General features: G+C 41.4%; 4 protein-coding genes and 1 non-coding gene across 20 annotated transcripts in view; 2 read left to right on the top strand and 3 right to left on the bottom strand.

Annotated features, from left to right (window-relative positions):
• Positions 1–1,965: 1,965 nt before the first annotated feature.
• PCNT (pericentrin) lies at positions 1,966–89,106 on the bottom strand. 14 transcript variants are annotated; one of them, XM_068138225.1, is made up of 54 exons: positions 88,943–89,106; positions 83,192–83,563; positions 81,677–81,727; positions 80,188–80,367; positions 78,687–78,830; positions 76,954–77,118; positions 73,343–75,793; positions 73,153–73,245; positions 72,786–72,962; positions 71,330–71,585; positions 67,930–67,988; positions 67,585–67,759; positions 66,695–66,831; positions 65,281–65,392; positions 64,097–64,129; positions 63,171–63,420; positions 62,799–62,886; positions 61,570–61,786; positions 59,410–59,648; positions 56,997–57,472; positions 54,879–55,455; positions 53,548–53,781; positions 51,877–52,041; positions 49,235–49,381; positions 47,128–47,276; positions 45,724–45,938; positions 44,040–44,251; positions 42,466–42,628; positions 41,312–41,455; positions 33,461–33,690; positions 32,925–33,044; positions 32,391–32,411; positions 29,470–29,697; positions 27,606–27,779; positions 27,223–27,375; positions 26,491–26,661; positions 25,102–26,223; positions 24,012–24,473; positions 22,650–22,755; positions 21,827–21,981; positions 19,385–19,582; positions 18,962–19,135; positions 17,749–17,944; positions 16,867–17,080; positions 16,059–16,209; positions 13,787–14,503; positions 12,833–13,113; positions 12,024–12,126; positions 11,080–11,244; positions 9,491–9,729; positions 7,764–7,852; positions 6,779–6,932; positions 4,850–4,977; positions 1,966–2,370 (listed from the first exon to the last, which is right to left on the bottom strand). In XM_068138225.1, the coding sequence occupies exons 1-54, from the start codon at positions 88,994–88,996 to the stop codon at positions 2,327–2,329; spliced, it is 13,530 nt and encodes a 4,509-aa protein (XP_067994326.1). In that variant the 5' UTR covers positions 88,997–89,106; the 3' UTR covers positions 1,966–2,326. The 14 variants fall into 14 exon arrangements, with proteins under 14 accessions (XP_067994326.1, XP_067994327.1, XP_067994333.1 ...); XM_068138226.1 differs by having other exon boundaries at positions 22,650–22,752; XM_068138232.1 differs by having other exon boundaries at positions 24,012–24,440.
• Positions 85,442–85,523, bottom strand: TRNAS-GCU (transfer RNA serine (anticodon GCU)). Its single transcript has one exon. It is a non-coding gene; the product is annotated as a tRNA-Ser (tRNA).
• A 7,653-nt stretch (positions 89,107–96,759) lies between the features above and the next one.
• On the top strand, positions 96,760–108,169 carry CUNH21orf58 (chromosome unknown C21orf58 homolog). The gene is made up of 8 exons (XM_068138224.1): positions 96,760–97,204; positions 98,961–99,018; positions 100,621–100,688; positions 101,406–101,549; positions 102,007–102,121; positions 103,480–103,619; positions 105,423–105,595; positions 106,979–108,169. The coding sequence occupies exons 1-8, from the start codon at positions 97,145–97,147 to the stop codon at positions 106,992–106,994; spliced, it is 774 nt and encodes a 257-aa protein (XP_067994325.1). The 5' UTR covers positions 96,760–97,144; the 3' UTR covers positions 106,995–108,169.
• Positions 108,170–109,836: 1,667 nt separating this feature from the next.
• On the top strand, positions 109,837–120,605 carry KMO (kynurenine 3-monooxygenase). 2 transcript variants are annotated; one of them, XM_068138223.1, is made up of 16 exons: positions 109,837–110,003; positions 111,016–111,085; positions 112,489–112,586; positions 113,526–113,615; positions 113,839–113,887; positions 114,609–114,696; positions 115,351–115,516; positions 116,029–116,100; positions 116,660–116,781; positions 118,223–118,370; positions 118,834–118,891; positions 119,005–119,087; positions 119,351–119,452; positions 119,546–119,605; positions 119,818–119,987; positions 120,078–120,605. In XM_068138223.1, exons 1-15 carry the CDS (start codon positions 109,950–109,952, stop codon positions 119,983–119,985), a joined length of 1,428 nt encoding a protein of 475 aa, XP_067994324.1. In that variant the 5' UTR covers positions 109,837–109,949; the 3' UTR covers positions 119,986–119,987; positions 120,078–120,605. The 2 variants fall into 2 exon arrangements, with proteins under 2 accessions (XP_067994324.1, XP_067994323.1); XM_068138222.1 differs by lacking the exon at positions 120,078–120,605 and having other exon boundaries at positions 119,818–120,065.
• A 316-nt stretch (positions 120,606–120,921) lies between these two features.
• Positions 120,922–122,309, bottom strand: part of ITGB2 (integrin subunit beta 2) — a 13,151-nt gene continuing 11,763 nt past the window's right edge. For both annotated transcript variants that reach the window (XM_068138221.1, XM_068138220.1), the window contains one exon: positions 120,922–122,309. This exon is cut by the window's right edge and continues 227 nt beyond it. The gene's annotated coding sequence lies outside the window, so the exon portion shown is untranslated.

The following is a 122,309-nucleotide window of genomic DNA, read 5'->3' as shown; positions in this document are numbered from 1 at the left end:
CATCCAACTACTGTCCTTTGCCTTTCTACCTGCCCGCTGCTGCTTTTGTCACTTTCCGAAAATACCGATACCGTACTTTCTTTCCCTCCCCACTTCTTCCTCCCAGCAGAAAATGGGAAACCTGACAACATTTCTCAGTACAGGCCCTAAGGTGTAATAGCCCTCCCGCTTACAAAGTCAAAATGAGAAGTGCCATTCACATGCGAGTGAGCAACACGCCACTTTTTTTTTTTTTGCCAGACACCGAAGTTGTAGCTTACCTAACAGCTAAACAAGGGCTTGCCAAGGCCGATATTTGACAGAAGCAGTTAAATCGCAGTATCAATCTCAGAAAAACGTCAATATCCAATTGTCAAATATCCTGTAGAGAGAAACCTTATCTGCCTCCAGAAAAGGTTTTTGTTGATACTCCAAAATTAAACACCATGTATGCTTCAAAGGTAGAGATTTTACATTCCCAGTGCTTTATACATCCGGTTTTTTTTTTTCTCTAAAGAAAAAGAAGTTATTAAATCTTAGGTTATCCCAAGAAGCACTTGGTTTCTATAAAACATCATGACAACAAATACCACTCGTAAGTGTCCCAGGAAAAAAGTCTTATTCAGCATGATACTTGCAGTATTTTTGCAGTGATACATTATGACTGCAAACAGGTGTACCACCAGAATGACATCTCTTTTCTCTCCTCCCTGAAAGGTAGCTACAGCATGATACTGGGCAGAGGTAGGTTTTCTAATCAGGAGTTTCACTTACATAAGAAGTAATTAGAGTTCAGGGGGTTTTTACTTAAAATGCATGCAGTCAAACAAAAGTTAGGAACGTTTTGAATTAGGAAAATTAAAGTAAAAGGATCCTGTTTAAACAGGAGATATAATACCAGCAGACCAAAAGTTGTGCTAGAAACTTCTAATTCAATGCTTGTAAGCTTTACTTCTTTCTCTTCTGTCTTACCTATTTACATGTCAGACAAATTCCTACCTCCCTGCACTGACTCTGATTTATTTTTCCCATTTATAAACACTAGTCTAATCCAAATCTACTTTGGAACCCTTTTTTTTAAAAGTTCCTAAACATGTAAGCATTTCTGTATTGAATACTGCAGTTTGCCATGTGTCAGAAGCAGCTCCTTTTCACACTATGCTGAGTCTTTGGTAGGTTGAGGAACAGGCAAGGGTACAGCCAACTGAGTTCAGCGCTTTCCAAACTACTTCTAATGGAGCTTCCCTGCAAAGACCAGTTCCCTTCTATCTCACTAGTTCCAGCACGGGTTTACTCATACATGGCCTAGCATCTTTTATTTAAATCACCAGGAACTCCAACCCAGCACACTAGCAGCTGGTTTCAGCAGCAGTGAGAGCAGATACCTGCTCACCCTTGGAGCAGGGTGGAAGGGACATACCAAAACAGACATACCCACAGCACCATAAAGGCAGACATCCTGTACTGCAGGAAATGCCGTGTGCTGAACAGGGAACCAATTCCCCCCCAAAGCTCTGCTCAGTTGTGGTGATGGGAGGGGCAAGGACCAGGTTCCCCCATATGCACTAGTGCACCACAGGGAACACAAGAGGAAACTGGAAGGACGACTCTGTTACTGAGTCAGGTTCAAGGCTAGGAAGATCAGTCTGATAGATAAAGGCCACACTGGAGGAAAACCTAACATGAATTTGACTTCCCAAGCAAGCACAGATTAATTATACATGCATAACAGTCACAGAAGAGCTTGACACTGAATTGGAATATGATGAGAAAGCCTGATGGAGAGAGGACTTATTTATTGTAAAACCAGAAGAGAGCAAACTCTAAATTCATAAAAGGCTACATGTATCTTTGATATCTGGGAGAGTATTTTAACTGTTCTGTTAATCTAAATGATCCTGCATAGTATTAAAACCCAAACAATTTTTGAACCAGCAGAAAAAGTAAATAGGTGAGGTGGAAACAAATAACCATACAATGTAAGAATTCACTAATAAAATGCCATTTTAATAATGGGGGTTTTTTTACAAGGAATCCAGTTATACACTATAGAAAAATAAACACCAGAGACTCTTCACAACTTACAATACAGTAACACAGGCACACTTCTGCTATTGACTTAGTAATTTCACATGAGAACATAAAACATTGTCCTTAGTGAAAAGTAATTTCCTCTTAAAGTATTAAAATATAACAAAAAGAGCCATATAAAAATCTTATGCAAAAGCACTGCCCTTTTTTTTTCATTTGCACCAGACACTGCAGGTGCCTCCATTCAGTATGGACCAGCTCAGAAGGGCGCAGTAACTCTGGAGAGTTTGCAGTACAGACTTCAGAAGCATTCTCATCACTTTTTCATGCTTCTCTGGTGAGGTGGGCCTGGAACTTGTCCTAAGTGTAAATAAAACAAATGAATATTATAAAACTGTGTGTGTTACGAAGCAACAGGGTACAGTTAGCAGCATGTAATTTCCTCATTGTGCTTCATATGAGCTACCCTGAAACCAATTACCATTTGCATGAGGCTCTTAGGAACAATACAAAACAAGGGCTGAGAGCTCACACATCAGCCCAGGCAAACAGTCACACAAAGGCCAGTGCTCCATCACAGGCAACAGGGCTGCTCAGATCAATTCTGCCACTCCTGCAATGATTCAATGTGCATTCTGTTGCTGGACAAGGTCTTGTCACTGAGCAGATGTTCTGAAGTTGATTACAAACTGGGAAATCATTTTGTTCACAGCACTGTTAGTTCTCTAATTACTGACATCATCATTCCACTCACAAGAAAATAATAAATTTTAAAAAAAATTACATGCACATTCCACAAAATTGCTCTTAGTGGTGTCCCTATTGTAGAATACTTATTCCACACTTAGCATAAAGCAAAAGACCTCATTTCTATAAATGCTGTCAGGTTTCAATTTTGAACTGTGTTTATCTATATCTGCCATAAACAACTGCAGTATTTGGGAAACAAAACAAAACACAAACCCAACAAAGTTATGGTATCGGGAGTTCTAGATAAAATCCTGCTGAGAACAAATGTCAACGTTCCATATGGAAGTGTCACTGTAGCTGTGGACTTCAGTGATATTTGCAAATCCAGGATTGTAAGCAAAGTTAGCCCTTTTATGTTATTATTTTTAAACTTTAATTACATCAACTCAAAAAAGGCAATGTAATCATAAAAAAAAAAAAGTTCCTCAGAAGTTAAATTCAGAATCATTGTTTCTCAGCAGTAGATTCAGTAGTCACAAAATAATGCCTTTTATAAATGGTGGGGAGACTTTAAGAGACCCATAGATCAGAGGGCTGGAGCACCTCTACTATGAGGACAGACTGAAGGAGTTGGGGCTGTTCGGTCTGGAGAAGAGAAGGCTCCCAGGTGACCTAATTGTGGCCTTCCAGTATCTGAAGGGGGCCTACAGGAAGGCTGGGGAAGGACTTCTCAGGATCTCAGGTAGTGACAGGACTAGGGGGAATGGAATGAAGCTGGAGGTGGGGAGATTCAGGCAGCCAGAAGTAACATGGGGAAGGAATCAGCAATAGTAAATAAAAGTTGGATGAAAACATCCATGTCATTATCTAATCTGGTGGCTCATATTAACTCCAACTAGGGAACTAGCAACACAGCCTTGATGGGTGAAGCAAACTTTGGGGAAGATGCTTCAAAGACACTGGAGGAATAGCTGTCAGCTTGCTCCTTGGGAGTCTCTACACAGGAAGCAGCACTGGCATTTTGTACTTCCCTGTGGCCTGGGATGAACCTCTATGTTACACCCTGATGTGGACCACGGTCATCACAACTCCATCCTTATCAGTGATTTGAACTAATGCAGGTGCCCTGTCCTGGCCACCTGCTGGGATTGGTGTGCAGGAACATTACATCCCCTGGCATAGCCATGGCACAGACTGTGTGTGCAGGGTCTGTGTGCATGTTCCTGGATATTTTAAGTACCCTGTTGCTATTTATGTTGCTGCCCTGCAGTGGGGAAGGTAGGGAGCAGGGGGCTGCCCCTGCAACATGACAGTTACATGTGAAAACAATGAACAAGTTATCCTTGTATTTGGTCCAGCACAAACCACTGCAGCTGGAGGTCCAGCTTTGTTTTCACAATCCAGAGATACAAATACACAGGAAAAGGATTAGACATGAGTCTCAAAAATAACAAAACATAGGAAAACACATCTAATTACATGTAGGTAAGAGATAATTTGAGATGACGTGGTAACGGTTTGGAAGTTCTTCCTTGGGACAAAGAATTCCTATGATATGACTAAGATGGAACAAAAGTGACTAAAAAATTAAGTAAATTCAGTCTAGAAGCTAGGTGGGAGGTTTTTACATAGCAAAAGACAAGTGCCACTAGAATCCTTTGTGTGCTTTTCATTCAGTCTTAGAACTATATGGATGTTTTCATCATCCTTCAATTACAGATTATTTTAATCTGCTATGGAATATAAGGAAACAATAAAAGCTGGAAATGTAGTTTGTGCCACAGAGAAAGCCCTGTTCAGCTATTACAATGGTCCTCTTTGACTTTAAAGCAAATTAACTCTATACACAACCTCATTTAAACTGCAACACTTACTTATTTAGACTTGGTAACAGTGGGAGTGGGGGGGAAAGCACATGAAATTATTCAGCCTAAGAACTCATTTTGAGAAATGCCACACTTGGACTCGTTTTAGATATGACTCACAAAAAGGTTTCATTTCAGAGACTTTTTTCTTCCCCCCCCCAAATTTATTTATTAAAATGATGCTCTTTACATGCTTTAAGTGTTATAAGTAATATACAGGAAGAACCTTGCAAAGAGCAGTCCAGACAGGTGACAGCTGTGAGGGGTACTAAGGTTGTTCTTACCTAGTTGCAAACCCCCAAGTCTTTGCTGGATAACCTCTAAGCGATGAATGTATTCCGTTAGCGATCGTTCAGGATCCTGAGTAGACACAAGTGACTTTTCTGAAGCTGAACTTGTGGATGGATGCAATCTTAAAATGAAAACAAATAATTTTTTCTTTTTATGCTGTACTCTCAAATGAATATAATAAAGTAACATACATATAGGCAGTAATTCAGTGAAAAGCAAACTAGAACAACAGTAAAAACCACCTCAACAAAAAACTACACATAAGACAATACAGACCAGGCAGCTTTGTATACAGAGCCCACAGAAAGGATGCTTTGATAAAAGAGTATCTATGTATATGCCACTGATATGTCACATAAAGTCCCTCAGGTAAGAAAGCTACAGTCAGAGGCAAGTCCAAATGCCAAGTGAGAAAAGAAGCAGTTCTGAGGAGAAGGACCAAAGAGGAACCTGCTGCGTCCAGGCACGTACTCTGCTGTTCAGCAGGTGAAATGCTATCTTGAAGGACAAGGTTGAAAAGGTGACTTGCTAGATGGTGTGCTGTGTTTCCTTTCTGGACATTAACAGCAAATTTCAAATATAACCAGGAATACACTTGGAGGAGACACTGTGCAAACATACTGCTAGTTGGAGTTAGGACTGATTCTTTTCCTGTACACCTTCCCATCAGCAGAAGGTAGTTCCTATCCATCTCTGCCTCATGCATAGGTTTGGCAGGAAACAAAAGAAGCAGCAAGCATCTTTTAACCTATCTTGGATCCACATTAGATTTGAGCTGCCACTAACCTAGTTGCACTGAGTAACCAATCAGGGTCTATTTTTATGAATACTCTTGCTCCATACAACACAGACAGCTTTTCTGGATAGGTTAGCTACCAGGTTCTGTTTCTGTCTGACCCAGATACATACCACAACAGAAGAACAAGGTGGGGTAGAATTAAGTCTTTTGCTTGCAAGTCTTAACTCTCAAAAATGCTTTGCTACCCATCCTTTGAGACAAGCACTATGCTGTCCTTCAAATCTGTCAGTAATGTTAAAAAAAGCCTAAATTAATCTGGAGCATCTGCTGTCTTTGTGTACCTCCAGATCTCCACATCTACTTCTTGCTACTTTTTTTTTCTTTTCCTTCACGAAGAATATTCTTGCCTGCTAACTGAAGCTTCTAATTTAGCACAAAAAACATCCCATGCTGATGGGACAGAGAACAACCACCTTCCACATGAACTCCTGCAAATCCTGACATTAAGGAGGATGCCACTTACAGGGAGTAGCTTGGGAGAAGAGATGCTACACCCAGGAATGGACTACACCCATCAATGTCCGAGCTTACTCTGGGTCCCAGAAGAGCTTGGGAGTGGAAAGGTCAGTAATGACCGAAGACCACCTTCCTCCAAGCCATGTGCAGATCTTGCAGCTCAGGCACTTTCTTAGCAGATCTGCACAGAGCTGGATTTGTGCAGAACTGGCCACAATGCATTAAAAAAACCCAAACAACAAAACACCAAAAAAACCCCCCACAACAGTACACCCTCCCCCCAGGTTCTCCAGTTCCCACTGTTTGTGTGTGCATGGAGTCTGAAGGCAGCCAATACAAAGCAACACTGTCATAAATCTCCAACTTGGACAGCAAAGGCAACAAGAATTACCCCTCAAAGAAGTCCAACAGATATTGGAATTGTAAATCCTGTAGCCTGCCCAAATTAAACAGGGAATGCCACTAGGAATGTTTTCAGTCCAAGAACATCAGGCATGCTTAAAGCAAGTGAGAAATTTTCTTCTGTAACATCCTGAAAGAAATAAAACATTTCCTATATCTAAGAAAACAAATTCCTTTTCTTGTTTGGGTACCTCCTTCAGTAACTGGTTACATTTTTATGAAAGACTGTCCATCTGGGTAATAGAGACAAAGACTGCAGACTCACCTGTTGTGTAAGCAGGAAGAGGATCTGGGGGAGTGGTTCATAAATCTTGCAGAGCTGGTTCTGTGGCACAGCCCAGTGTCCCGGGTTGGGGGAGAGCTGATGTGAACAGCTAGGGGCTGCTGCTCTTTCAGAATTTCTGCTCTAGCACCAGAAGCTGCGTTAAATATGAAACAGTTTAAAGATATGCACTGGGAGCCATTTGTAACAGGCTATCATAAACATAACCAATAAACCCCACAAGAATTACAGCAGAATACAATTATATTTGGTTTCAAATGCAGCTAAGCCAGACTTTCTACAGATAACTGCATTTTTTATTTTGGTGGTTTTTTGTTTTAACCAGATCAGAGAAGTTTGACATTTTTCTGTCAAACAACTGCTTCCTACAAATGGAGAATATGCACTGACTTCTTTCTCCACCGGACTTGCTTTTTCAATAGCTGTTGCTATATACACACAGGGGATGTTCCGATATAAGCGACATTTTTTTCCCAAGGAATTTTAGTACTTGTTTGCACTAATTGAATTTTACTGTTGACTCACACACTCCAGCTTCAGAGGCAGCAGAGACAGGAAGAGATCCTTTTTTTTTCCCCCGTTCAGTTTGGTGAGGGCTTTATTAATAAGCTGAGCAGTGATTTCTATTACAAGTAGCTTCAAACTGTACCAAACATAATTCTCTAACAAGTTTTATGAACACAGGGCTCAGTTTCACCGCTTCAGCAGTTGCAATAAAAGAAGAGGAGAAGCTCACTATTGTTGTAAATTATGAATTCCGAACATTTGCAATTCCAGCTTCTTACAGTGTCCTTATAAACTGATTATCAATGTGTTCAGGAAAGGGACAAACACATTTGTATTAATAAACAGATTTTGCTACTTCTGTGGTTATTTTGGGATAGGTGTGTGTGTGTCTTTTTAAATGAAACCCATCACTAAGGAGAATACTTAGGATTAAAACAACACACTTGACCAAAACGCTTACCTGTATTACCTCCTATGCTGTGAGAAATGGTTTCACCCTGTATGTTCTTCCTGCTCACTTTGTTCCACTTTTTCACCAAAAACTTTAACCTTAGTAAGAAAATGAATTTGCAGAATCATTAATAAGCAAAAATACACTGGCTTTTACTATTAAACTTTTTGTTGACATGCAACCTATTAAACAACATGTAACAATCCTTGAAAGAAATGAAGAAAGAATTCTTCAATTTCAGTTTTCAGAATGAAGGCTTAACCCATTTGACCCTGCAACAATCCTTGAACTGTTGGAAAGGTTTGCTCATTTTGGCACTCCTCCTCCACCCTGTCCCTAATCTCCAGGGAATTCTGTGGCAGCTCTTCCTGCCTCAGAGGAGTAGTTTGAAGGTCAATCTTTGTATGTCCTTTGATATTGCTATCATTATAACATCCACGTCAAAGACAGCAGCCTAAAAACATCCTGTGCCATCTCCTCAAAGTCTTACACTTGCTAGAAATTATTTTTACTAGACAAGGAAATTGCTGAGAAGTAACCATCTATTACATTTAAAACTGGTTTGTTTTTTTCATTAAATGGATTCAAAAGCCATTATGAGATGACATATTGTCCCAAGCACAGCTAACAAAATCCGTGTGATAGCAAGCAACAGAGTATGCCAGAATCATACCCAATGAAACACAGGCTACTGGATTCAAGAGAGGAAAACAATCACTGATCACATTCTGAATCAAGACTATACAAGACAGACTCTCCAAATAGATAAGGGTCAGACCTGAAAGCACATCAGTTTGTAATAGTCATGCACCAACTCTCAAATACATTGCAGCTGGGTATCACAAGACAGAAGCAGCTTTTTAGTTTGCTATGCTGGCTCCAAAATAGGCATTTGGCCAAAGTAGAGCAAACATGTGGGAAAAACGGTCTAACCTTACTATGGAACAGGAATGCGGGTTAATTTAGTGTACTTCAGGGCAAAGGTTGAGATGCTCACAACCAAGAGAAGTTTATGTCATCCCTGGGAATGAAGAACTATGAAGTTGGCATACCAAACAGCTGAAGAAGGGAGTCTTGTGAGAATAAGTCCCAATTTAGACTAAAGCTAATGAAGGCTAAACCACAAAACATGCAGTTTCAAAACAGATTTTTAAGGCTATAGTGGCTGAGCAAAGACCTTTGCCTAATTAACTGCAACTTTAATAAAAAAGTTGACACTCCTTAGTATGATAATGAGCCAAATGGTGGACATACTAAACATATACTCAACTCTCCATCCAAATCGTGCTAAATGTCACCTAGAAGGCAGAGACAGCCAGGGCTAGGGTATATAAAAACCACAAGAAGGAACACCTCTCTGTGGGGAACGACTGGATTTAGCAGAGATGAGGCCAGTCAACACAATCATATCATAGAATCATAGGCTTGCGGTTTGTGCATTTATCACGGGCAATCTCAAATCTGTTCCATCTGTCACTTCAATAAAGTAAGCCTATTAATTACTTTGACTTTCTAAACCTGTGTCAGTGCAAGTCCTTATTGGGGCACTGGAAGAGGCAAATAGTTTTGTCAAACAGTTGCAGTAAAAGTCTTGGGGCTCTGAGGTGGGCAGATGTTGGGATCTTACCTGTAATGCAACAAGAAGCCACATTTGAACTAGTTCTGGAGACAGTTTTTTGCTTAATATTAATGTAAGACAGACCATGTATGGGAGACAGCAAGTGTTTTTGCTTTACCTTGACACTGCTATGATTGCCCTGACTGCACATCTGAATTTGGTAAAAGGACGGGAATGTGATCCAGAAGGGTGCAGGTCTGCAGGTGAGGGATAGATTCCCATACGTGATATTAGAGAAAGGGTTGCTTGCTCACAGTCCTGAAATCCACCAAGCAGCAGCAAGAGGTATTTCTTCTGATAAACTAGAGCCTTTCTAAAGCTCTCTGCTCTAAGGTACTTCCTGTACAATCTCTGCAACTGTAGAAAGAATAAAAGGGGAAAAAAAATCTAATTAGTTAAACTTTACCTACAGAAAGCTCAGAAAACATGATCACTTTTTCCAGCAGTATTGCCCACAACTGGGTTGTGCATGGGTATCTAAAACCTATTTTGCTTTACAAAACTGTAGAAGGCTATTTAACAATTATGAAGTATGAAGCAGTGTAAAAATGAACTTTTTAGCAAGGATTTGTATAACAGACACTGACTTGGCCAGTTGTGGTGCAAGACAGTGGTACTACACTCTGGCAGCTTGGACACCATACATGGAGGCTTGCACAAAGTCTACTGAATTTCTGTGTATCTATAAAGTTTCGTCTAGACTAGAAAAATTTGACATGTTGGTGTGCAAAACATTAGCCACAAACAAGTTGCCTTCATGTCAAGTATCCATACTACAGGCACAAGGGCAGCTGGAACAATTCTGTACATAGCTGAAAAGCATCCAAGCCTGGATCTGCCTTAAATCTCCTGAATGTCTCAAAGAAAAACCGTCATCCTCTACACTCGAAAACAGTTTAACTCTTCAATGAAGAAAATAACATCTGCTTTAAATAAATATTAACTAGAAAGCATGTTGGGATCAGTGCTCACCTGACTTGAGGATAGGATAGGATAGGATAGGATAGGATAGAATAGAATAGAAATTATCCAGGTTGGAAGAGTCCTTTAAGGTGTGAGAAAAAGGTATTTTAAATTTGGGGGGTGAAATAAAAATAATGGATGTTTGATATTTTCATGCCTAGAAAAGAAATCTGAATCTCCTTCTCATTTAAGAGTAAGTAACCAAAGAACTTGGTTACTTTTGGTGTAAGTTCTTATAACCAGTAAACCAATAAAGTTACCAATACAAATGAAGTTAAAAAGGAATGTTTCTGATGAGGTACCTATGGAGAGAGTGCCATTAATTTAATATGCAGCTTATAACCGACCTTTTAAAATAGCAAGTGAAAAAGATTATAGCAGTAAATGGAAGTTAAATGCCATCATCTGACAGATACTTATATTCCCACAAGTCTGAGCTGTATGCTTCACAGCACTTCTGCAACAGCAAGGTTATCATATTTTTTTTTTTTTAAAATGTAATTACTAAATGTAATTACCTGTTCTACAGCCCCTAGGCAATCCCAGAAACAATACTATCAAGGACAGAGAGGTTTATGATATTGAGCTGGTGGCAGTTCTCTCACAGCAAATCTGTACAACAGCTAAACAACAGCTAAAGCAACCCAATTGCCAAAAAGATTTAAACGATATACTACAGGCTATTTCATTGCTTGCTGAACAAGTTCCAGACAGACTATTTCCTGGCTATCACAACCATTTTACCTTGGGACTGGATGTTTCCAGCACTGGTTTGTTCTCAGTCTCAGCAGTAGTTTTAGCCAGTTGGAATTCAGCCTGTTTCAGTGCATTTTGCAAAATGTTTCTCTCTCGCTGCCAAGCTTCTCTTTCCAGTTCTTGAACAGAGTCAGTATCACCTGTAGATCTGACCTAAAAAAATGAAACCCCAAAGGAAGTGAGTTGTGATGGTTTTTGCACTTCTAAAGCCAAAGACCTCAAAATGAGTAATAAAATAACATAATTACGGACAAATTAAATCAAAAGCCCAGGCATTAAACATTAGGATGGGAAAACGAAACAAATCCAAAAAACTGTGGCGGCAATGTGGCTGAAGATCTCTTTCTCTGTTACAAGAGAATGACAAAAATGATAGTGCAAAGCTACCTGGTGAATAAGATGGAATTTAAGCTATGTTTGTAGGATTTATTTTGTATCAATAGACCTGAGCTCAGAATTTAATAATCACTAAGCTTGCATAAAACATTTGCAATACTGCAAACATCAGTCAAAACACCTCCTCTGAGATGCCAAAACTCTATTGCACTTCTTGAAAATTACTTGGCATTTTCCTGGAAAACAAGTGTTTCTGGATGCATACAGAAGGAGCAGCAACATATCCCAGGGTTTCATGTCCGTGGACATATTGCATATCCAGGTTAAAAATGCTGTCAGAAGCAGTCTCTGCCGTACAACAAAAAAGCAAGAGTCTGATGCTAAATTATGTTAATATAATGACAGTGTGAGTACAAGAGTACATCCTCTTTTTTTTTTTGCTCCAAGGCAAAACATTATTCTTCTCATGTTTTACAAAAAAAAAAAAAAAAAAATGAGGAGGGGAAAAAAGCAACAATCAAGTTAACTTGCATGTGCACTGCAACCTGAAGAATACTGAACTCACTGATAATCAACACATGTGCTCTATTCCTTACCCAAGATGCAGGAGGAGACAACAGATCTGATTTTAGTTCCTTCACTGTCTGCAGTAAAGACGCTACAGCTTCATCATTCGATGCAGACCAATCATTAACTGTTCTGTTAAACAGAAATACTTTTTCAGTATCAGGTTCATTTGTAGTAATATTAACATACTTCTCCCCACTGGATGATCCTGAAGTTCTGAAGCTGTACTTAGGCACTATTCATCACACAAAACACTATGAAATCAGCAAGTGTTGTTAAGAGTAGAATTTCTAAATAGTGCTGCATAGAATTTATTCAGAAGTCTGCATTTTATAGCATTCTGAAATTCTATCATACATAATCAGGCTTCACTAAAACATCACTTGTGTTTTACTCTGCTGCCAAAAAAAATTACTGCTACTGGCCACTCATTCCTGGCCCTTAACATTGCCCTGCCATGCTTAACAGAGTTAACTATTCTAAGCTATGAGTTGTGCGGATTAACCTTTTTTAACGTTTGCTCTCTGGTCACATTGCTGCAGCTGCCAAACTACCAAACAACTCTCCTATAGGGTTTTTCTTGAGTTATTCTCTTTAAGCAAGGCCACATCACAGACCTAGTTCAAATACAGGCACACAAGTTTAAGGGAATGGCTGCAGCGAGAGGACAATAAGCAGAGCCTCCTGCCAGTCAATCAAAACCATACATTCATACAAGGTTGAGTCTTGCAAGCAGATAAATCACTCACTCCCTTCAGCACAGGGCACTCAGCCATGACCTACACAAGTTCAGAAGCAGGATGGAAAGAAAACTACTATTTTGTGAACAACCACTCACTTATCTAGAATTTTATATATGAACTCATGCAGGCGCACAGCTACAAAAAGCAGCTGCTGCCTTATCTTCTCTAGCTGTTGCTGCTGCTGCTGCAAACATGATTTTTCAGTTTCTTTTGTTGTGGCCTCTTTGGCATTTTGATCTTTGTTGAAGGTACACAACAGTTCCTGCTGATGCTTTGGAGATGAGATATTTCTTTCTCTTTTTTCTAACGTTGCCAGCATTTCCTGCAACTCTTTAATTCTTTGCACATCCCTCTCATGTTGCCGTTCCAGGTTTTGCTGTTTGAACAGAATAAGTAGCAGTTAATTGCATCTTGCACACATATGCATGCATATGTACATACTCACATACAAATGGGAGTTTTATCTAAACACACATACAGACTGAAAATAAAAGCATCACACCTATCTAGCATATCCATCTCAGTGTCCCTTAACTCACAGACTGCTTACGGGGGATGTCTTACAGTAGTGCCTTCCAGGGCCACCAGAAAGCCATTCAATGACTGGGCATTTTCTCCATCCACTTCCTGACATGGTGACCACTAAGTCTCCAGATAGCTTGCAAACCCTCCCTCCTCCTCTAATGTAAGTGAAGGGCTGATAAACAAGAAGGGTGAAAGTGATTCAGAAGCCTAGCTCAAAATGAGGACAAGGAACTAGTTTAGTTCCACTCTGTGTTTAAGCCATATTCTTCATCATCTGTTAACAGCTGGCAGTTCCCAGTGTAGGTAAAGAGGTAAAAATCAACTTCTGTCAACAGTAAACCCAACCACAAAACCCTGAAAACAGCTGTGTTTGAGAAATGTGGGAAAAGAGCTCATCTAATGCATTTTCCGTAATGCTTTGTTTAAGGAAAATAAACATTTCCATTGAAGAACACCATCCACAGGGTTAAATCCCAGTCTGTGGCTATTTCAATATAAGGCAAGGCTTCCACAGGCATTCTCACCAGTCTCTCCTGATCTCTCTGCCAGTCCTTCTGTTTCTCTAGCTCTGTCTGTTGCTGCTGTCTTTGCAATCTCTCTCTCTCCTCTTTCTTGTTTTTATCTTGCTCTTTCATCATCTTGAAGAGGGACTGCAGTTGTTCCAAGTCAGCATTCAGCTTCTTCTCTCTTTCCTTTTGGGTTTCTAAGGAGCAGATTACCTCGTGCTTTTGACCCTGAAGAGATTCCAGTGTAGCACGCAATTTGTCACTGATCTCTCTCTCCTTCTGGGTTTCTTCACAGCACATCTGTACTTCGGCCTCTAGTTGCCTTTTGGAACAAATGGCCTTCTGATTCATTTTCTCAATAACTGCAGCTAGCTCCACAGTTCGAGACCTCTCTTCTTCCAGCTGGGCTTGCAGCTCTCGAACAAAAGCCTGTTCCAGCAGTGACTCCCTGTGCTGATAAGAAGCACCTTCTTTCACTCGCATGCTCAACTGTTCTGTCAAAACACGTTCATGATTCAAGGAATTCAGAAGCTCCAAAGAACGATTTTTCTCAGCATCCAAATCTTTCTGTAGCTCCAACAGTTTGGTCTGTTCTTGGGACAGCAACGCCTCACAGCGCGAGTGCTCAATCTGGAGTTCCTTGCAGAGATTGCCATTGACTGTTTGCTCATGCTCTAGGGACACGGCCAGCTGGCTGTTCTGCACCAACTGCAACTCCAAGGCAGCCTGGAGCTCCTGTTCAAAATGGGAAAGCACATATTAATATTCCAGCAGAAACACTCATTTGTGAGGCAGACAGGCACCCAGCAATTTTCAACTTCCTATTTTATCCAGGAAGAAATTCAAGACTGAACTAGAGTAGGTCAGGTATTAAAAAGCCTAACCTCAAGCGCCAGAAGCACACTTGTTAGCAATGTGACAGCAAGTTACAAAAACAAAAACTGTCATGTTAAAATATCTTACAGTGGATTATTATTTTTTTTTTCTCCAAATAGTAAGACTCTCATTAGGAAATCACTATTCACTATACCTCTCAGTCATCTTAATAAGTGACATCTGAATCAGAAATAACCCATCTTGATTTAAAAAGAACCTCTGGATTTTACAGCCTGTTTCAAGCACACAACAGAGGCTGATAAAAATAATCAATCTCTAGGTCCATTCTGGGAGCCAGCCTTTTTTCAGGAGGAAAGGAAGTGACTGAAGGAGCAGTCCTGGGGCACTGGCAGGCAGTCAGCACTAGCATTGCCATCCTCCTAGCAGGGGCTTTTGTCTTACCCTTCCAGTGCTACTTCTCCTATGATCTTATAGAAAGCCAGGGCAAATGCTAAATGGCATCAGCTTTCATAGTAGGGCTTCAAGAGACTATTTCAGAATGCAAGACCCAAGCAATGTAAGCTGTGAATGGTTCTGTCTGCTGCACCATTACAGCTGGGGCAATGTACTTTTCTCTGTGCCCTGGCTAAGATGGTCCCTGCCTTCCCTGCACGAGCCGTCTTTTTTAAAACAGACAGAGGACATGAGCACCATGCCCTGCTGTGCAAGTAAAAATCTCAAAACTTGGTAGGCTGAACTATTCCCAAACAAGGACAGCAGATGTCTGAAGATTGAAGAGAATGGCAAATTTCTATTTTAGTATGTACAGCTGGGTGTGACAGTGGCTAACCCATCATTTGCTTTGCTGTAATTTCTTCCTTTTTGTAATTTAGTATATAATACCTGGTGTATTTCTGAAAAGGCAGGCAAGCTTCCTGAATTATCCCCTGCATCCTTTTCTGTGCAAAACTGGAATAAAACAAGTCTCTCAACTCTGTGTGTGAATTCATTTTTACACACTGGGCAAAGAAGCCAAGTATATGCCTGTGGAATCTGTCTTCACTTGCACAGCATGGGGCAGTACAAAGCTGGTTAAAAGGTGCACTGGCTACCAAGTGTAATTTCTTTGTTTCAAAAGCTCCAAAAACACCAAGAGAATATGAAAAGGGAGAAAAAAAGAAGGGGGTGGGGGTGGGGAGGGAGAGAGAAGTTCAAGGAGGGCAACTGAAAGCTTTAATTCCGGGAAAACAACATAAACACCATGCACATTCAGTAGAAGTTTGTTGGGGTTTTTTTTTGTTGTTTGGTGTGGGGGTTTTTTGAGTTTGTTTGGTGTGGTTTTTTGTTTCTTTGTTTGGTTTTGTTTTGTTTTTTAATAGTTAAAACCACCAGATAGAGAAAAATACTGCAAAACCAGCCTGTTAGGTAACTTGATATACTAAGTGAAATGTAGCACTGAGATGTAGACCATTACCTCCAAGGCCATTGTCTTCTCATCTTCTGCTTTCTTATGCTGAAGCTGTTGTTCTTCAAATAAACCTCTTAGCTCTGTTTCCTTCAGTTGTTCCCTCTGCAAGTCTTGAAGTGCAGCTGTCAAGTCCTTTTCTTTTTTTTCCAATTCTGACCTGCGAAGTTCAAAACAACACTTACGTGTTCAGAACAGACATTTTGGGCTACTTTTTGTGAGTTGGTCTATTACTTTGTTTCTTCAACATAGCTCTCTGCTCTTAAAGAAGGCCAGTTTTCAAGATAGAGCTATATTTAGCAGCTGAAAACATTTACCTCCCTCTGCAAGCAAAGCTAGAATTGCTCTATTTACCAACAACTAAGATTTAGGGAGAAGCTGCCTATCGTGGCAGAGCAAAACTGCAGTCCTGTGAAAGGGAAGAATGAACATTGGCATACACTAGGAATAAGGGGGAGAGAGGGGAAAGGAAAAAACCATACACAAGGTGACAGGCAAACCAAAAGACAAAGCTGCAGAAGTGGGTACACCAGGGTTACAGAATCTGTGTATTCACTTCTAAAATAACCATACAACATGTTCCAGTGTTCTGAGCCAAGGCTACAGAAAAGGTAAATGTGCAAATCTGAACTGAAGAATAAATACATTTAAGCAGTTAGTAAAGAAAAATTAAAATACCCATGAAAAGTGAGCGGTTAGTTTTCCAACTCGTGTTTCCAAGTGTTAAGCCATTTGTGAATCCAATGGCTATAAAGCTCTTTTGGAAATGTTAAAAAAAAAAGAATTTAAAAGAATAATAATCAAATCTACTTCTCACCGTAACTGGCTTATTTCCTTCTGAAACTCCTCTAGGGATTTCTGCAGCCTTTCATTCTCTTGCTTACTCTCATAAAGCTCTGATTTCAGGGATGATTTTTCTTTATTCAGGAGATCACATGTTTCAGAGGCTCTCTTCTGCTTCTCAGACATAGTGCTGTGTAGGTCACTTATGATAGATTTTTCCTGCTGAAGCTTATATTCTAATAATTCAACTAGGACAAGGAAATGGTATGTTATTTGTATTACATAAAACGTGGCAATGCAATCAGTGGCTCAAATTGGGAGGAAAAAATAAAATACAAATCATCTGTATTGAAGTGTTCTTGTCTGGAATATTCACTTCTTTTCAAACATGGGATGAATCAGTGGACAGAAACACATGCAAGCTACAGCTCTACTGCTAGCAGACCAGGCAAAGCAAGAACTTGAAAGCTGGGTGAGACTGTAAGAGCTACTGCAAGTTACCTGTCACTAATGGATTCTAAACATCATAAAGAAAACCCATCAATGTACCAGCAAACATATATATACATACACACACAAAGAATTTCCTGAAAACCAACAAGAGTACTTTACTGTCCCTGATGGGTTTTCTACATGGGTACAATATTTGACAGCTGTCCTTGAGTTCTGTTGCTTTGGGTTGTATTAAAGCTCCTCTTTGCTTTTCACAGATTCTTCTCTGCTACTGGTATTAGAAAGAATTTCTTCCTCTGCTAAAATCATAGGAAACCTGAGTGCATTAGTACAACTCAAGAATTGTGTAGCATCTACTTCTTTGTAAAATAATCTTCCTTCGGCTTTTTATCTTCTATGAAAAAAAAAAAAAAAAAAAGGAAAGAAGTGACTTAGTAAGTAACAAGAACTTGGTGATTACTACCTTTTCTCCGAAGGTGGTGTTCTTGCTTGCTCCCATGATCTTCCACATTGGTAAGGGTTTCCTGTAACTGCTGTAGCTTCTCTTGGTTCTGCAGATGTGTCAAGCGTAACTGAGCTCGGAGGTCCTGTATTTCAGAGAGCAAGCTATTCCGGTCTGAGGAGAAAAGGTGCTCTACAACCATCTGCTTCTGTTCCTCCTGAAAACAAAGTCCTATTAAATCTGCAAGGCTATTCCTGTATTTTCTACAATGCTAAACCCTAGAGAAACCCTTGCAGTACAAGTTTTGTAAGAGGGCAACTTCAGATGACTAAGTTCAAGCTTCTATGAAGCCTAATGAAAAATATTAATATTCGTTAATTGATGGAAGCACAAAACAGTAGAAAATTACAGAGCTCAATGCTGCCAATAAAGACATGGTGACCAGAAGAGACATACTGAGTGGTGCTATATGTTGCCATGTTACCAGGGAGAATGGCGGTTCAAGGTCAAGGCCACCATTCCATTCTTTTGCTTATCACCTTCATCACCTTCATTACTCCTGACCAGAGTAGCTACACCAAGAATAAGAAATGTTTTGTGCAGATGATAAAGAAACAATAGTTGACCACCAGGAATGATGGCTTGGCCACAGCCTCTCTCACACACTCTGCACAACAGTAGATAATGAGGTATAACTATTACCCCAATTTTATATTTCATTTGGAGGGGATCCAGAATTCAATGCTGGTAAGTCCAGCCACCCCTAGCTCCTCTAACCTCTGAGGACCAGCTAGAACACAAGGGAATTAATCTCTTACCAAACTGATCCTTCAATAAATGCAACAGTATCAAAAAAATCCCTTGCTTCACTAGCTTCCATATAGTAATGATTGTTTACACGTAATAGTTACTACAAACTATCTGCTCTGAACCTAAATAGTAGATATCATCATCAAAGAAGTCCCAAACAGATTCAGCATTAGTTCGATACATTTTCAAGTGAAGTCTGTGAAGCTCTAGATGAATTCTTGCCCTAGTCCTCTTTTATCAAATATTTCCGCCTCACTATCACAATCTTTCTGGAAGCCAGCTGAAATGCTCAGTTTGCTTTGCAATGCAATACACAATGTCTGAGAAAAATGCTATCAAAACAGACTATAAAAACCCACTGATCGCACGCAGAGAGAATAAAATAAATAACTTATGAGCATAATATTTTGCAAGGTTTTCTTACTTGTTGTTTTATGACATGCTCCAGTTTTTCCATTAATGAACTTTCATCACCAGACCCATGACTGGAGAAGTGAGACTTCAAGTCAATTTGCAACACACTTCTCTCCTTCTCAAACACTCTCTGTACTGCTTGCAGAAGTTCTCCTCTCCAGTCAGCTGCAGTACCTGAAAATTCCTGTTAAAAATAATTCATGGGCTTTTAGATGGCATCTTTCTCAGTCTCTAAGCCACTGCTTTTCATACCATTGCTGTGTAAGAGTACACCTATGTGTTAATCTGAGTTGACCAAAGGTGAAGAGGCCTGTTCAAATCTCAGAAAGAGTCCCTTGCTCCTCATACATACATGTGCCGCCACACAATAGTTAAATTCGTTTCTACAGACATCAAGAAATGTGTATTTTCAAAGATATTTTTATTTTCTTACCTTGTCTCCTCTATCTGCCACCTTGCTAAGGTAGTCTTTCAATGACTGTATAGCATCCAGCAATGCTAAGCCCTCCTTCCGCCATCCCTCCATCACCATTCTGGTCTGATGGACATTTTTCAGCTCCCTAAAACCAAAGGGACGTTCTGATAAAGCCAGTATTTTGCGGCTTTCCTCATACACCATCGTCAGCACAGTCTGAGAAGGAAAAAAAACCAGTAATGCACAACATTAAGAAACAGGCATTGGCATGCTAATGGTGTAAGAGTGGGATGGGAGAGCACTAGACAACAAAACCAAGAAAGCTGTCTGAGGCTGTGATACAGCTAAAGGCACACAGGTCTGTCCAGCTATTTGGTATGCTTAATAAACTAAGAGTACACACACACAAGAGCCAAGAGTTACCAGGGAATTTTTATCTCCTAACACCTGAGGTAAGTATAGCGGCCACTACGTTCCTAAATGCTGCATTCGCAATGCTCAAGTACAAATATCAAAGTCTGTCAGTGCACCTCACTGCTGCGTGCATCAGCACACTAATACACAGTTAAGCCAAGGAAATGTACTTGGTGTTTGTTGTTTCTGAACTATTTAGCTAACTTTCCTGGGAATAAATTAAATTATATCAAGTCAGAAGCCATGTTACTAAACCCCAGTGATGCTAGAAAAGTGAATTATGTATTTAGACAGCCTTGGCTTAATTTAGCAGATTACGTATAAGTAACATACCCTAAAATATCATGCTTAACAATTTACACAGTAGAAATTGTTTCCTTTGACATTGTTAAGCAAAATAATCTCTTCTAAATAAATTCCCTGTTTATAAACTATTACATCATGCACAGATGTTTCCTGGTCTCTTTTCAAGGAAGTTCACTAGAGATTTAAGTCCTCTTCCACATACGGCTCATTGGAAATAGCCCAGCCTTGGTGTGGAATTGTTCCTCACTGCTACTCACTTTAACAACAACAACATAGAGCAATTTTCTTTAACTCTTGATTTTTTTTTTCCCCTTTGTACTTTTTGAATGAGTTGCTTAGAGTTGCTTTTCTTTCACCGGAATCAAAATAGTGATTATTTCAAGAGCCAACATTAAATAATGAAAACCTTTCATAAACTTTAACAAGAGAAAGATACTAAAGTGTTCAAACTCAACATTCAGTACTGGAATATCCATTCAGATCTCACAGCCAGTGAAGTCTAGACTGATGAGCCATAACAGAAACTAAATAAAAACCCTCTGTTGAAGATAAGATTAAGTCCTTCCACAAAATTTATGAAATCATGCTCTTTGAAAATTATTAACTTTTTAGATACATAATCACAGAATGGTTTGGGTTGGAAGGGTCCTTTAAAGATCATCTAGCCCAAGCTCCCTGGCCACACTTTTTGATGCAGATTAGGATGCAATTGGCTTTTCAGACTGTGAGTGCACATTGTCAGCTCATGTCCACCCAAAACTGCTCTCAGCCCCTTCATAGAATCATAGAATTGTTAGGGTTGGAAGGGACCTCAAGGATCATCTAGCTCCAACACCCCTGCCATGGGCAGGGACACCTCACATTAGATCAGGCTGCCCAGAGCCACATCCAGCCTGGCCTTAGAAACCTCCAGGGATGGGGCTTCTACCACCTCTTTGTGCAACCTGTCCCAGTGTCTCAACACCCTCATGGTGAAAAACTTCTTCCTAACATCCAATCTGAATCTACCTATTTCTATTTTTTTTCCATTCCCCCTAGTCCTATAATTACCTGACACCCAAGCAAAACAGTGTATGTATATATATATTTATATATATATACACATATACACACACACACCATCCCTCACTCTCACTAGCCTCACAGATAAGATGATTTGGAGCACAGAATTTCTCCCTTTCTCCAGATGTAATTCCTGAAGTGCCTGAGAGCTCATTCAGCCACAGAACTAAACCAAAGAGTTCCAGGCATGTATTTTCTTAAACTTGCCTTATTGACTAGTATAAGCAATCACTGCTCAGTCTTCTGCATATTCTTTATGCTCCTTGAACTTACTCTGAATGATCCCTCCACACCTCTCACTGGTGTTTCCACAGCTCTCCATCATATCTGAATTATGAGAATAGGCAGGGGAACATGATGTCAGCTAGCTATGCTTGTTATGAAAAGCTTTCTGCCCAGGCAGAATCCAAGGCAAACCCCTAAGTTCGATCAATTGGCCCTTGCACCACCACATTTTGGAACATAGCCAGTGCTGTCCTAGCAAAACTTGATTTCAGTTCTAGCAAGTACAAGCAAGACAAGTGTCAGTAAATTTGTCACATGAGGAAGGCAAAAGTTTAAATCTTTACAGAACAGATTACAGTGTAAAAGTAGAAGCTAACACCATTTTATACTGGCATTTCATTTTCACTGTTTCAGTTTTAATTTTCTGGTATACTTATATTAATCATATATTACCTTCAGCTGTGGTGAAAGTATTTCCTTTTCTCTCATTGATTCCACAATATCTGGAAACATTCCACAGTACTGCAGATAAGCCATGAAACTAGTGTCTAGGTGGTCTGATGTTTGTAGCTCTTTCTTTAGTTTAGCTGCCAAATTTGAGCTGGTATCTGAAGAAAAAGACAGCCCCCCAGCCCCACAAGTGTTACAAAGATGAAAATAACTTGAAACCAGCATTACTGCTTGCAAAACAACCACATTTCTTTCCTCTGCTAGTATGAATGCAAGGTCAGCTGAAGTTAGTTGGTTAAGATTGGACATTATGAAAATTTTTTACACAGAAAGAGTGGTCAGGCATTGGAATGGGCTGCCCAGGGAGGTGGCTGAGCCACCAACTCTGGATGTATTTAAAGGTCATTCGGATATGGCGCTTGGGAATATGGTTTAGGGGTGAACCTTGTAGAGTAGGGCTATCAGTTGGACTTGGTGATCCTGAGGGTCTTTTCCAACCTGAATGCTTCTGTGACTGTGATAATCTCAACTAACTTCAGTAAAAATATTGTAAGTTGCCTTTGCCACCAGGGAAATAAGGATAGTGTTGTAGCTGTCAGGACTCACTAAAACCCCATCCTCCCTTTCAGTATATAAAGCTGAAAAGGTAAAACCAGATTTCCACTAGCACAAATATACAAGTCTTTCTAAACAAAGAACATCTGAAAAAGGCATAGTTTTCAAGCAAAAAATCTCCAGTAGAAGAAAACAGGAGAAAGGAAACGTTTATGATATTTTTATACTGAGGTTAACAAGAGGTGAAAGGAATCTGCAAAGTTAAACTTACTGCTGCTATATCCATCACTCATCACATCCACAGCAGATGCTCTTGATCTTGCATCATCTTGTAAATCAGAAGGGGTTAAAGTGAGATTATCAGCTTCTCTCATCTGCTTGGAAATAATTTTTTGCATTAATTTAGTTTTCTGAATCCAGCTGTACAGCCTCCTGCATTTATAGCAACTTTGTTACTAGTGCAGATTTTAGTGAATGCCTACTTAAGCACAGTGCCAGAGATGGCAAGTACCACAATGAATGCAACACTGGCGCTCTTTAGAACCCATTCCACCTCATTTCCCACCACCCCTCTTTCTTAAAAAAACAGATACATATTTGTAATTAGTTGTCCTTCAAAAGCAACGCACAAATATTGCAGCCAAAGAATAATTTTCTGAAGTACAGGCTCCTATCTTCCTGTGAAATGACACTGATACAGATTTTGTAAAAAAACATTCCATTAGAAAAAACCCAACTACCCAATTTTGGACCAGTCTCTTCTAATACTCAATCAAAGATATTCTTAAGTGGAAAACTGTTACAGTAAATTGAGTACTGTGGCAGGAAAAAGATTTTGCAGATTTTGGCTCAATTACTTGCACGTGAAGTATTATCATATGTATGTTATTTCCATGTAGCATTACTGCTACAGTGCCAGGACTGGAAGCCCCCTAGGAGAGCACAAGAGCAAGGGGAGACCCCATTGCTCTCTGCAACTACCTGAAAGGAGGCTGGAGAGAGGAAGAGGGCAGCCTCTTCTCCTTGGTGCCAAGTGACAGGACTAAAGGTTTCAAGATGTGCTGGGGCAGGTTCAGGCTGGATATTAGGAAATATTTATTCACTGAAAGTGTTGTGAAACATTGGAATGGTCTGCCCAGGGCAGCGGTGGAGTCACCATCCCTGGAGATGTTCAAGTGGCATGTGGACCTGATGCTTAGGAACATAGTTATGTGTTGACCCTGCAGTGCCAGGTCAAAGGCTGGACTGGATGATCATTGAAGTCTCTTCTAACCAGATGTATTCTGTGATTCTGTAATAGTCATATTTTTACTGAAGCCACATCAGCAGCGTAGAGATGTGCAGGACACATAGCCTGATGTAAGCAGCTTATTGCTCCATTTTAGGCCTTAGAAGACTATTTTCAATTTCTAAAAGCAGTGGTAAACAGCATTTTAGTACAGGTCAGAATTTGCTGTACTGTCTGACAGTGAGAGAGGAACTAACAATTGTACATCTATAATGTTACTGGACCTACTGGTCATGGCATGCAAGTTTCTACTGTTTGCAGGGAATTGTCCAACAATGATCTCCAGGGACAGAGCTGAGCAGTCTTGTGTAATTAAAATGAAATCAAACATGAAATATAACTTACCAAAATCTTCTCCATATCTTGGTCATCATCAACAGAGTAGGTGCTTTCAGAGAAAGTTGGGGATTTTCTATCCACTACCACTGTTGCTTCCTCACTGCCATTTTCATACAAGTTAGAATATCCCAGGAATAGAGAATTATCTTCATGCCCAGATGACCTGGTGTGCATCACTTCAAGATCTGTGCTTTCAACTTCTGAAAAGGGTGTCAGGTGAAGCACTGGTCGTAGCTCCATGCTTATATCTTGCTTTCTCACAATCTCAGGTGAGCCCCACGAAGCCATATTTGCAATGAAATTCTGGAAGTCTTCTGAAGTGTCTTTCTCTGTGTTTAAATTGTCTTTTGAAGATTCAGAAATCTGAGGAATTTCCAACATTTGCTGGCAATGCTTTTTCAAGTCTTGCTCCTCCTTGCTGATCATGTCCAATTCCTGAGGTAAGATATTTTCTTGTGATTTCTTAACCTGAGTTTTTGAATTTATATTGTGAGTCAAGTCAAACAACACAAAATAACACATATTAAATACCATTGATTTTACAACTGAAATCCACACATTTTAAAAGGTCTTCTCAAATATAATAGTTGCATCTATTATTCTCCAGTTTTATGTAAAAATGATCAGACACTTTATTTCATATGCCAGATACTCACTTGGGCAAAACACACTTGGCTTGGTGAAAATAAATATATTTCCTTTAGAATAGAGTTGAATGGCAAGAAACAAAGGACAAACACTGAAAGAGATTCCCCCCTCTCCATCCTTTTCTCCCCAGGCTCAATTTTGCTCCTTCATTCCAAATTCCTCCATCTCCTTCCCTGCAGTAGATATCTGCTCTAGCATGGTCTCTTCCTCACACCTTCCTCCTCATCTCAGTCCTCACTGCCTGTGCAGCATTTTGCCCTTTCTTTAATGTGCTTTCACAGCAATGTCACGCACAGGACTAACTCACCACAGCCATTTTTATGCCACAATATTTATCCTCACCCTTTCTTACAGCACTAAAAAAGATAAATTATAAGGCTTTATAGAACACATATAAATGGGATTATTTTAAAAAGTAGATAATGCTGTTAAAATCTAAACCACATACCATTTTTTTAGTAGGGGAAGCTGGTACTCTAAATGACTGATCAACATTTGCTTCCATTTCTTCCAGTTCCTCCATTCCTTTCTGAAGGACTTCATGATTTCTTTCTCTCTGGTTTAAAGACTTGAGAGGATTGTTCTCTCCACAACCCAATTGCTCCTTTGGCTTGTACGACTCAAGTTGTGAGGTAAGTTCTCCTCTTTCCAATCGTAAGGCTTCAAGCTCTTTCACATATGCCTCAATGTGACCTTTCAGCTTTGCAGTGTTACCTTGCAGTTCATTGATTTCTCTCTGATATGCTACTTCTTTCTGTTTCAGTGCCTGAACCTGGGAACCAAGTTCAGAAACTTCTAATTGAAGATTACAAACATCTTGAGCCTGACTTGCATCTCTCTTTTCCAACTTGTTTTGCAGCTCTGCTGTCTTTTCTGTTAAATACTGCAACTTGGCTGCATCAGATTCTCTTTGATCTGCCATTGTCTTCATTTGCACATCTTTCTCCAGAATATGTGCATCTCTTTCTCTCACAGTATCTTCAAGTTCTTGAATTCGAGAAGAAGTCAGCCTTGCTTCAACCTCTCTCTGAGAAAAACGTGTTTGGAGAAGGCTGTACTCCTCCTGAAGTACATTGTACTGTATTCTCAAAGAGGCTAGTTCTGCAACTGACTGCTCTGATGACTCTCGTAATTTTTGGCATTTTTTCTCCAAAATTTCCACTTCCATGTTGAACTGTGATTCCTTCTCTTCCAGCTGCTGCTGCAGAGCTTCTCTAGCAGTAGAGACAAGGTCTACTTCCTCCAGAAGTTCTCTCACTTTGGAAAGCAGCAGTGCATTTCTTCTGTTTGGATCAGTGTCACCCTGACAACCTTCAAGTCCCCCCCTCAACTCATTCTGAAGGTTTTCCACTGGCTTTCCCAATGCAAATTGATAGAGATCTTCTTGGTTATCACTAACTTCATGACATACTGGTCCAAATTGTGCCAGCTCTTTTTGAAGCTTCTCAATTACCCCATGGAGTTGCTCTACCTCTTCATCTTTGTCCTTACGCAGCCTTTCCTGGTCACCACGAAGGTGCTCAACAAGTGATCTTAGTTCTTCAATCTCAGATTTTTGGTCTTCCACAACCTAGGCAAAAGGATATGGTCTGAGTATTACTGTATGCATGCAGAATTACTATTGCACATAGAGTTTAAATTACATTTTTCTTCCAAATCACGCAGGCATTAATTCACACATTTAACAACAGGAAGAACTGCACACTTCAGCTGGCAGCTATTCATAACACTGGCTATTTTCCTAAGGGAATTATCAAGTAGATTTCATTTACAGCATAATTCTGTACAGTTAGCATCCTTCAAAGTCAAACAACGAACATGCAGCAAAGACTCCTACTTTATTCTCGAGAGTAATCTCTAACTCATGCTGGAGCTTCTTCATCTGTTCATTCAAGTGATCAATTTCTTGATTCTTTTCTTCAAGTAGTGCTTGTGGGAGTGACAAAGCTGAGGAATCACTAACACCCAGGTCCTGATTTCGCTTCTCAGAAAGTTTTGTTAAATCCTCCTAATCAGAAAAAAAAGCCCAGTCTCATTAGAAAGGACTTCCCTCCCAACCTAATGGCAGAACAGAACCAAGAGCCTTATTTAAACATTCTCCTCCTTACTGTAATGTTAAAAACCTGAAGAACACAACTACAGCTACTTTGTTTAGATTTGTACCACTGGATTAGATTGCCACAACATTTCCCAAATTTCAAGGTAAGAGGTGAACAATTCAGCTGTCAGGCTGACAACCAACCAGTTTTCTGATTTGCTGTAAAATGGAACTTTATAGTGCTTACTAAATGACAACACTGTAGTTCATAATCTGCTGGGTCTAGAAAAAACCTTTTTATTTAAAGCGAGTGACTAGAAAATATCACCATAAGAATGAATCTAGAGTATGGAGAAGGGGAGTGGGGATGTGATCTACTACATTAACCAGCAATAACAACAATAATGCAATTTTCTCTTGACAAGAGAAACAAAGTATTTGTTTATACCATCACAAGATGAAGACCACAATACTCAAGGAAGGAGGTCTCTGAAGTGATAGCTGATACATACTAAAGCTAAGGAAACCTACCTTCAAGTGTGCATTCTCTAACTGAAGCTGGGTGATGCTGGAAGTGCTAAGATTTTTTTGCATCTCTAATTGCAAGTTCAGCTCTAATATCTCCTTGTCTTTACTGATCAAATCATCTTTGTATTGTTCTAGTTGGTCTAACAAGCTTGCAATCTAAAAAATAAAGAAAATGCACAGTTGTCACAATTAAGTCTTCTTATTTAAGCAGAAAAGATGAAACTTCATTCAATCACCTTGTCTACTAAGAGCATGTAACTTCAGAACTTGTTCTAATCTACATGAATAAAATACTTGCAACAAAAGAGTGAGAAACTCCTCACCTGTGAAACTAAAGTACTGCAAGAGTGGTTTTCTATTAAAAAGCCCCTATCAAAACTCTTTACCTGTCTTTCCTTAGTCTGAAGTGCTTCCTGCTCTGCCTGCAATTGCTCCTTCAGCACTGGGGCAGAAGAACCACTATCCTCTGGTACTTTGTGCCGTGCTTCATCCAATTTAGACTGCAGGGCAGAGATCTGAATTAAGTTATTGTATTGTTGTTGCTGCAATGCCTCTTTATCCTGAAAAATAAATATTTTTTATATGTTAGAATTAACTGTTGCCAATACACATACCCACCTAACCAAAATACTTCATCATCCCTGATAAACCCCAGCACAAAAAAACCCACACACAAACCCTATGGCTTATAAACACGAATTCAAAACAACTGCATGTCTTTAGCTTACGTAGGTTTTCACCCTTTACTTTTTCTAACCCAAGTTTAACAACTTCTGAAAACATAACATTCAGTGATATATCATACTTTCACAGTTACAGTGGCTTATGTGTTTAGAAACTTGAACATCTTGTTCCTGTAGCCATTTTAAAAATAGCAATTAAACTAAAAAGAAAAAAAAAAAACAGTTTAGACCACATCAGTCTCAAATCCTCAAACCTGACAGATCCACTACCACTACTTAACCAAGGAAAATTGCTAGAAGGAAACAGAAGCATTTAGTTTAAGAAGATGGAAAAGGTTACTCAGATACTTGGTAAAAGACAAATATTTTTGTTAACTGTGATGTGATTCTTAACACTAAACTGTGATTAAATCTGCAGTAGTAACAAAGCACTACAACTTTCAGATTACAGCAAATAGATCTGGCTCAAATGACACATAGAAGGAAGAGCTGCTGATTAAGATGATTTGAAGAGCCCCAACAATAAGCTGGGAGTGTTATTCTGCTTGAAGGTAAGAAGGCTCTACTGAGGGACCTGGACAGGCTAGATCAATGGGCCAAGGCCAACTGTATGAGATTCAATGAAGCCAAGTGCTGGGTCCTGCACTTTGGTCACAACAACCCCATGCAATGCTACAGGTTTGGGGCAGATTGCCTGTAAAGCAGTTTGGCAGAGAAAGACTTGGGGGTGTTGATTGACAGCTAACAGAAAATGTGCCAGCAGTGTGCCCAGGTGGCCAAGGCAGCCACCAGCATCCTGGCCTGTATCAGAAATAATGTGACAAGCTGAACCAGAGAAGTGGGCCACTCACTACAAGACGCTAAAATGCTGGAAGGTGTCCAGAGAAGGGCAACAAAGCTGGTGAAGGGTCTGGAGAATAGGTATTATGAAGACTGGCTGAGGGATCTGTGATTGTTTAGTCTGGAGAAGAGGAGGCTGAGAAGAGACCTCCTCACTCTCTAGAACTACCTGAAAGGAGGTTGTAGTGAAACGGGTGTTGGTCTCATCTCACTAGTGAAAAGTGATAGGATGAGAGGAAATGGCCTCAAATTGTGCATGGAGAGGTTTAGGTTGGATACTGGAAAAAACTTCACTGAAGGGGTTCTCAAACACTGGAATAGGCTCCCCAGGGAGGTGGCTGAATCACCATCCCTGGAGATATTTAAAAGTCACAGATGTGGTGCTGAGGGACATGGTTTAGACTTAGAATTAGATAAAGGTTGGACTCTGTGATCTTAAAGGTCTTTTCCAATTGAAATGATCCTATGATTCCACACTATCTTCTCAGGAAATTATAGAGAAGCAGAAAGGCAGCTCTGATCCATGCAAACATGACAACTGTCAAAAAGCAGTCTCTAAGTAGGGCTGTAATTTGTAAAAAGAGAGTTAGTTTAAAACTGTGGTTCTGATGCCTACCATTAATACAACAGTTTGACTCAAAGAACACTGTAACATATTCACTGACTTCCCCCATGAAGATATTGTCCACAAAATACCACTCCCCTTTAAATAAGTAGTTTTAATTACCTGTTTTAATTCCATTTTAATTTTCTTCATTTTTTCCAGTTGTTGTTCCAAGTGCTGCACAGTCTTTGAGACTTCAGTACTGCTGCGCTCCAGTTCTCTTATCTGTGCCATCAGTTTTTCTATCTCTTTATCACGAGCTGTAATTTCTTGGTGTTTTTGCTCCTTTTCTAGTAACACCTTATTGTACTCATCTGTCTTCTCTTTTACTTCTGCTTGCAAATATTCTACCTACACAGAAATCAGGTTATACAGATATTCAGGCCAAGCAACAACTTTCCAGTTGGAATCAGGAATAATTTCATGGCAAAGGAGGAAGAATTTTGCTGTGGACTAAACTACTGCTAAAATCCCAGAAGAAAGTAAAACTGGATGTGGACAGAAAGGGTGAAAAAGCAAGTTTCTGGAATCTTGTTTTCCAAATGCAGCAGATCTTAAGCACACATTTGATTACTCTCTCTTAATGTGTACTTCTTACAAAGTACTGGATGAAGACATACTTTCAAGGCTCAGAGGTTTGTTGGAGTTTTGTTTAAGACTTAAAAAACCCTCCATGAATTATTACTAATAGCATTAGATTCTGTAACCTCAGAACCCTTTTCTATTACTCAAGGAACTCCATTTTAAAAGGAATATACCAAGAATTGAAAGATGAATATACAACAGAACATACTCAAATGCCTGCAAATCAGAAGTTTCACAGTAGTCAACATTAAACTGGTCTTCTTTTTTCAAATGAACTCTCTTATATATGAATAAGTTCAGTATTTAAACTTGCAGAGATCCAATCATGCACAGAGCTGCAGGAAAATAGTCACTCGTTCATCTCAGGAATTAACATGAAGGCAAGGCTAGGGGCTCTGGTGGGTAACACAAGCAGGAGAGAACCAAGTGTGACAGACAAACTGCACTGGAAGTGATAAAGTTACTAAGCACAATGAAAGCAAGCTGAGGTAGAAAAGCAACAGGAAACCTTCTAGAGAAGAAATAATTGCATCAATCAAGGAAAATCAGATTTTGTAAGATAAATGTCTGAATTTATGCAAATTCCACTACAGTATTACACAGTAAAACCTCTTTGTACTAATATAGAGCTTTACATCTTCAAATACTGTAGAGATAATACTAAAGCAGAAAAACACCCTCTAGCAAAGTGCAGAAGAACAGACTTAAGGTAGTCAAATTATTAAGCATGGAGAGTATGACAGACTAGTTAAGAATACCAAAAGTGATTAACAATAACATTTCAGCTGCTTACAGGCACATGTACTTTACTTAATTAGGTAGATCTCTTATTGTCTTTTCATTTCATCAGAGAATTAATCAACTGCCACACATAACACAGGCTTTACATTAAAGCTTTTCAGTATAGAAAAGTCTTTAAGAAGTTTAATACTTTCTAATGCTATAAAATTTTGGCATCATAATTCCAGAAATTATGACATATTACACATGAAAATAGTTGGGTTTAACCCCACATTGCTAGAAAGCCAGTGCTGCAAATCTGTAGCTAACAAAACACTTTCACAACCTGCTCACAAATGTCACTTTCTTAGTTATCTTCCTTGTGTGTCTTTCTCAAATTAAGTTTGAACCCCTTCTGAAAGAGCTTGCAAAGTTACTGCAGCTAGTCTTAGTTTTCTCAGACATTCCTCTTTATTAAGCCACAAACACACTAGTAAATGTCACCACTGTCCTGGGTTTGGCTAGGATAGGGTTAATTTTCTCATGAGAAGTTGGGAGCCAGCTGAAACAGCTAATGGGCTATCCTATACCATACTAGCATCATGCCCACTATAAAAGGAGAGGGCTGACCTGGGCAGATGCAGCAGGTTTTTGCTGTCAGGTGAGTAGGTGATGTTTTAGATCACTCACTTTACATACAACTTCATTAGTATTATTCTTATTTCTGTTGATTCCCATTTCAGTGTATTATTCTGTTAAACTCTTCTTATCTCAATCCACAGAGCTTTGCATTTTGCTTATGATTTTCTTTCCCAGTCCACCAGGGCATGAGATGGGGGTCACCTTGTAAGCAGCTCTGTGGGGCTCAACTGCTGGCTGGGTCTAAACCATTATATCCACATCTTGGACAGAAAGCAAGCTGTGGCCCCAACAGTGTGACATATCTTGAATAACCTGACGTATCCTTTAGCCCAAATCTGTCACAGAGTAATACCTTCTGGGTACAAACAGATCTTCAACAAGACATGTGGTCCTGAAAATAAAAAACTTTGCCATTCTTTTTCTGACCCTTGCCACAGCATAAGCAACACCATGCAGGCTACGTGTGTGATGAACTCAGAAAATCTTAATGATACATAACGATGCAGAATGTAATCACTCTCCTTCTTAAGAAGGCTAACAAAGTCCTATCAGAGGTTGCAGAAGGCAAATGACCAAGTGCCCTCCAGCATGGACATTTCACTCTATCAAAGATTCAGCTATTCCTACAAGATTTGCTTCCATAACAAAGGTGCACAATTTCATAAACTGTACATAAATAAACAGAAGGAAACTAAATTGGGTAGTACACACATTAAAGTGTTGTTAAGAGCAGGGCCCGAAACAAAAGCTGAAAACAGAGTGTATCATTGTAATTCCACCATCTGTTTTGTACTCCAAACCTCAACTTCTCCTTTCACGCCAAAAAGCTCTTCTAAAGTAAGTTACTGTCTGTAATATATCTGAGCAATAAACCAAGTGAATGGAGCACTTAAGTACAAGAAATTAAACTAAAAGCAGTTCTTTACTCCCTACAAGAATTCTGCTACCCTAAGAACATCTATCCTTATCTTCAAGTTAAGCTGAAGCACCACTGACATGTCAAGAGCAGGAGAAAAATCTAAAGCAGATCCAAGCAATAGAAAGGTTTGAAAGGAAAAGGAAAGAAAAGTTAGAGATGTTCATGCTGTTTTCCATACCTGCAGAATCAATTCATAGTTCTGTATAATGTGAGAGAAAAAAAACAACAAACCAAAAAAAAACACAACAAAAGCAAAGGTTAATCTTTGAAACCAAGCATCAGACAAATTAAAATGTCCAAAAAAGGACTATTTATAAACTTCAATTGGACAAAGCATGCAAAGAACATTATTACAATTATTATAGCTGGAAAAACTAACCACATTTAGAACCCAGAAGTCAACCCTCAGATGTGCTCTGTAGAGCGGAGTGTCTGTATTGCTCTCCTCAATGAATTTAAACCAGACTCATAGGCTGTAAAACTTTACTGTAATACACATACTACATTTCTTTCCACCTCCGTAAGAAACAGTGTCAGTACACTCTCACTGCCTAAACACAGCCCAGGCAGCTGGGAAAAAAGCTGATTTCTGGGTGACAGTGGAGTTAAAAAGCCCAACTCTTTCAAGAGCCAGTCCCCCAAGACAATAAAGGCTTTGGTATTTAATTGCAGTAAACAAACTTCTCTTGCTACTAAGTGTGATTTTACTCACCGTATACTCTCTGGGCTCTCCTGAAATCTGTGGCTTTGATGAAAGTTTTAACTGCTCTTCCAGTTTCTGAATTTCCTGCTGAAAATCATCACGCTCATGTTCCCTTTCTATAGCTTGCTCCTGTAAACCCAGCCAGAGATAATGAAAATATTTGTAAAGAATACTGAGTACAAGAAAAAATTTGGGTTTATTTCTGTGGTGAAGAAACTATGCTTTCTTAAAAATAATTAACATCTTGAAAGCATACCTAAAATTACAGGGAAAGAAAAACAAACTTTTTTTTTACTCCAATGCACATAAAAACTACAATTAAAGCAATTAATAAAAACTTTAAATTATCCTGCAATAATACTACAGAAAGGCAATTAAAAAACTACTTTTTTTTTTCCCCTTTAATACTAGAATATCAATGTCTTAACTTCAAACAAAAAGGAAAGTATCCCATTTTAGGAACCATCTTCCAAGTTTCAATCACAAACTAGGAGAATTATCTATCATCTCCAAAAGCATGGAAAAGTGGTAGTGAGCTTGCTTACATCCATGAATTGCCGCTGGTTTTTAAGTTGTTTTTCAAGAACCTGAATTTGCTGTTTTAATTCAGCAATCTCCAATAACTGTGTAGCCAAGTCCTGATTACTGTGCAGCTGTTCTTCCAGTTCCACCTCCAAAACTTTCATTTGAGAGCGAAGGTTGGAGTGGTCCTTTTCTGCCTGACATTGAAGCTCTAACTTCTCCTTTGCTAAAGATTCTACTTCCTTGAGTAGACCTGAATAAGAACACAAAACCAGCATCCGTTGTCAGTGTAGGGCACAAAAATCCAACTGTGCTTAAGAGGAGATTAAATTCAGGTACTTCAGACAGCATCAAAACCAAAGGGGGGGGGGGAAATTCCTAAGATGGTCTGTAAGAGAAGTCTGCTATGTGACTGTCCATTGTGTCTCTGAAAGTTATCTCTGGTACAGACTACTGTGTTGTGTAGTAAAAAAGGACACAGGCATCTGTTCTCAATCCCAATGTGAATTCTGGATGGAGATATTCTGGGCACATAGAAAGCTTTTACTGTCACCCCTGAAAACCTCACAATTCCAGAAAGACTCCTCTCACCTGACCAGGAGTCCTTCAGATTCCCTCCCCAGATCCTTGCCCTCTCAACCCTGGTTCCACATTCTTCTTGCCCCAGAGGCTCTTTCCAAATCACAGTAGATCCTCAATCCTCCAAATTCACTCCATTCCACACGTGCTCTGTCCCTAAATTTAAGCCCCACATCTCATTGTCAGCCAATTAGACTCTCATTCCCATCCCCTCTAACTGTAATATCCCAAGTGTTCTATCCTAAATCTTTGCCATCCCTTCCTTCCTGATTTCTCATCCTTAGATCTTCCAACATCCAGTCTCAAATCACTCTGTCAATTACTCCTCTGCTTCTTTCCATGCTGAATGCTGCTGTCGACCCCTACATTGAGTTAGCACCTAGTCTATATTTTCAGTGGCCACCAGTGCTTAGCCCTCCCTCAAAAAACTGGCTGTTATAAGAAAGCAACATTGATCTTTTTCTCTGAAGCTGAATGAGGATTAAAACACAGAGAAAAATCACCATGCTTACGGAAAATTAGTCTGGTTTTGACACAACAAAGGCAAGAAACAAGTGGGGAAGAGACGGAACATTTTTCCTATACACACTGCATACTGCAAGTATGAAAATGTATGTAACTCAACATTATCAAGAGCTAATTGATACCTACAAACTGTTGGATGTACTGAATACACTGTTCAGGAGACCCAAATGGAGACTCTAATGGAAATGCATTTGGCGTAAAACTATTTTAATGTGAATATAGCTAAGTAACCTGAAAAAGGAAATAAAAGTCTGGCTAAGTGATATTTAAAAGCAAAGTCCTGCAAGAGCTCATTATTTTACTTTTCGAATTTTCAATTCTTCATCCTAAATGCCTTCAGTCATAGAGGAAAAGGGAAGCTTATTATTCCAACACAGACTTCAACTACTCATCCAACTTAGTTCTCAGAATGGTACCATTCACTTTTCCAAGCATGATCAATTCAATCTACATGATTTCTGACTTAACATCATTTTAAACTGCTGCTACAAATCTTCAGAAGCAAAAGCAATACCACAGCTTCCTGACAACATCTTCTCTAGTGCCTCACTATCCACAAGTATTTAATTAGATTTCTAGACACTTTAAAACAAGCCATGAAACACGAACATTTTTACATCCATGCTTAAGAGGGTAAGTGCAACCAGCTTAGAACAATGCGAGAGCATTTATAGTAAACTTCAGGGTAAACGTCACTGCAGTAAGGACAATGGAACACAGTGTGCATGGACTGTGGAGTCTCTGTCTCTGGAAATGAAAGAGGCTGCGCAAAGAGAAGCTGGACTAACCCAGCTCTCAAGGTTCACAGCAGTCCTGTGATTCTGATTTAGTCACCCATTTCTCCTACTGCAGCAACTACACTCTCTCTGCATCAAGACAACATTAAAATATGCAATATAGAACTAAAAGGTTAATTGAGCAAAAGAAAACTGAGGAGGTGGAACTGTACCACATTATTTAACCACTTGTTAGATCTGCTAAGCAAACGGACACAAAAGTGCTTATCAGCCACCTGAATTCTTCATTCTATGCATAATAGATGTACTGTGCTGATGTACACAGAACACCTGAAGGGAAAAATAAGTAAATTGTTTTTCAGCCACTTTAGGCAATGTCAAGTCCTGCCCCCCTTGCAGATGGCACCAAGCTTTGCCAGCCATTTAAAGTTTGCTATTGGTCGATAAATACATATCACAGGATTAATAATGGACTATGAGGAAAAACTGCAGATACAAACAGACTACCTATTTCAAAACCCTCCAGCTCTGACAAGTACTTTCTGCCTTTGAGTGCCTACCCAAAACTACATTCTGACTAAATTTCATTCCATGCACTTAGTTTTGCAAGTTCCTAACTGCCAAGGGTGAAATCTCACATGTCTACATGGTAACAACTGTGAAACTTCTGTGTCAGGCTCCCTACGTTTTATAGCACAGTGGTAAATAATCACATCAACTAAGCTCCAAGTTTCCTAATTAAATGTTCATTGGGTTGTGCATGTAACTCAAGCTCTGCCCAGAATGCATGCAGGTAAATGAAGGACTCCCCAAACCATTTTCACTCACAACGCACTTGGAGCCTTCATGACATGCAATGCAGCAAGTTACTGAAAGCTGTAACTCACAGCCCAGAAAAAAGCCAACAACAGTGTGAATTCCACTAGCAGATTGAATCCCAGCCATAGCTGCACAACAGAGAAGTTGCTGTGTTTAGGCAATGGGAATAAAATTGCACTGTTCTGTATTTGCTTATGCATGGTGCACAGAGAACAGCCACAGGAAGGGCACATGTGTAGACCAACCCCTTAAGACAAGAACTACTGCTTTTGTGAAAACCAGCACAGAATTTTTGCCTTCTATATCCTGAGAAACATGGTCATGAACATGGTCATGGGGTAGACCTAGGGCCCTAGCACTAGAGTTGGCAGGGCCCATTAGGAGGGCTTTAAGCAAGGTTTGAAGGGGGTGGGTGATGAAACCAGTCTCTCTGGAGAGGAGAGAGAGGGACATAAACTAGAGTTAGATGAGAAAGCAGCAGCCCAGCTGAAGTGCATGTACACCAATGCATGCAGTATGGGTTACAAACAAGAGGAACTGGAAGTCTTGGTTCATCAGGAAAACTATGATGTAGTTGCCACTACAGAAACATGGTGGGACAATTCACACAATTGGACTACTGCACTGGGTGGTTACAAGCTCTTTAGGAGCATCATGTGAGGGAGAAGAGGAGGAGAGGTGGCCCTGTATATCAGGGAATCTCTTCATGCCACAGAACTTGAGGTTGAGGATGAAAGGTTTGAGTGCCTGTGGGTTAAAATCAGAGGGAGGGCTAACAAAACTGATATTCTGGTTAGAGTCTGTTATAGACCCCCCAATCAGGATGAAGAGGTTGATGAAATATTCTACTGGAGGCTGTCTCAAGATCATCAGACCTTGTCCTTGTAGGCAACTTTAATCTGTCAGACATTTGCTGGGAACTTAACTCAGCAGAGAGGAGGCAGTCCAGAAGGTTCTTAAGAGTGTATGGAGGACAGCTTCTTGATGCAGCTGTTAAGTGAGCCTACAGGGCTCAGGCCCTGCTTGACCTGCAATTCTCAAATAGAGAATGGCTGGTGGGAGATGGGATGGTAGGAGACTGTCTAGGGTGCAGCGACCATGAGATAGTGGAGTTTTCAATATGCAGGGAAATAAGGAGGAGCGATAACAGGACCCTGACTTTGGACTTCTGGAGGGCAGACTTCATCTTATTTAAGCAATTAATTCAGAGAGAACCCTGGGCAGCAGCCCTTAAGAACAAAGGGGGCCAGCATGGTTGGACCTACTTCAAACAGCAGCTCTTGAAGGCACAGGAACAGGCTGTACCCATATGCTGAAAGATGAGCTGCCGGGGAAGGTGACCGGCCTGGATGGGAAAGCATCTCTTGAAGGAATTAAGGGGAAAAAAGAGGATGTATGGCCTTTGGAAAGGGGGGAAAGCAACTCATGACATGTTTAAGGATGTTGTTAGATCACATAGGAGAAAAATTACAGAGGCAAAAGCCCAGGTAGAACTTAACCTGGCCACTTCTGTAAAGGACGATAAAAAGCACAAGGGCGATAAAAGGCTCAAGGGAGACCTTACTGCTCTCCACAACTACCTGAAGGGAGGTTGTAGACCGGGGCGGGGGGGGGGGTGTGGATCTCTTCTCCCAGGCAACCAGCACCAGAACAAGAGGACACAGTCTCAAGCTACACCAGGGGAAGTTTAGGCTCGAGGTGAGGAGAAAGTTCTTCACGTTGTTGGCCATTGGCACGTGCTGCCCAGGGAGGTGGTGGAGTCACCATCCCTGGAGGTGTTCAAAAAGGGATTGGATGTGGTACTTGAAGCCATGGTTTAGTTAGTCATGAGGAGTTGGGTGATAGGTTGGACTTGATGGATCTCTGAGGTATTTTCCAACCTTGTTGATTCTATGATTCTATATTGATGACTTCTTTTAAGCTTCAAAAGGAACACTATTGCTTTCTGAAGAACAAAGTATTGATAAACCTGAAATAAATGGTCAGTCACCTCAGACAGAAATGCAAGTTAATGGAAAAAGTAATTAGGCTAACAGATTTTATGTGGAATTGAAAATGTTTCATAGACAGCAAGTAAAAAAATTTGGTAATCTCAGTAATGTGTTTGAGCAATATCTTTTAAGTACACATACCCTAAGCATATAAACAAATGTCAAGTAACATAAATAACCATTAAAACACAGATTTGTTTCTCTGTGGGGACAAATCTGCTATTTTATTAATGCTAACTTGCATCATGCATTTTGGTAATGTCCCCAGCATAGTCCTTCCTGCTCCCAAGCTAATCAATTAGCAAATGCTGAGCTCCATTCTAAGTGCATTTGATTAGCAAGGCCATTCTATTAAGGTTAGTACTTTATATCAAACAAGGGAGGAAGCATCAGCTTTTGAAGGAGTAAGTCATATCAATGAACTCCAAACAACATCGTTATTATTTATTCTATTTTCCAACTAATACAACCAATTCCAAAACAGAGGAAGAGTACTGCAGATGGCTGGGGATGCTTCCCTTTCATTGAGTGGGCAGCTGCAAATTTCAGGACAGTGAGGTGGTTACCAAAAGTATGTTCATTAAAAAAAGTGTTTGAGGGAGACCTGAAGGGACACAAGGAATGAAGATAGAGTAATGGGCAAGACAGCTCTGTGAAGCTTTTTAATTCTAACTGGAATTTACCTAGATAATCTTTTTATTCACCTGAGGGACTTCATTTATCCAGCTCATGCCCTTTAAGGGAAGAGAAATTACTAGAAGCAAAAGACACAGTATATATGCAAGACAGGACATCTACAAATACGTGTGCTCATAGAACTAATCTAAAAACCAGTCTGCCATCTACATTTTGCTTCAGCATTAGAATTCCAAAGACAGCATAGACCTCTAAAGACCATTCTTGATCGGTTGACAGCTGGCTGAACATGAGCCAGCAGTGTGCCCAGGTGGCCAAGAAGGCCAATGGCATCCTGGCCTGCATCAGGAATAGTTTCATCTTTCCCAACTAGTCTTCCTTACCATTCTGCTTTCCTCTTCTTTTTTCTGATTTAACTATCCATTCAATTAAATTCTCTAGTCTCCCTTAAGACTTCCTTCAGTTCTTGCTGTATTTTTTTTAGCTCTCAATTTTATACCACCTCACAGCAAGCTTAACAACCCACTCCATCCCCTCAAAAGAAAAATTAAGTCAGCAAACACAAAAATAATGGCATAATACACTTTAAGCCAAATGGCACAAAACATTATTTGTTTTCCTTTAAATATTGATCAGTGTATTGAATATTCTTTGCTTTAGTTGTGGGTGTTGTTTTTTTTTTCTCCACGCATCACAGAAGTTGTAAGATTTTTTGCCAAAGATATTCATAATTCTGGTAATTTGTTTGGTCTATTTATTAAGTACTATTCCTCTTTGTCAAAATAAAACCAAACCTATCAAGTCATTCACTCAGTATTACAGCAACAGACCAGGGAAAATAAAACACACACATCATTACAAACCTGAACCTTCTTTTTGTACTGCCTTAGCAACAGGTGTTCCTAGAAATCAAAACACAGACAGACAAGAATAGGACATTGTGATCCATTTCTTCTAAATCAAAGAAAATGAGGTGGGGGAGAGGCAAGAGACACACAAGAGTTGCAGAAGAATGATACAGCAGGGCTGAAAGTCAGAGAGGATGCTACAACAGAAGCTTCTAAGAACTGGAGAGATAATTACAACATCTAGACTGTGTTCAAATACACCCTTCCTATATAATTTGTTTCCATAACCTGAAACATAGAGTCTTTAAATTCCTCTAGTACTGACAATAGAGAAACTTCATAGAAAACTCATCTTTGTGGTCTGTATTTCTGACCTAAGCACACACTATTTGCAACTACCTATAATTTAGTCTGCTCAGACAGCAAAGATCTATGCAACATAGCTGAAGGTGGCATTGTGGTGACGTAGCATAATGTTGGCTTTGGCAGAAAAGCAGTGATCTCCAATGATAGAATTGCTACTGGAAGATGATACAGAGAAATTCACTTACAGAAGTACTACAATGACATTAAGACTGCAAATTCAAGAATTCAAAACTATATAGTGCTTTTTAAATGATTCACAGATTCATCAGTAAGAACCAGTATAACCTAGTCTTGAGTTCCTGTACACTGCAAGTCCTATAACATCTCTAAATTCCCTCTGTGAATCAAAACAAAAAAAATATCTTACATAAACCAGTTATCTTACACTGGGGTTCTTCAAGGTCTTCATTAAAACACTGCTGTTACTCTTAAAATGTGTGCTCCTTCATGTGTAGTGTGAGTTTCACAGCACCAACTTCCACTCATTGAGTGGTATTAGACTCCATCCAGAATGCTGAGGCTCCCCTTTACTACTCTACTTCCTTACACGATTCCTGTTGTCAGCTTACATCGTATCACACGCTCTGTGGAGTTGAGGGAGTGATGGAGTAGGGGAAGAAGTTAGAGCACTTATTTACACTTGCTTATCTGAGTTTCATTTGATATTTCAGTGGCTGGCTGTGACTTGCAGTGAGTCACTCTTTATTAAGAACTTTAACATACCTGTCCTCACCTTATTCTTTCCAACAGTGCTACCTCATTCAGCTTGTTCAATCTATGTTCTTCCCTTTAAAAGCCTAAACAGACTTTGAGCTTGACCATTAAAATCTTTCCAGTCACCCTTACTGATCATGTATGTGTGTTTTGACAAGACAAGTTTGTGCCGCAGGGGAAAAGCTTATCTATGAAACTAAGCACCCATCAACACCACAATCTTCCAAGACTATTTTGTTTCTCCTGCCGTTGTTAAGCTATTACTTATTCTTGGAACCAGTCAAAAGCCTTGAAACCCTAACTCTTCTCTTTGACTGCAGTGTAAAATGACCAGCATTTCAGTTGCTATCTAGGTTCTAATGATCTGTTGGAACTAACTACTTGTAGTTAATACATGCCTCTTATTTTCTCAGACATTTTAATCTAGCATGAGACTTCACCAGTACTCTTCACTAACAGTACTATCACCTTATAAGCAAGAATCAGTGGCTTTATTTTATTTCCTGCTTTTACAAAACACCCTGCTAACCTCTATACCAGACTGAGGGACTCAGTGGGTCATCAAACCAAGGGCTCATATGTTACAGAAACACATTGCAGCATGCCCTGACTGGAGAACAATTTTGTTTACCACTAATAGTGTTATACCCATTCCTCACCAAGAATTGCTTGCTCCTGGGTTAGCTCCTGGAAGCGTTCACGCATGTTCTCCAGCTCCACAACCAGGCGACGTTCAGATTCCTCTTTCAGATTCAAGGCCTCTTCTAATGCAGCTTTTTCTGTAACATAGCCTTCAATAATGCCTAAAAGGCCAGAATGCAAATAAAGCAGCAGGCAAATTCATCTTTGGAAAGAACAGCAGCTTGAAAACACAAGTAAATGCTTTTTGGCAAACAATGGAAGGTGACATAGAAATGAAAGAAGGCAAGTCCACTGAAATTTACATAGTAGCTAGGCTTTTTGAGGTAACTTACGGAGTAAAATGAACCAGTTAATGTATCCCAACAGATTTTATGAGGCTGCCATGTCTTAAAATGTTTCCAGACATATAAAATTGATATAGGCTCAACAGACTTGATGGCCTTGGATCACCTCTTAACATAGCAACAGCTTGACAACTGCTTCAGGGGGCTGAGGTGCAAAGAACCTCCAGAAAGTAGATCAAAACATTAGATTCAGAGTCCATGAAATCCAGGCATGATTCATAGAAAGAAGTGAAACAGGATCTTGGAAAGACTAAATAAGCCTTAAGGAACATGACTGAGGAGTAAAAAGAAGATGCCACAAGGGCACTCTCAGGGAGAGAAGCTCAACTTTAAGGACATAGAAGCTTTCAAAGATTCTCCTATGTAAAGGTGAAAACCATGGGTCATAAACTTCACAGAGGGGAATCAGACTGACAAAGAGCAGTCTGTGATAGTTTTGAGATTAACAGCCTCAGCTTTTTTGTGTCCTGTTAGAGAATCCCTTTATGCCTGCACTACCAAGAAAGACTGCTCCAGCTCATTCTGCATCTCTCTATAAATCAAATAGGTGATCTGGTTTACAGTGAGAGCATATAATATTTTCAATAATCCAAGCTCCCATGTTTAGATGTGCAGGAATGCAAATTGCTGTTTTTAAAAATATGGTATTTTCCACACACAGTCAATGGTGTAATTCTGGGACTAAGTACTACTCACATACATACCCCAGGGATACAAAGGAAGAGAATTAACTAACATTTGCAAGAGAAGATCTATGCTTCAAATAACTGGAATGGACCATGAGTAAATTAATCTAAAATCTCAATTTTTTAGTTTCATTTTCTTACCCTCTGCTTTATGAAGTTCTAGTTCCAGCTGATTCTTGGCCTCACATTCCTTGCTGAGGCACTTCATTAGTTCCTGGTGCTGACTAACGACTTGGGCAGTTTCCTGATTTCGGCGGCCGAATTCTTCTTCAAACTGTGCCTGGTTTTCATGCATTTTCTCCAACTAAGAAAAACCCACAATCATTTTCCCTAGCATTGCATGTGCCAGGTAATAACACTACAGACACTGAAACAAAGTACCTCTCTATTTTTTATATTTTTATCAACTAAGGAGCAAGTTTTGAAGTTTCAGTTTAATACTAGGCCGATTCTTCCCAAAATCTCTGGACACTTGGGGACTCCCTGTACTCACATACCTGTATTTCTGCCACAAACCTTCTGTAGGTGCGTAAGTTGCTTTACTGTACATAGAACGAAGAGCCTCCCTGTTGGTTAAACTGTTCAGCTTAACATACTCCCTGAGTCACTCAAAATTCAATGCATCTGTACACTTCAATTGAAGAGATTTGGCCACCTCTAATAGACAGTGAAGTCAACACATCATTAAGTTTCCAAGGCCCCAGTTCTCTGAGACAATGCATCCTGCACTCCTACCTGCAACGTCCAGAGGTCAGATGAAAGGAACAGAGAAGCTCCATTCCCATTTAGTTTATATTTAGCCTATCCTAGTGGATAGAACATTTCACATCTGTAAGCAAACTTTGCTTGAATGCAACTGATGAAGGTCAACTAGAATCTAGATCTGCCACAGCTTTGGTAAGTGCTTTAAACACCAGTTAGCTATGGCATCAGCACCCAAAAGTACCAATTTAACTCATTCTAGGGAGGCTTTTTAAAGATGGTAAATACATATTTCACACAACCTCTGGGTTGCACAAAATACATGATGAGAATATGAATTTTAGACATATTCCTTCCCTTTGTGTTTTCTCTTAAACTATGTGCTTTCTTACTCAACAAAATAATGGCTGTAGCACTAAATTCAATCCTCTAAATGTATTGAGCATTCAGGCATCCACCTCAGGTTTGCAACTTCTCAAAGCTGAAGGCTGAGACACTGCTAAACTCAAAATGGAAATACTCAAATTTTCTTTTACAATATTGAGTACAGCTCCTTTTTACACAATTAAACACCATGTAATTAAAAGGTGTTTGCTTGCTGATATCTACATATTCTCAAAACATTTTAACATGGGACGGTTGTCTTAAACGTGCTTATCAATGCTGAAGGACTGATGTAAAGTGCAATAAAACCCCCTCAAAACCACTTAATTCTTGGTCTCCTGAAGTTACCAAATGCATCTAAAAACCTACTTAAGGCAACCATCTTACTATCCTCCTACAGAATTTACTAGAATTAAAAAAAATTGTTTAAGTCTCATTTATAAGAAATGACCAAAGAAGGGTAAAACCTTCACTGTAAGAAGTAGGGGATACGCATGTGTTTCCATACTGATATCTTGTCACACATTCAGAAAAAACCTCTTTCTTTTCAGTAGTCAGTCCTACAGAGTGCTAAATATGCAAGCCTCAAACAGATTTCACATTTTCAGTATAATTACACAAAATTTTACTTGTTTAGTTGATTCTGTAACCATTTCCAGAAGTCTCTCCACTGCAGTGCGCAAACGCTGACAGATTTTCTGTATCACTTCTTCACTTTCACAGGCCAGTTCTGGCTTTGTAAAAACACTTTCACAAAAGTGTTGGCTCAACTCAGACCCCTCGTCAGTCACTGAAGACAGCTGGTTGCATTCTGTGAGACTTTCATCAAGCAGCTCATCTACTGAAAACAAAGGAGCTATTTAAAACACAGAAAAATGACACATCACTGGCCACCAAGACAACCACCAAATCAGACAGTGATGCTGGTTGGTCCTGAAGAGGTATCACAAGGTGTAAAATTTTACAAATCAATAACTTAATGCTGAAAACTGAGACAGTCTTTCACAATGCTTAGAAATACTGCGCTGTGTATCAGGGCCTGAAACTCTGCATTAACCCAGTTAAAGAATCACAGAATGTTAGGGGTTGGACAGGACCTCAAAATATCATCTAGTCCAACTGTCCTGCCAGAACAGGATCAGCTAGAGTAGGTTACACAGGAACATGTCCAGGAGGGTTTTGAATGTCTTCAGAGAAGACGACTCCACAACCTCTCTGGGCAGCTGTGCTGGGTTACACCTATCCTGGGGTGGGGGGGGGAGGGTTGCCAAGAGCCCTGCTTCTCCCAAGGGACAAAAGAAATCTGATCCAGGTGGACTTGGCTTCCCCCTCCCAGAAGGAGGGGTCCCCTGGGTCTAAGTTGGTCTGTTCCTCTCCCCTTTCCTGTCCAGCAAGACTATAAAGGGGGAGCGCATGGCAGCCATTCTCTCTCTTTGCTCCTTCCTCGCCTGTTCAAAAGGACCTACAGCTCCTGCTAGCCTCCTGGTTCTGCCACATGGCTGGGGGCCTGATCTTCTCCCTACTGCATCCACACTTCTCTAAAGGATGAAAAAAAAAATCCACGTACATCAAGGGAGATACAAGTCCATCCAAATTTGGTTTTGTATATTTTCCTATTCATCCTTATTCCTTACCCTTGCAAATCCTCCCTGATATTTCTATATATACATTTTGTTTAAAAATTTACTTCTCCTACTTCCAAACCGACACCAGATTATTTTTTGGTCGATTTACCTCCAGTCTCTTCAGGGGTGGGGGGAAGACTTCTCAGCTTCTTGCTACCATCTGAGCTCTTAAACTCCAGTTAAGGCTCAAACCACTACAGCAGCCTGTTTCAGTGTTTTGTCATCCTCACAGAGAAAAAGGTTTTCCTTATGTTTACATGCTCCAGCTGGCACCAACTGCCCCTTGTCCTATCATTGGACATCACTGAGAAGAGCCTGGCTCTGTCCTCTCCACACTTGCCCTTCACATACTTATTAATTAGGCCACCTCTCAGTCTCCTCTTCTCCACGCTAGAGAAGACCCAGCTCCCTCAACCTTTCCTCATAATAAAGATGTTCCGCTCTCTTAAGTTCACCTTGCCTGCTTTATTCAAACTTTTCCAGCAATATCTTAGTATTTACACTGTTAACATAATTGCAATGGAAGAACACTGATAGACAGTGTCTTAAGTGCAGATGAAGTTTGAAAAATACATAGAAAACATTGCAACAAGTAATATCCCCTTTCTGAAACTCATCCATGTAAAAGAAAACAGTGTTTTTCAAGAATGCAAATTGACAACATCCAGTTATGCAGACATGTACTCACCTTCTTCTAGGTGATGTTTTTCTTTGGCTTTGAAATATTGCATGAATCTCATTTCTTCTATAATGCTGGAGATTTCTGTAGAATCTCCAGAAGTCAGACTGTCATCAAGGCAAAGACCAATTTTGCTACAGATAAGGTCCTCAACAGCTACTGTGGCCTTCACCAGCTCCATAAGCAATTTCAAAACATTCTGGTAAGATTCTTGCAGCTTTTTCCTAGGAGAAAAAAAAGGCATAATGAACACTTTAAATCACGCATGCACTTCATTTTAAAAGGCATTTGGAACCAACTGAAAATCTCACAGTGTAAAATGGGTATTTTGCCATAGTTTGACAATTATCAGTGAAAATGGTTCAGATGACTAAAAGACAAAAACCGCAAGGCCATTCACACAGAAGTGGCTCAGGAAAAAAAACCTCTTCTCCACAAGTAGATGGAGACATACTGCAGTCAGAAGCATATCAGGCTTCTCTATCTATGGAAAGATCTCAGAGTAGGGAGAACACATCTACTACTATAGCATCGGTGATAGCAAAATAACAAAGGGTGTTCTGGAAGAGCAGACAACGAGATTACACTTATGAAAATATTTTTGTGTTAAGAAAAACAGTAAGCCAGTTTCTTAAAAGATGAGAGAGGGAATTCTTAGAGATAGCTTTTTTAACCCACACACTCTAATTGCATATCAAACCAATGTATTTTGCACTGCAAGGCTTCCGTGACCAAGAGACTTTCTCAGTATGTTAGCATTTTCCAACATTTTAGACAATGGAAACTGCAAAATACAAAAGCTTCCATCAGAACACAAGAAAAAAGGGAAGAATAAAAAAAAAGCTTTAAAAATGCAAATAAACCAAATACCTCATCATTCTGCACACTAATTTGAACTGGTTTACTTTTGCGTAGTTATTGATTTCTTTACGAAAAGTGAGAAAACAAAATCCCAACTGCTAAGCATTATGTAACCCAAAATGTTGTCCTGGTTTTGCTGAGACAGAATCACAGACCAGCCATGGGCTTCAGGCCATTAGCAATTGAGCACTCCAGGACAGCTGATTCAATTTGGCTCACAGGTGTATCCCATACCATAAAGGGGAATGTTTGCTGTGAGAGCCTCCTGCTTGGGGTTTTTCCTTCAGCTCCTCCTGGCCCCTGCTCCTCTTCCTTCTGAGGTCTACTTTCCTGTTTCCTGTGACAGCTGTACCTTTGCTGGGTTGCGTGTAACTATGTACTTTGTAGTGGCATTGCCATTAGCTTGGCTATTTCATTAAATGCTTTCATTTTGACTTGTGGGTCCTCTCTCCTTTTCCTAGTCCCCCTTCTCCAACAGGGAGGGATGACAGGGTGATAGAACTGCTATAGTTTAGCTTCAGATATGGGCTAAATGTCGACAGGTATACAAACCTTTCATCTTTGGACTGCTCAATATCAGATCTCAACACAGCTACCAAATTCCCTTCTTGGTTTTCTCTGTCCTGCAGCTGAAGGAGCGTCTTCAGTTCAGAGTTTGTCTCCTCTATTTCATGGCTTAAAGACTCCACTTTCTTCTCCAGCTGTGAAAAATATAGTAACAATGCCACAAAGTCTCTCTCTTTGCAACTATGAACTTCATATATATTCACACAATCGTGGTCTAATATTACATGCATTTTCTTCTACAATTACTAGAATTATGAACAGCAGAAAGACTAAAAATGAATGCTATTTTTTTCAGTTCTCCTCTGATGTTAGTTTTGCTTTAGGGAGCTGCCCCACTTGCATTCAGACTCAATGAACACAAGCAATACAAAAAGCTTGTAAAAGCTCTGCATCATACTTCAGCTTACTCTTAGCTCACTTTCATTGTTACACCTCAAAGACACAAAGCAATGTCCTAGCATAGATTTTGGTGTCACAGCACACAAATCTGAACAGTACTCTGACCCAATTAGTACCAACTAACTTTCTTCTTTACTTTTTAAGCTCTGCCTGAAAAGAAGTTGCTAGAAATGTGTTTTCTCTCCTCATGTGTATCCAAGTGACATGACACCTCTATCCCACTAAGAACAAAAAGAAAACCCAAAATAATCCCAAACTAACATAAATGTATTTATGTGTGCATAAGTAACCTTCTCTATCTCTCCAGTTCTGGGGAACAAAGAGGGAATAAGGACTCAACAGACTGATGTCTGGCTCCGAGCCTGGTGTAACCAGTAAGACTTTGGGTTCTTTAATCATGAGCTTATTTACAGGACACCAATCTTGAGCATGAGCCAGCAGTGTGCAAACATGGCCAAGGCAGCTAACAGCATCCTGGCCTGTATCAGGAATAGTGTGGCAAGCAGAACCAGGGAAATGATTGTCCCTCTGTACTCAGGTGAGGTTATACCTTGAGTACTATGTTCAGTTTTAGGGTCCTCATGACAAGAAAGAGAGGTGCTGGAGAGTGTCCAGAGAAAGGCAATGAAGATGGTGAAGGGTCTGGAGAATGGGTCTTATGAGGAATGGCTGAGGGAACTGCCATTGTTTAGTCTGAAGAAGAGGAGGCTGAAAGGAGACCTCATTGCTTTTTACAACTACCTGAAAGGAAATTGTACTGAGGTGGTTGTTGGCGTCTTCTGCAAGTGACAGGATGAGAGGAAATGCCTTCAAGTTGTGCCAGGGGAGATTTAGATGAGATATTAGGTAAAATTTCTTTATGGAAAGAGTGATCATGCATTGGAACAAGCCGCCCAGGGAGGTGAGGGAGTCACCATCCCTGGATGTGTTAAAAAATCATGTAGACATGGCACATCAGGACATGGTGCTGTTGATGGCTGGACTTAATCTTGACGGACTTTTCCAACTGAATCAATGCTATGATTCTATACACTCACCTCTGACCACCAAATTTTGCTGCCAAACATATCAGCCCTATTTTGTAAGAATCTTTATCTCAAAAGTAAGCCAATAAATTAATCAATATCTGTATTTGGGAGGAAATTGCAAGCAAAGGAAAGCACTGCACTCCCCCATCAATTTTCTCACCCCTCAAATCCTGCATGAAAAGCAGGTATCAATAATTAATTGCTTCCTTTTAGTGCTACTCCCAGTTTTCCTACCAAATGAAGGTCTAATGAACAGTCCCATATACCAAATCTACATTTTGGTCAGAGGTTCCTGAATTGTGAGAGAAGATATGAACAGACCTACAAGAACACTACGTTTCTGACCAAGAAACTGATACAGATGGCATAAATATACACACAACAAAAAGGCAAACATCCAACCTTCTCTTATAAAACAGTGTTAATCACCCTGAGAAATGGCTGAGGACAAGTTTTCAAGTTGACAGCCAACTTCTATTTCCATGTTACTGCTGTTGCAACTTCAGCGAAAAGACAGAGTCCATCATACACTACACCATAACCTAGTGATTGTAAGAATTATACACAGCCCCCCAACACACATCTTAAAAAAAGTGAGAGGACAACACAAAAATACAACCACAAAAGCATATTTCAAATCTAAGTTTAAAACGTATTCCACACACCTGGATAATTATTGCTGTTTTCTCCTGCAACTGGGCTGTTAACATCTCCTGCACCTTTTCATGAGCAGCCTGCGCCTTCTCCCTCTCCTGAATCAACATCTGCTCTGTGTTACGCAATGATGCCTTTTTCTCAGCTTCAAATTCATCCTGCGTAAGTCACACACTTTAATATACAGAAAGAGAACAAAACCAACCAACCAAAAAAACCCCACCAATATCCAACCCACCCACAAAAAACCACACCAAAGCAAACCAAACCAAACCCCGCGACACATAACAAACCCCTAAAAAACTTAGAACCAAAACTCCCCCTCCCCTCTCAGATTACAGTTACCAACCACCAATCAACAAAATTGTGCCAAAACTATGATTTTAAAATACAGACAGATAAATTAACTATCTGAATATGCTTACTGAGACTTTGGTCATTTCACGCTGCTGAGACAGTGATGAGGAACAGAAAACAGATGAGTAAGTCAAGACAGAGAAGGACAGATGCCACTTCAATGACTTTAAGCAACTGCAAGTAGTACAACACCCATTGTACTGAGTTCCACATAGGAGGATTAATTTACCACAGCAAACTGAAAATCTACAAGGCAGGTTTACATGGCTAAATGACATAGAAGTTCTTATATTGGACCTCACCTCAGAGTGCTCTAAAGCACTCCAAAGGAAGGGATTATGAGACAACTCCCGCTTCTGAATCAGCAAATAAAGAAGGTGACACAAAATCCTGGAGTCCCTTCCTAAAAGAGGCTAAAATGAACTCTTGTTTAGCAATGGTTTTGGCAACACCAGAATTGGTAAATGAGACATACTGATCACAGCAAAAAAAAAAAGGGCAAACCCAGTTGGTATGTCACGAAAGGCGTTTTTCCCCAGGGCATGAAATAAGACTTCAGAACACACATAGTCACCTGAGCTGTCCCTGATCCTTTGTGGAAGACTCAGCCTGTCCTTACACTGAGCAGGGCTCAAACAGCAGAGTGCCTAACAGTTAGCAAGATACAAGTAAACAGGCACAGTAGGAGGACTTTTCTAAACCAGTACAGTAAACTTCTGGACCAAGTCTCTAAAACACTCTGCCTATTCTTCTCAGCAGCAATGCATTCACTGAAAGAGTATGACAGGCTCAAGAAAGGAACTCTGCATAACTCAAATCTGCCAAGGGAGGCAGAGGAGAAGAAAGCAAGGAAATTGTCTAGCATGAGGATGAGCCCATAGATGAGCATGGGGGAAGCAGGCATGGGAAGGTTCATTGTAGAATTCTGTATCACATCATGACACAGCTCAGCCTGACACAAAGAGACACAGTCAGACTATTCTAGGTCAAAACTGGTTATCAAATTTATAAAGGGAAAAATAAGCAACCACCAGAGACAGCTGTACTAGCAGTAGAATTACCTCTGGCAAAATTTCAACAGAAAGAGAGGTTTCTGGCATCACAAGTGGTAATTAAAGCACTTGGGCAGCACAAGAGAGAGAGAACAACAGGCATGTACCCAAGAAGTGATTCCAGTGATTCCTGTCAGTCTGCTCTCAGTTTATGTGGACTGACAGTTGGGGTTCAGCTGAGGACAGCAATGCCAAATATACCTCCGACAGCTTTTCAGGATACACTTGTGTCCTCTGTTTTAAAAGACAGTTGCACCAGATGGATAGAGGTCAAAGAATGGCCAAGAGTCCACAGAGAGCCAGAAGGAGGAAACAGGAGGTATGATCAGTACATCCACAGCATCTAATTCTAGAGGTTTGTGCAACTGTTACAAAGAGTCCAAACTCAAGTGAAGCACTGACAGGAACAATAAGGATCTCTTGGAATCTCCCAAAGAAAAGCAAATAAGGAGATGGTACTTCATATAATCTAAGTTATTTGTACTCATCGAATTGAGCTCAACAGCTGCTCAGCATAGTGCTAACACTGAAATGAACGTAAGTACTGCTCTTAGTGTGTTGGCACTTTCCCTCCTCTCTCTTCTGACACAGGATGTATCTTCTCCATTTGTCTAGTAACTTGATACATGCTTGTCACCTGACCAATGAAGGCATTTTGCACAAGGCTCAGAAGATGACAGGCAGTTAACTACATCCTACAAAAGGTCAAAGGTAATTTTGAAGCATCTTGAAGATGCTTATCAGGATGAAAACATCAAAGGAACAACCCAAGAAAGCAGAAATCAAGAACTGTTCCCAAAAAACAGGAAGTGCTTCCTGTCATCACACACTTGCTTAGGTATCGAACACTGAATGTGTTTTTGCCAAGTATACAAGTGCAGTATACAAAGGATGATAGGCCAAGGGCACAGTCACTGCAGACATCAACAAGACAGTTTCAAATGACAAACTGAATACAAATGTATGCAAAGAATGTTGCTTAGAGCAAATACTTTCCAGTGATTGTTTTGGTTTTGCTTGAAGGATACCACTTCCAATCCAGGATTTTGAGGCAACCCTGCAGTAAACACCTTAACTGCTTATAGAACACTGCATTGCTTCCTATGCTCTTCTAGTGCTAATATTGTGAAGGAAGAGATCTAACTCAGATTGCCATTTGAGAACAAAAATGGATACCAATTGTTCTTTTTCAGCAAAACATGCTAACAGTGCACACTCTGAAGTTCATTTTCATCAGACCCTACCTTCAGCTGTGCAATCTGCTGTTCAAGCAGTACCTCTGACTGACACTTCAGTAGCTCAATCTCTTCCTGGAATTGAAGCTGCTGCTTCAATTTTAGCTCCTCAAAGTCAGCCAGAAGGGCTGTTCGCACACTTTCTACTTCAGAGGCCGATGCAGAAACACACATCTATGCACAAGTAGATCATATAGAATACTTTAGCCATAGCATTATCATTAACAAAAACCCAAAATCATCAGGCTCAAACAAATTTTTATGAGCATTTTCACAATAGTTCTCACCAGTCCTCATGGCCATAAAGAGCTACTATATATCATCATGCTGGCCACAGAAAGAAGCAAACTGGTAAAAACAGAAGAAGCAACGAGGCCTTAGGTAACCAACCATCTCCTGTATTCATGAGACTATCAGACTAACAAAGCTCTACCTGTTTGTTCCAACAGACACTTCTCTAAGAGAAATTCAAAGAGCAAAAGGGAGAGGAACACAGGGATAAGATGTGATTTCTCTTGTTCAAATGAAATTAGGCTTTACACAGCTACACTTAATGCAATTATCCTAGGAGTAACAGAGAAGTCCTTCAAAAATATCAGAGGTTTGGGAGATTTTTGTTTATGTGTTTTGTTGTTGGTTTTTTCCTATTATGATCGCTAAGAAGACTCACTGTAGTTATGAGAATAGAAAACAATTCTGCTTCTAGGATACAAGGCTTAAAAATTCAGTAATTATGAGAACTTCTGAGAAAACTAATAAAATTACATTCCAAGGCAAACTATTCTTCCAAAAGTAAGGAGAGCTTGCCATATACTTTAGCCAGCTGGAAATCTCTACCAGCTCTAAGCCCAACAGTCCAAAACAACATGGGAGATCTCAAACCTAAATGTTTCTTGTGAGGTGCACCAGGTAGTGCAAAGGTGTAAAAGTGAGTAGGGACTTACTTGGCACACCAATTTTCAAATTAGTAAGTGAAAAAGCAAAATTAAGTTATATTTTAACATGTTGTTCAGCTATGCTGGATAAAGCTCTTTTTGTTTGTGACCTCCTCTAATGTATGAATGTAATATATAATGCAGAGCAGTAAAAAGCCTTGATCACTTGTGCCTGCTTGCATCAACAGAAATCAGATTGCATGACAGACTGAATAAGTAGATCATATTCCATTTCAGTGTCTAAAGAGGGCTTAGTGTAGGTGATGAAATTTTTAGCCTCCAGTATGAAAACTGAACATCAAGCTTACACAAACATTTCCAACAAGAAAAAAGGTTAATGCTTTAAGGGCAACTAGGAAGATTTCCAGACTTTACTGAGAAAACATATACCAGGTCATAATTTTCAAATAATTTATCTAAGAAAAGAAGAACATTATGTTGGCAAAGGTTGCTCACTTGTGAAAGCTTGATGTGACCAGTTACTTTCCACTAATGTTTAATTACTTAAATTATTACCTATTAGTTTTCTATCAAAATAGCAGCTTTAAAATTATTAATGAAACATGACAAGAACTCAAAAGAAGTCAAGCCCACTGATCCTCCAATAAAAATGTTAACTTTGTCACATTTTATCCGCTGACACTATTAAAAACTAATAAAGCTAAAGAGCATCTAGATACAAAACTGCATTAGCTTTATCATAAGTATGAATTATTTTGGATTTAAGTATTAGTAACATTCTGACCTCCTTCTCACGTTCATGCTGTGCTTTTAGTTTTCCCAATTCTTCTTCCAGCTCCCTGGAGAATTCTTCCTTACATTTCTTCATTTCTGCCTCATTAAGATCCTGAAGTTCTTGGAGTGCTTTTCTATGCCTTTCTTCCATATGCAATACTTCCTCACGTAATATATCCAGGGCCAGACGTTTTTCTTCTTCCAGCAACTTCCTTTGATTTTGAAGAGCTGTGTTTAAATCATCCTGTGTAAGCATGAATTCAAAAAAAAGAGAGAGAAAAAGACTAAGTACAAATATTTTTGTAATCCGTTTGTAAAGCCCATATCCTGCTGTTTCCAAACTTTTTAAGTGAACAGGAACAATATTGCTTCATGAATGGTGAGCACACGCACATACACACACTCTCTGTATCATTAAAATGGGTTTATTTTTCCTATTTAGTAAATAGCTTTTAACATCCCCTACTATTGGTCTCCATCCATGACAGCAGGGCCAATCAGCAATCTTCAGCTTTTTCTTTCTGAAGTTCTTTATACTCAAGAACAATTAAAATGCAGATTTAAGATCAGTTAGCAATGATAGGTCAGAAGGAAAATATCCACCTTTCCTTCCACAAGACTTTCCTCTTAGTCTTTATGGGCACAGAAAGAACATATAATCATTAGCTTGGGAAGTGGGCATTCTATCACACAAGTTCGAAAACCAGCATCTCTCTCTGAAAGGCTCTGAAGTTGAGCTTCAACTTGGAAAAGCCTTGAGATAATTTTTTACCCATCTGGACTGTAAGAGAGCTCAAACCTCTGCCCTGTTAAGAGTGAAGCTGTAGAGTTCTGTTAAAAGCCCTAAGACAATATCCATTCGTCCACAACCTGCTCCCAAAATCCCATCTGAGACCTTTAGGGATACCCTTCTGTTTTCCCTCTTGGGACTGTGCCATTAGGGAGGGTTTTTACAGTCCTGGAAATGTAGCTTAACTTATCAAATTACATATATTTTGTTTTAATCCCTACCTATTAGATGGTAACTTTATCTGGCAGAGAATCTCTGAGCCACAGAATGAGGACCCTCCACTCTGAATTATGTTACAAATATTTACCTCATCCCTTTTCAACACACTGAGGTAGAAAACTCATTAGACTGAGCATTCAGGAGGGGAGCGTCAGATGGACTTAATTTTCAGCTTCAGTTGCCCGTGTCAGCTCACAGTATGGCCACACACAAATGCTAGTGCTGGCACAAAGGAGACTGCAGAAATACACCTCAAGAACAAGGAAAAAGGTGATCCCACATAACGCACCATGAAATTTCACCTTGTACACCAAGTTTGCTTTCTGACTCACCTTATGAGCTTCCTCTGCTTCAACAGCCATGGCTTTAAGCTTTTCCATATGAACAGCAGCTATCTCAATCTTCAAATTATTTTGGGAAAGCTGAAGCTCTTCAGCATGCTTTAACTTCAACATCTCTATCTCCTGATCCAAGCGTGCTTGATGCAGTTTATCTTTTTCGTGGAGCTGTTCTGTGTGCTGCAGCTGTAGCTTCTCAAGAGCCTGACTATGTTCATCTCTTATGTTCTGAATTTCAGACAGGTAGGACGACTCCAAGGAATCTAGATTTGATAAATGTTTAGCCTCCAGCTCATCAATTTGTGCTTGATGCTTTGTCTGTAGTTCAGCAACACAAGCTTCAAGATGAATCTGCTGTTTACTTTCTAGTGTAGATTTAAGTTTCTCAATTTCAGCGTGGTGCTTTGTCTGAAGCTCAGCTGTAAGAGACAAAACTTGCTGCTTATGCTTCTCCTGTAACTGCTGACTTTGGAGTTCCAGCTCATCAACATGTTTCTTTTTCAGCTCTTGTAGAAGAATCTCTTGCTCGCTTGTGAATTTCTGAGTCATAGCTTTGTGTTCCTCCATAAACCTATATTATCGCCAAGGTAGTCAAGAGAATATTGTCAGAAAGGCACTGTTTAGGATTTTTAAAATAAAAACATTAATAAGAAATAAAAGAAAAACAAGTAGACTTTACTTAGCCTCCACAAATCTCACTTTGCTCCAAACAGAAGTAATTCAATGCAAGCCACAACACTGATTTCATAGCCACATAATTAAAGGTTATGCTATGTCACCTGGTAGCATCTGGTTGTTACTAGGTAGAATGACCCCCCCTATTCAAATTACTCACTAATAGACATACAAACATAGCTCACTGTCTCTGTTTGAGAAAACAGTGCTATATGAGAGCATCTAGGACATAGTATATACATTGTCTACATCTCAAATGTGTTGTCTGCAAGTAAATCAACTGTTATAAGGAACATCTCTAAAAACATCTAGTTAAGACAGAGATATGTGGAAGTCTATGTGGGATACTTGGGAAGGCTCTCCAAACTCAGGTCTCTGAGGTCTGCTTAAAGTTGGATGCAGGAGATTTAGTACCTGAACTCCTGTAATTAACTATAGGGTGGGGTTTTTTTGGATACAGATAACTAATCACTTCTTAATTATTGCTATTTAAAGGCTAAGTTCCAGCTTTCAGGGTTTTCTTACTCTGTTTCCTCAATCTTGTTTTGCAAGCCTATACTGGAGAGGAAAGAAGGGATATATTTAAAGCAATGTATACAAATATGTAGTAGTTTGCATATTTCCTCTAATACACTTACAACTATGGGAGTAGGAAGGGGAGGAAACTCCCAGGCAACCAGCACCAGAACAAGGGGACACAGTCTCAAGCTGCACCAGGGGAGGTTTAGACAAGGTGAGGAGAAAGTTCTTCCCTGAGCGAGTCATTCGTCATTGGAATGTGCTGCCCAGGGAGGTGGTGGAGCCACAGTCCCTGGAGGTGTTCAAGAGGAGATTGGACGTGGCACTTGGTGTCATGGTCTAGTCATGAGGTCTGTGGTGACAGGTTGGACTCTATGATCCTCGAGGTCTCTTCCAACAATTATACTGTGACACTGTGAAATGAGCAGCTTCAACTTTCATGTCTAACCAAACTGAAGAATATCCTATGCAGCCCCAACAACTTCAGCATTCAGTGATTAACACAAGTTTCATTCACCAGGAAAAACAATTAATTTGAATTGTTTGACAACACTTGAAAAAAAAAAAAAATGTAGCAAATTTTTCCACTTAATGTGTGCTGTAACACTTTCCCCTCCTCCAAGGCTCACACACACTTATCAGCTGTGTTGTATTATTAACTAGCAGGCAGAACTTGACTACACTTCACTTGATTTGCTACACTCAGTTAAAAGCATTTACACAAAGCAAAATTCTGTAGCAAACCATAATGGACAGCATTACTTTTCCTGGGGAAAGTCAGCTTTACATATACAAGTTAGCTGTTGCCATCAAGTGACAAACCTACATCATTACCACTCTTTCAGTTTAAAGTATGAAAAAGGAACAGTGACATTGACTTTACTGGTAAGACAAAAGGCTGAAACACTCAGGACTTACTTGTTTTGTGCTTCCATAACTTTCAATGCACACTCTTCCTGCAGACCAAGGGTGGCTTTCTCCATTTCTTTTGCCATAAGTGCTTTGGCTGCCTGCAAGTCAGCGTCATATTGCTCCTGAGATTTCTGCATCGCCTGGGCACTTGCAAGGCTGTCCTCCAGCTGCTGTAAGCTGTTTTGCTGCTCTTTTACCAGCTTTTCCAATTCTAGAATTTTGGCAGCTTGGTGATCTTGAAGTTGGCTCATTTCAGCTTCTCGAAGTTCAAACTCCTTTTGTAAATTCTGCTTCTCCTGTTCTGCTCTGCTTTGCAGTTCTGTGCGCAACAATGATAACTTCTCTTCTGCTTGAAGTCTCTGGTCCTCACTTTCACATTTCCATTTCTTCTCTTTCTCTTTATACATAGTCTCTATTTTCTGGGCTGCTTCTCTGGCTTCCTTTAATTTATTCTTGTGATCCTCAGCAACTTCATGTTTTACCTGTGAACACAGTTTTTAAAAAACGTCTAATATATCAAAACCAAACTCAAGTGTGTGAATTGAACGTTCTCAGGCATTTAAGACCTTGGAGAGACTCAATTCTTGCAGTGAAGCCACTTTTCCAAATAAAAGTAAGGCTGAAATACCAATTTATAGGTACCTGAATTCAATGCATTACTAAGCATTGATTAGAGTCAGGAAAAGGGAAAAAATCAAGGCAAAATTTTAGAATTAATGTGGTACTGTAGGTTGTTTTCTCTTGGGGCCATTCTTCCTTTCAGAAGTTCAACTTGAAAAGTTATGGGTGTTGGAAAATGTTTATAAATTTTGATTAATTAATGTGAAACCCAGCATTAAGGGGTTTGATTCCTGATTTTGGTGAAATGGACACCTTACTTATTTATACTGATCACGATTAAACTTCTGCTTATACATTCCAGTGATGTTTTATAGGTAGCATCCAAGTCTATGACAACAACAGTTTTTGTGCATAGCATGAAAGCAACATAAAAAGCACATAGCATAAAACCAGAAACCAAAGCAACAAATGATTGCTCAATGACAAAAGGGAAAAGTTTTTAAAATAGGAAAACAAATAAAGAGTAAACTAGGGAAACAACAGGTCATCTCCTGACATTAAAAGCTATTAAGGAGCATTGGTATGAAGTGTACCCTTCAGTATTCACTTGCAAGGTTTGCTTTGAAAAAAATACTTAAGCATTCATTTATGCTACAACCTAAATGAAGACACAGAAGGCAAACCCCTCAGATTTTGATTAACACAAAATCCATGAAAACTTTCATGGGAGCTACTGGAAACAGAAAGGCAGCAGATGAAATTTAGAAGAGGTTCACCGTTTCTGAGAGTAAGACACAGGAAGGCAAACAAAATGCTTATTTCCAAAGAATCAGCATGTGGGACAGGCTCCTTTCAAACACTGTGCTCTGCACATACTTACTTTTGACCCAACCAGAAGTGCAACGAACAAGATATTGCAGGTGGTAGCAGTAAAGCACTAACACTGAAAGCTTCACTACTGGAAGTTTCAACTGAGCCTCCACCTTACCTACAAACACTTTGCAATTGTTTATTCTGGCCTTCTCCACACATTTAAGTCTGGAAAAGGATACACACATATATACATATATCTCACTTCAAAATGAGAGGAAAGGAGGACTAGAGAAATAAGAGCTTCATCCATCTAATGCTCATAAGGATTGAAACATTGGAAAAAAAAAAAAGGAATTAAGATCAAATCAAGGTTTATGGTCAGATGCGACTGCTGATACAATAGGTAAGAGGGATGGTGCCATATTGGATTCTCTCAATTCCAACACTTTGACAACAAAGGTGTAAGAGCTATTCAAAAGTGAAGCAAAAGTAGAAATCTGTTATCCAATTTTTAATTCTTCCCTCAAAAAGGGGTCTGAAAAATTATTTCTGGTTATTTGCTTCAAAAGATAGTCCTAACAAAACTAGGCATTTCTTAGTGGAGACTCATTCAGCAGAAGGGCTTTTTCTACGTGCCAAAGTGATTTCTGCTGAATCCTCCATTACCACATCACAGCATGCAAGTGCACCAGGACTCACAGCTGCAGTGAGATGTTCAGGACGAGGACCTTTTCTATGTGCCTGTGTTGGAGTGGTATAGGTGTGCCTGACCCACTTCAATAGAAAAGGTGGACTGGATCAACCTTAAAAGGACCTGTCTTCCCACACCATCCTGCTCTTAAAGCAAAGCTCATTTGCAAACAAATTACGCATTTAACATTTAAGTGCTCTGAACTTCAGAGGTGTTTTCCAGTATTTAGGTGTATCTATGCAAGTCCATTTTACACCTAAAGCTACTCATCTAGGGACATTTTAAGTTAAGTACTGCTCTTGGCCTTCCTAACAGATTGGAACTTGTCCAAAACAGTACTGTAATGAGAATTACCTTTTCCATTTCCTCTTTCAGATGTTTTTCATTTTGCACAGAAATATCTTTCTGCTTAGCAATCTCGTCCTTTAAGTACTTTATTTCTTCTGAAAGCTCTGCAATACGCTGCTTCTCAGAGTGAAGGAGTGAGAGCTTAGCTTTGTGCTCTTCCTCCAGCACAGACACTCGCTCAGCTACCTCCATTTCAACTTGATGTGCTGCATCTCGAGCACTCTGTAGGCGCAGTTTGGTGATTTCTTCAAAAAAGACAAAAACAAAGACCCAACCCAAACAATAAAACAACATTCTGGAGCTTATTTTATTTTAACAAGTCCTATTAATGTACAGAAATAAAACTGAACGTTGTGAGCTGCGCAGTTCGTCGGTAGCCATACTGCCTACAGACCAACAAGAACCCTTTATCAGGAGAATTTTGTACTCTGCTTTGCTTTATCCTCACTTATGAAATCTAGCAGTATCAGCATAGATTGTGGGAACAGATCATAAATCCTGTGGCAGGACCTCCCTCCTGTCAGCAACAGCCACAGGAGCAGACTTTTTTTGTGGGTTGTAACAGCAGATTCATGGAAGTTTTATGTCCTCTTTCGTACATACAGTATGCATGAGGTATGACCCATCTGCTTTTGGAGGAAATCTCTCTAAACGTTTTAATGTAAGCAGTTTTGATATGCTGTCTAGCATTACAAATAAATAAGTGAAGATAAGAAAGAAGACTGCAGATTTTAAAAGTTGTACCAATCCTTTCAACCAAAATACCAAGGAAAATAGTTTCAGCCATGTGTGACGTAACTAGCTGTTACAGATAATAAATTCAAGTGTTTGTGTGTCACATTGTGCTCCCACAAAGACTCTGCAGATACAAGAACTGCCATGATCCTTACCTGTACTTCAACAACATATGCATGTTTTATTGAACCAGTACAAGGCAGTACATTTCTATATATTAAAATTCCAAGAAAAGCAGCAAATATTAAGAAGTGACATAAGACCACGTCTCATTAAATTCAGCTTTAACTTTAACCTGAACTCTACAGCAAAAGATGTCTATTACAAATTCTGCTACCATAAATGCTTTTAATAGAGAGTAAAAAGAAATATTAACCTTTAATGAGTAGAGCACTCTCTAAGCCACAAGAGGAACACAGGTAAAAGAGGTATGGGACACAGGGCAGAAGTGGGTCTACTCTATGGCTAGACTGAGAACTGGTTTATTTAAAGCAAATACAAGAGACATGTAACACAGCTGACAGGTAACACTAAAAAATTTTCAAGTATATATTCAATTCAGGAATTGACAGTACCCTTCCAGGTATCAAGAATGGAAACCTGATCAACTATTTTTAGCAACTGCTCCACAGTTGTATTTTTACTACGTAATTCTTGTGGGTTCAGGCTATGCCTTTAAAATTTAGTTACAGATTTTGAGCAGAAAAATAGAAAACTACAAATAAATCACTATTGGGTGTAAAAAAGGAAAACTGAAGATTATTCTAAACAAATTCATTAGAGAAATATCTGCTATAAGACTGCCTGTACCAAAACAAGTCTTTCTCTTTTCTGATCTCTTCTCTGATTGCTTCGCCTGGGACAGATTAACCTGCTTTTCGGCTGACCTTGGCTGCATTGTTTAGTTAAGTCTAACCCATTGCTTTCTCTCTGCAATTTTTCTCTCTTGGGACGGGGCAGGGGTGCGGGGACAGTGGAACAGCTTCCCTGGTCTCTGACCAGGGGGATTCTCGTGTTGTTTGCTAATTGTAAATATCTGTATAATATTGTAAATATTATATATTTTGTATATATTCTGTATATTTTGTACATATTCATGCATTCCATTGTAGAGTGTAGTTTTGCTTGTAAATGCAGCTTTTCATTTGCTTCCAACTGAGTTGGTCTGGCAAAGTTAATGCTGGGGGGTTGAATTTCAACCCGTCACAATAATAGACAACTTCAGGTCACCACATAGTTGGAAATTTAACTCAAGATGCCCATAAAAGCCAAAAAGCAAAGTGTGGGATGCTAGGGTTTAACTATGTTAAGCATTCCCTATAGTTTAGGGTAAAGTAATAGCAAATTGAAAACTCCTTCAGATAAGCCTATTTAAATTAAAATACAAGCCACACAAGCAGCTTATTTTATTTCCCTGTCGGATCACCTTACCTTTTATATGCTCTTCTGAAAGACGGGCCCGCAGCTGCTCAAGTTCCAAACAATGCTTTCTTTTGATTTCCTCAATTTCCGTTACATATTTGTCTGACAGATTCATCTTCATTTTCATCAGGTCCTCCTTATACTGAAGTGCAAGGGAAGATCTTAAGGAATCCAATTCAAGCCTGTGTTGTTCTTCAACTTTTGCCTGTAAACTGGCAAGTTCTTCCTACAGAAGAAACAGGTTAGAAAAACATCTCCAGCTTAGAAGAAACCACGTTGAGTCTTTCAATGTGAGCGCTAATTGAATTGCACTACAAAAGAACCTTCTTGACACATATCTTGTTTACAAAACCCTTACTGCTTTTGCTCTGTTCCTGACACTTCATCTACACCAGCAGAGACCCTCAAGACAGGTATGTCCTGGAACCATGCCGCAAGGCAAATCTGAATTTTGGGAGCTGTTTGAAAGCGTAATAGAGGACAAAGTCCCACACACATCTGGGTAGAAAAACTATCAACAGCGAGGAGACCTCCTACACACACCACAGAACTTAGAAATAATGATCTATGAATGCCATCATTTCACTCTCAGCTAGGTAACAGCAGCAAGGAAAAAGGCAGGATGTTTATGTTTTTCACTCATATATGAGTTTTATTTGATTTACTAATGAGACTGAGCTCATACCATCTTATGTCTTGTCTGCTTGTTATTCCCACACTAAAAGAAGTCTTTTTATAATTAATTTTGAAATAAAAATCTAAAGACAAAGAAGATGAAAATTCCTTTTTGAAACACTTGGCTTTGAGTGAGTTGAGCAAAGAAGTCAAGACCTTAAATTGCAACAAGATTTGTGAAAATAGGTGCAGAAATGGAAGAAGAACCAAATTAACATCTCCAGTTGAAGAGAGCAGACAGCAATAAAAGGCACAATTACTACACAAGCTACAAAGAAGAGAAACATTAATTCCACACCTGTGTGGAAGAGTTTTGATAGGTTTGTTACAAGGCATGGGAGAACCCAAACAGCACACAAAATTGCAACACGCCATGCTTCATCTGTTCTGCTAGTCAGAGAACTATTTTAAGTTTACAATTTACTACATGCTTGTCAAAAATTATTAAATCTTAATAAATGTCTAAAATTAACTAACTCCTTGTTAAGAGCTAAGAATCAGACATCAATTCTCATACAGGTCATGTAATGAACAGTAGAACTTCAATATATGAAGAATCCTACCTGATGTTGTTCCAGCTGTTGATTTAGCTGACCAAGTGTATCCCTTTGCTCCTTCTCATCAGGCTCTTCAAAACCTGTGACAGAACAACTGAGAAAAGGGATTTAAAATTTAGGATTGTAACATGCCACAGATTAAATTAACCTTCTGACTTTAAATGTAGTACTGAAAGTAGGCACAGAGCAATTGCAACAACTGCTCAGGACTGTTAATGAATTACTTTACATACTGAATTTCCAACTATGGATTACCTAATGCTCAATCCCAGTTTGTTCAGAGGCTAACATACTTCATACTAAATAAAAAATTAAAAAACAGTAAAAAATTGAATCCTGCTGTCATAACATGATATTAAAGGGAAAAGAATAAATCACCTGATGTCTCCTGTTTCTGACTCTGACAGAGAACATTCCTTCAGTTCCTGCAGTCTCTGATGGAGCAAAGTCAATTCTTCTCTGTAGTTTTCTTCAGCAACTCTTAATTTATTTTCAAAATATAGTCTCAGTTGTTCTAACTCAGTTTCATGCTCACTTTGTCTTTGCTGATGCCGCCGTTCAAAGTCTTGTTTTAAACGCTCTATTTCTTCCACCTGTGATGCACGAGCCAGGAGCTGCTCTTTTAGCTCTAGAATGGAGGCAAAACCAACACAAGCTCTCAGAAGTACTCAGTCTTTAGGCTAAGTAGTATTTTAGTTGTTAGCATAGAAGTAAAGTGTTATTCCACAAACTATGTAAGAAAATGAGCTTCTGAAAAACAAAACATTTCTTCTTCAGAAGACAGTAAAACCATGTTTTCCATTCATACTGCATTCAGAGAAGCCATCACCATGAAATGAGCCTGGAAAAGAGCAGCTGCTTATGTTATATAAGAGAAGAAATATTTACGGCAATGGAGGATGCCATCCAGGAAGCAACACAGCTACCTGACAGTGTGTTTTTGTGTAGCAAACAAGGAAAGGACACTCTGCATGAAAAATGCTCACAATGAACAGACAGAAAGAAGAAGAGAAGTACATGTCTCAAGCTTGCTACCAAAGGGAGCAGTTGCCAGGCACAGGGACCAGAGGAAATGGCAAGCAGGAACTAGCGAAGTCTGCTGGCGCAAAATTAACCAAGAAAAGTGTTTAACAGTGTTGAATTGGCATGATGGTATCAGGGCAGCAATCCCATTACCCAGTTGCTGTGTTTTGAATCCACCACCATGAATGCTCAAATCAAGCCAAATACATCAGCCAGCGATCACTCAAGTGAAGAAAAGCAAAGTAAAGCAAGATGTGACACACCAAAAGAGAAGTCCTCACCTTGACCATGGCCTTGCACTCTGGTTTCATCATCTCAAGCAAGACAAAGAAGAAACATGAAGAGTCCAAAGAACGAGAAATGTGAATGATTAGAAACACAGAAAGACATTTGAAAGGTTAATAAAGGGTTATAGAGAGGAAATCCAGGAATTCCAGCAAATATTGTTTAGTGTTATCTGCAATAATTCTGCAATATCAAAACAAAGACCTGATACACTCCATTTGTAACAATAACAAAGAGCCACCTTTACAAAGCTCTATTATATTTAAAAAGCTGTATTTCAAAAATTATGCTATTCAGGAAATCTGAAATTGTTCTTGATGCATATTACATTTGCCTTCTGTTTTAACTACCCCAGCACCAGCAAAGAATGACTCCTAGTGTTCCAGTCTCAGTACAAGGTGAGCACACACATCAGAAAGGTTAACATATTGGTCTGTATAATTTTTATTTTTCCAAAGATTCTCCTTTCATGTATTATACATCTCTGCACACACACATCTGAGATATGTTCTCTTTCATTTCAGCCACAACTCTCTGTCACCTCCAACCGCTACACTGTGAAGCTGTTTGAAAGTCTTTCAGTAGATGATGAATCTCTGTGCTGAGTGTCAATGAAAAAGCATTTTATTTACCTCTCCTCAAACCTTAAAGAGGGAAAACCCATTTCTACTTCAAGATATAACCTAATCAGAGTTCTATTTGGTTTAGCTTTTAAACAGACACAATAAACCACTAGAATTCATAAACTAAACAGCGAGCTTTACTGTCTACAGGCTCTCAATTGAATTCATACCCATTTCCACACCAAATACAAGTGCAGCATGTTATTCTATTAGCCAGCGCTTTGTCACTTTTTTAACTCCATTATGCTTATTTGACATTGCAATGAAAAATGTTTGGTGTGCAGGAGTAAAGTGGAGAGGGAAAAGAAAACAACAGGAGTGAACTTTTCCCCACAGCCACACCATGCTTTTGACACTGCAGGACCAACTACTCTGCTAACACTGACCAGTATCTCCCTTCAGAGACCACTAGGGTACAACCCACTGACACTTCTGTGACCTACCTGTATGTTTCTGGTACACAACTGAAAACACTGTGTGTCAATAATGCATACTTCCACATGAAAAAGAGATAAAAAAAATAAAAAGCAGACTATAGAGCACAATAAAGAGCATACCACTTAGCTCTTGTCGATTTGCTCGGTTACTTTCAAGCTGACACCAAAGCTGCCTGATTTCTTCTTGTGACTGAGTCTTGACCTCTTCATGTATGACCTGAAGTTTCTCCAGCTATGAAAGACATGTTAAAACAAAACAAACAAATGTAAAAAACCCCAATAACAACAACAACAAAAACCCCCTCACACTAAATTCATAGAATTTCTTCTAACAGCTTATTTTATGCAACAGAGAGCTCTGTCAGAAACAGATGGAAACAGTGATAACCAGACTCTCAGCTCCCACTCCTTGGTATCAGAGATACTGATAACGTAGAATCACTCTTCTGAGAGAGGAATTTGTTCCTGATGCCACATTTATCATCACTGGAAAAAATAAAGTTTCAGATAAGAAAAAAAAAAAAACAAAAAACCAAAACACAAACCCCAAAAAGTTAAACATGTAAAGACAGAGGAAGAAATAGCCCCAAATGGCACAAAGACAATGGCAATAAAAAGATTCTGGACCACTATAAAAAATGCAGTCTTTAAGTGCTTCATGAGATACCTTTTAGTTTTTCAATAAAATTCCTTAATACAAACTAATCACCCAAATGATATGTACAGACTCTACTTTTTCTTATATATGGGATGGCATTTAACAAGTCCAAGTGCCGGGTGCTGCACTTTGGCCACAGCAAGCCCATGCAGAGCTACAGGCTGGGGTCAGAGTGGCTGGAGAGCTCCCAAACAGAGAGGGACCTGGGGGTGCTGATTGACAGCCACCTAAACATGAGCCAGCAGTGTGCCCAGGTGGCCAAGAGGGCCAATGGCATCCTGGCCTGCATTAGGAATAAGGAGCAGGGAGGTCATTGTGCCCCTGTACTCTGCATTGGTTAGGCCGCACCTTGAGTACAGTGTCCAGTTCTGGGCCCCTCAGTTTAAGAAGGACATCGAAACACTTGAACGTGTCCAGAGAAGGGCAACAAGGCTGGTGAGAGGCCTTGAGCACAAGCCCTATGAGGAGAGCCTGAGGGAGCTGGGATTGTTTAGCCTGGAGAAGAGGAGGCTCAAGGGTGACCTCATTGCCCTCTACAACTACCTGAAAGGTGGTTGTAGCCAGGAAGGGGTTGGTCTCTTCTCCCAGGCAACCAGCACCAGAACAAGGGGACACAGTCTCAAGCTGTGCCAGGGGAAGTTTAGGCTCGAGGTGAGGAGAAAGGTCATTCATCATTGGAATGTGCTGCCCAGGGAGGTGGTGGAGTCACCCTTCCTGGAGGTGTTCAAGAGGAGACTGGACGTGGCACTTGGTGTCATGGTCTCGTCATGAGGTCTGTGTTGATAGGTTGGACTCGATGATCCTCGAGGTCTCTTCCAACCTTGGTGATACTGATACTGTGATACTCTAATCGACTATTTGAGTGAAGAAATTTACCTCTTTCTGAAGATTCTGCTCTTTTTCTTGGCTTTTCATCTTCAGATCTTCTAGGAGTTGGTTATGTTCAGTTTCCAGCTGTTGTTGCAATTTTGTAATGGCTAACTGGTGTTCCTTCTCCAGTTCTATATATTTTACTAAAATTAAAAATGAGCTCTGTTACATCATCATCCTTGCTACTGAATGACCTGTACAACCTTATGTGCAACTACTGCAGGTCCCTAGACTAGAATACTAGCTTTTACAGGGAACCACAAAAATACTTGAATCAGGAAAGTATTTCTTAACCAAATATATCTATGCAGTGCTTCCTAGTTCTCTGCATTCCACACTGTTAGCTAAGAGATAATCCAACAGTAGTGTTGGAGGGATGAGCATCTGCTCTCTGCATACATGGACAAGCATCCTGAACTAGAAGCACACACACACTTGGAACAGGGAAACAAGAATTTTTTCACAGCCTACACACACAGAGAATTTCTTCTATGACCACACTGAGCAGCAGGCAGTAGATAACAGGAAAGACTAGGAAAGTTCACACCAAGTACACTACCCTGGCACTAAGCACTCTCTGAACCCTGTGAACTTGCTACTACCTCTTCTGGACAACACATCTTGACCCACCCAGAAACAATCTGCAATCAAATGACCACACTTCAGCCACAGTAAGCTGCAAAAAATGCGTATTATCTTCATGAAACAGACTTTAATGATACTGGTTCAGGGAAATGCAGTGAAGTCAGTGCAGGCTGTTTTCTACACAGTCTTACACCATCAGCCCAGTTTTTGGGTAAGAGGGTGTGACTATTTGTTCATTAAACAGCTTCTAAAAACTGCTAATTTTGCCATTGTTCAATAGAGACAGCTGCTTCCCAAACCATGGCACTTACTTTTAGATTGTTGGTTCTCAAGAGAAAGAAGCTCCATCTCAGTTCTGACTTTTTCTAATTCAAATTCCAGACTTTTCTGCAGTTCCACCATTTCAATCTGATGTTTTTCACACAGCTCTTCACAAACATTTTTTAAATGCGTATCAGACTCCAACTCCCAGTCTCTTTTGAGAGTCTAAGAGAGTAAGACAAGCATTACTGAAGCAAGTGCATTTAGAAAATTAGTACTTTTCCCCCTCATTTGTCCTCTACCATAAATGCGTAGTTGACACAGGACTTCTACCAGCTCTAGTTTACTGAAAAAAGTTTTGGGTCTTTTTCTTGTATGAAGAACAGAATTTGTACCTCTAGTGCCTGGATATGTGTCTCTTCCATTTCCAATTCTATTTTCTTTCTCTGATCAACTGTGAAATAAAATATTTATTAACAAATTTATTTTAAATGTTATGATTAAATGATAAGTAGAAATATGGATAAGATTACCACTTTCATCAAACTCAGGGCTTAGAGAGGTAGGCAAGTAGCAGTGCAAGGCACTGGGCTCTATCCAAACCTATCCACTGCTATATCCAAGCAATTTCCATTTTAGAAAAAAAGCACCTAGCAGTTAAAACACACACACACATAAAGCCCCCACAACACACCACAGCTTTAATACACACTCAAATGCCTATTAGTGTCATTTCAGATGCTACCATTTCACCGCAAGTCACTATTAAGTATTTTGAATCATCTTTATCTCCAGAGACAGTGTAAGTAGCAAGCAGCAGCAGCAAGTAGGGAACTATCAAATTTCTTCTAAGAAAGCCTGGAAAATAGACTGTAAGACACGTCTTAAAATCATGGAATGTCTTGAGTTGGAAGAGACCCTTTAAAGGTCATCTAGTCCAACCCCTCAGCAGTGATCAAGGACATCTTCAACTAGATCAGGTTGATCAAAGCCCCATCCAGCCTGACCTTGAATGTTTCCAGGGATGGGACTTCTACCACCCCTCGGAGCAACCTGTGCCAGTGTTTCACCACCCTCAGTGTAAAAAAAACCCCTCCTCCTTCTACCTAGTCTAAATCTCCCCTCTTTTAGTTTAAAACCAACACCCCTTGTCCTGTCACAACAGGCCCTGCTGAAAAGACCATCCCTATCTTTCTTAGAGGCCCTATTTCAGTACTGGAAGACTGCAATAGGGTCTCCCTGGAGCCTTATCTTCTCCAGCTGCACAATCCCAACTCTCTCAGCCTGTTCTCATAGCAGAGGTAATGATTTTTGTGGCCTCCTTTGGATCATGTCTTTCCTGTGCTACAGACTCCAGACCTGAAAGCAACACTCCAGGTGAGGTCTCACTAGAGCATAGTAGAGAGGGAGAATCCTCTCCCTTGACCTGTTGGCCATGCTGCTTTTGATGCAGCACAGGACACAACTGACCTTCTGGGCTGGAAGTACACATTGCCAGCTCACATACAGCCTTTTATCCACCAGTACCCCGAACTATTTCTCTACACAGCTGTTCCAAATCCCTTCAGACAATAGCCTGTATTGAAATGAGGGATTGCCCCAACTCAGGTGCAGGACCTTGCACTTTGTCATGTGGAACCCCATGAGATTCCCATGGGATCATTTCTCAAGTTTGTCCAGGTCCCTCTGGATGGCATCTTGTTCCTCTGGCATGCAAACTGCACCAATCAGCTTGCTGTCACCTACAGACATGCTGGGTGTGCACTTAATCTCCCTGTGTCATTGACAAAGATATTAAATAGCACTAGTCCCAGTACAGACACCTGTAGGTCATCAGTCTCCATCTGGGCATCAAGCCACTAACCTCTGGACTATCTGACCATTACCCACTGAACAGTCCACCTATCCAATTCATATCTCTCCAACTTAGAAGGATGTTACAAGGGACCACGCCAACAGCCTTGTGGAAGTCCAGACAGATGGCATTCATAGCACTTGCCCTGTCCACTGACCATGCCACCACACAAAGCTGTAAGGTTGGTCAGGCAGGACTCACCCTCAATGAAGCCATGCTGGGTGTCTCAAATCACCTCCCTGTTCTCCATGTGCCTTAGCACAGCTTCAAGGGAATCTGTTCCATGACCTTCCAGGTATGGAGGTGAGGCCAAGAGGTTGCTAGTTCCCAGGGTCCTCCCCTCTACTCCTTTTAAGAATAGGTATAATTTTTTCCCTTCTTCCAGCCACCAAGGACTTCAACTGACTGCCATGACATTTCAGATATTGTGGAGAGTGGCTTGGTAACTACCTCAGACAATTCCATCAGGATGCCGGTCCCACAGAATTGTGTTATGTTCAGGTTTCTCAAATGGTCATGAAGCTGATGTGCTCTCATAGCAGAAAAATGACATCTGACAGGACTCTTCATTAACTGGCTTAAGATGGTACTTTCCATGTGCTCCAGGAGTCTCCTGTATTGTCTACTGCTCACTGTACTACTTTTCCTGCAGCTGGACCAAGGCTTTGTCACTGGGCTCCTCATTCAGGCTGCTCGTGGCTATTCTTCAGATACATCTCTTCATACTCTATCCATTTCTTAATGCGGAGGGCAATGCCTCTGCCCCTCCTTCTTCAACTGACCCTTCTGAACAGCCCGTAGCCATCAATAGCCACAGTCTAATCATGGGATTTATCCCACCAAGTTTCAATAATGGCAGACAGATGATAGCTTTCTAGCATAATGGTGGCTTCAAACTCCTGTACTGGTGTAGAGGCACTTCAGCTGGGCTGTCAGCAAGTCACCTTCAAGGAGGAATATCCCTTAATTACTTTAAAGTATTTCCCTGGTATTTCTCTGTTGGTTCCTATTACTTCAGGAGCCCCAGCTCACCTCCTAAGACTTCCAAGTGTGCTACAGGGACTTCAGCATGCCTCTGAGCAACAGGCTGAGGGCCCTCACTAACATTCTATCATCAGCTCACCATATTACTGGTAGTAACAGTTAGTTTTCTACTCTTGAGTCAAAAAGACACAGCCCTAAAACATTTTTTTTGTCTCAGGGAAAGATAACTAAAGGAATAGTTTCTAAACTTCTTCAGTGAACTGTTGGAGGCCTCACCTTTCTCCAGAAATTCCTTAAGCTCTGCCATAAAGTCAGAAATGGCCTCCTGATCTGGGAAGAGGTAAATATCCCCAACAGTGCCAACAGCACCACCAGCAGACGTTCAATACTGTCAAGTGCAACTTTCCTCTTGCTGGTGGCAAAATACAATCTTGTACCAACCACATTTCACAAGGACACCCACTTGCAGGTTCTCATTGAACCTTTCAGTTCCTTTACAACTCCTTTATTCTCCTTCAAAAAAAAAAAATCACTGAGAGGGCATGCCAGGAAAGCCTTTCCCTATCTTGTCAAAAACACAACAGTAGTCAGTGCTGTCTTAAGGGGAAAAAGCCCTTCCAAAATATAAGGGCTAAAAGCTTTACTCTTTGCAGAAATGAAAGTCTGAGAGAGCTCTGTCTAATGCATCCTGAAAAGCAACTAGTTCAGTACAGTGCTATTTTACAGAGGTAGCAGCAAAACATGCATATAATTGAAGAAAAATTAAGCTTATATGTGGGCAACTCCATTCTCATGTACAAATACATGCTCTTGTACATGCCAGACTAGCCACTGTCTCCGTTCAAGGCAACACCATCCATCACTCACAAGGCCAGCTATGGACCGTAACAGGAACCGCAGAAGACATACACACACAGGGTTTCAATTTCTGGTCCGTTACTCCCAGATTTTAATACCTAGCTCTTGGTGATACTTTGACTTAAGGTCGTCTTTTTCCTTCAGACATTGCTCTTGAAGCTTCTCCCACTCCAGCTGATGGCGACTCTGAAGAATTGCTATCTCTTGAGCACGCTTATCATTGAGCATCTCCCGCAGCTCCACAAGGGCAGTTTCCTTTTCTTTTCTCAAGTTAGACTGCGTAAGCTCAAGCTGAGAAGTGTGCAAATTATTTAAGCTTAGGCGTAAAGCTTCCAGTTCAAGGTTGTGCATTGTCTGTAAGTGCAGAAGAAAAATGGTTTTCCCTCTCTTATAGTGAAATGTGTTCAATTTTTTCATGATTAACATTTGAAAGCAATTGAAAGTGAACATCTAAGTTTTGCCTTTGTCTACTTGAAGAGTTTTTCCTCATGGCAGGGACAAACCCCCTAAAAATAAGCTGACTTTTGTTAAAATGAGATTTGAATAACGTTGTCAGTGTGAAGTAAAAGGCTTTTCTTACCTGCCTCCTAACTTCACCTCCTACCAAATACCTTTTCCACTTCCTCAAAAAGTCATCAAAGCAGAATAAAAGCTCACCCCAATCCTTCACTGTCTATTAAAAAACTTCGTATTCGCTATTGGCTACAATTTGTTAAAAACCTAAATTCTGAAGGGGTATTGGAAAAGTGTAGAAATAAAATTCACCATGCCTCATTAAAAAAAAACCCAAACAACCAACAACACACAAAACCCCAAACAAAACACCATAAAACCTATCCAACAGTTCTAAATGGCAAATTAAGAAAGGTCAAACTTTTCAATTCTTAAACAAGCTAAACAGCATAACAACATCTTGTAATTAGACCTTCACCGAATCACACAGAGTGTTAGGGTTTGGAAGGGACCTAGCAAGATTATCTAGTCCAGCTCCCCTGCAGAGCAGGATCACCTAGAGTAGGTCACACAGGAACACATCCAGGCAGGTTTTGTATGTCTCCAGAGAAGGAGACCTTACACTAGATGTATTCTTTCCATTTCTGTTTTGCCCTTAGTACATAATCCCAACTTCTTCTTCTAAATATTTACTGGGTTTTTGAATGCTTCCACTAAGTTTAGCATCAAAGCATTCCTAATTATGTAAGTGAAATAAAAAAGTGGGAAGGGCTTGGCATTTTTTATAAATTTGCTAGTTAAGCTTCTCAAGCTATGAGAAATGACACCGTTGTTGTGTTTGTCTGTTTGGGTTTCTTTTTTAAAACCCATCAATTTAAGCATCCAGTTCTCTTCAGAATTAACATTAAAATATAATTGCATTGAGGATCTGAGAGAATTCCTATGGAAATTATCTACTACCACCCACCAAGAGAAGATTCCTAATTCTTCAACTGCAGCACTACATATAAGAGCAAATATAGTAAGCACAAAAATCAAGGAGCCTTCTCTTTGCAACAGCCAGGTAACCAACACAGTAGTTACTGTGTTTCTTTATTTTACTTGTGATTGGAGCTGAACTTGCTCTATCTCTGCTCTGTGTGTGGCTGCCATTTGCTGCTGAACTTCATCCAACAAGTGCTGCTGTTCTTTATTTAGTTCAGCACGGAGCTTCTCCATTTCCTCTTCATGTTTAGTAACCAGTTCAGAGATTTCACGATCATGTTCTCGTTCATGCACCTGCAGAAAATACTCAGGTGAAGAAATTTCTTACAAATACAGTTAGGTAGCCCCTAAAAAACTAGTGAGCCGTAATTCTTCCCTCCTCCTGACCCCAAATCTCAGACACCATGGAAAAAAACCCAAACATATTAGAGATGTAAAAATCTATTATCTTGCTTAAATGACAATTGAAATTTAGGTTATTTACCTTTTTTATTAAAGCAATCTGTTCCTTTCTTTCCTCTTCAAACTTCTGCTGTTTTTCCACTTTATCTTTTATTTCAGCATTTAATTCTGCTATCTGAAAACAGGCATACAAACATTCACAATGACTAAGCATTCTGAAATCTCTTGCCATTATCAGGGTTTCCTACCTCTTTCTTTTGTGTCAAACTCACTTTAGTTAGTTCGGCAAGGTGTTGAGTCTCCATTTTATCAATTTCCTCTCTGTAATGTTTCACCATCTTGGACTGTGCCTCCTCAGCAGCTTGTGCAGACTCCTGCAAGCGAGTCTCAAGCTCCAAGTGAGCCTTCTTCAATTGGGTGATTTCTTCAGTCAGCTGGCTGTATTCAGTATTTTTTGCCTTTATTTCAGCATTAAGTTTAAGAATTTCTAAGTTGCTGCAGTTTAACCTGTCCTCATATTCCAGTCTTTCATGCTCCCGTATTTGTTTGAGGTTTTCCACTTCAGTATTAAGGTCATGTATGTTTTTCTCAAGATCATCTATGATGCTAGCATTCTCTGCAAGTGCTCTTTCTGCTTTTATTAGATCTTCCTCCACATCAGATAATTTTTCTCCTAAGGCTGTTTTTTCCTTCAACAAGAGTGATAAATTTTGTTCTCTTGTATTGATTTCAGCTTTGAGCAACTCCAGTTCTTTTAGCAATGCCTCTTCAGATATGGTTTTCTGACCAAGCAGTTCTGCTGTCATCTTGGTTTTAGCCTTCTGAGCATCAAGCTGGCTTTGCAGATGATCCCTTTGACTTTGCAAAGCAGCTAACTGACGTCCAAAGAGAGACTGTACTTCACTTGTTACAGAATCAGAAACTGTTTTCTGCTCCTGAACATCTTTCACTAATTGCTCCTGAGTTCGCAGCTGCACCATCAACATTTCTCTTTCCTCCTGGAGGTCTTTTACCATTTCTTCCCAGGTAGAGGATTTTGACACTTGTGTTAAAGACTCTACAGCACAGTAAGGTTGGCCTCCACCCTGCTGTTTTTCTAAAGACATTATTTGGTTTTCAAGTTCCTTCTCCTTCTCTGTTTTTTGAAGAAGTTCTTTTTCACAACAGAGCCGTGCTTCACGCTCCTGATCCAGTTCCACTTGCATACAGCAGAGCTCAGCCATTACTTTTTCCCATTTTCCTACTGCTTCTTGAGTCTCCTGACAGGATTTTTTCAAAGCTGATTCCTTCTCATGGAGCTGCTCTGTTAGTTTCACACACCTCTCTACCAAACGAGCTATCTCATCATCCTTTACATCATCACAGTCACTTACTTTGTTTTGCTGCAGGGAGTCATTAGACAAAAATGAAATCAAGTCCTCTGCTCCTACCTCAGCCTCTTCAAAAGTCTCTCGAGCCAAACCGCCAGGACATGTTTCCTCATCAAGGCCAAAGTTCACTGAAGAAGGCATAAAACCTGTGCTAGGTTCTAGAAGCACACTGCTATCTAACCCATACCCACTGCATCTACCTTCTTCAATGGCATCACCCTCAGAAGTGCTGGATGCACATGAATCTTCTGGTCCTCCTGTGGAGATGAGGTATTTAGCCAGTATACCTTCATCAACACCAAAAAGCCCTGATTGTGACACGTGTTCTTCATCCAATTCATTTCCTTCACTACTTTCATTATTCTCTGCAATCTTTGAACTCTTAATTTCTTCTAATTGATCTCTTGAGGAGTCCACTCCCAAGTCACACTGGAATTGTAGTTCTTCATGAACCAGCTCACCTTCACCTTTCAAGTAGTGCGGTTTATTCCACATTTCCTCAAGCTCTGCTCTCTGCAGCTGTGACATCTCTGGTAACACCTGGTTTCCCTTCAATTTCACTAGCTTCTTATTGAAGACAGTGTCTTCATCAGACTTTTGCATTACATCTATACTTTCTTGAGCCTCACAAAGTCGTTTTTCATTTAATTCCAGAATGAAAGAATTCAGTCTCTTAATCTCTTCATTCAAGGACTGTTTTTCTTGTTTATAATGCTGGACTTCTTTGATCTGCTCTTCTGCATTGGAAAGCTGAGACTTAAGGCTATTAATAAAATCCTTGTATTTAGTCTCCATTTCAAATTTTTCTCTCTGGAAGTCTTCCTGTTGGTTTTCAAGTTTCCTTCTCAAACTGTCCTTTTTCATTTCAGACTCGTGAAGACTATTATTTAAGTCAATTATTATGCTATTCAAATTCTGAACGTGCTCTTCAGAATTTAAAGCACAGAGTTCTTTTTTAAACTGTTCAAGTTCATTCTGATATTTTAAAAGAATGTCTTTTTCATATGCCTGCTTAGCTTCTGCAATCTCTCTGCTGTAGCACTTCTCCAGCTCAGCCCTCAAGTTCTCCAACTGCCTGCAAATATCCCTGTCATGGCCAGCTTTCAGTTCCTCGATACGCTGCTGTTCATTCACTTTGGACAGAGCTATTTCATGTTTTAATTCTGTTATTTCTGACTCCCGGAGTGAAAGAGTATGTTGTAGTGTAGACAAGCTAAATCTTTCTGATGTCAGCAGATCTTGAAGACTTTTAATCTGTTTTTCTTTTTCTCCTATGCTTTCACGTAACTGTTGAATTGTATCTTTCATATCCTCTTCCATTTGGGCAAGCACATTTTCTGTATCTTTGGCATTCTTCAAAATAAAATATTAAATATAGAACACATCATGTTTAATTTCCTTAAGCCTCATGTTTTTAATGCATCTTCACAAAAAATACTTAATATGCAGGGTGTATCATTGGCCTAGACATCATGACTTTTAAGCACATTTTTGAGAGTGGACAATACTAGGGAAAGACCCTTCAAATGTGGTAACAAACATCAAATTGTCCAAGCATTAACAAATAGCATGCCACTGACTCCAGAGAGAAAGAAAACAGCAGCAGTGTCAACCTTCAGGTATCTTAAATAGAATAACATATCAGAGCTACAGATACCTGTTCATCTCACATTCATTTGCATAGAGAAAACATCTCCCACAGGCCAACAGAACAGCCACATCAAATTTTGAGTTACTTGACTTATTTAAAAGTTTAAGGCTTCTACCCCATGGCATTGCTGGTTACATGTTTAGGAAAATCAGGCCTGTTGAGCTGATCCTTTAATGTATGTAAGTAAATGACAATCCTCAGAAACTCATTTCTGAAGAAAAAGGGTTTTCATGACAGTGCCACTACAGCAGGTCATCACCAAATCTGAATTACACAACAGAATTATTTTTTCAGGGTTTTTTTTTTTGTTTTTGTTTTTTAACTGAGTTTATTCCCAGTATTTGTTTCTGGAACTGCTACATCAAAATATTTCATCACAAGCTTTTTCACTTTGTTTTGTATCTGAAAGTAACATGATTATAGACACAGATGCAGTTAACTTTTGTTCTCATCTAGTTTGAAGTTCACACACAACTGTACAGTTACATGCCTACACAGCACATCCAGCAACCCTCACCCCACCGCAAGTCTCTGTCACTTATGTTCCAACGTGCCTCAGTTCAAACACACACCAAGTGGACTTGTTTCTGATGGAAATTTCTTAATGTTATACAACAGTTGAGTAACAGAGTTAAAGACTAACTCACTCTTTTGCAACAGGAACCAGTGCCTTCAGAATAAATAAATTAATTCCATCTTTAAGTGTAGTTTTAGTTCTGAAGCAGCAATGTTACTACATGCATAAATTAAGTGCTCATTACAGGTTCTTTCTCCAAGTACCACCACCTTGGTTTGCACAACCACAACAAGAACTACCTACCCAGATATCACCATTATAAAGACACTTCAAAGAGTTTTTTACCTTTTGAGAAGACTCAAGTTGTCCTTCCAGGTCATGTACTTTCTGACGCAGCACCTCCAATTGTGCATTTTGCTCCCTGAGACAGTTCTGAAACAAGGACATATGCTGCTGGGCTTCTAACACTTCATTTTTTGCAGGGGTTTTACTTCTCAGAATCTCATTAACCTGAACAGATAAAGGTTCTCACAGTCAACAGAAAGTTTATATCAGAGTAACTCATTCAAAAGAAGTCTCACTGCATACATAAAATATACTCTATTTCCTACAGATTTAACCTATGCCTTTAATTCTCAGTCAGTAAGAATCTCCCTGAAAAGCCAGACACTGTAAAGACACAAATGTTAGATAATTCATCTCTATGAAGCCTCCAAAATGAATTATGATTTCCAATGGACTTGACATACTGGTAAGAGGATAATGACCAAACCCAGTCTTCTATGTGAAGGATTTATGCCCCAATACTAAAGGGTTTTCCTCCCTCTCCACCTTCCTCCAAAAGAAAAGGAAACATTTACCCCTACAGATTTAAATATAATGTGTTTTATTAATTTTTAAAAGCTTTTTCTAAAGACTTTGCTAAAACCAAGAAGATAATATTTAACATAGTATCAGTACTTGCATCTCTTATCAAATCTGACATGCTCCCAACAAACAACTTGCATCGTATTACTAGCTTTATTTAGATTGGCTCCATGGAGTAATTCTCACTATGACCACATATTTTGTCAATACCAGTCAGAACTGTACATGGAAAGCAATATTGTAGGTTATTTTTATAAACTTCATTAATCAAAGGATTCGATTTTCCAGGGCAGGATCAATTCTTTACAAGTAATTCCAAGACTTGAGTAAGTGTCAGAGCTGTTGGGGGGTTTTTTGTTTGTTTTGGGGGGATGGTTGTGGAGGGTTTTCTGTGGGCTTTTTGTTTTGTTGTTTGGTTTTTAAATTTTTTTTGGGGGGTGTGTGTTTTGTTTGTTGGTTTGAGAATGGTTTGTTTTGTGGTTTCTTTGTTTTTAAAAATCTCTTTTTCATCCAGACATTTAAGAGACAATCTCTTCCAGCAAAATTCTTGCAAACCTGAGATTAAGTAAACATAGCTACTACTGTTTGGCATATACTACAAGGCACCTGAGACAATAAACGCACAGATTTCAGAAAGAATAGCTCCTATTCTTTTTTTGGTGATACTCAAAAGTATATAGATGAAAGGCTGTAGTACATTTCATTATCCAGGGATTAGATCCATGAAAAACTTGTTGCATTTACACAGATTCCTGTGTGTCATAGGGGCTACATCAATTGTCCTCAGGTTATTTTAAATCCTCTTTGAGCCAAGTCAAATTACTTCAATACAGCAATTTTCTGTGCAACAACTAAGCATGACTTTTCCATGCATATACTAAGAGCTTTCTTTGGCAAAGGCAATAAAAACTGATCCCATATCATTACAGTGATTGCTGTGCATAGATTCCAAACCACTAATGAGATTGGGCAAAATTCCCTAACAAAGGCTAAACTGATGGATAAAGACCTCAAAAACTTCACACAAAGTGGAAAATATAAGGACACTTCCAGGGCTCCTCCTTAGCAACTGGAGAAAAATCTGCCTTGCCCTGAAATCATTTTCACTGCCGCATTGCAAAGTGAACAATGAAAATTATGTGATAAGCTCAGTAGGTTGTTACATTCATATTCCAAACCTGTTCTTATTCTCTCTGTAAGGAAGCACAAACCTGATGTAACTGAAGTTGTAAATCATGGATCTGACCAGCTACATGTGAAGCCTCCTCCTGTAAGTCATCCCGATCCTTCTTTGCCTGTTGAAGGCAGTTTGTTAGTTTCCCAATTACTTCATTTTGCTCTTGAACTGTAGTTTCCTACATGGATCACAAGAAGTCCACTTGTAAAATTAAAATACCCCTAACATACTGGGAAACCAGTAAGTTTCCTTAAACCAAAGCTGTTAAGAGTCTACAGGTACACTTAAGATTTAACAAATTTGCACCAAATGACCAGGGATGTTTGTGTTCAAACACGACTGCAGGGGTGATGAAGGAAGCACCTTACACTGATTCCAAAGAGATGACAAAGCTAATCAAAAGTGACTTTTTAAACAAATGATAGGATAACAGTCATGAAATACGACTGTTACTTATGTAAAAGTAATCAAGTTTTCTACAGGACACAATATTTAGCATCCCTAAATTGTTTCCTTCTTTTCAGCCGTATGACAGAAAGTTAATGAGATGAGATATATTAATCCTACTTTAAGTTAATCACATTAATCTTTTCAACTTATTTCTCACCAACAGGAAATGTCTTTGTTTCCCCAGTCCTAGAAGGAGAAAAACAACATGTAAAGGGGGAAGTAAACTGTTCTTTTCTTCAGAAGCACCTGGTAATTTACCTTCACACAGAAATGCTAAAGAAAGGGAAGTCAGAATATCATCTTCTTTTTTTTATTTTTGGGTAAGGGACAAGTATATAAATAAAGTTTAATAAAGTTTAACTTCTCCTACTTAATTATTTGCCCATACCAAAATGTCCACCCCTAAACCCAAAAGCCACAAGTACAAATATTCAAAAAGCGTGAATAACTGTGGGGGGCAGGAAGGAAGGTCATTAGGAGATGGTGGTGGTGGTAGCAGTGTCTGACACCCTGTGTAAACATTTGAAAAGGTGCTTAGCTGCATCCATAAAGTGGTTTTAAGGCATATCCACAGAAATATTGACATCTCAGTATGTAATTCCTTGGGGGGCAGACATTTCTCACCAAGATCTTCATATACAACATATATAAAGTCAGTATTTATGAATATGCAAGACCCTTTTTACGTCCCTTTTTAAGTCCCTACCTCAACGTGTGATTAACTATATTCAGCTTAGTGGTTCTTAGAGGTTCTCTTTATAAAGGGCCACTTCTCAATACAGTAAGAAAATCTATCAATACAAACCTACCAGGAAGTGTCCAACTATTTCTCAGCAGAAGGGTTTAACTCTACATTTCATAAAAACTCTCTAGACATAGTAACATTTCAAACGTAATTTTATTCTCATTAGATTCAAGCAATATGAAGTCCTGGACAGCAGTGAATGGAAAATTTAAGTACTGCTTTTTGCAGCCTGCCTTAAGAAGGTGCTGTACTTTCCAATAAAAACAATGCTTTCGAGTTTTACCTCCTAAATACTTTTAGAAGTAATATCATTCCCATTATCTAATTCTATGAAACATACCTGAAGCTGCATAGAGTCTCTGTGTTGGGAAAGCTGTTCCTGTAGCTCATCTATCTGAGGAGTGAGTCTTTCCACTGCTTCCTGCTTCTCCAGAAGTCTGTTCTCCAACTCAGCTATTCTGTCCTGACACATCTTAGCATCAAGCTCAGTATATTCTGCAGCAGAATTTATCGTAACTTTCTTCATAAAAGAAACAAAAATGTGTTTAGTCACCAAAACAATACACTATTTATAGCTTGAAATTGATTCTGAATATAAATTCAGCTTCAAGATTAAATTCTGGGCAAATTCTACTTTAAAAGTAATTCAATGAGGTGCTGGAACGTGTCCAGAGAAGGGCCACGAGGATGATCAGGGGGTTGGAGCACCTCTCCTATGAGGACAGACTGAAGGAGTTGGGGCTGTTCAGTCTGCAGAAGAGAAGGCTCCCAGGTGACCTAATTGTGACCTTCCAGTATCTGAAGGGGGCCTACAGGAAGGCTGGGGAAGGACTGCTCAGGATCTCAGGTAGTGATAGGACTAGGGGGAATGGAATGAAGCTGGAGGTGGGGAGATTCAGGCTGGAGGTGAGGAGGAGGTTCTTCACCATGAGAGTGGTGAAACCCTGGAATGGGTTGTCCAGGGAGGTGGTTGAGGCCCCATCCCTGGGGGTGTTTAAGAGCAGGCTGGATGAGGCTCTGGCCAGCCTGATCTAGTGTGGGGTGTCCCTGCTCATGGCAGGGGGGTTGGAACTAGAAGATCCTTGTGGTCCCTTCCAACCCTGACTGATACTATGATACTTAGTATTTAAGGAAAACAGTATACATTGTCTTGAAGTCTTGAATTCTTTTTTTTCTTTTTCTTTTTTTTTTTGGTGGTTTTTTTTTTTGGTTTTTTGTTTTTTTTTAATAGACAATGTATTTTCACTTGAACTTGGGGAGGGGGAGGGTACGCAACAAAATTGAGGCTTTTTACAACCATCATTGCTGACTGGAGAACAGTACATTCATAGGAAAAATTATAATATAACATTCTTGTCTTAAAATTAAATTCAAGTGTAAGCAGCTATTGTAAATAAACATTCAACATAACTCTGAGTTTCTATGGACTTCAACTGCAAAACAAAGAGAGAAGCTGCTCCAATCAATCCTGTGGCCTCTCAGGCACAATATTTTTAGAATTCTCACGGAGGAGACAGTACCTTGTATTTTAATTTTTTTGTTTGTTTTAATGTATGAAGTCATTAAAGAATAAACCTACTTTTCAATTTAAAACACTGTTCACATGTCTCTGAACAATGTCTATGATTTCACTTAAACCAGTTCTCCTAGCACCCATTTCTGCAGGCAGTACATGTGCCTGTTTTAAAAACTGCAGAAGTGGGATTGCATCACGTCTATCGCAGTTGATTACAATGCTCAACAGCTCATCACTTTAGCAACCAATTATTGTCCTCTTCTTTCACACATATATCATACTTTTTACTAGAGACACATTCTTTCAGACTTACTTCAGCCACAAGATCCTTCAGTACATGCCAGTTGGACAAGTCAGCACTCCCCTAGTAAGTAAACAAATAAACACTAAATCATGGCCATTTCAGAGATGGGTAAGGAAAAGCTGAATTATTTTGCAAACACACTAAGCATATGAGCCAGAAAGGTCCATGCTGCAAGACAACACACCAATGAGACAGAAAGGCTGACTTTAATACTAAACTCAGCTGATCATCCAAGGTCAAACGAATTAAATAAACGAAGAAAACATTTTTTAATTTCTACTCAAAAATTTAGGGCTAAGCCTCACCAATGAGATTTATTTTTTTATCTTCTGCTTTTGTGGTTTACAAATATAGTTGATCACTCTTTATTAGTGAAGTAACTGACAGGACAGGAGATTTTTTTTTAAACAAACATACTATGAAATCATTCAGACAACTAAGAATCCAATACATATACTTATTTACCTCTCACTAAAGAGAAAAGTGACTATTTAATGAAGGCAGTACATAGCTCTCCCTGTATTTTGAATCTGCATGAAATAGTTTGAAATGACTACTACCTCCCTAGGGGTGCCCTCTCCACATAACCTACAAAGCAATTCCATCTGCTTTACAAACCAGCTATTTTGACAGAAGCTGTCCAGAAGCAGTAAGTGATTTTTGGTTTTTAAGTTCATATGAATATAATGACACTGCTGTGGTTGAGTGACAAAACCCTGTATGTTTTTTCCTTAATGCAGACAGCTTGTCATGGTTTGCTTACTTTTATTACATGACAGAAAGTATTTACATGACTGTCTAACCCATAGCTGATATAAAAATCAAAATCTTGCCTGTGAGCTGAAGCAAGAAAGCAACTGCTTAATTCAGGCAGATCAGTACATCTATTAGCACATATCTAGTAACCTCAAGCTATGTTTCTACATGTATTGACATAACTACATTTAGAGGATTACCAGTACAAACATACTGAAATACATCAGGCCCAAGCAGAGTCACAATTTAAACAAGGTTGTTAGACCATGTAACATCTATGCTGGTTTTACAATGGCCACTACAATTATGCTGGAACAAATTGTTTTTGAAAGCACATTTGAACCAGCAAAGTGAGACAAAACCAAACAAAGCCATGCATTATAAGATCCCAGCAGTTTTGCTCAATATGCTATGCCTCTCAGTCTGGATGTGCCTTTTCATGGAGCTACAGCAACACAAGCAGAAGTCTGCCCAAACTAGTTAATGGCAGAGAAACTGTGAAAGACCTTAATTTAGCAGGCTAACAGCAGACAGCTCCTTGGCAGTGTCAGATGTCCAGTCCACATAATGGAAATAATTTTTCAGCTATTTACATCACTTTGTAAGAGAGTTTACTATTGCAAGTGAAAATGCAACAATTTACTTACTTCTCATGGTTGGCTACTTAACGGTGCCAGACAGCTAATACACAATTTAGTAAAACAATCACCTGGAATACTTGTATCTCCAGATAGAGTGCAGTGAAATCCAAGAAACAGTAAGATTTACCTCTGTTGATGTCTCCAGCAGGTTGGAGGCTTGAGCCCCGCTCTCCAGCAGGTTGGAGGCTTGAGCCCCGCTGTCCAGCAGGTTGGAGGCTTCAGCCCCGCTCTCCAGCAGGTTGGAGGCTTCAGCCCCGCTCTCCAGCAGGTTGGAGGCTTCAGCCCCGCTCTCCAGCAGGTTGGAGGCTTCAGCCCCGCTCTCCAGCAGGTTGGAGGCTTCAGCCCCGCTCTCCATGCCCTTACCAACATCTTGGGCCGCTAGTGGGTACTCTTCCTTCGGAACGTCATGCGTGTGGACAGACGAGCCCTTCCTCTTCGGCGTCTTTTTCTGCGGCTGCGTGACGTTGGTTTTTGTTTTTCGCTGTCTGTAGTAAGCAAGCTGTGCAGAAAAGATTGGAAGAGGTAGAGGGAGAGGTAAGTGAGAAAAAAGTAGCAGGACCACAAGATTAACACAGTCATGGGTGATGAAGATCCTATTATAACAAAATATATACATCTGCAGAAAAACTGTTTTATCCTCCTATTTTCTACACATTCAGAACATACTGCATAACTGTACAATTAAGCAAGAAATTTCATATCAGTACTAAAGACTCATTTCAATACAAGAATCTCATTTTACTCAGTGAAACTTTGTGTGTCAATGACAATCCAGAATTACAGCAAGTCAGATTGACAAAGGAGCAAGTTGTTAATACACTAGGAAAAAATATAATTGGCCAGTCTTTCAGCAAGACCAGCAAAGACAGTAACTCCCTGTAAATGTATCTAAACAGATCTTTTCCAGCATAAGCTTTAAGACTAAAATTATCGGAAGTGAATCCTCATGCTCCTTCCCTGTCACCCTCTTAAGATAAAACAGCAAACTTTCTAGCCAGAAAGCAGCCTACAGTACATAAATAGAAAATCAATTAAGCCAGGTCATTCTCATTTCTTCTGTTAAAAAATCAGATGCTCTACTTTATCAGACTATCACAGCCCTACAAAGCACCAGGGACTTGTAAAGAATGTCACTGGCAGAATTGATTACCCAACTTTCCTTAACACCTTAAACAGCTTAAAAAGGATTATAATATTTTCATTTCTAATATTGTGTTTAGGCAGTGATTCCAAATAAAATCTCCCTCACAACATAAATCCAGACATCATTCTCATGAGGAAAAAGTCTTCTCCAAGGTTACAACCATCAGTTATTAAGTGCACTGTTAATACATCCTTGTGATGAAATACAGTCAAATGATGACAGGCTGTAAACATAATTGCCAAGTTCTACTGCAATACATATAAAAATCCACTGCTTGCCAGCTTGGTTTTTCCGTAAGACAGTCACCCTGCAGAAAAACCTTGCCCATTTCTTTTAACTCAACTTGTGAAAAGGATTTGGTTCCGTCTTCTCTCCTTAACATCCATGCCATTTCAGCAACTTTTACCTGATAGCTTAGCTTCTCAACAGATAGATGGTTACACACCCGCTACACTCAGCAGCCTGTTTTAAAAACTTATTTGTAGAAGGACATCAGTTTCTTACCAGCAGTTGTTTATGTACAAACAACTTATTTTGACAATTATGTTCTGTGGTTTCCCTAGTTATTAATACTGAATGCAAGTTAAACAAAGATTGTCAGGTACTGTGTTGCCCTTTATGACAAGCAAAATTAAAAGATCAATAAATAAAACTGTAGTGAGACAAATATTCCCTGAAAGCAGGTGGGTATTAACTCCAGCACTTACTGACAGCAATGTATGTCAAAAATAGCTATTGTACTAATTAACCTGACAACATAGGCAAAAGGGACAGGAGGAATCCTGCAGAAAAATGGAGAGCAGAGGAAGCTGCTGAAGCAGGGAAAAAAGGAAAAGAGGAGCAAAACAAGCAGAAAAAGATGAAAAAAGGAAAGGGAGAGAGAGTGGCCAGCACTGAGAGCAGTTAATCATTTCATGAAGGGAGAGAAAGTATTTGACATTAAACTTCCAAAATTTGCCAGGACTGAACATCTAAATGATCAAGAATTTCAATAAACCCTGCTCAAAGAAAGCAAAACTTATTTCACCCCATTTATATGCATTAAACACATGAAATCACAATACATATGCAGAAATATCCAACTACACCAAAACACTATGGAACTACTAAGATTTTTTCAGTCTACGAATGTGCCTAGAATCAAACTCACTCTATAGACTTAAAAAGCCACCAGACAGGGAAGAGGTCCATTGAGGGAAATGAAATAGAGCTTCCCGGATTCACAGGGTGACCCAACAAGCATGGGATTCAAACCCACGTGTGCAGAGCACAATGGATTAGCAGTCCATCACCTTCACCACTCGACCACCTCGTCCCTTGTTTCCAAAGCATTTAATCAGCTACATAAATTTGTCTTTTTAAGAACATCAGAGATCCAATAACAATGTGTGTTAATGCAGAGAGAGCAAGTAACACTGACTCTCCCCCATCCCAGTGAGATCCCACCATGCCCTTTTTGAAGGGTCTAACACTCAGTTTACATTCCAGTAGCACATGCAAAGGCAAAAGCTTCATTTTCAGCTGAAACTTAGCATACCACATGAACAACAACAGCACTGTCCATCATAGCGTCCAAAGCAGAGCATCTGGTCTTTCTGCAAGTACCAATATACTGCAATTTCATTTCACCAGGAGTCAGTTAAAAGCAGCAACTGCAAGGCACCTCTGAATTTGCACAGTGAGCACCATACAAGCACCCCAGAACTAAAGCAAGACCGCCAAGTTTTGTGCTGCATGGTGTAGGGTAACTGCCCAGCTTGCTGGGTGACATGAACACAGACTAATTTAGTGCATTTCACAAGAAAGGTTAAGATGCTTGCAACAAAGAGAGGCTTATGCTACCTCTGGAGGTGGAGATCTGTTTCTCAATCACTATTTTGGCTATCAGTATTGCACTTACTAATATGCAAATCTGCACTACTTGGCATAGTCAGCACTTAGCTGCCAAATCATCATAATTTCCGATTAATACAACAGTTGGAACTACTATTATACTTGGCGATAGCGTAAATACATTTCAAGAACAGAGTTTTAATTCCTGTATGTAAAAGAATAATGCAAGTACCGGTTTAAAGAAGGGAAAATCCACATTATAAGACTAAAATAAAAAAAAAACCAAAAAAAACAACCAACCCAACACAGCAGTTCACAACTCCAGATACAAGCAGTATCAAACTCCAATCAGCATGACTGCAGAGGTTGCCACAAGCCTGGTTGCTACAACAGAAACCTGTAACACACAACTAGCCTAACGTTCCTGTCCCCTGCCATTGTGAGCACTCTCACAGTGATGTGGGGAGACAATTTAGGAAGCTGATCTGAATAAATACTGAACAATTCTGCAGTGCTGTAGGCCTGCACAACAGCAAGGAAATACTGTACTTGCTCACAGTCACTTCTCCCTTTCAAAACTGTGTTTCTACTAATGAGGAGGCCAGTACAAAGGAGACATAAAAGAAAGAACAAAAAGGAGAGACATTTCCCTCCTGCCTTATCATATAAGAGCTTTCAAAACCAGGAGCTATCCACAGGAAGTTTCTGAAGCATGTTACAGTCCTGCAACTCATCTATTCAGCAGCATGGCCACATCCTACTGTGCACACGAAGGATTACACCAAGTAAGACCAAAGGTGCATTTACTCCAGTAATCAGCCCAATATGCATTCATTCCATAAGTTACCTCCACAACTTCAGGTGGAGGTAACAAAATGAGGGCAAGCACACAGCTAAACATGGTAGAAATTGGGTGTGAGCATACTAAGGAAGAGGCAGCTCATGTGTTTGCCCTTCAAACCCTAACGTACTATCTTAGTGTTTAAAAAGCCCCAGTGGATAGTGCTTCCATTCATTTGTCCAGGTGGTTTTTGAAAATGCCTGGTGTCCACAATCTGCTGGCCAAGTAATGGATCTCTTGGACATTTTAGTAAGCAGAGGAAACACTACATCTACTGTCTTTATAAGCTCCTTCCTCTCCTCGCAGGGTACCAGGTGTGTGACACCATGCAGCAGCAACATTGATGAGGCTGATACATATTTTTTTTAAATAGTATGGTGACAGATATTTAGCACATAGTTTAAAAAAATAATAATAAAGGCAATACTGGCTCTGCACATGACTTGAAACATAATGCAAGTCCCTACTTTTTTTAATGGCAAACAACAGCTGTACAACAGGTGGGAAGTAATAACTTATTCAAGGCAAGTTTAACATGTTTTTCTAGCTATAAACAGACGCTGCAGCTAACATAACTTTACAACCTGAAGAACTGCTGTTCTCAAAAAGATTCCTCCCTCAATATTAACCCAAAATTTAATCATTCTTCAACAGGGAATTGTGTTCACAGAGCACATAAAAAGGCTGTATGGGTAAGCACATGAGGAGCTGCTAAACAGGAGTCTAATGTGTGACAACCATGACAGCATCTGGGTGGGACAGGAATAGAGGAGCTGTACTGTCCTACCATCAAGCCACTTCAGGGCATCCTCAGACGTAACTCTCCTTCCCTCCCAGTAAATACCTTCTGCACAGCACTGGGAAGAGGGAGCTGAAACAGAAACACAAAAGTCTACTGGAAAGATACACAGCTCTAAGCCACCTCTGATCCCACTAGCTAGACTTCCAAACAGGTCCCCTGCAGAAGTAGCCATGCCCCTGCAACTGTGGAAGAAACACAAGGAGTGATATCAGGGGTGAAAATTCTGTAGCATACTGCAGAGAGATAAAACCTGTCCAAATCTTCTAACACCCTGTTCAGCCTCAGCTATTCCCTTCCAGCTACAGATCCCTATCCTAGTCTTGCTGGGATGGAGAAAACAGGGGAAAGATGTAACTCCAAACTGGCAAAGCTTATTCAGCAACAGACTCCCAGAAGGGAAATATGACAATAACAGCTGAAAAAACAGTAGATGTGCTTAATTAAAAGAAGTTAACTGACCAGCTTCTTGAACATCATTACCAAACCAAAGCAGAAGTTTTCATCAAAGAGGGTTAACACATATCAAGTGTTAATCACACTGTTTAAGACAGTAATTACTAAGATAATATTGCCTTTATACATTGGTCACATTATATGACCTCTCTGCACAGTTCCATCAAATTACAGCTAACTGGAAACAAACCAACCCAATCCAGTTCTCAATAACCCACCCGCAGATGCAAGGGAAAATGGACTAGTCACTGAATTAATAAAACATGCAACATCTGTTCTTAGGGATTCTCATCTGGAAACAGAATATTTCCACAACCAACTCTGTGGAATCCTAAGTAAAAAGAGAAGAACAGAAAAAAAGCCACAAACAAACACTACGTTAAGCTACTCTTTACTCATTGAAGGCAATGTTTATACACTTTTGTTCGAATTCGGCAAAGCTTCAAGGCACCCTGCATTCAGGAAGTATCGCTAGACACGCTTATTTATGACATCGCTACGCTGCCCAGGTAAGCCCCTGTCGCCTTCTGACACAGCTGAGATCTGGCACCCCTGCAGCCACTGGCACCCCTGCAGCCCTGCTTCGTGCGTGACGCGGATCTCACCACGCAACGAAGGAAAACTCGCTGGCGCCCCGCCGTGGGGCAGAAGTCCGGAGCAAGCAGCGGAGATGCCGCGGGAGGCTCCAGGAGGCAGGCTCCCCTCAAACCCCCGGCTCGGTGCCCGGCCGGGCAAACTCCAGGACGTCGGGGACCAGGCCGGGGCAGGCGCGGCCCCTCCCCAAGTCAGGACTCCCTCCTCTCACCTTGGCCCTTCCGGCCTCCACTTTCTGCCTCCGCGCTTCCTCCTCTGCCTCCATGCGGCAGGTAAACCGGGGGCCGAACGGCCGCAGGCAAACTCAACCCACACCCCTCCCAGTGTCACACCGAAGGGGACACAGAAGTTTCGCTCATGGCCGCCTCAGCGCCTTCTCCCCGCCCACCTCGGCGCCACCGCCAACCGCGAGGCAGCGGCGGCCAGCACAGGCCAATGAGGAAGCAGGGGCTGCCCCTCCCTCCCCAGAGAGGGAGGAAAGCCCTCCGGAATTGGCTGGGATCGCTGCACGGCAGAAGCCCGCCAGCCAATACGGACAGCATTCGTTAGCCTGGCCCCTCCTACTCCCGCTAACTGACTCCCGGGATAGACAGCGCTGGCGGGAGGTTGCTCTCTGTCCCGCCCCTCCTCAGCAGCCGCCAATGGGAGACGCAGCCATACACCGTCCGGGCTGCGCTGGGTGGCCAGTTTCAAACGGGCCGCCAGCCACGACACGGCTCAGGGTAGGAGACAGCCAATAGGCGCCGCCGCGGGAAAGCTGACCCGGACGTGGCCTAGGGATGCTGAGGGGCCGGCCTGAGCGGCAGCGGGTGGCTAACTCTTTCTGCCCCCTTGGGAGTCGCCTTTGGTGGCTCGGGTCGAGGCTGGCGCTTACCGCCAAGTGGGTTTGTCTATGGGAGCCGTTCTCTTCTATCTGTCTGCCTCTCCGTGACTGGTTCAGGCTCTGGCGTCCTGGTCCCGAGCCCAGTTGGAAGCAGAGGGGTTGAACATCTCTTCTATGAAGACCGAGAGAACTGGGACTGTTCAGTCCTGAGAAGAGAAGGCTGAGAGGGGATCTTATAAACGTCTATAAATAGGGTGGGTGTCAAGATGAAGGTGATAGTCTCCTTTAGGTGGTGTCCAGTGATGGGACAAGGAACAACGAGTACAAAGTAGGACACGGGAGGCTCCACCTCAGCGTGAGGAGACACTTTACATTGAGGATGATGGAGCACTGGAGCAGGCTGCTTGGAGAGATCGTGGAATCTCCTCTGGAGACTTTCAAAACCCACCTGGACGCGTCCTTGTGCAGCCTGCCCCAGGTGATTCTTCTTTGGTGGGAGGGTTGGACTCGCTGATCTCTGGAAGTCCCTCCCAACCCCTAACATTCTGTAATTCTGTGATCCACCTTAATTGTCAACTTCTGTGTAGAAATGTTACCCTTCACAACATACCTAATCTACATTTTGTGTGTACCTTGCACCTAACTTTTGCAGCACCTTGCTGCTTTGTTTCCATCAGCAAGTGAGCCATAAGGAGTTCGCTTGCAAAATCTCATCATCCAAGATGGACAAGCACAGTAAGAGCTGAAGTTTGGAAATAATTATCAGATAACAAGGGCTCATTTCTTAACATGGAGAAAAAAAATTAGCCTTACAGCCATCCATAAAACTGGTGGCTTCTTTGTCTCTTGAAGTCATTGAATAATCACACTAGAAAACACAAGCTCAGTTCAGAGGTAACTCCTTGCAATACCCTGTTTTTTTTCTTTCTAAGAGACTAGGGAATGCAAGCATCTTCATGATTTAATAACTCCTTTTCTAGCCTTGGGCCTTTCCGTGTTCATGGTCCTTTGATAAGTTCTTTTTTGTAGGGACTTTTGCCCCAAATTCAGATATCATCCAAGTCATGAGCCAGAGCTCCTATAGAGTGCATCTGCTGCTTGGGTTTCCTATACCTGTAAACCACCATCCATGTTTGAGTTCTGGGAATAAACCATTTTGTACCAATCTTCAGTGCTATCTCCATGGAGTGTCTGCTCCATGATCCAAAGACAAAACTGAGGATGCCAGAAGCAAAGCAGGGATGGCAAGGCTTTCTCTACACATCAGAAAGCCTGTCTGTATCCAGAGCCAAGTTAGAAGTGACATTTTAAAAGGCTGCGAAGGTTGCTGGGAAATGCTATGCACTGCTTTTCCTTTTCACACGATCCATTTCACCCTTCCAAGGAAAAGTGGAAGTTTCAGTAAGTAAACCATGCAGGGATAGATCTGATAATGAGGACAGATTCCTGATGCTAATTCTGGTCACCTTCTGCTTTGTATTCCCTTGAGATCTTGTTTTCTGGCCTCATAGTCAGGATATTCTGTCTCCAGCCAATGCTAGGAGATGAAGTCTGAATAACAAAATTTCTTTTGTGTGTAATTAGCACCATCTGATTAACAAAAGGAAACCAGTAAGCTCATGAAAGGAAAAATTAATACGATCTAGAAGTTCCTGTTGACAATGGAGACAGAGAAGTTTTGTAAAACTTTATTCAAATAAAGTGAGAGTCCACAGGACAATTCCTTGTGGGATCTCTCAAATTGCTGGGAGATGCAGCTTCCCTTTTATCCTAAATTCCTGGACACAAATTTCCCTCTCCCTTTCTCCTTGGCTAAGGTACCCAGGATTTACAGTCTTTCCTGAAACATCTGCTTCACATCCCCCTTCATATATAACCCCCCTGCATCGTACATCATGTGTTCATTTAAATTAGGTTCTTCATTTCTCTGGGTGGAGAAGTTAATATTCAGTAGTCTGTTAAGCCTCTGCTCTGTCTTAAAAGTTAAGAAGTTCAGGCTGTGTTCTGCTATCTTCAGACAGACCCTTGCTGATTTACAGCAAAATTCAAGGTAAGGTACTTAGCAGAGACCCTGGTGATTTACATACACATAGATAAGGTGAACTGTCTGGTTCCTCCCTTGCTATTACAACTCCCCCTTAGACAAATGCCTATACAAGGCACTACCTCCTTTTAATCCCATCACTCAGAACAAAAAGGTTTCTTAAAAAAGATATGGCATTTATGATGTCAGTTTTGTTAAATCACATATGTTACTTTAATAAATTTAGTTTAAAATAAATTGCTGCTTTGACACCTCGCTCCACCAAAAAGATATTAAATGAGTAAGTCATGTTTGTTTAACAACTTTTTTTTTTTTTCCTTTTAAATAGCTAACTCATGCATTATATTTTCTTACATCCTTGTCTGCTTGTTAAAATGTCAGGTTTTCTAGTGCTAATATGATTAAATTGGCTCAAGTGGAAATGCTTGAAAAGGGATGTGTCTTCAGCAGTGAGTCAGCTAACTGGCAATCAGCTAACACCAGCATCTGGACTTGGGTTCTGCACTGCTAGTGCAGCTTTGCAGTGGGGGAACTGAAGGCAACCAGACAGTGTGGCAGGGCTACCACCTCTGTTTCTGCAGGGGGCAGTCCTACATGGCATAACAGTAAAAGCAGTAGAGGTCATTTATAGCTCAAGTAAATTAACAGTAGTGCTGATAACACCACATTAAGATCAGGCTGGTAATGAAATCTTGTTGAGAACTCTGGATGCTGCCACAATATATCTGCAAATAAATGACCACTGTTTGCAGAAATAAGTGTATAGAACAATCAAAAATATAGTAAAGTATTAGTATAGTGTACTTAAGTAAGTGTACTCAATCATAAATATAATTTGGTTCAAATGAGGGTTGTTGTTGCGCTTTGAGTTAGAACTGTGTCCAGTTCTGGAGCCCCTATTACAAGAGGGATGTGGAGGTGCTGGAACGTGTCCAGAGAAGGGCCACAAGGATGATCAGAGGGCTGGAGCACTTCTCCTATGAGGACAGACTGAAGGAGTTGGGGCTGTTCAGTCAGCAGAAGAGAAGGCTCCGAGGTGACCTAATTGTGGCCTTCCAGTATCTGAAGGGGGCCTACAGGAAGGCTGGGGAAGGACTTCTGAGGATCTCAGGTAGTGATAGGACTAGGGGGAATGGAATGAAGCCGGAGGTGGGGAGATTCAGGCTAGATGTGAGGAGGAGGTTCTTCACCATGAGAGTGGTGAAACCCTGGAATGTGTTGTCCAGGGAGGTGGTCGAGGCCCCGTCCCTGGGGGTGTTTAAGACCAGGCTGGATGAGGCTCTGTCCAACCTGATCTACTGTGGGGCGTCCCTGCCCATGGCAGGGGGGTTGGAACTAGATGATCCTTGTGGTCCCTTCCAACCCTGAATGAAACTATGAAACTAAGTGAACAAATTCTGTTCAGTGGTTTTACTTTCAAAAACTGACAGCATGTTTTCCCAGACAGTGCCTGTTTCTAGGAATGATAAAGCTGGATGTTTCTAGTTAGTACCAAGGAGTGGTGTGCAGCCCAAGGTCACTGCTAAATCTTGTGTACTCCTTGGGAGTTCAGAGTAAAAGGATGCACCTGTGGGGAGGAGCAGACAGTTCAGGCTCACCTGAACTGACCAACTGTACATTCCATTCCATATATGTTATATTTGATATAATGCTGAAGTATGACAAAGGTCAAGTTCTTCTTCCTCTTCTTCAGTGGCTGACATCTTGAGGGGAACTCTTTTCTGCCTTGGATCCAAATCCATGTGTTCCAGAATCCAGCTCCTGAATCCAGTTTCCATCTGCTGCTGAGTCCAGTCTGGGACTTCTGCCACAGCATCGGTGATGATGTTGACTAATTGCCATCAGGTGGTTTGAGTTCAATATGAGTTTTATATATATTTGTGTATATTTAATTTTATTGTTGCTATTTTCATTAAAGTACTCTTAGTTTTCCAATTCATAACTATGTCTCATTTATTCCTTTTCTTTTCCCTTTGGGAGGGACTGAGGCTGGTATAGACCATCTGTGACTCATTTAGTGGCAGGCCCAGCCCTAACCCTTGTCAACTATTTTCAGAAATAACAGTAAAAAACAACATTGAACTTTGTTACATGACAGTGGTATTAAATAACTCTAACTGTAAAATATGTTTAGCTTAAAAATGCAGATGGGACATTATTACAATACTTGTAACCATGAAGCAGCCTAACAAGAGCTATCAACTGTTAATTTACAACATTACAATTGGCAAAAGCAGATACTTATTTGAAAGGATATTATATGAACTTCTCCATTGGTAATGTTTGTGGGAGTGTGGTTTTGTGGGGGTTTTTTATCCTCCTAACTCTTGTTTAATACATTAAAACATCTTTCTAACACTGAAACTCTGTGGAACCAGAGCATGAAAGTTTATAGTCTTAGGATATTTCAAGGTGTGTCAGTTTGGGGGTTTTTACAGTGTGTTTTAGAAGTCATAGTAATGGAAATCGAGGGCATAAAGTATTGAAAACAAGGAAAGAATCCGTAGAAATGTAGTACTGGTATGGACCTCACCAGGTTATGTAATCCATTCTCCTATCTGAGGAGGGGTCCAGCAGTCCTACAAAGTTAATCACAGTTGTTTATCTGTATTGTTTTCCAACAGCTTCTGTGAAACTTTTTCTTAGATAGGTGCTCCATCATTTATCTTGCTGTTTTCATCAGGTTTTTCTCTCCTTCATTAAGTCAAATGCTTTCTGCCAAGCCTTTTCAGACAGAAACTCCCCACCCTGCTCTTGTTTCCTTTCATTTGTTTAAAGACTGCTAACCTGTCCTCTCCTCACCATCTACTTACCATCTAAAGAAAGCCAGTTCTACCAAGTCTCCCTCAGAATTTTGTAAATGTACCATTTTTATCTTTCCTTACTCCCCCTGAGGTTCTTTCTCTCTTAAACCACCATGTCTAAAATTAGGCACAGTATCCAAACTCTGACTTCAGCACTGCTAAATAGAGCAGAATAATGATCTTCTGTGAGGGGCATGCAAAAGTCCTGCTAATCTTTTGCAGAAATAAATTTGGCTAGTTTTTCTCTTTTGCTTCACCATGTTCATGTGTGATCCCTAGTCTGTGACTCAGTGTAACCATATATCCCTTTTGGCAAAGATCCTCTTGTGTCTGGTTAGCACGTTTCTGGCAAACCATTAATTAGAAGGTTGTCAGATGTCCTTAGAGTAGGGATCCCACTGTGACCAGGGTATCCTGTGTAGGAAAAGAAACACCCCTTAGCAGATTTGGTGGAAAGCATTTTTTAACTTAGTATTGTTATTTTCTCTGGTATTCCTGTCACCCCTGGCAGATATTTCTCTTTCTCTACATTTCCTCTACAGTCAATGCGGCAGCTTAACACTGATGCTGTGTTTTAATGGAATGCTTATACTTGGTTCTTTTTGTCAACCTTTCTTGTAACCCTCTATTTGGATAGCAATGAAGACTCTACAAATTTAACTTCTAGGGGACACTTTATTAAACCAGTTGATGGATCCAGGCTGGATGTAGCTCTGAGCAACCTAGTGTGAGGGGTCCCTGCCCATGACAGGGGGGTTAGAGCTAGATGATTCTTGAGGTCCCTTCCAATTCCAACAATTCTATGATGGTAAAACATCGCCTTGATATTCATCAGCAGTCAAAGGTCTGATACAGCACCATCAATGACTCATAACCAGCTTGTTGCTGTTGTGGTTATCTGGAGACGCCAACAGTTTGCTTTGCTATGTAACTGCCTGAATGCTACCAACAACCCTGGTCACCTCATTACAAATGGATTTATGAACTACAAAGGTACAGAGAGAAGCAACTAGGATAAACATGAGACTGTACAAACACATATAACCATGGTGTCATCACAGGTGCAGCTAATGCAGCCCTTTCAGAGAGTGGCTTATAGTGGAGGGGCTGAACAGCCTGTGTGGGCTCTTGCATTATACCTTCCCTGCTGAGTTATGAGATCAATGAATAAGGAAAAGCTGCTATTTGAGAACAAATTAAATAGATTCTCTTGCTTAGAAAAGAGGCACCTGAATGCAAATAGGATACCTAAATGGTTCTGTTTATATGATTCTAAGTCACAAATGGTATGGGAAAAATGCACAGAGAACAGTAATAGAAATTTCACATAATAAATTAGGAGATTTCCAATAACATTTTCAGGAATCTAGATTTAAAATGGTCTAAATATAATTTTTTTTTTCCTAACAGTTACATAAGCTATACCTATGCACTTTAATTGAATAACTAGGCTTAAGCTTAAATTTATGTCATCCAGGAAACTCCTTGTCAAAGACTGTCACAGCTGTCCAAAAGATGAAGAGGTCAAAGATGTTAGAGATAACATGCAAAAAAATCTGTTAGGGGTTTTAAAGTACAAAAATGCACATAGAACTGTTTCTCAGGAAAACTACTGGCAGGTTAGAGGGTTTTCTCTCCTGCCCTGTCACTTGTAACATTTGCAAATGAGCCCTGTCAAAGAAAGCTGAGCCCCAGCTCTGACATGGCACAGCTATTTTTGGGATTCCCACATCTCAGTTTCTATATCCTCCTCGGTGACTACCAGCCTATGTATTTTTTAAGGACGTATTGCACACACGTGCTGTGTGGGTCACAGCTGGAGGAATTAATTCGTGCTGCTCCCACACACCTCCCTACAAGCACCTATCAGCTGCTCCAGCTGCCAGCAGTGACTCAACTGCAGTTTTGTTGTGACCTTCAAGTAAGGAAAGGACTGTAACTTCACTCCCTGAGGAGCCGAACTGGGTTTAAAATGTGATACGCATGAGTTCCACCTATGTTTCTTAATTTTTTGCATTTTTAATTACTATCTGGTGAGGAAAACTCATCCAAAGTTTGGGCTTTTTTACACTTTGTCAAAAGCGTACAGCCCCCTTACAGTGGAATAAACATTGCTATCAGAGATCAATCAACAAGATCATAATATGACCCTTAACATTGGGCTTGTGTTAAGGAGCCACTGGTTTTATTTTGCACACTTGAAGTGCTGAGTATTTGCTTTACAAAGGGTACATAAGCTTCTACACCTAGAGATTAAGTTGTTTAAACTGTAGATTAACACAACAAACCTTGCAACTAGGTTACAGGCACAAAACTTTGAGCTGCTCAGAAGACAGTAACAGCACAGAGGGCCAGGCTTGGTAACGCTGCTGGGGAAAGGCTATTAACCATTAAAAACTGATAAATATTTACCCTGAGTTATCTTTCTGTGACCATCACAACCTGCCACACAAAAATGCATTGAGGGAAACGGCAGTAAACACTGTGTCTCTGACATTGTGATGAACACTCGTTTTTTTATATGGAAGGGAAGCTGCTGAAGACTTTGTCTTCTTCCCTCAATTGCTCACGATCTTGTGGGGTTTTCGGTTTTGTTTTGTGTTGGTGTGTTTTTTTTTCCCTAAATGAATTAATCTTCTGTGCAGATTGCAGAGAAGTAAAAATGACCACTGAAAAACTATATGCCTTTGCTTAGCATTTTAACCTGGTTTTGCCTGCCTGCACTTCCAGAAGACTGCTACAATGACAGATCCTTCGATGGTGGATCATCTGACACAACTGAAACTCAAACTCCTAGAAAAGGTAAGGGAAGAACTGCAGTGGTCAGCTTTGCTCTGCTTTTTGCTTTTGCCTGCTTAATTATATTTCTACTGAGATACAAAGCAGATTTGAAGCCAATTGAGAACCTCTTTCTTGGTGCAAGCAGAGGCAGACCGAAGCACAGGCATGCTACAGTCATTTTCACTTTGTTAAATATTGTACAGGTTTACATAGACCTACAGTAAGTTAAAAATCGTATTAAAGTGGCTGAACTTAGGGGAGACGTCAGCAGTTTGAGTTGTGATAGACAAAATTTAGCAGCAAATTTTGGATGAAGAGGACCTTGGATTTTTTTAAGGCAATTTTATGCTTCCTTTTTTGTCTACTTTCAGACAAGATGTGTTACTGTGAAACATGAGCAGATCTTTGCTGGAAGCACAATAACAGACAACATAGAATTCCAGTAGTTTTCTTGTGACTTGACACAATAAGGCACCCAGGGTTCTCTACTCAGCCCTATTCCTCCATCCTCAGTATATCTGACATCCACTAGCGTGCAGCTTCTGTTTCTGTGTCCTCAGGAAGCTACTTAAAGAGTTGTCTGGAAAGAGAAACAATTTGCCTGGAGATATGTATGCTAAAAGTGGCATCTAATCTATTTCCCAGATTAGAGTCTGGGAGTTTTTAATCTTAGATGCCACAGGTATTTGAAGTGAAAACTGTCACCAGTGTGGAGTCATACAGAACTAAGAAAAGAGCATCAGGGAGCAACAAAGGCCGGCTGATCCTTAAGGAGCAAGGAGTTGAGCACAATAACACAGGAGAGCAGGGGCCTGGCTGGCCAGCCCCCAAGGGTGGCAAGCAGGGCAGAGCTAGAAAGGGTGGCCAGGTTAAAAAAAAATTCCAGTCCTATCAGACAAGCTCATGGTTATGAGGCAGGTCCAAGGCCAACCTGAGAAGTGTTTGCATGTTTGGAACAGGGTTAATAGGATCCATAGCCAAAGACATGACTATAATTGAACTGCAGACGAGTTACTCATCCAGTTTAAAGCAAGAACTGAAGACTTAGAGCTGAAATTAAAGAGGTTCCTGGGCACATGAACAGCAGGTGTGGATGGAAGCTCTGGATGCAGCTGGTCTAGGGCATTTGGGCCTGATAGGGCATCAAACACCCAAAACTGTCTGTGATCAAATTCATATGATCCATCTCATTGTCTTACAAAATAAATCATGTGTAAGTCTTTTGATTCACCATGCTATCAGTTTCCAGGTCTGCCATAACCCAGCCAGTTGGAAGCTTGACTGTTCTTTTACCCTAACTAGATTTATAAAGAGGTGGTTGTAGCCAGGAAGGGGTTGGTCTCTTCTCCCAGGCAACCAGCACCAGAACAAGAGGACACAGTCTCAAGCTGTGCCAGGGGAAGTTTAGGCTCAAGGTGAGGAGAAAGTTCTTCACTGAGAGAGTCATTAGCCATTGGAATGGGCTGCCCAGGGAGGTGGTGGAGTCACCATCCCTGGAGGTGTTCAAGAGGAGATTGGATGTGGCACTTGCTGCCATGGTCTAGTCATGAGGTCTGTGGTGACAGGTTGGACTCAATGATCCTTGAGGTCTCTTCCAACCTTAGCGATACTGTGACACTGTGTGATACTTCACTAGCTGTGATTTAACTGTTAAGAAACACCATTATCTCCACCTTGGCTTTTTATCCTCCTTTGCAAACCTATGCCTTTAAGGTAGGTTTGGAAATTGTTGTGATCTTTGCCCTATAACCAATTCTTGCTGTGGTTTTGTCAACAGAGACTGGAAAATGAACAGGAGAACCTAGAGAAGATGGAGTCACCTCTCTCAGCTGCAAGTAAAAGAGAACCTTTTGTTCTAATATGAAAAGGGCATAGTGATGTTCTCAGGCATGAGTTCCTTAGCTGGACACATCAGATGGTCACATCTCTTCCTGAAAAGCTTTGCGCTCAGTAGTTGGACATCTGGGTAGCTGAACTTTCCCTGTCTTGGCTCTGACAGAGACATTTTCTGGAGAGCAGGAAGGAGACTCTGAACTTGAGTCAGTGCTGCCTCAGCCCAGCCTGAGTATCTAAATCTGTATACAGCCCTGGGGTTGGAAGTAACAAAAAATGCAAGGTCCAGTGAAGCTTGTGCAGTAATGTCAACCTCTATACTACTCTCTATGCTAACCAAGCTGGTGAATCTTAGCAGCCTTGATGCAAGAACAAGGTTGCTATACTGTGCAGCTATCTACACTTTATCTTTTCAGTTTCCTCAACTGCTTTCTTGCTGTTGTTGGTTGGTTGGTTGGTTGGAGGTTTTTTGGTTTGTTTTTTTGACAAAGGGAAGTGATCAAACAGCTGAGTACTGACATAAGAATGACCTCCTACCTAGATGTCCTCTACAGCCTCTCAGCTGCAAAGGCTGGTTCATCTGCAGCAAATTACTGGTGATTCTATTTGTCCTAGCTCCTGTACCTAGGACCAAGCTCCTGTTGCAGTCCAGCTCTAAGCTTGGCTGAGGTGATCTTGAAAAGGGAACATTGGGACAACTCTGAGGGATCCAGGCAGGAGGAACACTCCACTGCTAATGATGCTTTGTACTTTTGAAGCTGCTCAGCATAGCCTTGTGCAGACCAGAGCATGGTTTCCAGTGTAAAACAAAACAAAACTAAAAATTCATCATTTGAAACAAATTGTTATACTGAAAGCATTGGTCTCAAGGACTGTTGATAAGAGCTGTGAAACCACTTTACCAGAAAACCACAAAGTACAATTACATCCTGATTTTGGTTTGTGCAGAGAGGTCAGGAATCCTAGCATGCTAATGAAGTCCAAACTTTAGACAATTCTCTATGCAAGCTAGTGAACCAGATACAAGCTGATAAATAAGGCAGTTTAAAATAGCTTGTACCTTTATCAAACTCTTTTGAAGATAAAAAGTGAGACCTTTCAGAGGAAACCCCAGACATGCCTCCAATGTATCTGAAAACATTCTTTCTTATTTTCATTTCAAGTGAGTGCAAAATCAGATGTATGTGGGAAGAACCAAAAAGGAAGTCGATTCAGAACAAAAAAAGAAACAGAAAAGTTGACATTCAAAACTGAGTTTGTTTAGATACATCACAAAAAGCTTTTTTCACACTTTGCACAATCATACTCTGCATATACAGAGTAGATATAGAAAATGTCAGGCTTAAACGTTTTTCCAAGCCAGGGGGTTAAAAAGAGCTAAAAAGTTTGTTTTTCAGAGAAGCTGCATTGCCTTTGTAGATCTGCTGATCAGCTGTGTCTGCATGTGTTGTAAACTCATGATCTGTTTGTGGATTTAACAAGAACAGTAGCCTAAAGTCGTTTGTGGAAGGACACGTTTTTACAAGTTAATCTCATCCTGTAGGTGCTATAATGGTTCTGCCTTTGTGATCCTTCGAGGTGATAATAGACTTTTCTTCCTTCAGGGAATGGACATGAGGATATGTTCCAAAGTGCACTAAGGCGAAGGAAAAACCTCCTGCAAGATCTTAGAGTAAGAGCCCTCTCTGGACAGAAACAACAGGAAGGGCCAGGTTATTTGCCCATTCACTGATGAAGTGGATTTACTTTTCTCCTGTACTTTATTTCTCCAGCTGGGCAGTATCCAATCCTCTGCTTGTTCCAATTACAGAGGCTGGCCAGCTTCAGGGAAAGGGGAGAGAGTGCAATATGTATCCCTCACTACAGCTAAAAAAGATTGCACCCACTCCGGTTAGTTGGTGGGTTGATGCTGTTTGTCCTGAACTTCTGTATCATAAGCTCTCTGGGGTAGTGCCAAATACAAAGAAGGGATTTTTAATGCTGCCAAAATTGGGGTTATAGTAACTGTTACTTAATCTTAGTATGTGAAGGGTACCAACCATTAAGGAAATGTTTTCCCAGTTCTTTGGCAATTTTATTTGTTTGCTTGCTTTCCATTCTTATTTGCTCACACTGAAAACTGTAAGCCTTCAAGGTAAGGGGGAAAAAACACTCTCCTTATACTTGTGTGGACACTGGTTGAGTGCTTCCTTTTGTGCAGTGGTCACTTGTGTCCTGCCTGTCAGATGCAGTGGTGCTGGACATTTCTGCAGCAGTGTTCTCATGAGTGAGGCTGTGTCCTGCTTGTTGCCAGCTCCCAGGGGCTAATCCTATTTTGTCCAGAGAGTGTAACAGCACTGTCTGCCTTTCTGTGACCAAATTTTCTTTAAGAAGATACTTGACTTTGTAGGAGCAGCACCTTCTGGAAAAGCTTTCACAGCCCCTTGCACCAGCTGGAGGTCAGTGCCATAACCACAGAGCTGCCCCCTCACATGTCTACCAGATACCTTTTCCAGCTCCCCAAGTGGAGCCACCAAGGATTATCCAGCAGACGGTAAGGATCCTCTCTCCTAGGAAACACTGCTAGCACTATGCCCATCTGAGACAACCACTTGGGAGCTGTGTGGAAATACACATCCCACCAAAAGGGAAGATAGGTCTCTTGCTGTTGCATGGGACTCTTACTACCCTAGGCAAAATCTAAGGGAAATCATATTACAGAATCAGGCACAAAATGAACAATGTGAATGGTTTACTGTAGGAATGAGGGAGCAAGAGCAGCAGGGGGATTGCTCACACTCTAGCCCAGCCATTCATCCAGTTTCCAATGCACATGATTGTCTGCTCATGCAGCCCACAACCTCAATGGCTTCTCTGTGAAGACATCATGGGAGACAATGTCCAAAGCCTTACTGAAGTCTGGGCTGATGATACCTGCTGCTCTGCCCTTCCAAAAATGATGGATCTGGCCAAAACCAACCCTGACTTCTCCATTTTTCTTTCTTTCTCAGATACCACCTCAGCCTGCCACCATCATCCAGCAGTTACCTCAGCCACCCCCTCTGATCACGCAGATTCCCTCAGCCCAGCCTTTGGCAGCCCTCCGTTCTGGAAGCATTAAGGAAGGTAATGCGCTCTTTGTCTAGCTGCCAGCTCTCATCACCAGGCCCAGAGAGGGCAGGCAAGATGTCACAGCAAGTGGAAGGGGGCATGGGACATCACCCAAGCTAGTTAGTGATGTGCTGTTTCATGACTGGGCTGCTGCTGGAGCTGTGGGAATTTCACTCCATAAATGGACTAGATACCATTTCTGAGAGGCTTTCAGACAAATTCTCATTGCTAAAACTAAAGACAAAGGGACTAAAAGCTCAGCAAAGCCAGGTGAATCTGCCAGGGAAGCTTGGGAAGGCAAACCAGTTCAGTGCAAGGCACTGGATAATATTAGCAAGGTCAAACTCATCCATACAGATTATTCCAAAATTAAGAAACAGGCTTCTAAATTCTGTTCTTTATTCTTTTGTTCCTGTTAACCTACTGTTCAATGTCCTCAGGACAATACAGGCTTTTATTATGCCTAATCTTTGAAAACAAGACAGAACAGCTGAAAGTGCTGTTCCAAATATACTGAAATGCCAATAAAAAGAGTTTGTTTCTAAACATAGGTGGATGCTCCTGTGAAAAAATACATGAACAAAAATTTGGTATAACCTCCCTGGCTCAACCTTCAGCCAGAGGTGTTTCTTCATCCCACAGAGAAATCCTCAGGCAGTATTTCTCAGCTCTTTCTTCACCATAAGTGTTTGGATTTAAAAATTTTGTTTATTTTCACAAACAAAACAGTATCAATTCATGCATAACTTTTCTGAAGCTGATACATGTAAATTTATTGTGGTGTGACCAATTAAAAAAATATAATAGGAGATTTGTCTTGATAATTTTGTCTTTTATCCCCCATCCTTCCTTCCTTTCCTTCCCCACCAACCAAATTTGTTCCTCTGCAGAGGTCCTTTGTTATTAGGACTCAGAGGTCATGATAAGTAGATTTGATGTGCATGCAGTGGACTCTCAAACTGTTACTGCAATATCATATAAAGATCAGGGAACCTCTCACATGGAAATAATGATCGTGAGCAGAAGCAACAGAGCCCTGTAGGGAGCCAGTCCATGCTGGAGCAAGCAAGAGAGGTTGAGCACTCAGCCCTTCTCTAGCCTGCCAGTCAGCCTAGCCAGACAGAAGATGCTCAGCAGTGGCTTTGTAGAAGAGAGAAGAAAGAGGAAGGTTTGTATGAACAATCTTCTTAGACATTAATTTTGCATTGCCTAAGCAAATAATGCAGATATTTTCATGTGTCCCTTTCTAGTGCTTTGTCTCAGTTCCATTGACCAATCTGTATCCTGGAGGTCCCTTTTTACCAAGATGCCTCTGCTGCCTGCCAGTTGCTGATAAAGCTCTTAACTTCTTCCTTCGGGTAACCTCTCCTCAGATATGGTAGAGATGATGCTGATGCAGAATGCTCAAATGCACCAGATTATCATGCAGAACATGATGCTGAAGGCTCTGCCACCGATGGTATTCGCACAGCCTACTGGAGCCAGCTCTCCCCCAGTTCAGCATGCACAGCAGGTAACACTGGAAGCTGAAGGACATCCTTGCTCACACAAAGCAATGGTTGATCTCCTGGGGAGGGTGCACGGCCTGGACAAAACATGCAGAAAGTCTGGAATGTTTAACAGCTGCATGCATCTTGAAACCCACTGCACCAGAATAGTGTAACAGAACAGAGCCCAGACTGTTAGGGCAAGCACTGTGACAGGACCCAATGGAAGAATATCTTCTCCACAAGTGCAAACTGGATTCAGTCCAGCTCTGAAAATTATCTGGCCTGTACAGTTGAACCACTAACAGACTACACATGGAAGACATCTACACTGCTGCTGCAGGTCCACTTGCTGCACACATCACAGTACATTAGAGGTTGGAAGGGACCTCCAGAGGTCATCGAGTCCAACTCCCCTGCCAAAGCAGGATCACCTAGGGTAGTCCGCAAGGACATCAGAACAATATTTGTGTTACAAATCCTGTAACTGGTAAAGTTTAACCTGGCAGTTTCAAATGATCTAGAGCTGAAGCACAGATTTTATGATCATACTTGGAGCCCCACTGCTCTAGTTCCTGTCTCACTGAAAACCAATGGCTACTGAGCTCTGAAAGTCAGATCTTAAAGATATTTTGGGTGTGTAGATCCCTACAGGAGTTTTTCCAAAACATGCCCAGGGCCTCATAAGATGCAGGTAATTTGGAACATATCCTTAGATGCCCAATTCCTAAGCTATTTTTATCAGAGTGCTGTAGCTCTTTAGCATCCTTAAGTGCTTTTGGAAAATGCATTTCTAATCTCTCTTTTGTAGCGTTTACTGCCTAAGAAGCAAGGACAGTTGATATTTGGGGAGGAGGGGATGTCCCAGTGTTGAAAAAAATTCCCCAGTACTTTTTGTACTTCCTTTTTAGGCTAACTACGTATTTTCCCTGTGCTCTAAGAAAGATCTGTGGGTTTGTTGTTTCTCAGGCCTTAAGGTTGTTATCGGGTGCTGAGAAACTAACACTCCTCCCACACTTCTGCACTCCTTGCCCTGCTCGCTCACACCTTTCCTACATGCTATTTGCAAAACCAACAGACAACTCAAAAAGCCCTTGGCCCTGGGTTTAATGGAGCAGTAGGAAATGCAATCCTCTGTAGCCCAGCCCATGGCCTGGAGGGAGCTGATGGGTTTCTGCACCTGCTTGGAACCAAATGTCTGCCCAGACAGAAAGCCTCCAAGAGCAGCTGCTAGCTCTGGCATTTCAGGGTGCTGACATCCCAGGAGGTCACTCATAGCTACAGTCTCAGAGTGGACCTCCTGTGGAAATGGCAGGCAGTACTGACTTTTCCTTATGTCAGAGCTGTACTGAGAATCACCTCCAACAGAAGCCCTTTTCTATTTTCCTTCAACTTTGCAGTTTCTGCTTTTGAATGCTCTTCTCCCCCATACCATGGGGGATGTCTGAGGCGCTGGTGGTGGGAGAGACAACATATGCAGTTTTCCGTGCAGGACCTTGCATAGAGGGGAAGATGGCAGGATGAGCTTGTGTCCCCCGGTCCCAAACTTCATCCTCAGGCCATCCTGTCACTGTTTATTTCCCTGATGCAGGCTAGTGGAATAAATTGGGTGTTGTGGGTTCTGAGTGCCTCTGAATATCAGGCAAAATCTGAAATAACCAAGCATTTACTGGACCTTCTGTGTCGGAGCTTGCAAAACTGAACTCTAGATATGTGCTGAAGGACAACTTTACCAAAGGGTGGCCAAGTGGGAACCCAGCCCCTCAGCCAGCATCTCTTCCCATGGGGACACAGATTTCACAAATCACTCTTTGTCTCTCTCCAACAAGGACCTGCAGTTTGCTGCTCCTCTGGCTGTGAAAGCAGACAGACCCAGACCATCTGCGGTGCACCACCACCACCACTACCCTCCCACAGGGATGCTCCCAGTGCCCCATGGGGCCTTCCCGTCCACATCCTCAGCGCATCCTTGGACTGGCAGCACACTCTCTGCCCTGCCTACGTAAGTAAGCAGGCAACTAGACATAAAATTCTGGCTCTGAATTTCTGCACAGGCAAGGTAGCAGGGTAGACCAGGCAATCCCATGCCTTCATAGGTCTTCACTAAGATCAGTCCTGAATATTGTGTTTAACACAACAATGGGTTTGAGGCAGGTTAAGTGGTTATTTGATAGACTCTATATCATAACTTCAGTAATTAATCCTTGCTTACAGTGGAATAAACATGAGGATCAGACAAGGTCTATACAGACGATACCAAGCTGTGTCCCTGCCACACATGGCTTCACTCTGCAGTGGCTGATACCTTGTGTTTTGGGTCTCCTGTGAACCCAGCAGACACCTGCTAAATAATGTGTTTTACATTCAGGTTAAGGTTCCCACTAGGATTTATATTCTTAAAACACTGATGAAATATTTGTTAATCAGAAATTCCTGGAAAAAAGCTCCTGACCATTCACTAAAAAAAAAAAAAAAAAAAGAAAAAGAAAAGGTACTACTCAGAAATAATACTTTGTGATAAGCTGCACTTGCAGCTGGGGATTTTCCCAAGTACCAAAATTGATGGACTTTGCCATGAGCTATCTCCAAATCTTTGGAGTCCTCAAGCTGTTAACAGAGTTCAGCAGACAGCTCCTCCTGGGGCTTACTTGCCTATGCCTTTCCTGCTGTCTCTGTCATTGCAAGCTTTCTAGATGTGAGCAGATCACACTCAGGGCTACGGCTGAAACTAGGCAAATGCTTGTAGCAAGAGATCCCCTCAGGCAGGGATCTGAGCCAAGAGAGAGCAGTGGTCTTGCTGAGTACATCAGGAGGGGACAGCAAGAAAGAAGACATGAAAACAACAGTGCTAGAAAGTTTTTATCTGCTGACACTGATTAAAAAATGTACATTTCTAGAGTGTGGTGGGATGGCTGGGAACTTTGGCACTGGGACTTACTGTTGCATTGGTGAGAACAGATTTATTTCTGTGTTATGGCTCTTTAAAAGCATTAGTGAACAGAAGGACAGGATGGAGGCAGCTGAATCCTCAGGCAAGGGTGACCAGCTGTCAGAGGCCTCTTTATCATGGGATTTGAATTCCTGAACAGATTATATATATAATGGGTTTATAAGGGATAAACATTTCAACCCCTTTCACTTTTACATGGGTTTGTAATCTATACCATTAAAGATCTCTTGGTTCCTTACAGAATTGTGCAATTAGCTGTTTGCAGAAATCAGCAAATGAAGATCTTATCAGGGCTTTTAAGGTGTCTCCTTCAGCTGCCTTCCACCACAAGTTACGATATCAAACACATCTCCACTGTCCTTTTACAGCTGCAGCAGGCATGCACAGTTGACTATTTGACCAATACAATAAAGTCTTTTTCTGTTGTTGTTGCAGGTGGCCTACATTCTGACAGTATGTGTTCCTCTACATGTGGACCACAGTGTTGCTTGAAGTCAACCTGTACTTGAACAGCTTCCAATCTGATCAATAGCTGAGTACCTGTAAGATTGCACATTGTTGGCACAAGGAGTGAGAGAAAGACTGCAGATGTTCAGAACAAGTACCATGCACCTGTAGCCTACTTACATATTTCTGCTAGTTCAGTTGTTTCCTTTCATCTTCCAAGCCCAGACCACTCGCCCTCAAGCAATGACACATTTTTTTGCCAATCTTCACAGAATCAAGAAAACCTATCCCTAAGTACCTTGCTGGCCTGACAGCCCACAACAGCCCCTGGGGATGAAATAATCTTAACACCAGTGTTAACTGAGCCTTTGCTAATGAGTATGGCACAGCTCTAGGGCTGGAAGTCCCCTTCCTGTGCAAACTGGGGAAATGCCCATTGCAAAGGGGCCTGCTGATTCCTGGGGAGGATGATGCAAACTAACCCAGGACACCTGAATGAGGGTTTAGTAGTCAAATGTCATCGTCCTGAAGTCTTGCTCCCTCAGCACTTTTTGTTTTCACTCCTTCACAGATATACTTTTCCTATAGTAATTACCTACCCAGGCAAGTAAAGATAATCAGGAACGATCCAAATGCAAGTTACCTGCATAGCAGAGCAAAATCTTGGCATTGGAGTTTCCTGAAGACCAGCACTCTGCCCTACCCGTGTGAGTTGGCTTTACACACTTCTCGGATAAATAATTCTCAGTGGAAAAGAACAGAAAGAAATCTGCTCCTGCGCTCATCGGGTTTGAATGTTGCAGTGCAATTGCCCACCCCTTGGCTAACCGCAGTACACATTTTCTACCCCAGGAGGGCTCTGACTCTCGTTCTCTCCTGAACACCATGTTTACAAAGCTGCCCAAGGTTTTACTCTCAAAAAGCTATTGGAAACTTACTGAAGCAGGCTGGAATTGTGTATATTTGTTTCATCATTTCTCAGCCTTTCCCTCATCTAATCAAAAAATAAAAATCCTGTGGTTCTTCTTGGCATGCCTTATTCTTCAGCAATGCTTTCCCTTCTTTTCTTTTCCTGATAATTTTCAGAGGGCAGGCTTTAATCTGAGCCTATTAGGGTTCTTTTTGTTTTCATCTAGGACTCTCTCAGCAGTCCAGTTGTATTTAATAAAGAAAGATAAACAATCAATTAGTAGCATTTTCTCAATGTCTTCCTGCCTTTTCCTGGTTTTAAAGTGGAGAAAATCTTCGCTTTGGTTTTGCCAAGTGCGGTTGTGACTGAATCTGATGAAGATAACCTAGGAACAAATGTTTTTTTGTTTGTTTGTCTTTTTAAGGTTGCTCAGAAGAAAAGATACTGTCGTGTGCATAGATAGCTCCTGATAGGGAAAGCTGAGTCTGGTTTGCCAAGAATTAGTCAGTAGCTAATGAGGTAGGTTTGGTGGCAAGAAGCAGATGCCTGTCATCTGGTCTCTTCTTCCTAGTATCAAGTGACAGAATGAGAGGAGATGGCCTCAAGTTGCACCAATGGAGGTTTAGAATGGCTGTTAGGAAAAATTCATTTACTGAAAGAGTGGTCAGGCACTGGATTAGGTTGCCCAAGGAAGTGGTGCAATCACCACCCTTGGAGGTGTTCAAAATAAGTGTAGATGTGGCAGTGGGGGCCATGGTGTAAAGGCCATGGTGGTAAGTTGATGGTTAGGCTTGATGATCTTAGAGGCCTCTCTCAACCTTGATGATTCTGTGATCTTGGAATAAAAAACCCTTCAGTCTATGGTCCATTTACCATACCACACAATGCTGCACACCAATGGGTCAGGTGCTTTCCTACAAATTCATTCCTCCTCCCTCTAGAGTAGGTACAAGGACCATGGCTGAGGCTGCCTGTGCAGAAAACAGTATTACAAGACCAGCTTTAGTTACACAATCCTCTGCTTTGCTATCCATGGCAGTCCATTAATTAATTAATTGGTCTACCTTCAAGTGCTGCTATCAAATTGGTAAAACAGGGGTGGAGTAATCTATGAAGCCTACTGGACAAATACATAAGCAGTCCCATTTCAGCTTGGGCTTGGGACTGTTTGTGGGTCTTACTGACCCTGTCCTGTGTGTCAAGTTGGGACCATGGCATGATGAGGCACTTGGTCCCTGTTCCCTCAGAAGCAGCTGGCCCTTGCTACACTGGGAACCAGGACATGCAGTGGAGAATGGTTCTGTGCTTGTGCAGGCATTTGGTCTTGCCCTTTGGAGACAAATCTGCTGGTTTGGGCTGTGCATTGCAGGTTTAGTTTTTATTATTGTGTGCAGCTCTGGCTCATCAGGGCACTTCCTCCCAAGGATGGGCGTGTGATACAGTGCACTCAGAGATGTCTCTTACAGCCTCATCCCTGTCCTGCAAAGCTTCTGTGGATTAGGCATGTGTACTCTGTTCACCATCACACCCCAAACCACTCAAGCGATACACACTTCCCTGGGCAAAAATTGTCCATCAAATGTGATCAGGGCTCTGAGCAAGCAGCGTGGTTCATATCCCACCCTCAAGATAGTGCCCATAAGTCTCCAGGAGTTAATCTGTGTCATTCCATAGTACCTCTGCATTGCATCTGCACGAGCTCAACAGATGCAAGTTCTCTTCCTGCTCTGTGCACGTTTCATTAGGATGTCACTGAAGGCTGCAGAATTGCTATGTAGTTTTCCAAAGAGGCTTTTTAATGAGGCCTAGCTGAATAATGCCACATTCACATCTCCTCACCTAAGGCTTAGTGTGTGTGGCCACATGACCAAGCTGATTAACCTACAATCTCTGGGCTGGAAGTTAAACTTTAATATGAAGCAGGGGAGAAGAACCTACGTGTGACTCAGCTGCCAACATCCTTCCCCTCTTCACTGGTGAGAGCAGTGCAGAAGGACAGGGTGTGAAGACATAGCAGTAAGGACCTACAACCCAGGAGCTGCCTCAGTGATGGAGTGTGGTGACCCATGGAGGAAAAGAGTTGCCATTGTTGGCGGTGGTCTGGTAAGAAAAAATTTAGCTGCCGTGTGATTGTGTCTGCCAGTGAGCTGGGGCTGTAAAGCATTGTTTGGATGTGAGGTGAATGGTTTTCTTAAAATCATTCCTCCTGTAGCTGGCACTTACCTTAAATGGTATGTACAACTACATCCTGCCATCAGGAGTGCTTTTCTCAGAGGAAGAGATTTGGGAGGTGAAGCAATGGTGCCCAGTTACACCAAATAACAGTCCTCATTTGGGCTGCCAGATCATTCTGCCTCTCAGCCATTTTGGGCTTTAACCAAGCCACTAACATGAAATGGTTTGCAAGGACTGAGGGACTTCCTCTGCCCACTTTTGTTTGGGAATGAATTTCATCGACTGGCACTTTCAGGGTGGTCTGACTCTAAAGGACATCGTGGAACACTGCAGCACTTAAATTTCTCTTCTAACATTTTGGCCATTAGCTTCTTCGTCACCATGCTGCTGGAAAAGAGTGATGACATATGAGTCTGTAGTTCTGTCAATGATTAATGATGGAAACGAACCCAGAAAAATACAGCTACCTCTTTAAATAACAAGCAGGACATAAGCATGCTGTCCTTTTTAAGGCAACATCTTGCTTTTCCACAAGTCTAGCTTCCTCCACTTTGTTCCCAAGAGAATGATGCAGCACCTTGAATTCTATGGAGGAAGATATAGTCCAGAGACTATATCTCTCATGTATCAGAAGCTCCTGTTGTCTCTGGCTGAACAGTTTAGCCATGCTGCAGTTAATCACTGAGTGTAAACAAGTATGATGTCTAACAATGAGTTTTGATGTGTGCCTTTTGTCATGGAGGATTTGCAGGTACATCAGGGGTGCCAGAGGACTTCTCTCCAAGAAGAAGTCCTCTAAGGCTCTCGATCAAAGGGTCTTCCTGTATATGCTGAGCTGCATCCTCTGGCTCCTGATTTCTCTTAGCACATCTCAGTAGTAATCTGTGATACAGCTGCTAGTGAAACACTTACTCCACCATGCCTGATCCTTCTCTTGCAGGTGGGTGCATTAAATGCCTGTTTCTTTGCTAAACGAGGTTTCCATGTTGATGTTTATGAAGCCAGAGAAGGTAAGTTCAGCCTGATCATTAGTGCTTTATTAATGTTTCTGTCTTTTTACTGGTAACAGTTCTCGGAGAAGCAAAAGGAAAACTGTGTGAACTCACTCAAACCCAGAAAGGAAATCTGAAACTGTGTCACTTTGGGGATATGCTTTTCACTCTTTTCTTTGGCTCCAGGTCCGGGGATGCATTTAGTTGAAATATATTGTCTTGTGTGGAGGCAGCCCACCCTTCAGCTACTAAAATGATGCCCTTTTTTATAGTATTAGCCTAAATGTTGATTCAAATCTTCACCTTTGAAATTTTGTCTCTGCACAAAGAATTACAGCACAATGCTGTTGAACCAAGCTGAGTTAGAAGTTAGAGCCAGTGGCATCTCTGTTAAGGCTAAAAGCACTGACTTGACTGCCATTGGTGATGAGAGGGACTAATGGACTGAGGAGCAGGAGAGATGGAGTGCTTTCAGGAAGCCTCCAGCTTTGCAAGGGCATCACCAGAAAGAAATGATGATTCAGAACGCAGGCTCTGGCTGAAAGGGAGAGAAGTTGTTCACCTTCAGTGTCTATCAGATGACAGAAAAATAAAACCTGTACAGAGATGGCAAGCCAAGCAACAGGTGAGAATGGGCCTATGGAAAATGAAACTCAACTCAAATGTGCAGTGAAGGGAAGGAGAAGTTCATTCTAACATGTGGTCTCTGTGGTAACTGTTTCTGTTTGGACGGATATCAAGACAGGGAGTTCTGGTGCATGGTTCCCAGCTGTGCCCATTCAAAGTCCTCTGCACAGTTTTGGGTCCGGGCTGCAGATACGGAGGGTCAGAGCAGAGCCTTCTGAGTCAGAGGGATGTTACCACTTCTGGTTTTGGGCCACTGCTTGCACTGACATCCAACTCTGAAAGCTATTGGGTTGAGGCTTTGCCACACATACTTGCTGGACAACCTGGGAAGACTGAGTGAGGCCATTTGGAGTAGGAACAGGCCAGTGCTGAGACATTTCCATCTGAACAGCAATGGAGGTGACCTACCAGTGTCCTGACAAGCATTGGTTTGTGAGTCTCAGCAGAAACTGCCAGGCATTCACCATTCAGCTCTCTCCACTTAGAGGGGAAAGAGCTCTTAGATAATGTGCCCTCTGGCACTGTGGGGAGCTGTCAGGATCCAGTATTCTCTTTGCAGAACTTGGCTGAAGCTACTTCTCCCAGGTGGTACGGAGGAAGTAGCCCTTGACCTCACTCTGCTGCCTTCTTGACACCTAAGCATGCTTTTGACACCTGCCCTCTCTGTATGCAGAATGGGGAGATGGGAACCCCTCAGTGCCCTGCCTGCTGTTGCTGCAGGGATTTTTGGGAGATGCCACCTGCACCAGGCTGTGGTACTGGTGTCTCCATAACCATCTGCTCTTTCCATGCAGATATCAGGGTGGCCAGCTTTACCCGTGGCAGGAGCATTAACCTGGCCCTATCTCACAGAGGACGCCAAGCCCTCCGAGCTGTGGGGATGGAAGAGCAGGTACCCTGGAAGCTTCTGTCAGTGGTGGGATCTCTGTGATTAGAACTCTGTTGCCTTCATCTGGCAATGGATGGGCTCTGTCATGCTCCCCAAGCACACAGAGGCTATCACAGAAACAGCTCTGCTTTCATGAGAGTGGAGGTAGACTGCACACCCTCAGCCTGGCTCTCCACTGCTTCACAGCACAGCTGTCAACAGGGATGTCCCCCAGCCTGAAGACAGCACCCAACCCCAGACAGCTGGGCTCTGCTTGTGACAGAAGCTGCTTCCCTGGAGACCAGTACACGATGGTTTATCTCCCTGCCATGCTCTTCTCCCTCCTGTAGCATGAGAGCAAACCAGGCAGGAATAGGTGGACTCCCAAAGGAGCTGTAGTAGCATCAGGATGTGATAAAGTGGGTTGGTTTCCCCACTGACATGCCCAGATTTGTATTTTCCCACAAAACCTTGAGCTTTGGACTGACCCCTGAAATCCATGCCCACTGACTTCTGCACAGCATGCTTGGATCAGAGCCCAGAAGTCCTCTGGTGTGTGCTTGCTACCATTTAACATCTAGCTGCAGGTAGTGGTGAGATCCTGTGACCCCTGGCTCCCTACAGAGAAGCCCAAGCTTCCACACCTCTTATCCCAGCACAGGATGTAATCTGACTACCATCCAATGTCCTGACCAACACATGGTATATTTTATGTCAGTTCTATAAAAAATAATTTTGTCCTCATTTTAATGAGAATGAGCTTGCAAGTAATCTCAGTAAAAGATTTGGCAGACAGACCTGTAAAATTTTCCCCAGTAGCTTGGGTAACCACATGAAAATATGTGAGCAGAGAGCATCCTGTTCTGCTTACAGTGGGGGGTTCTGAGATATGGGTAGCCTGTGGCCCCCCCTTAGCATCTCAGTATTGGCCAGAAGGCTGAGTTGTCTTCCCTTCTGTTTCAGATTGTGTCCAAAGGCATTCCCATGCGGGCAAGGAGGATACATACTCCTTCAGGGAAGAAATACTCTATCCCCTATGGGAAGAAGAACCAGGTACTGGTCTCGTGCTGCCACTCCAGACGTGCTTTGCAGAGCATAAGGGGACTCTGATAGTATTTGTAGCTCTGTGTTCTTAAAAACAATGCTGTGAGTGGAAGGGGGATTGTGTGACCACTGCTTTTGACAGGGCTGTTTGGAGAGGGTGGCATTTCTTGCCCGGTCATGCAGAGCATCATTCAGTAATGCTTCCCAAACCCCATGTTTGTTTGCCTTGCAGTACATTCTCTCTGTGGACAGAGCAAACCTGAACAGGGAGCTGCTAACAGGTAGGTAGCCATGTCTGTTTGCAAATGTTTTTACACCTGGTTCACTGAGGATTTAGGGTTTGCCTCATGGACAGGAGACTCTGAGCTCCAGGCTCTCAGAAAGTGCAGATCTGAACTAGCTGCGTTTTTAAGAAGAAAACCTGTGCTGTTTCCCTGCTCCTTGTCTGACACAAAAAGACAGTCAAACAAGTCCCCCTAAAGTCTTTCTGCACAGGCTGCCCTCCTGGGAGCTGCCTCTGCTTTTGGCTACTGGCACCAGTGTCTGCTCCCAGAACTTCACCAGCTAAAGCAGGAGATACCTCCTCAGCCTTGCCATGGTTTGTGGCATTTTCTGCAAGCCCTGATTGTAGAGAAACAAATGGAAATTGGACCACTGTGCCAGAGTATGGAATCAGGACAGGTCAAATTTTCCCCAAATTCCCACTGACTACAGGCAACACATCCCATCCTGAAATACGATGTAATGATGGTGGAAACAGGTAAGTGGTTCATGTCATTATGTGAAAGAAAGAAATCTTTGCAAGATTCCTTGCACTTTTGAAATAGTTTTCACCAGAAATGACCAAGCACAGTCCTAGTGAGCCCTGCCCACTGGCCACCACTCAGCACAGCAATCTTACTTTCTGTAATAGCAAAAGTCCCTATAATTTAGGGATCCTTTGGAAATATTTTTGGAGTTAGAGTACAAGCCTCTACCTTTAGTTGTCTTTTATTTTCACAGCTGCTGAGAAGTACTCCAACACTAAACTGTACTTTGGACACAAGCTCCTGGAGTGCAATGCAGAGTTGGGGACACTAACCATAAAACGGTAATCCCTTTGCAAGCCTGGGATCAGGTTCTGGGTTCAGTTAGTTTCTGCTTAATCATTCATAAAACCTCAAATAATTGAGTAATCTCAGTCTGAATCTAGTGAGTTATTTGTCAGGATGCAAAACTTGGTGTCAGCTTTGAAAAGGAGAGACCTCAAAGCCGAGTTCATTGGGAGACTAAACCAAAATTAAGCAACTCTCTAACTCCCCAGTGACCTGGCAGGTGGCTAGGCACATGCTTGCTGACCTCTGCTGAGAACAAACATACCAGTCTCCATAGCACTGTTTTTCAGGGACAGATTGTTCATCGGGGGGGGCATCTAATGACTTTACTTTGTAGTTTTGTGAAGTTCTGGTCATTCCCCATCCACTTGGGGATGCAGGCTCTAAGAAATAGTAACATTATTCCAACAGTACTTGTTGCATTCTTGGGTAAATGTGGAAGAGTTATGCATTTGATAACCTACAGGATAATTATCTATCCTAATGCTGAGATTCCCAGTCAGTGAAAGTCAATCTTTCCTCATCCTAGCAGATTAATACTGCTGGAGGTGACCCCAGCATTTCACAAAAGGCAGCTCTGCTGTGCCCTTTGGTACTGAGCTGGCCTGGCGTTACAGCAGGATTGACTCAAGGAATCCTCTTGCTTTCAGCTCTGACCAGCAGTCCTTGGAAGTCACCTATGATCTCATTGTGGGATGTGATGGAGCCTTCTCAACAGTCAGAAAGCATTTCATGAGGCAAACACGCTTTAACTACAGTCACATATACATTCCTCATGGCTATATGGAGCTGACCATCCCTCCCAAGGACGGAGATGTAAGTGGGCTTGTCCCAGGCACTGCTACCACTTTTGCAGGTGGGACACCCTGCTCTCTTCTCATGGTGGCTCTGCCATTACAGCTCTAAAAAGCATAATTTCTCACCTGGGTCTCAGACAAGTGATTAAAACTTTCCTAGGAGAAGGCAGGCATCTCTTTCTATTCCAGTGATGGGGCCAGTGTTTTCATACCTGGCTGCAAAAATCTTAGAGAGCCTGCCCCAGATCAGTGGGTTAGCTCTTACTCTGAGAGGTTCTGGGGATACAGAAACATGCCTGAGAGAACATCAGTGACTGCAAACCAGCAGATTCTTGCTCATTATTCCTACCTTTCCCTCTCGCTTTTGCTCTGTGTCTCTCACGTACCAGAAAGGAACCCTGTGGTCATTGTGCCTTCTTATGGTACAAAGGATGGGAATAGGTGTGCTGATGTGGAGAGGAACCAGAGGCTGTGCTGGGGAAACTACAAAGGACAGGGCAGGGACACAAGACAATTTTCCTTCTCTTTCAGTTTGCCATGGAACCAAACTACCTCCATATCTGGCCAAGAAACACTTTCATGATGATTGCGCTACCAAACATGGTGATAACCTACAGCCACACTCCTTGGGGCATGGGATGGAGCTTGTAGGGATGAACTGGCTGTGGTAGCAGGCACACAGCAAGGTCTATGAGGGCCAACAGGTGCCAGGAGGGACCCCCAGCTTATGCCAGGTGCCCACAGCTTTGGGGGGAGGGTGTGTATGTATTGGTGGAGGACAGAACCCCCAAATCCATCCCTCCTTCCCAGCACTGAGCTGGTAGCTGTGCCACTGCTCTCTACCCACCCATCTGAGCCCACTCAAACCTCCTGAAAATCAGCTCTCTGTAGCTGGAAGTTTTAAACTAGATACAGGAGCACCAGAGCAGTGCTCCCGGCCCACGCTGGCAGACTGCACACTGCCTGTTTCTGCCTCCCCACTGCCTGCCTCCAGCATGTGCAAACCCACCACGGAAAACTGGGTGAACAGGCATACACACCTGCTGCTCAGGTGGGTCACTGCAATTGCCATGCGACAGACTGGGCATGTAACTGCTCCTCCAGGTGCCAGGTGGTACCTATGGCTCTGGTCTTCTTTTTTACCTTCCTCCTTGGCTGACAGGACAAGTCCTTCACCTGCACACTCTTCATGCCCTTTGAAGACTTTGAGAAGCTCACAACAGGCGAGCAAGTGCTGAGGTTTTTCCAGACATACTTCCCAGATGCCATCCCCCTCATTGGAGAGTAAGTGTTCCCATCTCCTTTTCTTGCTCATCAGCATGATTCTGCAAAGCCAAGGGGTGCATCCCCACCCAACCTGCAGGTCCTGGTGAGGGTGACTGCTGAAGCCAGTGGGCTAATGGATTGTGAACAATTTTGGCCTGTACATCTGAAGGAGGAGGGAGCACACAGAGTGAGCTCTGCATTATGTCCACTCTGGAATAGCAGGCTTAGCAGCAGGATGTAGCCCCATCCTGCAGCAGTTTCTGATGGACTTGCACTGAAGTACTGCTCTGTCCCTTGGAAGCACAGCTCAGGCCCTACCACTGCAAGAGCAAAGTGCAGATTACCTCCCATTGTTTTTCCAATGTTGTTAAAGGTTTTGAGCTCAAGGGATGGATTAGCTCTTTATAAGCCGTGGGGTTTTGACATGAGAGGTGGGTGAGCAGACTGACTCCACCAGGGTTGCCTGCTCAGCTCTGACAGCTGAGTTGCACAAATGTGAATATTTTAGCTAACAGACTGAGAAAACCTGAACTTGGGGGAAAAAAAGTCCCACTGTGCTAACTAGACAAAGCAAGGCTCTTCTTGACTGTATGGCTAAAACAGCCACCAAGGCTTCAAGACACAAGAGCAGGCACTTCCCGGCAGCCTGTTTCTCCCTGTGCATTGGGGACACTCTCACAGCTGGGCAAATGGCATGAGGGGGGCAGCAGCCCGAAGCCAGAGCTTCTCCTGGGAGCCCTGGTGGCAGTGGGGGGCACAGGCCAGTCTTATCAGCATGTCTTGATGGCCGTGGCTCTGTTTGGCTTCTTTTCATTTTTGTGCAAAGAAGGAAGCTCCCTAGCTGTTGGTAGCTCCAGTCTATGCTGTTAATGCTTCTGCTTTTCTACATGGTCATCTGTTACAGGCTTTTTTTTTTTGGCTGATAGGAAGAGTTTTAGCTATGTTACGCAATTTTCTTTCCTCTTAAGGAGACCATATCAAAGGACTTCATATAAATTCAGGTATCTTCTAATACGTCTTTCCTACACTGACTGCCATCTGCCACTCATGATAAGAGGATTGATATGCCTAAGACACTCATAGAATCAATAAGGTTGGAAGAGACCTCAAAGATCATCAAGTTCAACCTGTCACCTAAGACCTCATGACTACTAAACCATGGCACCAAGTGCCACATCCTGGTACAGCTTGAGACTGTGTCCTCTTCCTATGCTCAGGTTGTGTGCAGAGATTAAAACCTGCAGACAAAGTATTTGGATCATAGTGGGGAGTTAATGAAATAGGTTTTTATGGACCCTACACGTTCCCTAGCACAAATACCTTAATGGATAGGCTTGGGTTTTGTGCTCCAGCAATGACAGTGCCTGTGACTCTGGCATCCTGAGCTTGGACATGGCATGATTTGCTTTTCTTGTCTCTTGTGGTCTCATAAATGAAGTATCTGTTGTTTTGCCTGAAGGCGAGAGCTGAAGCACGATTACTTTTTGCTGCCAGCCCAGGCTATGATCTCTGTGAAGTGCTCCTCGTACCACCTTGGTTCCCAGTGTGTGCTGATGGGAGATGCTGCACATGCTGTTGTGCCCTTCTACGGACAGGGCATGAATGCAGTAAGTTCATGGCTGATCCTGGGCTGTGTCAGTTGGATCCCAACTCTGTTCACCTAGAAATGCCTAGTTTTAGAGACTAGCTCCAGGGAGTTCATGGGCTGGCCTGTCCCACAGTCCTCTGGCAGCCCTCTGCACTGGCACAACTCCCTTCAGGCACCTGGCTGCTTACTAAGACCCTATTTGTCCTCCAGGGAGCAGGGGAGATGAGGAAGTGGTCCTGCCTTCCCATGGAGCAGAGGGCTGCATGGGTGGAGGGGCCAGCCCCAGGCTGCAGGGAAATGCAACCCCCTGGATTTCTCTGCAAGACCCCTGGCAGAATGTTCTGGAGTAAGACTCCTGCTCTTAAGATGTAGCCAGTAGGACTGTGTACATGTGAACAGCTACACTAGCTAAGTATCGGTGAGGGCAATTCTTGCGAATGCATGGTTCCTTATGCCTGTTTACCTTCTAATTTTCCTCCCAGGGCTTTGAAGATTGTCTGGTCTTTGATGAATTAATGGACCTGTTCCACAATGACCTTGGTGAGTGAGGTGGCTGGGGAAGAGAGAGAGCAGAGGAAGATCCCTCTGCAGCTAAAGGCAGATGGATATCCAGGCTAGGGAGCTGCCTAGGAGCTGCCCCTTTCTTCTCCTAGGTGCCTGCCTCCCTGAATTCTCCAGGCTGAGGGTTCCAGATGACCATGCAATCTCAGATTTAGCCATGTACAACTATGTAGAGGTGAGTGACATACAGACTTGTGGTGCTGTGGGTCATGCACATGGTGGCACCCTGTTAGGATGCACACAGTAGGCAGAGGCTCTGGCAAGACTCTAGTCAGACTCTCATCCCAGCAGACATTAAGAGCTCTTTGGGAATGCCATGGGGGCTGGGGTGGCTCTGCTCCCTGTGGTGATCCCCAGGACAGTCAGTGGGAGAGCTAACAAACTCAGGAGAGCTCTGCTAAGATGCCTTACAAAGGGGTGATGGTTGTTCTGTCACAGATGCGTGAGCATGTGAATTCAACATGGTTCATTTTCCGGAAGCATGTAGACAACTTCCTTCACACCCTCATGCCTTCCACCATTGTCCCACTGTACACCATGGTAAGGCTGGCTCCTCAGTCCCCCCTGCCTGAGCTGCCACAAGCTCCTCCTGGCTGGCTTTGAGGCAGTGACATGCTCCTGCAACCCTCCTAGGTAACCTTCACCAGAATTCGCTACCATGAAGCACTTCAGCGCTGGAAATGGCAGAAAAAGGTTGGTCAGTGGTGGTGCCCATCCTCCCCATGCCACAAGCCTCATTATCTTCACATCCTGCATGCAATGTGATCTTCACATCTTGCTCTGCTACAGCGGGGAGCTTTAGTGATGGCATATTGCCATGTGGATGCAGGTGGGAAGCCTTTACTTGGTGCTGCAGGGGAGGAACACACCTCTGCTGACACTGGGCTTTCTTTTTGCACTTGCAGATAATTAATCGAGGGCTTTTTGTCATGGGGGCAGCAGGACTGGGTGGCATCTTCTTGCTCATAAAACGGCTGGCACGGGACTTGAATTTCTGCATGGAAAACTTGTGGGGCTGGTCCCATTTTCTGAAGAATATTGGAAGTCTTCCATTTGGCACACAAGTGGCTTAAATGTAAGGAAAGGTCCTGACTGTAATAAAAGTGAAGGCATGGCTATTGTCCTAGCTGGATGACGCTGCTTCTCTTGGGATGTATCCTTGCAGCTCCTGCAGTCCCTCTGCCTCCTGTTCCCTCAGAAGCAGTGATGATCCCTCTCCCTGGGCAAGAGGAGCACAGAGTATCCAGAGAGTCTATGGGTCAGGCATATCTCTGTCTCATCTCAGCAGCCCTGTGTTGAGCGATGCAGTGTGTCGTGCGCTGTGTGTGGGTTTGGTGTGCAGTAATGGGGGGGGAGTGTGGGCCCTCCCACCCATCAGGACAGCTGACTTTTGCTCTTACCACAATTCAGTCAACATCTTGACTTGAAAAATCAGATAGCTTTCTCCCTACTCTGAGTAAACTAAAACAGGGTTCAGTTATTCTTGGTGGAAATAAAACAAAGGTAAGAAGGCATGTTGTGGGGTAGCACTCGGAGATGGAGAAAGGGCCACTCCACACCCGGCTGAGAAACACTTCTGCCTTCTGCAAGCAAGATTCCACAGAGAGATCACCAAGCCTTTAGGCTAAAGGAGGGTGACTCTCCCACCTCATTATATCCCCTTTGTGCTCTTGCAGGTGCATAAAGTTCTGTCTAATGCAATTGCTGATCATATTTCTTTGTTTCAAAGTCTAGATGCCTCATTGATTGACGCTAACGGTCCTCTGCAGCATGTATTGTATTGCACACACTACACCAGCAGTAAGATCTGCAAGTGGTGACCAGGGAGATAGTCTCATCATTTACTCTACGATAGCCTCTGCCTTGGTCCCTAGCAGTGGGTGTTGCATCCATGACCTGAGCTCTTGCAGGTGCCTCTGGTGTCTTTATGCAGTCAGGCACAAGGCACGTGTGACCTACACTGTGTTGGGGGTCTTTGAACCAAAAATAGCTGCAGGCTGGGACAGTACTGGAGGGATTATCAGACTCACTTTACTTCTTCTTACCTTGCCATAGACATTCACAATCACTGTTGAAGAACAGCAAAACGACCCAAATTAACCCCATATCTGACACAGTACGGCCACTCTTGTTTAATAGCTGCCAGTGGGTGGACAGGGACAAGAAATGATTTGTTTCATTTGGTGAGTAATTTTTGGCTTGCAGGGGAGCATCTTTCAGGATGTAGATGGCAAATTAGTGTAAAAGACAGTTAGTTTGTTCCTCTGGACGGCATCTTTCCTGGGCACTGTGTCTATGAGACATGCTGGCAGCAGTGATAGGATTCTGCTGTATCAGGTTGATGAACGCTCCAGCAGCTGCCCTTACACTTGATGGTTAGCAGAACAGATCTGTTTACTTTATATATTAATTTTTATTAACAAGAAACCTCTTCAGAGAACAAGGTGTGACATAATATAGCTATATGCAAACTGTTGCCAAATTTTGTTGAAACGAATACGGAATTGTACCACTATATCATAAGAATGAGCCCACAATGAATGAGTAATTTGCTGCTCTGCATGGTTTGGAAAAGTCCTGGAGATGCTCCCAGTACTGCCAAGTCTTTTGCATGGCTATCCCTTGGCATGTCTGATATTCTCACAAAGCAGGGAAGAGTTCTAGCTCTGGGGGTGGTGGAAGAAGCTGTGGCAGAGCTCTGAGCTGTAGGCAACGTTTCATGCGCTTGGTGCTGATGTTTCATAGTTCAAACAGTTGCTCCTTTGCCTTCTTGTCATGTGGAGGGCTCAAGGCCTGGTGGAGGTAAGCCAAATGTGCAGAAGCCCAAGTAGAACCTTTTCTGAGGTAGATCTGAGAGGGGAGCAACACCAGGAAGCAGATGATGATTTGAAAAAAAAAGATTCAGTGCATGTTGCCCAGCCACTCTTCATCTTCAGGTACAGGTGATCACTAGCTCTCAGGGCCCATCACCTCTTTGCAACCACCAGAGCAGACTGCCAGCTTGGAGTGCCCTCCACATCCAGCTATGCTGCAAGTACTTCAGGAACTAGTGCAAACATAGTGGTGGTGACCAGTGCAGCAGTAGAAGGCATGGAGCAGCCAGGAAGCAGATTCTGCTAAAGTAGAAAGGAAATGGCAGTTCTGAAATCCCAGCTCCATATCAAAGCTGGAAGCACTCTGCACACTCAGCTGGATTTGGAGCTTGGTGTCCAAGACTCCTGCCAGAAGGCAAAGTTAGCATCAAGAGCTGAGACAGTTGGCACCTGGTACAGGAGTCACTGTGTGTGCCTGTGGGTGAGATCTGCTCTGCAGTCCCATCCATGGCAAAGCTGTGTCTGTTTCCTTCTCCTAGATTTGCTAACCCAGCAATTGAGCACTGTGCCAGAAGATGTGCATG

Source organism: Melanerpes formicivorus, unplaced genomic scaffold (assembly GCF_026170545.1).
Source record: "Melanerpes formicivorus ecotype bairdi unplaced genomic scaffold, bMelFor1.0.p_v2 SCAF_5, whole genome shotgun sequence".
In the NCBI taxonomy this organism is placed as follows: domain Eukaryota; kingdom Metazoa; phylum Chordata; class Aves; order Piciformes; family Picidae; genus Melanerpes; species Melanerpes formicivorus.
This window is presented reverse-complemented; position numbering and strand designations above follow the sequence as displayed.

Bases quoted from the DNA above. Each gene is read 5' to 3' on its own strand.
- PCNT (XM_068138225.1), bottom strand. From the start codon at position 88,996: ATGGAGGCAGAGGAGGAAGCGCGGAGGCAGAAAGTGGAGGCCGGAAGG. The intron at 26,662-27,222 runs GTAGGTTTCCTT...TTTTCTGATTAG, and splicing joins TAGAGAATGCACACTTGAAG to GAGGATTTAACAAAACTTTC. The intron at 6,933-7,763 runs GTAAGCGTTTTG...TATTTAACGCAG, and splicing joins CAGCATAGGAGGTAATACAG to CTTCTGGTGCTAGAGCAGAA.
- CUNH21orf58 (XM_068138224.1), top strand. From the start codon at position 97,145: ATGACAGATCCTTCGATGGTGGATCATCTGACACAACTGAAACTCAAA. The intron at 99,019-100,620 runs GTAAAAGAGAAC...TTCTTCCTTCAG, and splicing joins GTCACCTCTCTCAGCTGCAA to GGAATGGACATGAGGATATG. The intron at 102,122-103,479 runs GTAATGCGCTCT...ACCTCTCCTCAG, and splicing joins TTCTGGAAGCATTAAGGAAG to ATATGGTAGAGATGATGCTG.
- KMO (XM_068138223.1), top strand. From the start codon at position 109,950: ATGGAGTGTGGTGACCCATGGAGGAAAAGAGTTGCCATTGTTGGCGGT. The intron at 114,697-115,350 runs GTAATCCCTTTG...TCTTGCTTTCAG, and splicing joins GGGACACTAACCATAAAACG to CTCTGACCAGCAGTCCTTGG. The intron at 119,088-119,350 runs GTGAGTGACATA...GTTCTGTCACAG, and splicing joins CCATGTACAACTATGTAGAG to ATGCGTGAGCATGTGAATTC.